Here is a 144,179-nt window from a genome sequence, read left to right on the forward strand (position 1 = left end):
GTGAGAGAGAGAGGAAGACAGAAGATCTGAAGCAGGCTGTGCGTTGACAGAGATCCTGATGTGGAGGTCGAACTCAGGAACCGTGAGATCATGACCTGAGCTGAAGTCGGACAGTTTACCGACTGTGCCACCCAGGCCCCCCATAGAATAGAACTTTCTTTAATCTTTGAGGAAATTTTTTTTTTTCCACTGGACCTTGACCTAAAGATCCTTTATTTTTTATTTTTTAATTTTTTATTTTTTAAGTTTATTTTTGACAGAGACAGAGCATGAGCGGGGGAGGGGCAGAGAGAGGGAGACACAGAATCAGAAGCAAGCTCCAGGCTCTGAGCTGTCAGCACAGATAATGATGCGGGGCTTGAACTCGCGGACCGCAAGATCATGACCTCAGCCGAAGTCGGATGCTCAACCGACTGAGCCACCCAGGCGCCCCCTAAAGATCCTTTAAACATGATCAGAGACTTACAGAAACAAAAACTATTTGGGAAGAGATCATCTGAATAAAGTAGAGGGTGAGGGTGCAGGATTAATAGGGACAAATAGATTTTGTTAAAGTACATTTCTGCTCGTTTAGAAATCACACAGGGATAGGTTTTATGACTGGACTCATGAGACCCAAGCGTGGATGGGGGCAGAAAGGTGCTCAGAGCACATTGGAGTTGCATAGTAAAAAATAAGGTAAAGGAGGAAAAGCAAAAGAGAGCTTTTATGATGTCATATTTAATTCTCACATCATCTCTGGTAGGTGCCTCAGACTTTATTGCCAGCATGCAATAAAGTCAGGCTTTGAGCCTCATTGTTTTAACTCAGTAGCCCACAATCTTATTTTTAAAAATTTATTGAGGTAAATTGACATATGTTAGTTTCAAGTATGCAACATAGTGATTTGTCATTCGTGTGTACTGTGAAATGGTTACCACCAAAGTCTAGTCACTGGCACTTTACAAAGTTAATACATTGTTAGTAACTATATTCCCCATGCTATACATTGTATCTCCATGACTACTTTTATAACTGGACCTTTGTACTTCTTTTGTTTTTAAGTTTATTTTTATTTATTTTGAGAGAGAGGGGCAGAGAGAGGAGAGAGAGAGACTCTCAAGCAGGCTCTGCACCAAATCTCAAGCCGGCTCCTCAAGGAACCAGTTTTAGGGCTTGAACCCATGAACCATGAGATCATGACCTGAGCCGAAGTCAAGAGTTGGACATTGTTTTTTGTACTTCTTAATTGCCTTCACCCCTGTCATCTCCCACCTTCACCCCCTTCACCTCTGGCAACCACCAATCTGTTTCCTGCATCTGTGAGTCTAGGTTTTGTTTGATTGTTTTTTTAGATTCCACATATAAGTGAAATCCTATGGTATTTGTCCTTTTCTGTTAGACTTGTTTCACTTAGCATAATACATTCAAGGTTTCTCCATGTTGTTGCAAATGACAAGATAAATATTCCTTTTATGGCTGAGTAGTAGTCCTTTTTGTGTGTGTATATCATATCTTCATCTGTTTATCTTTGATTGATACTTGGGTTGTTTCCATATCTTGACTATTGTGAATAATGCTTCAGCGAAAATGGGGGTGCATATATATATCTTTGAACTGGTATTTTCGTTTCATTTGGATAGATACCCAGTAATGGAATTGCTGGGTCACATGGTAGCTATATAATTTTTTGAGGAACCTCTACACTGTTTTCTGCAATGGCTATGACCAATTTACATTCCCACCAACAGTCACAAGGGTTCCTTTTTCTCCATATCCTAACCAACACTTACTATTGCTTGTCTTTTTTGATAATAGTCATTCTAACAGGCGTGACTAATATCTTGTGGTTCTGATCATTAGTGATGTTAGTACTTTTTCATGTACCTGTTGCCTACCTGTATGCCTTTCTTGGGAAAATGTCTGTTCAGATCTTTTGCCCATTTTTAAATTAGATTGTTTGTTTTTGTTGTTGTTGTTTTGTTTGGTTTTTTGGAGAGAGAAAGTGTGATCAGGGGAGAGGGGCAGCGGGAGAGAGAATCCCAAGCGGTCTGGTTCCATGCTCAGCATGGCGCCCAATGTAGGGCTCAACCCCGGGACACTGAGATGATAACCTAAGCCAACGTCAAGAGTCAGACCCTCAACCAACTGGCCATCCAGGAGCTCTGTATGAATTCTTTATTTGGATATTAGCCCTTTATCAGATACATGATTTCTTTCTACTTTCTGTACGTAGAGATACTTTCTACTATTCTGTATGTTGACTTTGCATCTTGTTGATGGTTTCCTTTCTGTGCAGAGGCTTTTTACTTTGGTATAGTCCCACTTGTTTATTTTTGCTTTTGTTGCCTTTCCTTTTAGAGTCCTACCAAAAAATCATCACCAAGACCAATGTCAAGGAGCTTGCCACCTGTGTTTTCTTTTAGGAGTTCTATCATTTCAGGTCTTAAGTTCAGGTCTTTAATCCATTTTGACTTAACTTGTGTATGATGTAAAATAGTGATTTTAGTTTCATTCTTTTATATGTGGCTGTCCAGTTTCCCCAGCATCATTTATTGAAGAGACTGTTCTTTCCTCATTGTGTATTCTTGGCTTCTCTGTTGTAAATTAATTGACCATATATGCATGGGTTTATTTCTGAATTCTGGATTGTGTTCCATTATTCTGTGTTTTTTTGTTTTTGTTTTTTTTTAATGCCAGTACCTTACAATTTTAATTATTATAGCTTTGTAATGTAGTTTGAAATCAGGGAGTTGATGCCTCCAGGTTTGTTCTTGTTTCTCAAGATTGCTTTGACTGTTCAGGGTCTTTTGTGTTTCCATATAAATTTTATGATTATTTTTCTATTTCTGTGATAAATGTCATTGTAATTTTGGTAAGAATTGCATTGAGTCTATGCATTGCTTTGGGTAGTGTGGACATTTTAACAGTTCCCATCTGTGAGTACAGAATATCTTTCCCATTTATTTGGACCTTCAGTTTCTTTCAGCAGTGTCTATAGTGTTCAGTAGACTGCTCTTTCATTTCCTTGGTTAAATTTATTGCTAGGTATTTTACTCTGTTTGATGCATTGTAAATGCGATTGTTTTCTTAATTTCTCTTTCTGGTAGTTCATTATTAGTGTATATAAATGCAACAGATTTTTTAATGTTGATTTTGTATACTCTTCACTGAATTTATTAGTTTTAACAGTTCCCTGAGAACATCTCCATAGGCCTCTAGAAGTGTGCCAGACCAGAAGCCTAGCTCTCAGGCCAAAGCTCCTATGTACATAGGCTTCTTTCTCAGAAAGGCCACAGATGTCTTTCTGTCTGCTATCTGTGCAGTACTATGGGGACTGGAATCTGCTAACAACCACCTTCCCAGTTATTTTAGTCCCATGGTACCCAGGAATGCAAGCCCCACAGGCCTCCCAGGGCCAAGTGAGCCAGGGGTTTCACCTGAGTTGCAGCTGTAAAATCAGATGCGAAAACAGATGTAAAAACCGGGGCACCAGACGAATGTAAAAACTTCCCTCTGGGAGATACTGGCACTCTGGGGAGTGGTAGAGGGAGAGTGTGAAGATAACAAGAAGAGAGGGAGGAAAATGTCAAAAGTGGATCCCAGCAGACTCCATCCCCTGAGAGATCCCCAAAAGCCCCTGCCCTTCTGGCCAGTGCTTTTAAGGTCAGCAAATGAATTTCTTTCACATAAGGTCTGGTACCTTTTCTCAGATGGCTGCTTCTGTGCTTTGTGGCTGTTTCTGCGCTAGGCCCTGTGGTGAGTGAGTCTGCACATAAGTCCTTTAAGAGCCATTTCTAGTTTGTTACAGTCCTTTGAGGCTTGTGGATGGGAGTCCCATTAGCTTTCAAGGCATATGTTTTGGGGGTCTTAAAAGTTGGTGTGTCTAATTTGGGGGACTAACCCTTTGCTTCTCAGGAAGAAGCTTCAGGGTTGTGCATTCCCTCCCAGTTGTGGTTCACTGCACTGGGGGTGGGGCTTATGGCGAGCTTGGGTCTTAGGGTCTGCACTCTGCCTTAATGTCGCTTCTTTCTCATTTGCCCAATGTGAAGGAGTTACTCAGGTAGTTTTCAGGTCTCTCTTGGAGGAAATCATTACATATGTAGCCGTAGACTTGGTTTGTCTGTGGGAGGAGGCCAATTGAGGATCTTTTCTGTATCACTGTCTTGAACTATCTCCTATAAAAACACTTCTGTCTAGTTTTCTTAGAGCTTCCCTTAAAAAATGGTGAACACATATGAACTAGTGCAGATTTTCAAAGTATGTTCAATATAGCATATCTGTAAATTTACATTAATTCAATTTAACAACATATTAAACATTTTCAGTGGGACACTTTGGGAGATAAAAGGACAATCTCTGCCCTCAAGGAGATTAAATCTTTTTTTTTTTTTTTTAATTTTTTTTTTTAATGTTTATTCATTTTTGAGAGAGAGAGAGAGAGACAGAATGAGCCGGGGAGGAGCAGAGAGAGAGGGAGACACAGAATCCAAAGCAGCCTCCAGGTTCTGGGCTGTCAGCACAGAGTCCGACCGGGGGCTCGAACCTACCAATGGTGATATCATGACCTGAGCCAAAGTCGGACGCTCAACTGACTGAGCCAGCCACCCAGGCGCCCCGAGATTAAATCTTATATGGAGATAAAGTACATAAGCAAGAAGAATATGAGTATAAATTCAGATGATGAAGCAGGATTGTTTGGGGAAAATGGGTGAGATTTAGAAATGCTACATGTAAGGTGGAGTGTTGGAACATGGGAGAGGACTATAGTTGAAAGTGTATTCAAAAGCTATGTTAGAGCTAGATTGCCAGGAATTATTTGCTGGGAATGGTTTTTTTATGTAAAGCAATAACTGTAGAAAAAGTACTGTAATTATCTCTTGAAATTATAAGAGTAGTGCATGCCCCTTGAACAAATACTAAATTAAAATACATAAAATGGGAGTCTCACTTTCCAGTCGAATCTCATTTCCATGGGTAGTGTGTTATCAGTTTGTTATTTATTATTCCAGGCTTTTTTCCCCCTATATTTCTGTAATCATCTGTATACTTATGTTTTAAGATTATTGTGTTAGAGAATAATAAATACTTCTGTAGATAGCTTCTTTGCACTCAACAGTATATCATGAACATACTTCTGAGTTAGTGCATATTGACTGCCTTTTTTCTTTAAAAAAAAATTTTTTTTTTAAATTTTATTTTAGAAAATGAGAGAGGAGCGAGTGGGGGAGAGGGGAAAAGAGAGAGACAGAATCCTAAGCAGGGGCCATGCTCAGCATGGAGTCCGACTCAGGACTTGATCCTACTACCCTGGGATCATGACCGAGCTGAAGTCAAAAGTCAGATGCTCAACTGACTGAGCCACCCAGCCATCCCTTTTTCTTTTTAGTAGCTTCATATTTTCTAGTGTATAGATGAACCAAAACGTCTTTATTTACTTATCTTTGGGCAGAGAACTTTTAAATGTTGCTGTTGCATCTGTGCTGTAATGGATATTCTTGCACATGTATTTTAACACTTATACTATTTTTCAAAAATACTGAATGATACAATTTGGTCAGTTTACATTTTCGTAGGTATTGTCAAGTCATTCTCCAAATAGTTGTTCAGTTTACACAGTCTCTGAGACTTGCCCATTTACTATATTTTCTTATCAGTACTGGAAAATATAGAGCCATTAAATTCCTGCCATTCTAGCAAGAGAAAAACACTATTTTCATTTTTGTATTAATTTGTATTTCTATAATTATTTATAAGTTTGAGCATCTTTTCATAATTCATTTAACCATTTATATTTTTTTTTGTGGCAATTGTCTTTTTGCAGTCTCTGCTCATATATTTATGAGTTTACTTTTTTATTATGCTTTATGCATATGAATAATACACATGAATATTAATGGTTTGTGGTATGTATTCTCTACCAATGATAGGCTTTCTGTTTGTTTATGGTATCTTCCTTCATATAAATGTTTAAAATCTTTCATATAGTTAAATATGTAAGTAGTTTATTTATGAGTTCTTGATTTTCTACTGCTTTCGTCTCAGGTTTTTTTTTACATATTTTTAAATTTTAAAGTTTCGGTTTTTTTTGTTTTTTTGCATTTAAAGATGTAATATTCAATTTGAAATTTGTTTTTGTGAGAATATGGTATTGAGATCTCACTGCATAATTGTTCCAACATGATTTATCATTGAGAAATCATCCTTTATTTTGTGTTTCTGTTTATTGTGGCAAATTCTACAATACCTTATGATTGATTTTTTTTTCTCAGGAAATAGTTAGATTTTTTTATTTTTTTATTTTTTTTATTTTTTAACGTTTTATTTATTTTTGAGACAGGGAGAGACAGAGCACGAACAGGGGAGGGTCAGAGAGAGGGAGACACAGAATCCGAAACAGGCTCCAGGCTCTGAGCTGTCAGCACAGAGCCCGACGCGGGGCTTGAACTCACGGACCGTGAGATCATGACCTGAGCCGAAGTCAGCTGCTTAACTAACTGAGCCACCCAGGCGCCCCAATATTTAGATTTTTAATACTGATCTTATATTTGGTTATCCTAGAGAATTTAAAATAATCTGTGATAATTTTTTATTTGTTGTGTTTGATTTTCTTCAATACCACATTGCTCACAAATGATGACAAATTCTCCTCCTGTGTTCCAAATTTTATTTATTTTTTTACATAATTTTCTTATTGGCTAGGACTTCCAGTACCATAGTGAATAGTTCAGATTAACAACTAAACATTCTTGTCCAGTACTTCAAGGATAATATTTCACTGGGGAAAGGAAAAAAATAAACACAACTTAGCAAAATCCTGGGAATTTATAATTGTGATTAGATAGATCAAATGGTATATATGGGCTTATTGAAAAAGAAGTGGGGCATCTGGGTGGCTCAGTTGGCTAAGCCTGACTTCAGCTCAGGTTATGATCTCATGGTTCGTGGGTTTGAGCCCCGCATGGGGCTCTGTGCTGACAGCTCAGAGCCTGGAACCTGCTTCGGATTTTGTGTCTCCTTCTCTCCTCGCCCCTCTCCCACTCACTCTCTGTCTCTCTTTCTCAAAAACATAAAAAAAACATTAAAAAAAAGAAAAAGTATCTTCTGACAATCTGCCTTATTTAACCACTTCAGTTTTGGTTTTTACTGATGGTTATCACATCTCTAGATAATGATATGTAGCTATTTGAAGATTTATAAAGTTTAGGGGTGCCTGGGTGGCTAAGTTGGTTAAATGTCTGGCTCTTGGTTTCAGCTCAAGTCATGACCTCTCGGTTCATGGGTTCAGGCCCTAAGTCCAGCTCTGGATGCGCTGACAGTGCGGAGCCTGCTTGGGATTCGCTCTCTCTGCCCCTCCCTTGCTTGCTCACTGGGGCACTCTTTCAAAATAAACAAACTTAAAAAGAAAAACAAAAAGACTTCTAAAGTTTAGATAATGTATGTGTGTTGAATAAATTTACCTAACCCTTGTAAAACTTTTTACTTCCTTTCAAATCCTTCCAGTTTTTTAGTCTCAGTTTCTCCACTGAGAAACTGCAACCACTGTTTTGTTTTGTTTTGTTTTGTTTTGTTTTTTTAAGAGACAGTGTCACTTGTGTCTTCATTTTTAAGATCAGGACATTGGTTCTTCTATCCTTCCACCTACCTCTCTACCTCCATTTACCTCCTGCCTTTACCTAACTACTCTAAAATACGCTGCTGCTTTTACATTTTCAAGGTTAGTGACATTTGTATTGCTTTGTAAGCATAAAGTTTCTGTCTTTATAGTTTGATTCTTAACAGTCAATAAATACAGTTTTCTTTGCTTTGTATATTGCAACTATTACTCCAAAGCCAAATAATACCGTTTACTTCTTTACATGTTCCATGTTGTGACACCCATGCTACTGAATGGTTAATATTCCTAGGGTAAATTTTAATTGGATTTCTTTTCTTTCCCTGCCCCCATCTTTCTCCCTTCTTCCTTTTTCCTCTTTCTTCACCTCTTTTCTTCCTCCTCCTCCTCAGCACCCCCACCCCATAATTTTCTTCATCATGTCCTCACTTTTTTCCAGTTTCTCAGTCGTCTTTTTCACTCATTTTTAACTAAGTCTTCTGCGAGCCATGTGTCATCCTTTTCCAACTTGATGGTGCCTACACTTGGCACAGCAGTTCCCCTGTGAGTCCACCGTTCGGTGGTTCCAGTTTCTTTTTTGTTCCTTGGATTAGAGTTTTGTTTTATTGAGGTAAATTCACATAACTGCCTGAGAAAGTATAATAGTCATTAGTGCTGTATAGCATGTATTTTTCTCCCCTGCACACACCACCCAACTTCTAGGCACACTGTAGGTTTGTATAGTTCTGCTGCCTAAAAGTTAACTTGCTTTCAAGTTTAACTTTTCAGTGAAAAGCCTCTTTTCCTGTCTGAGAGTCACTAGAAGTGTTCCAGATAGTGGCAGTTCTGTCAGTCTGGTTTCTAGAATGAGGGTTATTTGACACAGAACTCTCAATATAACTGCAGTGGACATATAACATGAGAGAGAAATACACCTTTATTGGTTTAAGCCTGGAAGAGTTTTGAGTGATTATTGCAGCATAACCTAGTATATCCTGACGGACGTCAGAAAGATATGAGTGTAACTCCTAAAATATTTCAAATTATATTATTTTCTGAATACTTGATAGTTAATTTGGAGAGATGTAAAATTCTATGTTAAAAATCCATTTCCTTCTGGAATATAAAGACATTGTTATGTTGTCCTCTTGCATTTCTTGTTGCTGATGATATGCTGATGGCAGTGCACTTCCTATTCCTTTGCTGGTCATCAAAATTTTCCTCCTCTCAAATCTTTTAGGATCTTCCATTTATCCTCGTTTAAAATTTCATAGTAATGAATATTTTATGCATCCAGCTTGGCTCTCCATTGGCTGTTTCTTTTTGAAGATTACATACATGTCTGTGTTCTGGAAAACTTCATTGTGTTGGTTTGCTAATAATTTGTTGCTTTTTATTTTCTCAGTTCTTTTTTTCTTCATTTGATCTTAGTTGGACCTCTACTTTATTAATAACTCACTTTATCTCATTTCTCACATTTTCTGTCATCTTTGTTTTTTGTTTATATATTCTAAGAGATTTCCTTATATTATGTTCCAACATACCTTTTGTTTTCACCTATTTCAATTTCAGCCACTGTGTTTTTTTCTCTTCTAAGAATGTGTCTCTTAGCTTAGTTACCCCAGAAAGCTGCAGTTAAGAAAAGGACTTGCATGTTAGTGTTTTGTTTCTAGAACTGATTCCATGAAATAGGAGTGTAGGACAAGGAAAGTGACATAAGGAAGGAGGGAAAGTCAGTACCAGGGTATGTTACCCGCCTGGTCAGTACTGTGGAGAGTTGGTTTCTATCCTCCTGGGACCATTTCAGGTGGTATGTAGAATGCTTCTTAGATTAATTAGGCCACCTAAAAAATAGTAGAGGAAGGAGAGAATGTATTATTGGCTCTTGTCCCCCATTTGTCAAGGTTGGTGTAAGGTGCCAGTAACTCTCTGCCGTATTTGGATGCATGTGGTCAACATAGCTGCTCATAGACGTCCCACAGTCACATCAGAGAAACTCCGGGGCAGAAAGCAAGATTGTTCAGGACCACTGGCTAGTGTCTGGTTATCTCTTTAAGGAAGTTGGTTTGAGTATGGCAGTGGCTGAAGGATGGTTGGGGAGTAGAAAGCAGTGGAGAGGTGAGGTAGGGCAAAATGAGTGATAACTATAGTCCACATTTTGCAATGCGCATATCCCTTGGTGCCCTCTATTGAGTACAGTTAGTTACAGTGTTTTCAATATGGTGGCCAAGTTCATTCCCCTTTACCAAAGGGAATTAGTGGGAACAGAGTTTGGTCCTAGCTACTGCAGCTGGCCCTGAAGGAATAATAAAGTATCTATCATCCTCCTCCCCTTTTACAAATTTCTTGTTTCCTTCTCTCTGGGCCTGCAGTTTGGCTGTTCTGAACTATTAGTCTGATGGGATGACATGAGCCTTCATCCCCAAGTTACCTTAGCATTCTTCGATCATGGTTGCTGCAGGTAAACTCGTAAGAGTTATCATTAGGCAATGATTTCTACCACTCTGAATTTTAGGCACTCCTCTACATCTCCTGGGTCTTGGAAAAATCTGTTTTTCCTACCATGTAACTGTGATCCTAATCAGGGTAATTGTCAAAGTTAGTTGTTCCCACTAATAATAACTATTTTCTTTGCCCATTGTCCCACTGATACGAGGAGTCCAAAATGAGCAAGTCATAGCTTTAGGTGAGTGGAAACCTTACTGTGTCCTCTGATAGAAATTTCTCTACCAACCTACCCCCAGAAACAGAACCCAGAAGAATCTGGGAGATTCAGTATTTTCAGGCTTTTTCCCCTCACCCCAAGTCTCCCAGGGTTTCATTCTTTTTCTGTCTAGGTCCTGACTCTCGCACAGGAGGGCTGTTGAAGTTGTGAGTTGAGTCTCCTTTGTAGTTCTGCTACCTTTGCAATTCTAAACTGCTTTTCTGCTGCTTCAGAAGAAAAGAGTCTAAACACTGCCAATGAGAACTTCTGACTTTGACAGCATGTTTTGATTTGATGTTTATTTAAACTGACGCTGTCATTTTTTTTACAAGGCATAGAAAACTGTTAACAAAAGCCATTTTCTCTATATATACACTATTTAATTACCATTGTGTCCATACTGTCCATAAATCAGTACTTTACCATCTCCCAATTCTTTACTCCCCTGTGTGAATCATAAGTTGTTGATTTCATTGAGTTCTAGAAGTTATCACTCATGTTATAGTTATTGCTCATGTCATCAGCAATGAGATTGTTATTGCCAGTTACAAGTTAATTGTCCAATTCCCAAGTCTTATTTTGTGGCTCTGCTCTTATTTCCAGTTCTGTTACAGACTGTCTCAGTCTGTGTTCTCCTTGAAAACAGAGCTTGAAATGAGGATCAGAATGTAGTAGTTTATTTTGAGAAATCCAAGGGTTATAGGAGTAGGGAACAGGGGAAGGTAAACCAGGAAAGTCCAGAGAAAGGAGGAAAGTACAATACCAAGCTGATCATCACTGTGAACAATTGGGACTTAATCCAGCCGGGACCCGACTACCTGAAGTAGAGGCGAGCACTCCTACTGAACATACTGCAATTATATACATGTGAGTGCTAGGTGAGGTTCTTCAGCAGTATGCAGTGGTGCCAAAGAAGTCATAGTGCAGAAGCTAAGAGATCTATGCTGTTAGGTTACAACTGTGCAGAAGCTCCTTGCCACAGCAAAAACTGGAGGAGAAAAATGGGCTGAAGAGATATGAGGTGGGGCATAAGAGGTGTGAAATATATGAGTCCTCCCTTTTTTCTGTTCTGTTTTACAGTATCTTATTTATATGGATGAAATATTTTGGATATCTATATTTGCTAAAACAGTTAACCTTTCGTTTTTTAAAGTTATCCTTTTTCACTGTGTCCTGAGGGTCTGTGTGTGTGTGTGTGTGTGTGTGTGTATGTGTGTGCGTGTGTGCGCATGCATTTTGACTCACAGGGATCTCTTTGCACCAGTGAAGGACTTGTTAACTGGCTAGTTTTTTTTTTTAATTTGAGATTTTTATTTTTGACTGATGTTGACTTTTATGCTAAATATGTGTATATTACTAGACATTACTAAGTACTATAAATGTCAAAATGAAAAAGGCTTTACTTGTATGTGGTACATTGATTCTGGTTACGTTATTTCATCTTGGACTGTTTATTTCATTTCCTTTAGAAGAGGACTCTTAATTTTTTCGTGGTCAGTGCGGGGGGGGGGGGGGATTAAGGAGGGTAGAAGTGTATGGACCACAAGTGTAAGTGTCTAGAAGCTGATATGTATATATATTTTTTCCTGTACCAGTATCTAGTCGTGGATCATATGTTGCATTTAGTTATCATACCTCCTTAGTCTCTTTTAATCTGAGATAATCCTTTGGGGTGTTTGTTGTTGTTGTTTTGTTTTGTTTTTGTCTTTCTTAATTTTAACACTGTTGATGAGTTATTGGCCAGTTATTTTATAGAATGACTTTCAGCTTAGGTTTGTTGGATGTTTCTTTATGATTAAATTCCAGTTGTGCATTTTTGGCAAGAATATGACAGAAGTGATATGCTCTTTTCATTATGATTTTCATGACTCATATGATGTTAATGTATCTCATTAATGGTAAAATTAGCTCTGATCACTTAAGATGATGTTTGCAGGTTTCTGCACTATAATGTTACAATTTTTCCTTTTGAAATTAAGTATTTTGTGAGGAGATACCTTGAAACTGTGTAAATATCCTGTTTGTCATCATACTTTTGCCCTCTATTTTTAGTATCCATTAATTATTAATTGGAATTAGAACATAAGGAAGAGCTTCCCCTTTCCTTTATTTATTTTTGTTTCTGTCAGTATAGATTTATGGGTATTTGATTTATCCTATGGAGTTTAATCCAAAACTATCATTATTAATTTTTTACACTCAAATTATTCCAGATTTGATTCATCGGAGCCCTCTCCAGTTGCTCACTACCTTTTTGATGTGTTCCCATTGTTTAATGTACTTCAAGATGATTCATGCTCATCTTGTAGTTTTTCTTGCCTTGAATTAAAATCAGTCATTTGTCCAGGAAGCCGTGGTTCCTATTTTTGAGGAGTAATATACAGAAATTAAGATCTGGGTTGTAGGTGTGCTTATTGTTGCTGGGATGTTACTGTTTCTAGGCCCTTCTTAGAGTTGAGAAAAATATGTGTACAGTATAACGTTTATTGGCAGTTCAAGAGAATAGAAACATTTTGATCATTCTAATAAAAAGGCAGGAAAAAGAGAATGCAGTGAGAAAAAACATGGTAATTAAATGTTAAATTGTTACAGGTAAGTGCAAACTAGTATTTTAATGTAGTTGCTTTCATTTTCATTTAATATATTACTTTTACATTAATTTAAGTATGCATCAAGTAAACTCATCTATTAAGAAAGATTGTTTAATCCACCTTTTATTTTTGTTTAAAATGAAAATAACTAACACAGAATGACCTTGAATTGTTTTATATATGTGTCTGTATTTAGCCAGTACTAACTGAAAATTAATGTAATGCTATTAATATCAAAGTAGAATAAAAGATGCACAGTATGAAATGTAATAAAGAAAAACATTTCTATGGATAGAAGTAATTCACTAAGAATTAACAAATAAGAAAAATTGTAAGATTTCAGTATACCTCGGAAACCAGTAAATCAAGCAAACAATAAATTAGTATGAAAATTGTTTTTGTAACAAAAGTTGAAAGTTGATTTTTTTAAAAAAAGTTCATATTTTTATTTTGAGAGAGAGAGGGGGTGGGGCAGGGGCAGGGAGTGAGGGAGAGAAAGAATCCCAAGCAGGCTCCATGTTGTTAGTGCAAAGCCCAACGTGGGGCATGATCTTTCGACTACTAGATCAAGACCTAAGCTGATACATAGAGTCAGATGTTCAACCTACTGAGCCACCCAGGCGCTCCAGAAGTTGAGTATTTTGGCAAAACAAGTAACAAGATTCATCAGTTGAATTCGGGAGCTCAAAGGAAGTATGTACATTCTTTTCAAGTGCAGATGAAAAATTTTGTAAAATTGAACTTAGACATGGTCACAGATAAAACCTCAACAAATTCTAACATATCTATGTAAAACAACTCTTGGCTATAGTGCAAGAAAATTTTAAAACATCATTAATTAAAAGGAATTTCCTTCTCCCAAACATGTACATTAAGAGTTATATTCAGTGTAGTGGACTGAGTTGATTTTAATGGACTCCATGCTTTTCCACTTCTGCTTCAATCGCATGCATATACATCCTGAAGAAAAGACAACATAGAACAACATACACAGCCAAGTATGAAACCACGAAAGGATATCCACCGATTGTTAGGTTTTTTATTAAAAAAGGAAATTCCATGAATAGATGCTTGTAGGAAGTATAAAAAAGTGGTTTTGGGGGAGAATAAAAAAAACTTTTGGGGCGCCTGGGTGGCTCAGTCGGATAAGCGTCCGACTTCGGCTCAGGTCAAGATCTCACAGTTCGTGAGTTCGAGCCCCGCGTCAGGCTCTGTGCTAACAGCTCAGAGCCTGGAGCCTGCTTCACATTCTGTGTCTCCCTCTCTCTCTGCCCCTTCCTTGCTCATGCTGTGTCTCTCTCTGTCTCAAAAATAAATAAACATTAAAAAAAAGATTAAAAAATTTTTTTTAAAAAGGTAAGTGCCTTAACAATAGGCATCAAAATTTACACTATCTGTAGAGTGCAGTGACTTCAGGCTAAAAAAGTTAAATTATAATGAAATTGGTGATCACGTTAAGCTGCAGCAAAGGAGGTCAGAAAAAAACATTCTGAATGGATGCTTTCACAATCCAGGACATGTGCAGTGAGTGTTTGCAGAGATCAGCACCTATTGAAGATTAATTCATGAAAACCACATGAGATAACAACTATACAAAATAGGATGATTTGCACCTAAAGATTGTAGACAGAGAAAAAAAGTGTTTAGACATGAAAGGGTAAGTTAATATAAGAATGGAATGAGTTGAGAAAGATATATAAAATAACCATTCCAAAATTCTAGAAATCAGAAATTCATTTATTATATGAAATTTAATATTATATGAAGTGAAACTGAACTGAATGGATGAATAGAAGAGCGAACAAGATCAGCTGTAGATGGAATTAGTGAATTTTCTGTTTTCCTGACTGAACCTTGACTGATAGAGCCCCCTAGACCTAAAGACTCTAGGAATTTACAGTAAACTGATTAAAATAGAGGTGTTACATGCTGACCGCCTACATTAGAGCTCTGATGGTTACCTGTTGTACTTCTAAGGCTTTTTTGTTTCTAATTGTTCTCCTGGCATTGATCACCTATCCTATATTTTATTGAAGCATCTGGGATTGATTTCAGTGTCTTTGCCTCAATTAGAAAATTTTTTTTAAATAATTTTTTTAATGTTTTATTTATTGCTGAGAGACAGCACAAGTGGGGGAAGGGCAGAGCAAGACAGAGACAGAGGATCTGAAGTGGGCTCTGCACTGACAGCAGTGAGCCTGATGTGGGGCTCGAACTCAGCCATGAGATCATGACCTGAGCCAAAGTCCGACACTCAGTAGACCGAGCCGCCCTCATTTTTTTTTTTATTTTTTATTTTTTATTTAAAAAAAAAATTTTTTTTTAACGTTTATTTATTTTTGAGACAGAGAGAGACAGAGCATGAACCGGGGAGGGTCAGAGAGAGGGAGACACAGAATCAGAAGCAGGTTCCAGGCTCTGAGCCATCAGCCCAGAGCCCGACGCGGGGCTCGAACTCACGGACCGTTAGATCATGACCCGAGCTGAAGTCGGCCACTTAACCAACTGAGCCACCCAGGCGCCCCTCATTTTTTTTTTTTTAAGAAAGAGAGAGAGAGATTGAGTGCACAAGTGGGGGAGAGAGAGAGAAAGAATGAGAATCTTAAGCAGGCTCCACACTCAGTGCGTGGAGCTCCCTGATGTGGTGCTTGATCACACAACCCTGGGATTGTGACCTGAGCCAAAACAGAGTCAGACAGTAAATTAACTGAGCGACCCAGGTGTCCCCTTGTCCCAGTTTTTATTTCATTCCATTCTGACTCTCAAAACCTGCATGTCCTCATTATGATTGATCAGTCATAGCTCCAAAGTTCATCTCTGACTTAGTATTTCTAATTGTTGCTAGTTTATGTGATCTTATTTTTGATCGTATAATCAATCTTTGTTTTTTTGCCACTCTGGGCCCTGTCATCCATGACCCCAGAATTCTATATTTTTTAGATTAAGTTTACCCTTTGCAACTTGTCTTCACCAAAGAAGAGTCAGTAGAAAAAACACCACAGTAGACAATATGTGCAGTACGTGCAAACAACAATAAACCTGAAGAGACAAAAAACATACAAAAAGATGGCCAATTAAACCCAATAAACTGCATTTCCATATGTTTTGCATTGGTAAAATAAATATCCACCATAGGAGAAGCACCAAATAACTGGTTACTCTAGAGCTGGTCTGATGGCTCTTTCAACAGATTGGTGATGGGTGCAGAGATGAAGGTTTACACATGGCCTAACAGAATGACTCCCTCTAACTATGACTGGGCTACTACTACTGATACAAAGAATCTAGCCTGCTCGTATGTCTACTTGGATTATACTTCTGGAGATCAATGGGGCTGAAGATTCGGTGGGCCTCCTTCATGCTTATCTTTGTCAGGGCTTCATATAACCCCCATTTCACAGACTTCACTTTAAAATTATTCATCTGAGTTGTATCATGGTGCAGTACCCAAAGGTACAGAATCTTTGGGATGCTAAAAAATGAGAAATTTGGAATATCTGCCGTGCCAGTTTTCAGTTTATTGTGTCTCAGCTTCAGATTCAGCTTTGTGATCTTGAATCTGGACCCTGTAAACATTTCTTCTTTGCTAACTGGATAAATGTCAAGCTTCACCAGTAGAGGTCCCTGGAGTGACTTTTATTATTATCTGGTAATTTTTGTGAATATTATTGGATTTTAAGAACATATATTTTTAAAAATGTACTTAAAAATTCTAAAGATACTTTTAAAAATATAAGAAATTTTAATATTTGTATTACTTATTTGTATTACTTATCCTTTAATAGATACTGCATTCTATATGGAAATTAAAACTCCTACACAGTTCCTGATGTAGATGGACCCATCTTCCCTGTGTTATTTTCAAGATTAACTTCATAATCACTTGATTTTTGTCTTTGACCTCTATGTTGCTTACAAAATTCTGACTGTAAGCTGTATATTTGAAATAAACAGTATTAACACAGAGATTATAAAGATGAAAAAGTTACATCAATCCTGTCATTCTGTGTAACCGCTTGGAGTTTTTGTGTTTAAATCTTTTTGGACAACATAGACATTTGAAAGGTGTTAGGATTGATCTTGAAGAAACAACCACATGGATAGTATTGTAGTTTTTGCAGTGTATAATGGGATTTTTGTGACTCTGTTCAATGTATCTTTATGTTCACGTTTTTTCCTAACTCTATGTATATATATTGCTTTATGTGAAACTGCAAAATTAAAGTGAATAGAGGATTCTTTGATCATGTATAATTGGACATAGGTTTATGTATCTGATTATATGGTCTAAGAATTGCAAAGATCAATTTTTTTTAGAATAAAACTATTTATTACATTTTAATATAGTCAAAACACATGTTTAAAAATTACACAATTAAAAACATTTTTAATTTCTGAATGCAATTATAACAATGACATAAAATTATTTTATTATTAAAGTGATTTTTGGTAATAACATTATACACTGTATGATGAATATATTGTTAAAACTTTACCTTGTATACCAAATATACTACCTAACCCATTTTCTGTTATTTTTGGTGTGGTTTACAGGTATTATTTTCAGCGTAGATTTTACTTAAATTCCATGTTTTTAAGCCACTGTAGTCAACTTATAAAAATTACTTATCAAGCTAAAATACAGTGGAATAAAATTACACTTAAAGTAATTTAATTCCCTTAACACAAATTATTAATATGTATGCAAATATAAAGAATAGGTGCTTAACTCAAGGACAATGTAAATAAAAGCAATTTTGCTTGTGCTTTAGGTTTGCTTTATATTCAAGTCCTTTGGGAATACTGCCAGAAATGCTGTTTCCCACAAGGGTTACAACACTTAGGAGAAAATAATTACAGTTAATTTAGATTTTGACTGTTCGCACTTTTATTTTCATTTGAACAAAACTGTTGGTAAAGCCTTCTATTTAACCATTATTCTAGATTTATAAAACTGGATCTTTTAGAAATTATGTTACGTTAAAGGCATCCAAATTGGTCTATAAAATACTAGCTTATCTTCTTACCAGAGAAGGCTCCAAGGAAGCCTGGTATTATTAAATACCTTTCTGGTATTTAATTTCTGAGTGATTAAAGCTTTGAAAATTGTTGTTGCAGAGCAGAAAACATTAAAATATTTTCAGTTTCACTGATGCTTTTATCCACATTTACATCCAGCACTTAGATACATTATGATATGCACAGTTATCACAGGGACAGTTTGCATTATTTATGTGGCTTTTAGTTTATAATGAGGTTAATTATGCACAAATGCATAATATATACAGGAATGTAGGTGCATTTGCAACAATGCTGACTATACCTCATTTCCACCTGAAAGACCATGACAAGTGTTATGAAGTAAAAAGAAAAATCTAAGAGAAAGTACTTCTACTTGAAACAGAAAACACTTAAGATACGGTGTTCTATACATAATCTGAATTTTTAATGAGATAGTTCGTATTCATGTAGTTTCTCAACAATCTGTAAGCAAACTCTAACATCCAGTATGTTTTAAAGTACCTGTCATTTCCATAAGAGCAAAAAGGCCTGAGAAAAAAATGTTGGGTATTATACCATGAATGAGGCATTATAGAGGGGGCCTTGAAATTATGTCTACTAGAGTGGGGGGAAATCTTTTCACACACTATTTCTCAATTATAGTAGTTACTTTGCAACAAAAAACCGTATTTTTATATTTTTTAATTTTATTTAAAAAAAATTTTTTTTTAACATTTATTTTTGAGACAGAGAGAGACAGAGCATGAATGGGGGAGGGTCAGAGAGATAGAGGGAGACACAGAATCCGAAACAGGCTCCATCTTCTGAGCTGTCAGCACAGAGCCTGACGCGGGGCTCCAACTCACGGACCGCGAGATCGTGACCTGAGCCGAAGTCGGACGCTTAACCCACTGAGCCACCCAGGCGCCCCTAATTTTATTTTTTAAAATTTACATCCAAATTAGCATATAGTACAACAGTGATTTCAGAGTAGATTCCTTAGTGCCCCTTAGCCATTTAGCCCATCCCCCCTCCCGCAACCCCTCCAGTAACCCTCTGTTTGTTCTCCATATTTATGAGTCTTTTCTGTTTTGTCCCCCTCCCTGTTTTTATATTATTTTTTCCCCTCCCTTATGTTCATCTGTTTCGTTTCTTAAAGTCCTCATATGAGTGAAGTCATATGATTTTTGTCTTTCTCTGACTAATTTCACTTAGCATAATACTCTCCAGTTCCATCCATGCAGTTGCAAATGGCAAGATTTCATTCATTTTGAGCCGAGTAATACTCCATTGTATGTGTATATATATATGTATATATGTGTATATATATATATGTATATATGTGTATATGTGTATATATGTGTATATGTATATATGTGTGTGTATATACATATGTATATGTGTGTGTGTGTATATATATATATATACCAACTCTTCTTTATCCATTCATCCATCGATGGACATTTGGGCTCTTTGCATACTTTGGCTATTGTTGATAGTGCTGCTGTGAACATTGGGGTGCATATGCCCCTTCGAAACAGCACCCCTGTATCCCTTGGATAAATAACTAGTAGTGCAATTGCTGGGTCATAGGATAGTTCTATAATTTTTTTTTTTTTAATTTTTTTTTTTAACGTTTTATTTATTTTTGAGACAGAGAGAGACACAGCATGAACGGGGGAGGGGCAGAGAGAGAGGGAGACACAGAATCGGAAGCAAGCTCCAGGCTCTGAGCCATCAGCCCAGAGCCCGACGCGGGGCTCGAACTCGCGGACTGCGAGATCATGACCTGAGCTGAAGTCGGACGCTTAACCGACTGAGCCACCCAGGCGCCCCAGTTCTATAATTTTTTGAGAAACCTCCATACTGTTTTCCAGAGTGGCTATGCCACTTTGCCTTCCCATCAGCAGTGCAAAAGAGATCCTCTTTCTCAGCATCCTCACCAACATCTGTTGTTGCCTGAGATGTTAATGTTAGCCATTCTGACAGGTATGAGGTGGTATCTCATCGTGATTTTGGTTTGTATTTCACTGATGAGTGATGTTGAGCATTTTTTCATGTGTCAGTTGGCCATCTGGATGTCTTCTTTGGAGAAGTGCTATTCATGTCTTTTGCCCATTTCTTCACTGGATTATTTGTTTTTTGGGTGTTGAGGTTGATAAGTTCTTTATAGATTTTGGATACTAACCCTTTATCTGATATGTCATTTGCAAATATCTTCTCCCATTCTGTCAGTTGCCTTTTAGTTTTGCTGATTGTTTGCTGTGCAGAAGCTTTTTATTTTGATGAGGTCCCAGTAGTTCATTTTTGCTTTTGTTTCCCTTGCCTCTGGAGACGTGTTGAAGAAGAAGTTGCTGCGGCCAAGGTCAAAGAGGTTTTTGCCTGCTTTCTCCTGGAGGATTTTGATGGCTTCCTGTCTTACATTGAGGTCTTTGACCCATTTTGAGTTTATTTTTGTGTATGGTGTAAGAAAGTGGTCCAGGTTTATTCTTCTGCATGTCGCTGTCCAGTTTTCCCAGCACCATTTGCTGAAGAGACTGTCTTTATTCCATTGGATATTCTTTCCTTCTTTGTCAAAGATTAGTTGCCCATACATTTGTGGGTCCATTTCTGGGTTCTCTATTCTGTTTTGTTGGTCTGAGTGTCTGTTTTTGTGCCAGTACCATACTGTCTTGATGAATACAGCTTTGTAGTATAGCTTGAAGTCTGGGATTGTGATGCCTCCTGCTTTGGTTTTCTTTTTCAAGATTGCTTGGGCTATTCGGGGTCTTTTCTGGTTCCATACAAATTTTAGGATTATTTGTTCTAGCTCTGTGAAGAATTCTGGTGTTACTTTCATAGGGATTGCGTTGAATATGTAGATTGCTTTGGGTAGTATCGACATTTTAACAATGTTTGTTCTTCCTATCTAGGAGCGTGGAATCTTTTTCCTTTTTTTGTGTGTGTCTTCAATTTCTTTCATAAGCTTTCTATAGTTTTCAGTGTATAGATTTTTCACCCCTTTGGTTAGATTTATTCCTAGGTATTTTATGGGTTTTGGTGCAACTGTAAATGGGATTGATTCCTGGATTTCTCTTTCTGTTGCTTCATGGTTCGTGAATAGGAATGCAACTGATTTCTGTGCATTGATTTTATATCCTGCAATGTTGCTGAATTCATGAATCAATTCTAGCAGTTTTTTGGTGGCATCTTTTGGGTTTTCCATATAGAGTATCATATCATCTGCGAAGAGTGAAAGGTTGACCTCCTCTTGGCCGATTTGGATGCCTTTTATTTCTTTGTGTTGTCTGATTGCAGAGGCTAAGACTTCCAATACCATGTTGAATAACAGTGGCAAGAGTGGACATCACTGTCTTGTTCCTAACCTTAGGGGGAAAGCTCTCAGTTTTTCCCCATTGAGGATGATATTAGTGTTGGGTCGTTCATATATGGCTTTTATGATCTCGAGGTACGCTCCTTCTGTCCCTACTTTCTTGAGGGTTTTTATCAAGAAAGGATGCTGTATTTTGTCAAATGCTTTCTCTGCATCTATTGAGAGGGTCATATGGTTCTCGTCCTTTCTTTTATTGATGTGATGAATCACGTTAATTGTTTTGTGGATATTGAACTAGCCCCGCATCCCAGGTATAAATCCCACTTGGTCGTGGTGAATAATTTTTTTAATGTATTGTTGGATCCGGTTGGCTAATAACTTGTTGAGGATTTTTGCATCCATGTTCATCAGGGAAATTGATCTCTAGTTCTTTTTAGTGGGGGTTTCTGTCTCCTTTTGGAATCAAGGTAATGCTGGCCTTATAGCAAGAGTTTGGAATTTTTCCTTCCATTTCTATTTTTTAGAACAGCTTCAAGAAAATAGGTGTTAACTCTTCCTTAAATGTTTGGTAGAATTCCCATGGAAAGCCATCTGGCCCTGGACTCTTGTTTTTTGGCAGATTTTTGATTACTAATTCAGTTTCCTTATTGGTTACGGGTCTGTTCAAATTTTCTATTTCTTCCTGTTTCAGTTTTGGTAGTGTATATGTTTCTAGGAATTTGTCCATTTCTTCCAGATTGCCCATTGTATTGACATATAATTGCTCATAATATTCTCTTATTGTTTGTATTTCTGCTGTGTTGGTTGTGATCTCTCCTTTTTCATTCTTGATTTTATTTATTTGGGTCCTTTCCTTTTTCTTTGTGATCAAACTGGCTAGTGGTTTACCAATTTTGTTAATTCAAAGAACCAGCTTCTCGTTTCATTGATCGTTTCTGCTATTTTTTTGGTTTTGATAGCATTAATTTCTGCTGTAATCTTTATTATTTCATGTGTTCTGCTGGTTTTGGGTTTTATTTGTTGTTCTTTTTGCAGCTCCTTAAGGCGTAAGGTTAGGTTGTGTATCTGAGATCTTTCTTCCTTCTTTAGGAAGGCCTGGATTGCTGTATACTTTTCTCTTATGACCGCCTGTACTGCGTCCCAGAGGTTTTGGGTTGTGGTGTTATCATTTTCATTGGCTTCCATATACTTTTTAATTTCCTCTTTAATTTCTTGGTTGGCCCATTCATACTTTAGAAGGATGTTCTTTAGTCTCCAAGTGTTTGTTACCTTTCCAAATTTTTTCTTGTTGTTGATTTCAAGTTTCAGGGTGTTGTGGTCTGAAAATATGCATGGTATGATCTCGATCTTTTTGTGCTTGCTGAGGGCTGATTTATGTCCTAGTACATGGTCTATTCTGGAGAACGTTCCATGTGCACTGGAGAAGAATGTATATTATGCTGCTTTAGGATGAAATATTCTGAATATATCTGTTAAGTCCATCTGGTCCAGTGTGTCATTCAAAGTCATTGTTTCCTTTTGACTTTTTGATTAGATGATCTGTCCATTGCTGTGAGTGGGGTGTTGCAGTCTCCTACTATTATGGTATTACTACTGATGAGTTTCTTTATGTTTGTGATTAATTGATGTATATCTTTGGGTGCTCTCACATTTGGTGCATAAATGTTTACAATTGTTAGGTCTTCTTAGTTATAGAGCCCTTGATTATGATATAATGCCCTTCTGCATCTCTTGATACCGTCTTTATTTTAAAGTCTAGATTGTCTGATAGAAGTATGGCTAACTTCGGCTTTCTTTTGTTGACCATTAGCGTGATAGATGGTTCTCCATCTCCTTATTTTCAATGTGAAGGTGTCTTTAGGTCTAAGGTGGGTCTCTTGTAAACAGCATATAGATGGATCTTGTTTTCTTACTGTTTTATTACCCTATGTCTTTTGGTTGAGCATTTAGTCCATTGATGTTTAGAGTGAGTACTGAAAGATATGAACTTATTGCCATTATGATGCATGTAGAGTTGGAGTTTCTGGTGGTGTTCTCTGGTCCTTTCTAATCTTTGTTGCTTTTGGTATTTATTTATGTATGTATGTATGTATTTTCTATATATTTTCATCTTTTCTCCCTTTAGAGAGTCTCCCTTAAAATTTCTTGCAGGGCTGGTTTAGTGGTCACAAACTCCTTTAATTTTTGTTTGGGAAACTTTTTATCTCTCCTATTTTGAATGACAGCCTTGCTGGATAAAGAATTCTTGAGTACATATTTTTCTGATTCAGCACATTGAATATATCCTGCCATTCCTTTCTGGCCTGCCAAGTTTTTGTGGATAGGTCTGCTGTAAATCTGATTTGTCTTCCCTTGTTTAGGGACTTTTTTTTTTCCCTTGCTGCTTTCATGATTCTCTCCTTGCCTGAATATTTTGTTTAATTGACTATAATATGCCTTGTTGATGGTTGGTTTTTGTTGAATCTGATGGGGGTCCTCTGTGTTTCCTGGATTTTGATGTCTGTGTCTTTCCCCAGGTTAGGAAAGTTTTCCACTATGATTTGCTCACATAACCCTTCTACCCCTATTTCTCCTCTTCCTCCTTTGGGACCCTGATGATTCTGATGTTGTTCCTTTTTAATGAGTCACTGATTTCTCTAATTCTTAAATCGTGCTCTTTTGTCTTAATCGTCCCCTTTTTTTCTGCTTCATTATTCTCTATAAGTTTGTCCTATATTGCTGATTCTCTGTTCTGCCTCATCCATCCTTTCTGCTGCTGCATCGTCCATGATTGCGGCTCAGTTACAGCATTTTTAATTTCATTCTGGCTATTTTTTACTTCTTTTATCTCTGTAGAAAGGGATTCTAATCTATTTTTGACTCTAGCTAGTATTCTTATTATCGCAATTCTAAATTCTGGTTCAGACATCTTGCTTGTATCTGTGTTGGTTAAATCCCTGGCTGTTGTTTCTTCCTGCACTTTCTTTTGGGGTGACTTCCTTCGTTTTGTCATTTTGAAGGGAGAATAGGAATTAATGAGGTAGAAAAATTAAAATGAAAAAATGAAAATTAAAAAATATGAAAGCTAAAAAATAAACACTCACACACACACAGAAAATCTAATAAATGGTGCTAGATCCTAGGTGTGTTTTGTTCTGGGTGTTGATAGTGATTAGACAGAGAAAAAAGGCGGGGGGGAAGGAAATCATTTGAGATTTTGAAAGAGTGAATACACTGAAGTAGACTAAAATGAGATGATGGGAGTAAAATAGAATTTGAAAAAATTTACACAAAAGTGAAGAATATAGTAGAAAAAAATTAAAAATATTTTTAATAAAAACTAAAAATAAAAATGAATTTTTTCTTTCTGTATTCAAGAAAAAGGAAAATGAAAAAGAAATGATTGAAAATTTGAAAAAGTGAATAAATGCACTGTAGTTGATTAAAATAAAATAATGGAAGTAAAATAGAATTTGAAAAAATTTACATAAAATCAAAAAATATAGTAAAAAAATTAAAGGAAAATATTTTTAATAGAAATTGAACGTAGAAATGAAGTTTTTCTCTTTCTGCATTCAAGAAAAAGAATAGAAACGAAAAAAAAAAAAGGAAATCGTTTGAAAATTTGAAAAGGTGAATACACTGAAGAAGACTAAAATAAAATGATGGAAGTAAGAGAGTTTGAAAAAATTTACACAAAAGTAAAAAATATAGTAACGAAATTAAAAATATTAAAAATTGAAAATAAAAATGAATTTTTCTCTTTCTGTATTCAAGAAAAAGAAAAATAGTGTAAAGAGAAAAAAAGAAAGAAAATTGAATAGATGGACCTACAGATTGAAATAGGAGTGAAATTACTTCGTTTTCCCATAGAAGTCAGACTATGTAGCGCTTTATAGTCCATAAACTAAGTAGGTGGTGAGACTTGTGTTCTTGAAGAACGAGGTTGGCCCCGTTGGGCGGGGCTCATTGTAACGGCTCCGTTCTCCACTAGATGGCCTTGCTAGTCCACGGGGGTGGATTGTTGTGGTGCTTGTAGGTGTGTATGCGCATGCGCAGGAGAGGTGAAAATGATGTCACACAGCTACCCAGTCTCTAGTATCAGATCTATGTTCTCCCCGATCAGCAATTGCGCACTTGTCCTCTCCCTTCAGCTTTCATCTGCTCCCTGCTTTTTCACTCTTCATGACCAGGCCCCACCCAGGCAGTACCTCTCTCCCAAGTTTTGTATCAAATGCGGCTTTTTACCCTGGTCTCTTACTTCTGAAGGACTGTGGCTTTGACCTGTTCTGCCCCTCTGGGAGGGTCTCACTGAGCAATGGCCAAAAGCTGGCTGCACCCAGGAACGCTTGTGGGACCCTGCTGCTGCCCGTGCCCCGAGACTGTGGCCAGGTGCCTGCCTGCCCCATAAAAAGTTTGCAAGATAGTGTAGCAGCAGCTTTTCAGGGATTATGGAAAATCACAACACATATCTGTCACCAGGCTTCACCCTTAACGACCTTGTTCCAGCACCAGCGAATGTGGCTGTTTTCTGGGGTCTGCTGCGACCGGTGGCTTCAGTAGTCTCCACCAAATGTCCTTCCAGCAGTGGAACTGATTTTCCCCGTGTGGCCTGAGAACCTCCCGGACCCCACTCTGTTCCTGGCGATTCACCCTTCTCACCAGAGCACCGCCAGGTATCGAGCTGTGGAGTTGCAGACTTTGCGCTCCCCTTGTTTACAGTCTTAATGGAATTTAAACCCTCTCCTTTCTCCTTTCTCCTTTTCCCTTTTTAGTTTAGTCCCTGCGGCTGTTTCTAATTTTCCACTTTCTCTCCAGCTGCTTTTGGGGAGGGGTACTTTTCCCGTATTCCTCCCCCTCCCAAGTCTCCATCCTCTCTCTGCCTGCAAAAGTGGCTCCCTGCCCTCCACTGGCTTCTCTCTCCCCCAAGTTCACCTCTTCGTGCCACATACCTGCTGAATTCTGTGGTTCAGGTTGTGCAGATTGTTGTGTTAATCGTCCAATTAGATTTTTAGGTGTATAGGATGGTTTAGTGTTGGTCTGGCTGTATTTCATGGACGCGAGACACACAAAAAACTTCCATGCTGTTCTGCCATCTTGGCTCCTCCAATATCTCAATAACTTGTATTTGAGTTCCCAGATTCTTCTGCTTCATAGAGTATGCTGTTGATGATCTGTATTCATTTTTTCATTTCATTCATTATATTCTTCAGACCCAATATTTCTGTTTGTTTGGTCCTCATATAAGCAAAATATCCTCTTTAATTTTTTTCTAACTTTATCTTTGGCTCATTTTTTTATGATTTCTATCTGTATTGAAACTCCCATTGTGTACATATATTGTTTTTCTGATTTCATTGATTTTTCTGTGTTCTCTTAAGCTTACTCTGCTTCCTTAGAACAATCTAATTTGTACTTTTTGCAGGCAATTCACAGATTTGCATTTCTTTGTGTTCTTTGGTGGTGTCATATTTCCTTGACTCTTCTTGTTCCTTGAAGTCTTGTGTCAGTTTTCACATTAAAGAAGTGATCATTCCCTCCAGGGTTTGCTGACTGGCTCTGGGGGAGATAAACACCTTCACCCGTCAGTCCCACTAGCTTTATCAGTCCTTTTCTATGGATGTCTGCTCCTTACTTCTTGTTCCCTCTTGAGGGGATGTCTTCAGATTGTATGACTTATCCTAACCCACAAAAACAGACCTAGTGTTGAGAGCTTCCCATTCATTTTCCCTAGGGCAGAGCCCTGAAATGTTTAAGTTTGTGTAAACTCTCCCAATCCCACAGATTCAGGCCAGCCTTTTTCACTTGCCCAAAAGCTGTCTACAAAGGCTTAGTCTCACCACAATGGGGTCATGCACCTTGAGCTATCAAAGGTAATAGGAGTGAGGTACATGCAGTGTTGGGGACAACTGTGGGCCTAGCTGGGGAAGGGAGGTGTGAAGATGAGATTTCCCCAAAAGCTGGTAGGCAGGCTTACTGATGGAGTCCATAATTCTTGCTGATATCACTTCAGAAAACAATTGCTAATAATCAAAAAGCTCAAAGAAAGCTGATGTGGATGGAGGAATAAAGTAGAATAACATAAGATTAGAATATCAGTCAGGATTCATGGGTCCATTTCAGAGAATACAGATTTTAACATACACGAAAAAGAGAGTTAACATATTTTACCCAAGACTGACATTCTCTGAAATAAACTTTTTGAAAGTCAGGAAAGTTTCTTTGTATAAAGCGGGTTATGAGAGTGTAAAAATGAAAGTAGGGATGTTAGAAAACTATTGCAGTAAATCCAAGTTGGATATGAAAATGGCTAGGTTTAAAGTGATAATAACAACTGACAGAGAAGAACAGATCAATATATAACTTGGGAGTAGAACTTATAGATACGGTGATCAATTGAATAATTGCTCAATCCTGTTTTTTATTAGTCAGATATTCTTATGATATTGGAAATGATAATGTTATTATGATATATTTCTTACTAATTCCTTGTATAAAATCAATTTTTTTTAAGAAAAAATTTTTTATTTTTTTGAGAGGGAGAGAAAGAGCACAAGTAAGGAAGGGGCAGAGAGAGAGGGAGACACAGAATCGAAAGCAGCCTCAGGCTCAGAGCTGTCAGCACAGGGTCCCATGTGGGGCTCGAATCCATGGGCTGTGAAATCATGACCTGAGCTGAGGTCAGACTCAACCGACTGAGCCACCCAGGTGCCCCTAAAATCAACTTTTTAAGCAAAAGGATTATTGATAAAGTTATTGTCCTAAATATCATTGGACCCATTTCTACATGGGGTGGTGGTTTCCAGGTGTAGGGATCCAAGCAAAAAAAAGAAAATAGAATTTTACATTATAAAAAGTTTGTTAGAACAAGAAAGTAAAGAAAATAGAATTGAGTGTGATGGAAGGAAGAATAAGATTATTAAGGTATCTTCTTCATGACTTGCCTTTATTCTGTTTCTTTTCAACATAATATGAATCTGATCTAGAATCAGAACTTAAATTCATATATGAAGTAATAGCAAAAGAAAAAAAATATTTTTTCTCTTAAAGATAGATGTGATTTGGCAGAAAGGGCACTGAATTCAGCATGAGAACATTTGGATTTAAATTTTCTCCCTGCCCTAATGCCTCTGGCACGTATACTCTGCTTCTGGAAGTAGGTGATAACCTCTTTCCTCTAGAATTCCTAGCAGAGTTGTCCGTAAGAAAAATACTACACAGACCATTCTGTTCAAAGGAACTTAAGATACCAGAGAAAAAGTTACCAAAATACCCAGCCTTAATTGAATATGCTTCACATGGTGATGGATTTTAACATCATTTAGAATTTATTCTCAATTTGTGTTTAAGCCTTTTTGTTTTCATATCCTCTAAAAGAAGTTTTAAAACTCTCATTCTATTTTCTACCTAACTCATTTCGTTGTTTGTATTGATTAAAAACATTTTTTTAATGTTTGTTTATTTTTGAGGGGGAGGGAGAGAGAGAACACGCACTCACACGAGTGGAGGAGGGGCAGAGAGAGGGAGACACAGAATCTGAAGTGGGCTCCAGGCTCTGAGGGGTCAGCACAGATCCTGATGCATGGCTCAAATTCACGAATCACTAGATCATGACCTGAGCCAAAGTTGGATGCCTAACCGACTGAGCCACCCAGGCGCCCCAACTGTATTGATTTTTTTTAAAACAAAACAGCTGCATTTGGTAAAACCAACTATGTACTCCAAAGTTCAGCTCAACCTACTATAAATTGATTGAGAAAGTCATGAAAGAGATCTGTGGGATTGTGAACTTCATGAACTTGGTTTAAGCCTCGGTTTAGTTAGAGCAAGAGTTGATCATGAGGACTGTAAAAGGTTTCTGGGTTCTTTTCATGCTGCATCTGTATTTCTTCGACTCTGGAAGGACTGGGAAAATACTTGTGTGGCCCTTGGATTTTAGTCACTGGATTAATTTAAAAGTTATCCTGGATCAACTCCAGCTTCGTGGGCATGAAGTAACTGTCCTGGTACCTTCACCAAGTTATCTGTTTGATCATACCAAGATTCCCTTTAATGTGGAGATCCTTCAACTTCCAGTAACTAAAGAAACTCTCATGGAAGAGTTCAATGGTATTCTCTATGATATTTCCTTTGAGGTGCCAAAACTTTCATGGTGGAGCATGCAAGGAAAACTGACAGAACTTGTCTACAGGTTTTCTAGGACAGCCAAAAGAATGTGTGAGAGTGCTATCACAAATAAGGAGTTACTCAGCAGGCTACAAGCAGCTAAGTTTGATATCTGTTTAGCTGATCCCTTAAGCTTTTGTGGGGAATTGTTGGCTGAGCTCCTCAATATTCCATTTATATACTCTTTTCGATTTTCTTATGGGAATGTCATTGAGAGACTGTGTGCTCAGCTTCCTATCCCTTCTTCATATGTTCCTGGCATCACATCGGGACTGACAGACCGCATGACTTTTGTACAGAGACTAGAGAATTGGTTACTGTACATAGTGACTGATATTATGTTTTTATATTTTGTATTTCCGGAATGGGATGACTATTACAGCAAGGCTTTAGGTAAGATATATTTGCATGCATTAAAGATTCTTACTTCATAAGAAAAAGGGTGCCTGGGTGGCTGAGTTGGTTAAACATCTGACTCTTGATTGTGACTCAGGTCATGATCTTGTGATCATGGGATCAAGCCCGAGGCCTGCTTGGGATTCTCTCTCTCTCTCCTTGCTCTTTGCTTCTCCCCCCACTCATGCACTCACACCTGTGTGCTTTCTCTCTCAAAATAAACACTTAAAAAATAAAATGTAAATGTTTACCTGACGATATAAAATCTTAAAAAACGTATTTTTAAAATTTTTTTGTATGTGTTTTATTTATTTTTGATAGAGTGCAAGTAGCAGAAGGACAGAGAGAGGGGGTTAGAATCTAAAGACAGGCTCCAGGCTCTGAGCTAGTTGTCAGCACAGAGCTTGATGCAGGGATTGAACCCACAAACTGTGAGATCATGATCTGAGACCAAGTCAGACATTTAACTGATTGAGCCACTCAGGTGTCCCTTAAAAAAATATTTTTAAGTGAGGACCCAAGCTTTTTAAGTAAAAAACAAAAAAAAAAAACAAAAAAAATTTTTTTTCGTTTTGGATGATTGATTTTTTACAAATTATCATAGGAAGAATATTCTCCATGTATACACATAAATCCTGGTTGCTGCTACTAATGTTTTTGGAATATCTAGAAAACTGTGTGTTGAATTTGACATAATTCTGGACTATTCCTCTCTTGTTTAGTTTTGCTTTTATACAGTCTGGTTTTTTGGGTTTTTTTTTTTGTTTTTTTTTTTCCTGATCGACTTGCTTTTTCTCAGGCTTTCTGTTTGCATCCAATTTAGGTTTTATTGCTGGTTGCAGGGTTTAGCATGTGATGAGCACAAAACTAGAAAATAAATAAATATATACTGGTTTCATATGCAGTTCTCTCCCAATGGCAAAATGTGATTTTTTTTCCCCTAAAAGACCATGTTTCCAGATTTTTAAATCTCACTGTTTTGTTTTTTTTTGTTCTATTCAAAATTGCATTAGAGGTCTGGGGCGCCTGGGTGGCGCAGTCGGTTAAGCGTCCGACTTCAGCCAGGTCACGATCTCGCGGTCCGTGAGTTCGAGCCCCGCGTCGGGCTCTGGGCTGATGGCTCGGAGCCTGGAGCCTGTTTCAGATTCTGTGTCTCCCTCTCTCTCTGCCCCTCCCCCGTTCATGCTCTGTCTCTCTCTGTCGCAAAAATAAATAAAAAACGTTGAAAAAAAAAAAAATTAAAAAAAAAAAAAATTGCATTAGAGGTCAAATTGTGAGCTTTGACCCTGAGCACACTGTTTTCTCTCTTACTTCAGCAATTCCTTTTACCTCTTTATATTCTACATTCCCATACTATAGATTAGTTCAATGGGAAGTTTCATTATAATTCTTTTTCCAGGGGCGCCTAGGTGGCTCAGTTGGTTAAGGTGTCCCAACTTCAGCTCAGGTCATGATACCACAGCCTGTGGGTTCAAGCCCCTCATTGGGCTTTGTGCTGACAGCTCAGAGGCTGGAGCCTGCTTTGGGTTCTGTCTCTGTCTCTCTCTGCCCCTCCCCCCTCCCTCTCTAATAAATAAACATTAAAAATAATAATAATAATTCTTTTTTCCAAAAGGTGAGGAAGTTTTTGCTGTTATGGCTTGTCTTGTTTTACATTACAAAGAGCTATATAAATAGGGGCGCCTGAGTGGCTCAGTCAGTTGAGGGAGCACCGACTTTGGCTCAGGTCACGATCTCGCAGTTTGTGGGTTTGAGCCCCATGTTGGGCTCTGTCCTGACAGCTAGGAGCCTGGAGCCTGCTTCGGATTCTGTGTGCAGCCTGCTTCGGATTCTGTGTCTCCCTCTGCCTCTGCCCCTTCCCAACTTGTGCGCTCATTCTCTCTCTCAAAAATAAACATAAAAAAAAAAAAAAGCTATAAGAATAGAAAGTATCTTCATTATTATTTTATGCTTACCTAGTCTTCCAGTTTACAAGTCTGCATATTTTGGACATCTTACATCCTTGTCTTTCTCTTTAAAATATATTTTAAAAGCAAAATCTCTCTTCTCAACAACTTGGTCCCTGGCATTACTACTGGCATCTTAACAATAACAAAATAATCACTTACCCTCCCTATGAAGTTTTTCTATGTAACCCTAAAGATTTAGAATATTAATACCTTAAGTGTAAATTTTAACATGGCCAAATAACTTATCAACTATTACCGTTGAATCACACTTCCTTGTGATGCGAGACATTTTCACATTATACATATTAGTTTCACTTTGCTTTTAGGTTTCTCTCTATTCATTCTTCTCAATGCCAGAACACAATAATGTCAGGAAAAAAACTCCCATATAAGATTCTTCAGTTATATCTCTGGACCTTAAGAGTATAAATTCCTACTATGTTTGTTTATTATAAAATGTTTGTAGATAGCCTTCTGCATCTTTCCTCTCAAATGAACTTTATGGAAAGTTTATGAAGCATTCTATGTGTTTACTGAGTTAAGTTTACACTGAATTCAGAGATCAATCAGGGGAAAACTGACCTCTTGAACATCTAAAGTTTTTCAAAACAAATTTTTATTCAGATATTTTTTATAACAATCAGTAATATTTTACCATTCTTTGCTAAAACTCTCACTTATTTCTAGCATTATTTTTATAGTCTAGTTACCATTAATATCTCTTTTTTATAGTTATAAAGATAAGGAGATCCGTTGGTGCTTTTGTATTTCACTCTTGAATTCAGCAACCTAAATATAATCCCTTAGCAACTCTACTAGTATTTAAGTTAGATTTAGATTGGACTGACAATTCATAAAAAGTCAGTAAGTGGGGCGCCTGGGTGGCTCAGTCGGTTAAGCGGTCGACTTTGGCTCGGGTCATGATCTCATGGTCCGTGAGTTCGAGCCCTGCGTCCGGCTCTGTGCTGACAGCTCAGAGCCTGGAGCCTGTTTCGGATTCTGTGTCTCCCTCTATCTCTCTGACCCTCCCCCATTCATGCTCTGTCTCTCTCTGTCTCAAAAATAAATAAACGTTAAAAAAAATTAAAAAAAAAAGTCAGTAAGTAATGACAGTCATTTTTTTTCTTTCAGAAGTTGATCTCACTTTTTGGTTTGTTTTGGAGGGTTGTTTTTTGTTTTTGTGTGATTTTGTGAGTGTGTGTGTGTGTGTGTATGTGTGTGTGCTGCGTATTCCATTGACTGACTGCTCCAATAAGATCATGAGTAATAGGTGATAACCAAAACTCTTTTCTTGTTATGAATTTTTGCACTTTTACTGAGATAACAGTTGAGGTATAACATTTTATAAGATACTCATCGCAATGATTTGAGAGATGTATTACTGTGAAATGATTACCATGATAAGTTTGCACCCATTACCTCACATACTTACAATTGTTTTCCTTATGGTGAGAACTTTTAAGATCTACTCTCTTAGAAACTTGCAAATAAACAAAATAGTATTCTTAGCTATAATGATTATGTTGTACACTATATTCCCCAGTATTTATTATCTTATAACTGGAAATGGACATCTTTTGACAACCTTCGTCCCATTCGTCCACTCTACACTCAGCCTCTGGCAACCACGAATCGGATCTCTCTTATCATGAGTTTGATTTTTCTAGACTCTGCATATAATCGATATCAAACAGCATTTGCCTTTGCTGATGAAGTATGCTGCCCAAGATATGCCAGTGATTAGTTCAGGACAGTATAAGATCTAATACACAGCACTGTGACTTTTTCTGGGCCTTCTGTGGATGGAAGCAGGTGCTTATTTCTTATAGATTTGGCCCTAAAAACATGTGGACAGAAACTGCTATGCCCATCACTTACCCATGGTCAGGGGCCAAACAGCAAAAGGCAAAACTGAGCAAAGGTAACAGCATCTCATCTTGGAGACATTTTCTGAGTCATGAATAAAGCGGTGAGTGATCTGTTGCTGGATCTAAGTTGTCTGTTTATTTCTGGTTCCAGAAACTTAACATGAAGTTTTGGAACCTCTTTTATGGTGAACCATTATTGATGGAACATGACTTTGTCTCTGATTCTTAGCTCTTGGCACCCTAGAATATTCTTTTTGGGAATATATCAGTAATCTGAGAAAGAAGAATGTGAAGGCTTGATAGGTAGACGAAAAACATTTCTTTGGCTCAGAAGTTTAAAAATTCTATTACTTTAGTAGAATAAAGTTTTTTATTTAGGGTTATTCAGAATTTAGGATCTTCATTATGTAACGTATTCCAAGTATTTTTTGAATTATTTTTGAAAAAAAATACAACCCATAATTCTTATACAATCATTAAATGAATCATAAATATATATATGTATGCATATATATACATACACACACACATATATATACATATGTATATATGTATATATATATTTTCAATCATTGAGGAGGAAACCAGTTAAGAATGCAAGTGTGGTTCAAATATATTTTGAGGAGCTACTTGTAAACAACTGGGGGGAAAAAGTAATGTTAGGGTAATACTACTAAAGTTAGACACAAAACTGCTTAATGTCATATAGAGCAATAAAATCATAATTTGGGGGATGATATTTTCTACCAGACAGAAATACGCAAGCTAACATTTAACCCAAGTATATGTGGACTCAAAAGTAAATAGGGAATCAGTAATAAAAAAGTAAAATATAGGCACATTCTTCTAAAGAATTAAATAATTCTTCCATCATTTATTGTTTAACAGTGTCTCAGTATGACATCAAAAAGCATGCTGTGGTTTCTTTTGACTTCCAAATTTGAGACAATGGTTTCTAAAAATCTCTTTATCCAAATCAATTATTTTTACTTCCCTTGTACTATATTGACTTCATTTCAATAAATAGCATTAAGTGTCCTAAATATCCTAATGTCCTAATATCTCAGGAATGGAGATTCAACAGCAAAAAGACATTATCTTGTTATGAAGAAATGAATCAACCATTATGACCCAGCAGTTCTACTCTTAGCTGTGTATCCACAATAAATAAAAACATATGCCCACACAAACCTATACATGAATGCTCATAGCAGCATTATTCATAGTAGCCCAAAATGAAAACAACCTAAATGATCATCAACTGATAAATGGATAAAGAAAATGAAGCATATCCATATAAAGAAATCTTATTAAGCGATAAAAAGTAATGAAGAACAGATACAGACTACAACATGGATGAACCTTGAAAACATTATGCTAAGTGAAAAATGGGAGCACAAAAGACCATTTGTAATTTATTTATATGAAATGAGTGAGATTATTCTGGAACAGACCAATACAGACAAAGTAGAGTAGTGGTTGTCAGAGGCTGCGAAGAAGGGGAAACAGAATGATTGCCAATGGATACAGGGTTTTTTAGAGGGGGTAATGAAAATATTCTAAAATTAAATAATGGTGATGGCTGCATAACTTTATGAATATACTAAAAACTACTGAACTGTGTATTTTAGAAGGAAGTATTGTATGGCATATAAATTACAAAACTGTTATAAAAAAGGTGGGGCGAGTGAAGCATTACACAAAGAGAAGAAGATTACATCCGTGGCTGACACCAGGAAGTCACTAAAATGGAGTATGTACTGAGTATGAAGTTGGATTTTCAATACCATTGCCATTACCAGAATCAAACCCATAAATTACTGAGATTTGTTTGTGATTGCTTATACAGATAGATTGTCCTGGTCAATTCAAAATCCCTCATATTTTCTGATCAAAATTTTAACATGTTTAGAATTATCAAGGAGAATATTTAAAAGGCCTTATGGTGGAAAACTATATAGTTACAATTTCCTCGTATCAGCAATACTGAATATATATTTCAAAAGGACACAAAACCTGTGGGTAAGTTTCCTTACACCATAGTAATTGACTAGAATTCAGAAATAAAGCTCTGGCTCCTAAATAAGGAAAATCATTTAATTCAGCCACTAATTTGAGTTTTTATTCTGTTAATGTTCAATTGGTTGCCACATCAGTTGAAAGGTACTCCTTTGTTGCTGTCAGTCAACTAAATATGTCAGAATAGCTAATATTTTGCCACCAAAGAGGACAAACTCTTGTGAAACAGGAACTTTAATTTTGCATAGCAAAGGAGATAAGACTTTTCAAAAATGTATTAAAAGATTCTATTCCTGGCTGGATGTGATTAGGTGTTTACAGCACACTCGAAAACACGAGAAGACAGATGAATTTCAAAGGTCAGTTTTTAAAGAAATCAAAAGGCTTTTGGAGCAACAAGAATGAGATAAATTGTAATTCCAGAAGAGTCAGAGACCCTACTACAATGAGCCAAGGATCACTGCTTGTTTCTTATCCTTTGCTGAGAGTATTTGCCAATTCTGAGCATGAAGTAGGGCTCAGGCTTAGCTGAAGAGACAGACTCCATTGGCAGGAGAAAGCAGTAGGCTTTTGGTCTTGTTCTAGACTTAAATCCTTGCTTGGTTATTCAAAATCTCACTATTATGTGCCTTCAGGAAAAGGTGAATTGATTTTGTATGGTTTGCATGGGCCCAATATTGGTTCTTTAAAGATTTTTCTTAGAAAATTAGATGGTCAAACATTCCCTATTTAATATACCAGTTTGTTTTCCATTATCCTTCATTTTTATTCAGGAAAACCTGCCACATTATGTGAGATTATGGGGAAAGCTGAAATGTGGTTGATTCGAACTTACTGGGATATTGAATTTCCTTACCCTTATTTACCTAACATTGAATTTGTTGGAGGACTGCACTGCAAGCCTGCAAAGCCCCTACCGAAGGTAAATAAGTGTGCTTATTTTTGATTGTTTAACTTTTTATCTCCTGGAATTATTTCTAGTTTATTATTTATAATGTTTAATCCCTAAGCTGAAAACATAGACACAGCAATTAATGGGCATTATTTTCTTAGACTGTTATACTACCATAGGTATCTTATAACATTATCATGACAACCACTAGTGATGTTGTTCATCAGCTATGTCACATATTTGCTAAGGATGAGATTCCTAGCCCCTGAGTATAGTGGAACCATGGAGTACTCTGCACAATGAGACTGAGGTAAAGTGGTATGTATCCCTTCTAGGCCCACTATTTAATTGTCAGATCTGGTTACTACAGAGTTCTCTTTTCCTTTGTTATGTCAAAGGGCTATAGATAGTAGCTACAGGTAGTGTTCTAGATAATATATCAACCTGAGTCCCGATTAAAGAATGGATAAACCAGCTGCAGCTCAATAGATAAGGATTCAACATAAGAAAAAAATAAATTGTTGTCTTAGGCCACTGAGATTTTGTAGCTGCATGTTATTTAGCATAACCTAGTCTTAGAAATGGATAATAGTGGGGAAATTATAATACTTTGAGAATATTTCAAATAGAGATATAATGGCCCATCCAAAAAACCTGGCAAATTCAACAATGATGAACTGTTTGGTTTTAACAAAGAAGAGAAATTAGACTGAGAAGGTTATCAGGAGATAGTTTATTAAAAACAAAAAAACAAAAAAACAACAAATGGGCAATACTAAGTATTCTTCAAACTTAAGATCAATGAAAGATCAGTGTATAATTTTTAAACAGCAAAACATTTCATAAACATTGACTTACCTTTTCATAAACATTGACTATTGAATTGTTTGGAATGAAGCAAGATTTAACACAGGGAAATGAGCTGAGATACAGTTGCAATAATTCCTGCAAGAGATTATAGAGATCCAAACTATAATATGATAGTAATTTTTGAGTAGAAGTAGAGAGATTTAAGAAGTACTTACAAAAAAAATCATTATGATTTGGTGATTGGCTGGAGGTGGGGATTAAGGGAGAGAGTTCGAGAATGAATCCTTGGCTTGTTGTTTCTTTGTATATGTCTTTGTTGGTTTCTTACAGCCAATTTAGCAGAGAATAGTGGCATTTACTAAAGTGAAGAATTAAAGGGGAGCAGCTGTGAGGGAAAATAATGTGTTCATATTTGGGCATGCTAAATTTGAGGTACCAATGCGATGTTAAGTAAGCAGCTGTTGAATACAGTGTCTTAATCTCAGGGGATAGGCAGTATTTGTGTTTTTCTTCTTTTAATTTTAATACACTGTTTTTAGAGCCATTTACATTCACAGCAAAATTTAGCAGCAAATATAGAGAATTCCTGCCTGTTTCCTACACACAGCTTCTTCCACCATAAATATCCCACACTAGTGGGGCACAGTTGTTACAATCAATACCAACCAATTTCCATAATTTAAAGTTAACTCTTTATGTTATATATATTATAGGTTTTGATACATGTATAATGTCATGTATCAGCCCTTATAGTATCATACGGAACAGTTTCACTGCCCTAAAAATCTCCTATTCTCCACTTATTCATCTATCCCTATCCCTAAATCCCTGGGATCACCACTTTTTTACTGCCTCCATGGTTTTGCCTTTTAAATAAGCAATGGTCTTAAATTAGGGATGTCAAGGGATAAAAAAAAACATGATTTCATATTGGGTGCTTATCGTGAACATTAAGTTACCCAGAGTAAAAACAGAAGTTGGGGTGGAGCATAAGACTATGAACTAGATGCCTCTGTGAATGGGGGCTGTTCCTAAAAGATTGACAATTGGCATTAGGAATCATGGGTTATTGATATTGATATGTTTTTATGATTAAAAACATAAAGATGAAGATACTTTTTTAAGGCATAGTAAAGGAAACCGTTGGAAATACAGTCAGAAGAGAGGAGAACACGGATCAAGTGTCTATCTGGACCCTGACTGATATAAGTATGGTAGAATGAATAGAGTATACTTAAAGGATTATAGGGCAAAATCCAATTTTCAGTAAGACCAGAAAGTATATGGAATACTCATCGAAGAGACTGAGAATATTTGGGAATTTTTAAACCATGTAACAGGAAGTTTTACTTTATTTTATTATATAAATTAATATTTTGACAACTTAAATAATATTGGAAATCCATTCTATATTATTCTAAACTATTGCTTTTGCTCAGAAAGTAATCACTTAGGGGCCTCTGGGTGGCTCAGCCTATTAAGCTCCAACTATTGATTTTATCTCAGGTCATGATCTCACAGTTTATGAGATCAAGGTCCATTTTGGGCTCTGTGCTGATCTTATGGAATCTGCTTGGGATTTTCTTTCTTCCTTTCTCTCCGTCCCTCCCCTACTTGCTCTCTCAAAATAAACAAACATTAAAAAATAAGTAATCACTTAAATATTCTGAGCCTTCTTTATGTTATTTCATAGTTTTTGGTAAAATATCCATGCACTGTATAGATTCAATTCTAAAGACAAAGAAAAAACTGTCAGGATAGTGTAAGATTTACTTATAGGCTTATTTGCTATATCTTAATAATTCAGTACTATTCAGAACCCTCCTATTGCCTTATTACTGATACCATAACATACCATATGTGTTTACATAATCTATGTTTGTGTGTATTTACATAATTATTTATTTCACCAATAATATATGTTTCTCCAATGCAATCTTATTTCCCATATCTCTTCCCACCAGAGCATAGTAGGACCCCAGGGACACTCCAAAAGTGTACAAACACTAACTCAAAAACAGCACACAAATGTGGTTATTATTTGTGGAAAGAATCAAGTTTTATCAGATTTTGTCATCATGTTTCTTTCTGTTAGAGCCTCAAACCTCATGATTACGTCACTTTTCATCCTCATTATGGGTTACTTTGTACATTCACATTGACTTTTGTATTTGTAGGTAACATACATTTAGTGTCCTTAATCTGCTTTTTATGATTAGGGATATTACTGAAAATCCTGCAATATTCTAATACCAAAACTAAACACCTGAATTATTCAGGGAATGAAATTTTGCGAAAATGCTTGCATATTAAAGAATTAACAAATAGGTGGGTTATGAGTAAAACAAATTGCTCTCCATCATGTGGGTGATCCAGTCAGTTAAAGGCTTGAACAGGCTTATTTAGATTTTAAATTATTATTATGATATCATATAAATATATGTAGGAGATAAATATTCACTTCCCTTTTTTGTCTCAATAATTTATATATTATTACACCACTCCTAATAATCTACTCAGTGTGATTTTTTTTCTCACTGATTGTCTCACTAACTTCTGACATCACTCTTATCCCATGGCAGGCTTTCATATACTCAGTTCTTTTTCTGGTCTTACCACTTTTGTTCTATTGTTCACATCATCTACTAGGAGATCAGAGCAATCATTTTACATATTTCATGTTATATATTACATATTATTATCTGAGGTACTTCCAAGTATTTCCTTTTATTTTCCAAATTCATTAATTATTTATGAAAGATATTCTTCTACATACATTATAAAATACTTGCCGATTTCTCAAGAAGATTTTGCTGTAATTGAAAATTAAAGAGACTGTTGGGTTTACATATTAAGTCAATCCATCTATCATCACAGTGTGATAGTTAATTTTATGTGTCAGCTTGCCTGGGCCAAATACTTAAATATTTTGTCAAATATTATTCTGGGTGTTTCTGCAAGGTAATTTTTGGATAAAATTAACATTTAAATAGGTGGATTTTGAGTAAAGCAAATTGCTCTCCATTATGTTGGTGAACCTCTGCAGGCTTGAATAAAACAAAAGTCTGACCATTCTGAAGCAAAAGAGAATTCTGACAGCAGACAGCCTTCAGAACTGAAAGACAGTATTGGCTTTTGTCTGAGTCTCCAGACTGATAGCCTATCCTGCAGATTTTGGACCTGTCGGCCTCCATAATCATGTGATCCAATTCTTTAAAATGAATCTCTTTCCTGCCTTCCCCTTTCAGTCATCATACATTTTTTTTTCTTGTCTTACTTGATTGGCTTAGTTTATTTAGTACTTAAAAATGGGATAAAAAAATATCCCTGATGAATATGGATGCAAAAATTCTTAATAAGATACTAGCAAATCGAATTCAACAGCATATAAAAAGAATTATTCACCATGATCAAGTGGGATTCATTCCTGGGATGCAGGGCTGGTTCAACATTCGCAAATCGATCAACGTGATACATCACATTAACAAAAAAAAAGAGAAGAACCATATGATCCTGTCAATCGATGCAGAAAAGGCCTTTGACAAAATCCAGCACCCTTTCTTAATAAAAACCCTTGAGAAAGTCGGGATAGAAGGAACATACTTAAAGATCATAAAGGCCATTTATGAAAAGCCCACAGCTAACATCATCCTCAACGGGGAAAAACTGAGAGCTTTTTCCCTGAGATCAGGAACACGACAGGGATGCCCACTGTCACCGCTGCTGTTTAATATAGTGCTGGAAGTTCTAGCATCAGCAATCAGACAACAAAAGGAAATCAAAGGCATCAAAATTGGCAAAGATGAAGTCAAGCTTTCGCTTTTTGCAGATGACATGATATTATACATGGAAAATCCGATAGACTCCACCAAAAGTCTGCTAGAACTGATACATGAATTCAGCAAAGTTGCAGGATACAAAATCAATGTGCAGAAATCAGTTGCATTCTTATACACTAACAATGAAGCAACAGAAAGACAAATGAAGAAACTGATCCCATTCACAATTGCACCAAGAAGCAGAAAATACCTAGGAATAAATCTAACCAAAGATGTAAAAGATCTGTATGCTGAAAACTATAGAAAGCTTATGCAGGTAATTGAAGAAGATATAAAGAAATGGAAAGACATTCCCTGCTCATGGATTGGAAGAATAAATATTGTCAAAATGTCAATACTACCCAAAGCTATCTACACATTCAATGCAATCCCAATCAAAATTGCACCAGCATTCTTCTCGAAACTAGAACAAGCAATCCTAAAATTCATATGGAACCACAAAAGGCCCCGAATAGCCAAAGTAATTTTGAAGAAGAAGACCAAAGCAGGAGGCATCACAATCCCAGACTTTAGCCTCTACTACAAAGCTGTCATCATCAAGTCAGCATGGTATTGGCATAAAAACAGACACATAGACCAATGGAATAGAATAGAAACCCCAGAACTAGACCCACAAACGTATGGCCAACTCATCTTTGACAAAGCAGGAAAGAACATCCAATGGAAAAAAGACAGTCTCTTTAACAAATGGTGCTGGGAGAACTGGACAGCAACATGCAGAAGGTTGAAACTAGACCACTTTCTCACACCATTCACAAAAATAAACTCAAAATGGATAAAGGACCTGAATGTGAGACAGGAAACCATCAAAACCTTAGAGGAGAAAGCAGGAAAAGACCTCTCTGACCTCAGCCGTAGCAATCTCTTACTCGGCACATCCCCAAAGGCAAGGGAATTAAAAGCAAAAGTGAATTACTGGGACCTTATGAAGATAAAAAGCTTCTGCACAGCAAAGGAAACAACCAACAAAACTAAAAGGCAACCAACAGAATGGGAAAAGATATTTGCAAATGACACATCGGACAAAGGGCTAGTATCCAAAATCTATAAAGAGCTCATCAAACTCCACACCCGAAAAACAAATAACCCAGTGAAGAAATGGGCAGAAAACATGAATAGACACTTCTCTAAAGAAGACATCCGGATGGCCAACAGGCACATGAAAAGATGTTCAACGTCGCTCCTTATCAGGGAAATACAAATCAAAACCACACTCAGATACCACCTCACGCCAGTCAGAGTGGCCAAAATGAAGAAATCAGGAGACTATAGATGCTGGAGAGGATGTGGAGAAACAGGAACCCTCTTGCACTGTTGGTGGGAATGCAAATTGGTGCAGCCGCTCTGGAAAGCAGTGTGGAGGTTCCTCAGAAAATTAAAAATAGACCTACCCTATGACCCAGCAATAGCACTGCTAGGAATTTATCCAAGGGATACAGGAGTACTGATGCATAGGGGCACCTGTACCCCAATGTTTATAGCGGCACTCTCAACAATAGCCAAATTATGGAAAGAGCCTAAATGTCCATCAACTGATGAATGGATAAAGAAATTGTGGTTTATATACACAATGGAATACTACGTGGCAATGAGAAAAAATGAAATATGGCCTTTTGTAGCAACATGGATGGAACTGGAGAGTGTGATGCTAAGTGAAATAAGCCATACAGAGAAAGACAGATACCATATGGTTTCACTCTTATGTGGATCCTGAGAAACATAACAGAAACCCATGGGGGAGGGGAAGGGAAAAAAAAAAAAAAAAAAAAAAAAAAAAAAGAGGTTAGAGTGGGAGAGAGCCAAAGCATTAGAGACTGTTAAAAACTGAGAACAAACTGAGGGTTGATGGGGGGTGGGAGGGAGGGCAGGGTGGGTGATGGGTATTGAGGAGGGCACCTTTTGGGATGAGCACTGGGTGTTGTATGGAAACCAATTTGACAGTAAATTTCATATATTAAAAAATAAAATAAAATAAAAAAACTGAGAAAAAAAAATGGGATAAAAAGATTGCTTTTGACTTCAACAGGATTAAATATGCCATTTTTATCTTTAATGCAAAGCCATATATTTCCATAATATTATTGTCACTTATAGGTATTATATTATAGGTATTTCTGTGTTACTTATCTGATAAGTTGTATGGCTACCTGATTTCTAAATGTGGTACTGGAAGCTTATATAAAGCACAAATGTAACCAAAAGAAAATTTAAATTTAGAAACAGAAAAAAAGTAAGTATCCATTAGCATATCATTATTCTGGCTGTGAATGAACATAAAAGTTCATGATAATCTTCTTAGCATCCAAGGCTAAATATAAAGTGAAGTACCAGAAGAATTTAACTTAAAGCAGTAATCAAATGCCACATTTGGGGCATTATGGAGAGGATGTTAGAGGCAGTAGAGAGCACGAAGTATGGTCACTGGCTGTACAGTCAACAAGCTTCACTGAGAAATTTGGTTCTGCCGGCTACTGCTGTGTAGCGTTGCACAAATTACTTAACCTCTCTGAAACAGCTCTCCCGTGTGGAAATGTATACGTATCTCTTAAGTTCACCATATATCTAAGTTAAATAATGCATCCAAAGACCTCAGCACATGGCAGGAGATAACACATAGTCAATAATTTGTAAACACAGGCACACACAAACATACCTCAAAAGTGTTTAGAACACATTGGAAGGGAACCTCCAAACTAAATTATTTTTATTTGCCTGATAACCAGTGATCATATTTCATACTCCAAAATGGTTAACATGGAAAGACAGAACTGTTCAATAATTCAAACACAGTGCTAAAGTTATATGGCTTTCTTGTTCTTGTAAGCTCTAAATTTTCATTATTACAAAGACTGTTTTCTTTACAGGAGTTAGAAGAGTTTGTCCAAAGCTCTGGAAAGGATGGAGTTGTGGTATTTACTCTGGGTTCAATGATCAAAAACCTCACAGAAGAAAAGTCTAATCTAATTGCATCAGCCCTTGCCCAGATTCCACAGAAGGTCGGATAATCTTATCTTTTTTTGAGGGGCAGCCATTTTAAAATCCATGAAGTTCTCCTTAAAAATCTACTTAACGAATGTTAAGAAAAGCTATTAGTATTGTTAATATCAATTTAACTGAACTCTGAGGAAAAAGTATTAAATGCTAGAGAGGGCCACTAAAAACATTTGATTATTATCTTGCTTTAAACTTGGCATTACTATCAGGAACACATATTGTAGTATTTTTATTTTTACTAATAGGATAAAATAAATCATTCACTAATCTGAAGCAATCTGTTGGCTCTATGTCTAGGATTTAAGGCTTCTATGTAATCTAATCTTATTTTGTTGTTCTTGTTTATTTTTAAGTCTGAGGCACACATGCCAGTTATAACGAATATGATCGTAAAGGAAAAGATATTTTAAAAATATGAACTTAATTCATAATTGGGACATAATTGGGACTATATATAATTGGGACTTTTAATTGATGGTTTTGAACCAGGTCCTGGTTTAGCCTGGAACTGACAGCTTCGCTTCCTAGAATACTCCTAAATAAGGATTCTCTTAAACAGTTAAAAATTTTAGTAATACAATAAAAAATTTGTGCAGTTCACTCTATGATGTTCCTAGCAAAATCTGATTTTTAAGTTAATAACATTCTAGGTTATAACTTAATAATGTTCTTAAACTACCAGGGATATTTTTTTGTTTTCTAGCTTTAGTCAAAATAGACAATTACATGTATTTTTAAGTTCCAAACAATCATGACAGTGCTTAAATTCATAACTAAATTCCTTTGGAAAATTGTTTGTGGAAGCAGTACCCATTTAAATATTTAATTTTTAAAAATCTTCATAAAAGTATTAAATTTTTAATTGTATTGAAGTATGTTTAGAGGTGACATCAAGGTAAAGTAGGAAGCACCAAGGAAGCACCTAAACAGCAATTATACTAGCAAAAACTCTGAAGTAACTGTATTAGAACTCTGCAGTCTATCTGAGCACTTGCAATTTGCGGTGAAATATTGGCTGATCAATTGTAATTAATTTTGGTCAATTGTAGTTAATTTTGGCATTGCAGGAGCTTCAGATCCTGTATCACCCAGCCTCATGGCAGCTAACCTGCCTGTATTACTGTGTGATTTGATGGAGCCAAGATGGACAAAAAGGATCTTATCCTCTAAATATTATGATTCTGCATTCTGATTGCTAACTATTGCCTTCCATCCACTGATATGTAGAAACAAAAGTTGGTCATAATTATTTCAACACCCATTAGTTGAAGCAGCACTGTTGTTTGTTTGTTTGTTTTTCTTTTTCCCTCTTTTCTCTGCCTGTGAGCCAGACATTAAGGAATGAGGCCATTCAAAACAACCTGACCTACAATGGAATTTAGAAAGCAATATCTATGTCAAGGGAAAGATACAGGTTCAAAAAAAATGCTTTAGATATAGAAGATCTAAAGCATTCACCTCAGTCTGATTCCTAGCAAAGAGACACTTTTCAATAATGAAAATAAACAAATAAGCCTCAAACCCTAAGGAAAGAGAGAATCCTATTTCCAGGGGCACTGGGTGGTTCAGTTGGTTGAGCGTCCCACTCTTGATTTCAGGTCAGGTCGTGTTCCAAGGTCATGGAATCAAGCCCTGCATTGTGCTCCATGCTGAACATGGAGGCTGTTTAAGATTCATTCTCTCTCTCTCTCTCTTCCTCTCCCTCTCTCCCCCTCTGCCCAATACCCTGCCTGTATGCTCTCTCTCTAAAATTAAAAAAAAATTGCCTAAAAAAATCTGATTTCCAGAGTTATTATATTGATTACAAAAATCGTTTGTCCAGTTCTCAACAACAAAAAAAGTGACAAGGCATACAAAGGTATGTAAAACTATGGCCTATCAAAAGGACCAAAATATATTGAGAGAAATCGTTCCTTTTTTTAAAGTTTATTTACTTATTTTGAGAGAGAGAGAGAGAGAGAGAGAGAGAGAGAGAGAGAGAGAATCCTAAGCAGTCTCCACACCAGCAGTGTGGAGCCCAACACAGAGCTCAAACCTATGAACCATGAGATCATGACCTGAGCCCAATCAGATGTTTAACCAACTGAGCCACTCAGGCACCCTGAGAGAAACCATTCCTGAAGAAGCCTAGCTGTTGGAAGTACTAGATAAAGAAAACAATTGCCCTAAAGATGCTCAAATAGTTAAAGGAAGACCCTGATAAAGAGAAGAAAATGATGTAGGAACAAAATAAGAATATCAGTAAAGAGAAGGATATCATAAGAATGACCAAAAAGAAATTCTGCAGCTAAAAATTACAATAACTGAAATAAAAAATTCACTTCAGGGATTCAAAATCGGATATGAGCCAGCAGAAGAATCAATAAACTTGAAGAAAGAATAATTGAAATTATCAAGACAGAAGGACAAAAAGAAAAACAAAGAAAAGTGAACAAAGCCTAAAGGACTTATGGGATAGTATAAAGTGGAAGAACAAACACACTCTGAGAGTCCCTGAGAGTAATGGGCAAAAATAATTTGAGGAAATAATGGCTTAAAAGGTCCCAAATTCAATGAAAGACACAAATCTAAAAATCCAGAAGCTTAATGAATTTAAAGTAGAATAAACTCAAAGGGATCCACACTAAGATACATAATCAAGTTGTTGAAAGACAAAGACAATGAGAGAATCTTGGGAAGCAACTCAACACACAAAAGGTGACTAGACGATTTCTCAACAGAAACCTTGAGGCCAAAAGGTAATGGGTTGATATATTCAAAGTGCTGAAAGAAAAAATTGCCAACTGAGAATTTCATTTCAGGCACGTTTCTTTCATATATGAGGTCAGAAATTAAAACATTAACAAATAAACAAAAGCAAGGGAGATCATTACCACTAGACCTCCCCTGCAAGAATGAAAGGTCTTTATGGTGGAAATGAAAGGCTACTAGACAGTAACACAAAATCATGAAAAAATAAAGATGTGCAGCAAAGGTAAAAACTAAGGCAATTACAAAAGCTAGTATTATTGTAGTTTTAATTGTATTCGACTTTTTACTTTTTTTCTTATTTATTTTCTTAAATTTAATTCATTTTTTAAATTTACATCCAAGTTAGTCAGCATATAGTGCAACAATGATTTCAGGAGTAGATTCCTCAAAGTCCCTTACCCATTTAGCCCAAAACCCCTCCCACAATCCCTCCAGTAACCCTTTGTTTGATCTCCATATTTAAGAATCTCTTATGTTTTGTCCCCCTCCCTGTTTTTATATTATTTTTGCTTCCCTTCCCTTATGTTCATCTGTTTTGTCTCTTAAAGTCCTCATATGAGTGAAGTCATATGATTTTTGTCTTTCTCTGACCAACTAAATTCGCTTAGCACAGTACCCTCTAGTTCCACCCACATAGTTGCAGATGGCAATATTTCATTCTTTTTGATTGCCAAATAATACTCCATTGTATATATATATATATATATATATATATATATATATATATATATATACCACCTCTTCTTTATCCATTCATCCATTGATGGACATTTGGGCTCTTTGCATACTTTGGCTATTGTTGATAGTGCTGCTGTGAACATTGGGGTGCATATGTCCCTTTGAAACAGCACACCTGTATCCCTTGGATAAATGCCTAGTAGTGCAATTGCTGAGTCATAAGATAGTTCTATTTTTAGTTTTTTGAGGAACCTCCACACTTTTTTCCAGAGTGGCTGCACCAGTTTGCATTCCTACCAACAATGCAAAAGAGATCCTGTTTCTCCGCATCCTTGCCAACATCTGTTGTTGCCTGAGTTATTAATGTTAGCCATTCTGACTGGTGTGAGGTGGTATCTCATTGTGGTTTTGATTTGTATTTCCCTGATGATGAGTGATGTGGAGCATTTGTTCATGTGTCTGTTGGCCATCTGGATGTCTTCTTTGGAGAAGTGTCTATTCATGTCTTTTGCCCATTTCTTCACTGGATTATTTGTTTTTTGGGTGTTGAGTTTGATCAGTTCTTTATAGATTTTGGATACTAACCCTTCATCTGATATGTCGTTTGCAAATATCTTCTCTGATTCTGGTCGGTTGCCTTTTAGTTTTGATGATTGTTTCCTTCCCTGTGCATAAGATTTTTATTTTGATGAGGTACCAATAGTTCATTTTTGCTTTTGTTTCCCTTGCCTCGGGAGATGATGTGTTGAGTAAGAAGTTGCGGCCAAGGTCAAAGAGGTTTTTGCCTGCTTTCTTCTTGAGGATTTTGATGGCTTCCTGTCACATTTAGGTCTTTCATCCATTTTGAGTTTATATTTCTGTATGGTGTAAGAAAGCAGTCCAAGTTCATTTTTTTGCATGTCACTGTCCAGTTTTCCCAGCACCATTTGCTGAAGAGACTCTCTTTATTCCATTGGATATTCTTTCCTGCTTTGTCAAAGATTAGTTGGCCATACGTTTGTGGGTCCAGTTCTGGGTTCTGTATTCTGTTCCATTGATCTGAGTGTCTGTTTTTGTGCCATTGTATTCCTCTTTTTAAAATCTTCTCAAAAATTTTATTGTATTCTACTTTTTAAAACCTTCTCAAAGATTTTTTAAAAATGCATAAATAGCCATTATTAATCTAATCTATTTTTATAAACATAATGTATAAATGTGTATCTTGTGTCATCAGGAACAGAGAGTGGGGGATGTAGCTATGAAGGAGCAGAGTTAACGTATGCTATTGTACTTTACAACTTATAAGCCAAAAAATAAATCACAAGAGTAATTACAAATACTTTGAAAATGAATGAAGACAATACACCAAAATATATGAGATGCAATGAAAGCAGTGCTCAGAGGAAAGTTTATAGCTATAAATGTCTACATTGAAAAAGAGGCAAGATCTAAAGTCAACACCTAATTTTACACCTTAAAGAACCACCTAAAAAGAACACCTAAAAAGAAAGCTAACTAAACCCAAAGTTACCAGAAGGAATGAAATAACATTAGAGCAGAAATAAGACAATAGAAAAATAATAAAGAAAATCAATGAAACCAAAAGTTGGTTCTTTGAAAATATCAACAAATTTCTGAAACTTCTAGCCAGGCTGGCAAAGAGGAATTAAAAAAAGAAAAAGAAGATGCAAATAATTAATATCAGAAATGAACCTGGGCAGATTACTGACTTTACAGAGATAAAAAGGATTATAAGAGCTTATTAGGAACAATTGTATATCAACTAATTAGACAACCTAAAAGAAATGGATAAATTCCTTGAAAAACACAATTTACTTTAAAAAAGAAACAAATATTTCAACAAACCTATACCAACTCAAAACATTCAGTTGGTAATCAAAAACCTCTCAATGACAAAAGGTCCTGGACATATAGCTTTACTGGTAAATACTACCAAACAGTTAAGAAATAATTAAATAAACTAATGCTTTTCAAATTCTTCAAAAAAATTGAAGAGGAGGGATCACTTCCTAAATGATTCTGAGGCCAAATCTGCCCTTATACAAAAGCCAGATAAAGACAGTAAAAGAAAATAAAATTACAGACCAAGATCCCTTGTAAATATAGATGTAAAAATACTCAATAAAATATTTGCAAATAAAATCCACTAGAAAAAAATTAATTATTTAAAAAAATGATATCCACTATAATATTGAAAGGTGTTTCACCATAAATGGGATTTATCCCAGGAATGCCAGAGTAGTTCAGCCGAAGTTAATTAATCAGTGCAATACATCCATTAATACTTATGAAGGAAAAAAAAAAACACCACATGATTATTTTAACTTACCCAAAAATGGAATTTGATAAAATCCAACATTCTTTCATGATAAAAAAAATCTCAGAAATCTAGGAATAGAGGGTAAATTCCTCAATATGTGATAACGAGTAAACTCGGAAAACCCATAGCTAACATCACACTTAATGGCAGAAACTAAAAGTTTTCTCCCTAAAATCAAGAACAATACAAGGATGCCTAATCTCATTGCTGCTATTTAGCATTGTACCAGAAGTTATGGTCTGGGCATATTACACTAGAAAAAGAAATGAAAAAGCATCCAAATTGGAACAAAAGAGTAAAATAATGTTTATTTGCAGATGACATCATCCTATACATAGAAAATCCCCAAGAATCCACAAAGAGCTAATAGAGCTAATAATCAAACTCAACAAAATTGTGGAATCAATACACAAAAATCAGCTGTGTTTATACACACATATTTGAACAATCTGAGCATAAAATTAAGAAAACAATTCCATTCCCAAGAGCAACCAAACAAATCAAATACTTAGGAATAAATCTAACCAAGGAGGTGAAATATTTGTATGTTGAAAACAACAAAACATCATTTCTTCAAGAAACCAGAGAATATCTAAACAAGTAAAGTCATACCATGTGCATGGATAGAAAAACTTAACATGGTTAAGTTGTCAACATGATCTAAAGCAATGTACAGATTTAATGCAATGCCTATCAAAATTCTAACAGACTTTTTTGTACAAATGAAAATCCAATCCTCAACTTCATATGGAACTGCAAGAGCCATAAATTGACAAAACAATCTATGAAAAAGGATAAAGTTAGAGGACTCCCATTTTTCAACTCTGAAATTTGAAATTTACTATAAAACCACAGTAAATTAAACAATGTGGAACTGGCAGAAGAGACATATAAACCAGTGGCATGAAAGACAGAATAAAAGTTAACCCTCACATATATGATCAGTTGATTTTCAACAAAGGTACAAGACCAGTAGAGAAAGGAGAGTCTCTGAAAAAGTGCTGGTAAAATCCTGATATCTACATGCCAAAGAATGAAGTTAAAACCCTATCTTACACCGTATACAAAAACTAACTCAAAATGGATCAGAAACCTAAACTTTAGAAGAAAAACTATGAAACTTATAGAAGACAATATTGGAGGAAAACTTCATCACATTGGATTTGGCTTTGATTTCACAGATATGACACCAGAGGCATAGGCAACAAAAGAAAAAAATGGACTTCATCAAATTAAGAACTTTTGTGCATCAAAAGATACTACCAAGAAAGTAACACAGCATACAGATTTGGAGAAAAGCTTTGTAAATCATGTATCTGATAAGGGATTAATGTCCACAATACATAAAGGACACGTAAAACTCAACAACAAAAACCCAATTCAAAAATGGGAAAGGACTTGAATAGATATTTCTCCAAAGAATATATACAATGGCCAATAAGTACATGAAAAGGTGCTCAACATCATTAATCATTAAGGAAATTGCAATCAAAAGCACAAAAGATGTAACACTTCAAATCCATTAGTATAGCTATTATTTAAAAATTGGGAAATAACAAGTGTTAGTGAGAATGTGGAGAAATTGGAACCCTTGCACATTGTTGGTAGGAGTGCAAAATGATGTAGTAGCTATGAAAAACAGTTTTGTTTTTCAAAGAATTAAACATAAAACTCTCATATGACCCAGTGTTTACAATCCTACCTACATATCCAAAAAAACCCCAAACAAATGAAATCAGGGACTCAACAAGATATTTGTACACCAATGGTCATAGTAGCATTATTCACAACCACCAAATAAATGGATAAACAAAATGTGGTATATACACACAATGGAATATTATTCAGCCTTAAAAAGGAAGGAAATTCTGATATGATATAACATGAATGAACCTTGAGGACATAATGCTAAGTGAAATAAGGCAGTCAGAAAAAGACAAATACTGTATGATTACACTTAGATGAGGTACCTAGAGCAGTCAAATTCATAGAGACAGAAAGTAGAATAAAGGTAACCAAAGTCTGCCAAGTCAGAGGAATAGGGAGTTAATTGTTTAATGATACAGAGTTCATGTTGGAGATGATGGACAGACACATTTGAGTTAAAAATAGTAGTAATGGTTCTACAATATTGTGAATGTATTTAATGCCACTGGATTGTATACTTATAATACATTAAAATGCTAAATATCATTACATATATTCGACCACAATAAAAAAGACATTGCTTCTTTTTTAAAAAATGTTTTATTTATTTATTTTTGAGAGAGAGAGAGCACAAGCGGAGGAGGGGCAGAGAGAGAGGGGGAAGCACAGGATCTGAAGAAGGTCCCAGGCTCCAAGCTGTCAGCACAGAGCCCAACGTGGGGCTCAGTCTCACGAACCATGAGATCATGACCTGAGCTGAAGTCAGACGGTTAACCAACTAAGCCACCCAGGCACCCCAACAATACTTGCTTCTATGTCACTGTCAAGTTTATAACAAAAGTTCAAAACACTTACAAATTCCTAAAGGGAATGTAACATCCTTCTCCTTTGCCTCTGGAAACGTTGTTTAAAAAAATTCCCTTTAAACGTTGTTTAAAAAAATTTTAAACGTTGTTTAAAAAAATTACCAAAAATTCCCACAAAGGCCTAATAACACCAATATGTAGTTATTCCATATACAGATTGTCTGGTTTTGTTTCTTCACCTACTGAGAATGGCCCTGATGATGGCAGTCTATTAGGATTATTGCAAGCATTTGAAAACATAGTTGCCGTTTCAGTGCTTTAAACATTCATTACTTAATCATTTAAGGCCTTATTTTGTTCATTTGTTACAGGGAGGCATTGAACTAGGCTAATTCTGAGTAAGTGTCTCATTTTGAAAGGATGTGCTTCTGAAAATCTTCTACTAGATTAAAGGTATTTATTTTGACAGGTTCTGTGGAGATACACAGGAAAGAAACCAGACACATTAGGACCCAATACCCGGCTATATGAATGGATTCCCCAGAATGATCTTCTTGGTAAGACCAAAGAGAAGCAAAACTAAACAGAGCTGAATGAGGGATCCTCTGAATGATAATTTAGTAATGGATCAATCCAACAAATTTGTGTTAAAAACAAGCAAAAAAATTTTTAATTTCTTCTTAGCATTTCTTCTGGAGCTTGTTAAAGAAAAAATTCTTCATGATACTTGTTAAAAAGTGTGAGGCACACTTTATTCAAGACCATTATGATGAATACAGATACTAGTTCATGGACTTTTGCAGTGAAGCAGAGAGACTGGACTCAACTCTGAATACAATAAGAAAAAGTGGGGATCTTATAGCCAAGGAGCAGAGTGGGGGTCACTGGGTAGAAGAATACTAAGAGGAAACATCAGGGCAAGGGAGGGATTCTGGCTACACCAACCTAAGCAGATTCTTGCCGAAAACAGACCAGGGTCATCAGACACCACCTGGGGAAGGTGAAGGATGAGGAAACCAATCAGATATAAATATGGGTGATCAGATACCAAACTGGGGGAGTCTAGCTAAACTGATTTAGTAGGATTCTTGCTAAAATTGGGCAATGCAGAGAGAAATTCAGAAGCTCCAAAATCAGAGCCTAGTTGAGAAGAGAGTTCAAAGAAATTTGGCTAGAGTTTGGTCAAGGAGCAAATCTTTCCCGAGCTCTAAATTACAATCAAAATAGAATTCTCCCATTTATGACTCCTCAGAGTCAGAGTCGACACTCATTTAGATCAGGCTCTCATTAACTCTTGCATAAAATACTGCAGCAGCCTCCTGGTTGTCTATATCCACTTACTCCCACCTCTCTTCTTTCCTCTTCTGTTTGAAAAAAAAAAAAGTGAGAATCCTATTCACCATCTCTAATATTATAAATGTCTCTATACTACTATAAAATCAAATGTAAAATCCCATTTTATTAAACAGAGTGCTTCATGAACTTTCCCTAATTTATCTTCCTAGACTGTTATGCCAACATTCTCCCACTGAAACCCTGTACCTCCCACCACTCCTTCCCTTATCCATACAAGAATTTCATTTTTTAAATCACTCCATCCTTTTTTTTTATTAATTCCTCACCCCAATTTGTCCAACTGGCAACTACTCTCCATCATTTAAAGTCCACATAGACCTTCTTAGAGGTTTGTGAAATGACTTGCTAGAGTAAGTAATTGCTGCTTAGCCTGGAATAACGAATTGCTGCTTTCTTTAGATCTTATAGGAATTTATATATAGTCTCATGGCACAGAATTGTGTAGAAGATGCTGCCTAAATCATAAGAGACTTTTAAAGACATAGAACGGGTGCCTGGGTGGCTCAGTCAGTTAAGCATCCGACTTTGGCTCAGGTCATGTTCTCACACTTCGTGAGTTCAAGCCCCATGTAGGGGTCTGTGCTGACAGCTTGGAGCCTGGAGCCTTCTTCGGATCCTGTGTTTCCCTCTCTCTCTGTCCCTCCCCAGCTCATGCTCTCTCTCTTTCTCTCTCTCTCTCTCTCTCTCTCAAAAATAAATAACCATAAAAAAATGGAACAAACTGAGGGTTGCTGGAGGGAGGGAGGGAGGGGGCTAAATGAGTGATGGGCATTAAGGAGGATGCTTGTGGGATGAGCACTGGGTTTTATATGAAAGTGATGAATCACTGGATTCTACTCCTGAAACCAATACTACATGGCATGTTAACTAACTTGAATTTAAGTATATGTTACCTAATTGAATCAATGGTTTATAGGCGTCACGATTTTCTGTTTCTGAAACTCTCACAACTTTGAATAATGATATGTTTTTTCCTCTTAGGTCATCCCAAGACCAGAGCTTTTATCACTCACTGTGGAACCAATGGGATCTATGAAGCTATTTACCATGGGGTCCCTATGGTGGGAATTCCCATGTTTGGTGATCAGTATGATAATATTGCTCGTATGAAAGCCAAAGGGGCAGCTCTTAAAGTAGACTTACATACAATGACAAGTTCGGATCTACTTAACGCTTTGAAGGCAGTTATTAACAACCCTTCGTAAGTATAGAATATATTCTTTTCTGAGAAGCATCTGGTGTTTTAAAAGGAGTAAATTGTTTCATTCAATTTTTAAACTGACACTTTTTTGAGATGGAGAGAGAGGGTGCAAGTGAGCAGGGGGCAGGGCAGGAAGGAAAGAGGGAGAGAAAGGAGGGGGTGAGAGAGAGACAGAGAGAGAGAGAGAGAGAAGCAGGGCTCACCTGAAACAGGGCTCATGTTCACTGAAAGTGGGGCTGGAGCTCACCGGATGTGGGACTCAAACTCACCGTGAGATCATGACCTAAGCCGAAGTCAGATGCTTAATGACTGAGTCACTCAGGTGCCCTAAGCTGACACTTTTAGGTAATATCAAATTCAATTGTTTTATACTTCTCAAATTTTATGTAGGCCTTTTGATTCACCTACCGTTAATAGGTAATAGATTACAACCTCAAAGAAATATTGTTTATTTAAAGAAAATAAGTTATTGTTGAAGAGACGCAGATCTTTATTTTTTACTAACAATTTTATTGTTTATTTCTTAAAAATTGCAAATATTACCAGTATAAAGAATTAGGCAATGTAACAAAAAATAGAGAAATAAAAATAAAAAATAACTTTCCTGATGCAGATATAACTAGTTAGCAGTAGAGAAATATTACTTCAGATATTTCCTTCTGCTAATCTATAAATAGGGAAGAAAAAGAAATAATTTTATAAAAATTGGATCATGCTACTTTTTGATTAAAAAAATTCTATATTGGGGTGCCTGGGTAGCTCAGTAAGTTAAGCGTCTTGACTTTAGCGCAGGTCATGATCTCACAGTTTGTGAGTTTGAGCCATGTGTCCAGCTCTGTGCTGACAGCTCAGAGCCTGGAGCCTGCTTCAGATTCTGTGGCTCCCTCTCTCTCTGCCCTTCCCACATTCGCATTCTGTCTGTCTCTCTCAAAAATAAATAAACATTAAAAAAATTTTTTTAAACCCTATATTGGTATATACTAACTTAAAACAAGAGAAAGAAGATACAATACAATTGAGAGATCCAAACAGCAAGATGAAGACCCTAGCCTCTCTGTTGCCTGGCAAAGGTCAACCTTATAGAGCCCTCCAGGAAAGAAAACAGCTCCAGAAAAGAACTAGAGTCCACTTAACAAATTTTAGCAACACATCAGAACAACAACAACGACAACAACAACAACAACAAACTGAAAATAACATCCCAAGAAGAAAAGGAACACAGATTCATTTTGCTTGCATCATCCCACTCACACTCTAGCTCAAACTCAGGCAGGGGGAGAGGGGGCCCTTTATCACTGGCCTGCCCCTCAATACTGCTTCCTATCACTAGCTCGTTCCTAATACCTTGCTTAGCAAATGAGATCAAAAGTCTGTATTCTCAGCCTACATATTCTATATATATATATATATATATTTTTTTTTAACTTTCATTTATTTTGAGAGAGTGAGAGAGAGCTCGTGAGTGCACATGAATAGGGGAGGGGCAGAGAGAGGGAGGGAGAGAGAATCCAAGCAGGCTCCACACTGTCAGCAAGGAGCCCCATTCAGGGTTGAACTCACAAACCGTGAGATCATGACCTGAGCCAAAACCAGGAGCCAGAGGCTTAACCCACTGAGCCAACCAGGTGTCCCTCTACATTCCTATTTCTAAACTTTTTAATGGTATTTCCAATTAGCAAGTCTTTTCTCCCTTACTTCCAATTATTACTTAAACTACAAACAATTCTGCTGATAGGGCCAACGTATCTAGAAATCTCTCAAGAGGAAATAAATTGTCATAGGCATTCTGTACTCGATATCATTTATGACAATTTCTTATATAATTATGTAATATCCTTTTACTGATAGAAACATAATTTTAGGTATCTCATGTTCTTAATGAATTTTTTCAAATTGCTATCTATGTATCCAATCTTTAGCTATAAAGAGAATGCTATGAGGTTATCAAGAATTCACCATGATCAGCCTACAAAGCCCTTGGATCGAGCAGTCTTCTGGATTGAATTTGTCATGCGCCACAAAGGAGCCAAACACCTTCGGCCAACCTCCCATGACCTCACCTGGGTCCAGTACCACTCGTTGGATGTGATTGGGTTCCTGCTGGCCTGTGTGGCTACTACTATATTCCTGGTCACAAAATGTTGCCTGTTTTGTTGCTGGAAATTTGGTAAGACAGGGAAGAAGAACAAGAGAGAATAGTTTAATAGTTTAGATAGAAAACAGGGCCCATCTGAATTAACCAGCCAGTGATTTGAACAGATTCCTTTCCTAGTTTTCCCAGTTCTTTTCCATTCCTCAGCTTATGAAGTCAAAGATCAAAGAATCACCCAAGGAGTTCACCACATGATTTAGAGTTAAGATGTATAATACCTTATTCTTTAAAAAGAGAAGATAAACACATGGAGGTTCCTACTACTAAAATCCTAGTACTTTATTCACTTGTTTTAGCTCAACAAATTAGGATGGTGTTTGAGAACTCAGGAATGCAATAATAAATTCTATTTTCAGTACCAATCATATTAAACCTTTTCTAAATACTTAACATCATTTTGCATCCAGTATGTTATAATTATTGCATATTCTCTAAACTAGACAAAGTAGAAAAAAAGCAGAGGTTCCCTTCTAATAGAAATATTAGGAGATTCAAAGTTTCTACTCTGCTGTGAATCATGTTTTAAAACCATTAATTTCATCTCATATGACACATCGATCTTTGTTCCCCTTGGAGTACAAAACACTATCTTTTGTCTTTGATTTGAAGATTGCCCTTGATTTAAAAATTAATAATAATAGTACCAGATTTGTACCATAATACTTTGTGACTTTAGAGAACTAGTTGATTTCGATTACTTAGAATTATAGATGGTATGGTGGAACAAAACCAAACAATTATAATTTAATACCTGCCCTTTACTCTTCCCACCAATTTTACTTATAATATCTATGTTTGGAAAGAAGAGACAAAACTATAACTCTTTAACTGCACTGCAGATAATTTGAGGGGGGGGGATATGCATTTCTCAGAATTCTGTCTGCTGTGGGGATGATTTCTCCATCTAACAGAAATGCAGTGGGTTTTCCCATTTCATCCTTTCCCTTACCCCAGCACTTCTCCTGGTCCTCTCAAAAACTGTACTGTGACCACTATACCAAGAACTAATACTTAGGCTTCTTGATAACTAGCATTCGCCAGAAATCTGCAGTAAGCATAAGGATATACATTGAATTTCAGTAGAAGTAAGGATTCTCTCTCCCTTTCTTTTCTAAAAAAACTATCTTCCAGTACATCTGCCAGTTATTTACCCTTGAGGTTGAAGAATTATTTAATCCAACTGGAATTATGTATTAAACAAGCTCAGTAAATGATTTACCACAGCTTGATATTTATAATCCAATTTTAATAGACCTAAAATTATAGCTGCATCTTAGAACAATATAAATCATTTGGAGGATTATCTGTGTTTTACAGGAATAGTGGCCTAAATAACAGCAAGGCAAACAATTCTTAGGCATTAAATTAACAATAAAGAAATATAAAGAAACAACATATTTCCTCAATTTGATGAGGTTTGAAAATAATTATGATGCTTTGAAGAATAAAGTTTGAAAATGTAAACCCTAATGCTGCTTGGTTTAAGATCTATCAAAGCAATGTATCATAGTGCTGAATTATTTTATCTGGCAATTAGATAATGTGCTTTCCTATAATAGTCTTTAAAATCATAGTTTAAAGATATTCCTTCTCTTTTTTGTTATAAAATGACATAAAGGAGTTACAGTAAAGATTTGCATACCTTGTTAGCAATTCCCGAGTTTATTCAAAACAACTAAACAATTAAAGGAATATATTCTACCTTGTGGAGATGAAAGCTTTTCTTAAAAAGAAATATTTGTCTATTTAAATAATCTATAAAGCATAATATTAAATATATAAACTCTGATAATAATTTTAGGTATACAAAGGCTAAATAAAACCATTGAAGCATTATATTTTTTCCAGTTTAAGTTTTAATAAGAACACATTTTTTCAGGAGTTTAATGACTTCTGGCTTTTCTAGTCAATTAAAACGTAGATCATAATTTAATTGAAAATGCTAATAGGTAGATGTAATTGTTTTGTACATGAGCACATATGTTAACACAAAGAATGTTCTACATGTTGTGAATAAAAATTCATTCATATTGTATGTTTTGATTTTTAAACTTGTTTGGCTTTTTTCAATGAGGGATTTGTTTCTGTTATATTCTACATATTTTACCAAAAGTAATGATTCACCTGCAGGCTCAGATCTACCATACTCCCTACATTAAAGGGAATAGTCTTTGTGAATTTCTTTTTTGTATTTGTGGTATTTTATTTTTTAAAAAAATTAATGCTTCTTTTTGAGAGAGAGTGAGAGAGAGAGAGAGAGAGCACAAGCAGGGGAAGGGCAGAAAGAGAGGCAGACACAAAATTCAAAGCAGACTCCAGGGCTGCCTGGGTGGCTCAGTCGGTTGGGCGGCCGACTTCGGCTCAGGTCCTGATCTCGCGGTCCGTGAGTTCGAGCCCCGCGTCGGGCTCTGTGCTGACAGCTCGGAGCCTGGAGCCTGTTTCAGATTCTGTGTCTCCCTCTCTCTGACCCTCCCCCGTTCATGCTTTGTCTCTCTCTGTCTCAAAAATAAATAAACGTTAAAAAAAAAAAAAAATTAAAAAAAAAAAAAAAAAAAGCAGACTCCAGGCTCTGAGCTGTCAGTACAGAGCCTGATGCTGGGCTTGAACTCAGGAAGCATAAGATCACGACCTGAGCTGAAGTCAGAGGCTTAACTGACTGAGCCACCCAGGCACCTCTATATTTATGATATTTTAAACTGTTATAGTTGAGACTAAAATGTGTCTGCTGCCTATGGAACGGAAAAATGTAAGTTCCACAATTTACACTGAATCACTACGTGCCTTCTAATCTCACTTTTATTTTCTCCCTGGGTTCTTTGCTTCTCAATCCCACTTCAGTTCTGCCATTGTTCTGATTCTGGCTCTAAACGCAGCTAAAGAGACTGAAATCTTAATCTCTCACTTTAATTCCTGTCAATTATTTTTCCCAGAGACGGTCCTTTCATCCGCTCAGTTGAACTCCCTTCACATATACCAGCAATCCATATGATACCATGAAATGCAGACACTTATTTTTTTACTTTTAACGTTTATTTATTTTTGAGACAGAGAGAGACAGAGCATGAACAGGGGAGGGGCAGAGAGAGAGGGAGACACAGAATCCGAAACAGGCTCCAGGCTCTGAGCCGTCAGCACAGAGCCCGACGCGGGGCTCGAACTCACGGACGGTGAGATCATGACCTGAGCCGAAGTCAGACGCTTAACCGACCAAGCCACCCAGGCGCCCCATTATTTTTTTACTTTTAAAGTGATTGTCAGATTATCAAATCATGATTCTTTGACTAAGGGAAGCTACCCACTCTGTCCTGGGGATCCTTTATGCTGATTAGCATGCCTCATTCTAGTTCCTGTCTCCTTTCCAAGGACTCCTAGATATAAGAGTTTGTATTAACACTTTAATTCCAAGTATATGTTCCCATTTCTTTTTTTAAAAAAACCCCATGTTGACTTTCTTTCGTAGATGAGGAAATTCTTTCTTTATAGGAAATGGAAGAATTTGCCCAGAGCTCTGGGGAAGATGGTATTGCAATGCTTTCATTGAGATCAGTAATCAAAAATCTCACAGAAGAAAACACAAACATAATCAGTGGCCCTTGCCCAGATCTTATGGAAAGTTAGATAAACTTTAAACTCTATCATACTATACATTGCTTTCTACAAAAGGAGGTAATATTTCAAAATGCACGTGTAACCAGATATCTTTTTATTCATTTGCTTAAATTCTGCAAATCTTGCTTTGGATTGCTTTCAGGAAGTTATATGTTATAAATTAAGGATAAAATTCGGGCAGTATGGCTAGGAGCAAAAGAATTTCTAAATTCATCCATCAGGCAGGCTTTATTCCCATTGAAGGGGGTGGGGCAGTTTCTAGATAAAGTGTGAAACCTGCAAGAAGTTTCAGAGGGAGTCATGTTACTCCCACTACCTGTTAACCAGTGTAGAATTGGCAAAGTGTTGAGTTTACAAGCTCTGACTCTAGATTAAAATGACCTCTAACTCCTGCCTTTGCTCATATTCCCTCTTTTGCCAAACCAAATGCAGTGTAAAATTTGGGAATAGCATACTTATTTTTTCTCCTGAGAGAGATTCATAGGCCATGATGAGTCCACTAAAACTCTGTGGAGTAGAGGAGAAAAACCAAAAGCCAGTCCAAAATCGCTAGTCCTTTTTCTAGTTTCAGGTGGGAAATGGCAACAAAAATGTTGGGACATAGGTTCCTGAATTTAATGTTTCCTCACTTGCCCATCCAGAATGTGATCAAGCCAATCAATCCAATTTCTTCTAAAAAATAAGGTTAACAACTCGAACATTCTCAGCTGGGGTAAGAGTGTACAGATATACACTTGGTTAAAAAATAAGTGGGCAGAATTATATCTAACCTAGGAAAAAGAAACAAACACTCTTCTCCCTCTGCAATCTTAGTGTTTTTCTAAAATTATAAGATCAGCTTTCTCATTGTTTTTGAACTACATGCCAGGCTCATGCCTGATCTAAACTCCTTCCAAGAAACCTACACTACTTATATCACAGTGTTATTTTAGAAATGACCTAGCATATAGTACATAACAACTTGTAATTTTAAAAAATGCCCTAGGGGCACCAGAGTAGCTCAGTCGATTAAGCATCAACTTCAGCTCAGGTCATGATCTTGCCCTTAGTGGGTTCGACCCCCGCATGGGGCTCTGCTGACAGCTCAGAGCCTGGAGCCTGCTTCAGATTCTGTGTCTCCCTCTGTCTCTGGCCTCCTCTGCTAGCGTTCCATCTCTCTCTCTCTCTCTCTCTCTCTCTCTCTCTCTCTCGTGCATATGTGTATAGAACGGTTATATCTTCTTGATGAGCTCACCCGTTTATCATTATATAATGACCTTCTTTGCCTCTTGTTATCAGTTTTGGCTTAAAGTGTATTTTGTCTAATATAAGTGTAGTTGTCCCCCCCTCTCTTTTTAAATTTTTATTTATTATTATTGTTATTATTATTATTTTGGTTTCTACTTGCATGGAATATCTTTTTCCATCCCTTCACTTTGAACCCATGTGTATCCTTAAAGTGGAAGTAAGAAGCTTTTAGGCACCGTGTAGTTAGCTGGGTCTTTTTTTTTTTTAAATCCATCAGGCCACCCTGTGTGTTTTGATTGGAGAACAATCCATTTATATTTATTATAATCATTGATTTGTAATGATTTGGTAATGCCATCTTATTAATTGCTTTCTGGCTGTTCTGTAGTTTTATTGTCGTCCTCCTTTTATTTTCTTTCTGCCTACCTTTGTGGATAGGTGATTTTCCATGGTTGTGTGCTCTGATTCACTTCTCTTTATCTTTTGTGAATCTACTATAGGTTTCTGCCTTGTTGTTACTATTAGGCTTACATAAAACATAGATAAAAACAATTTATTTAAACTGATAACAACTTAAAGTCAATTGCATAAAAAGTTCTTCCCTTTACTCACCCCTTTTATTTTGATGTCACAATTTACCTCTTTTTATATTGTGTATTCATTAACAAATTATAGTTGTCATATTTATTTTTAATTATCTTTTCCTTTAACCTTTATATGTATATTTACTATTTGACTACTGTGTTGTATATTTTCATATGTTTTCATTGAAAACATGTCGGGTAAAGGACTTTTTCATTTAATTTCAGCTAAAGTACTCCTTTTCACTGTTTCTTGTAATGTGGATGTGTAGTAATTTTTATTTTAAAGAACTTCTTTCATTTCAGCTAAAGAACTCCTCTCAGCATTTCTTACAATGCAAATATGGAATAATGAACTCCCTCAGCTTTTATTTGTCTGGTAAAGTCTTTATTTCTTCTTCATTTCTGAAGGATAACTTTGCCCGATAGGGGATTCTTGACTGGCAGTTTTTTCTTCTACCACTTTCAATATATCCTTTCACTTCCTCCTGGCCTGTAAGGGTTTTGCTGAAAAAAATTTGCTGATAGCCTAATGGAGGTTCCTTTATAGATTACAATCTTCTTTTCCCTTGCTTTCAGGATTCTCTCTTTGTCTTTGATTTTTGACAGCTTCATTATAATATGTCTTTGAGAAGATTATTTTGAATTGTAGTTATGGGTGATCTATTAGTTTTGTTAAGTTGAATATCCAAGTCTCTCTCTGGTTTGAGCAGGTCTCAGCTAGTATTTCTTTAAATGAACTTTCTGCCTCCTTCTCCCACTCTTCTCTTTCTGGAATTCCAATGATTCATTTATATGTAGATAAGTTTTCTTTTTACTGATGTTCTATAGACTTTTTCCACTGTATTTTATTTTATTTTTTTTTTTAATTCTCCTCTGATTGGCTTATGTCCAAATTCCTATCTTCTAACTCACTAATTCTATCTTCTGTTTGGTCGATTCTGCTGTTGATGGTCTCTATTAAATAAATATATATTTTTTATTTCATCCACTGTATTCTCCAGATCTACAGTTTCTATTTGATTCTTTGTTATTTCCATCTTTTTGTTAAATGTTTTATTTTCTTCATGTATCATTTTTCTGATTTTATTGAATTATTTATGTTTTTTTTGGAGCCAATAAAGTTTCCTTAAAATGGCTATTTTGAATTCTTGATTGGGTAAGTTGCAGAATTTTGAGTCTTTGTGATAGTTACTGGACAGTTTTGTGACCTTTTGGTGATGTCATGTTTCCTTGATTTTTGATGTTCCTTGGAGTTTTGCATTTGAGGTTATTGGTCACCTCCTCCAATTTTTACAACTGCTAACAACTGAGAGATACATTACATTGGTTTTGCTTATATCTGGGGCTTTCTCAGTGTTGTATGGATACACTTGTTTCATGCTTCTTGCCCCCTTTTGTGGCAGAAACCTTAAGCTTCGTATGTGTTTTCCAGATCTTAAAGCTCATCAGGCCAGTTGCTTGAAACTTTGCTTTTGTTTTTCTAAAGAGACACTACAGTTCAAGTTTGTGGTTTCTCCCTTGCCCATAGACCTTGGCTAATTTTCTGTGCATGATCCCTTTCTAACAGAGCTTACTTTTACTGCCAATCTCAGATGTATGTCCAAGTAGCCATTCACAGAGTTGGGGGAAGTGTGAGTTTGGCCTTTGAGCACTGAAAAAAAATTAAAAATAAATAAAAATCATTTCAAGTGCTAAACGTACTTTGATTATTGAAGTGTAAGTGCTCAAACTAGTTTAAAGAATATTTGTTGGCAAATGCTCACCATATTTTAATTAAATGTGATTTACTTCCTACAGCTTCATCACTCACTGAAAACAGAAATTCTAGATTTGAATCTTAGAGTCCAGCTTTGATCAGGTTTGGAGAGATCAATAGTGCTACATCCATCGTTAGAATCCCTCCTTATGCAGGGAAATTCCTTCAAAGGGAATGGCCAGAATTTTGTGTTTCAAAAATAAATCACCTCAAAAAGAAATTTACATTAGATTTAAAATTTTATTATGGTATATGGAGCTATTTAGGAAAGTTGTTTCTTTCACAACTTACAGTAATTTTTCCTCATGGCTTTAAAGATATTTTACTTAGATCTTCTCCCTCTATACATATCCTTCAATAGTGAAAGTTCTCAAATGCAATTCATCTAATGAAGTTAAAGTCTTTGAATAATTATTCTTTCAAAATTGTAGGCTATATTGTGTTATTGAAAGTGTTTTTATGAATAAGTTGTATATAAAGCTATTTTCCCCGTAAACAAAATTTAGGTTCTCTTTTCTCATTCTTTCTATGTTTTCTCAAAGCTCTTTCTTTCATCTCATCTCTGTAACATATAAACACTGAGTCTTTCAGCAGAGGTGATATTAAAAATAACTCCTTCTCTGTGTTTTAAGTAATATAAGTCTCTAATAAATGACAAAATAAAAAATTATAAAGATATTGGGAAAAATTAGAAACTAATTCACAAAGATTTAACAATTCCTCACAAAAATTATTTCATGATGAGTTTTCTATGAGGGGAGATGTGTAAATATCTCAGTTGATCAAGAAGTTCATGATCTAAGATCTATAATAACAAAATAGTCTTAATCTCACAGCCTAAATCCATTTCAAAATAAAACTCTAATGATATGTTCCTGCCAGGAAAGTTTACAACAGGATTTTTTTAAGTTCATATAAAAAGTATGAGGTGATTTCAGGGAAAAAATAACATTTTTAAACTGGTACATATAAGTTTGGTATATTTCCTAATTAAACTTATCAGTAAAAATTATCTCACTCCAACTTAAACTATAACAAAACCCTTAGGGTTACAGTTACTTAGTATTTTCTTTGCAATTCAGATCATTAAAGATCTTTCCAATGATTGTCCTTAAGAATATCTTCTAATTACAAATTTGTCATTATTTCTTAACCAAACGTCCTTTCCCATTTCTTATCTTTCTTAAAGTAATTAGGCATTCAGTGGAATTCTAATTCCATGCTTTAAAAAATAGTTTTGAATGAGAAATATATGGAAAAGTATTTATCCCGTTTAAGAATATAAACTCCCAACTCAAAGGAACCAGCATATTTAATGAAAAATATACTTACACTTGAAGACATCTGACATGAGTTTCCTTAAACAAGGAGACAACCAAATAAGCATAAAATAGAAAAATAAAACACTGTAATTAGCTTTTTCAACCACACACACGCGTGTGCGCGCACACACACACACACACACACACACAGTGTTCTTTCTTTTCCTCAAATAATCTGGAGAGCTCTAGAGGAAATGACCATGTATCTAATTCACCAGCCCCCAGCTAACATACCATAGCACTTTTTTCTGAAACTGGGGCTAAAAATGTGAAGAAATCATTACTCAAATAATAAAGTGAGGCATTTCAAATCACATATTTTATTTTCTAACTTTATGCTTTGGTTCATTTTTTTTAAATTCCCTAAATCAGACATTATTTTGATTATATCTGTTATTCACCACAGAATTGCTAAAAAACCACTGATCTACAGCCAGTGAACTTATCTGTTATCAGTATTATTTGTGCAATGTTAATAGGTGCATCCTGGCATGAGTGTAAACTATTTTGTTCTTTATTAGGGGAAAAGGGTGCTTATTTTGTTTTCTTAATCTTAGGCAGTCTGGAAAAATAAGAAGGTGTGCACTCTCTCAGTTCAGTAAGTCACCAAACATCTATATTAAGAATATTCCTGGGGTGCCTGGGTGGCTCAGTAGGTTGAACATCCGACTTCGGCTCAGGTCAGGATTTCATGGTTCGTGAGTTGATGGTTCATGTAGTCAGTTCATGGTTCATGACAGCTCAGAGCCTGGAGTGGGCTTCAGATTCTGTGTCTCCCGCTCTCTCTGCCCCTTCCCCACTTGCTCTGTCTCTCTCTCTGCAAAATAAATATACATTAAAAATATTTTTAAAAAAAGAATATTCCCTTGCCACAAAGCTTCTTCAGTTTCTGCTTTAATTTGTCTACTCAAGACTATTCCTAGTTGTTTGCACTGCTTAAAAATAGGTTTGGACTTCCATTTCTGGTCCTTATGGTGTTACTGTGGGCAGACTAGACCTCTACTGTAAATAAATAGAAAATGCGAAAATTATATATAACAATTATTTTCAGACATTGAATATTAGGCATCACAGGAAGATGATAACTAAAAGAAGGTAAACTAATGAAGTGAATCTTAAGGTCTCTCCAGTTTTCTGACTATAGCCACTATGTAATTTGCAAATTCAAAATAGCCCACACTATTTTCTACTGAAAATTAAGATACTGAGAAAAGGCTTTGTTTTGACACGCAAAAGTCAGTTTTCACACATGACCTTAAACTATCTTGATTTTAATACCAATTTATATCTCTCAGCCTTATCAACTGTTTTAAATGCTAAAATTCCAAGTTAATGGCATGTGACCTTTCCACAGAGCCCATGCAGATAAGAAAGATAAAGTAATTCTCAGTATACGTGGCTACTGCTGTCAGGGAAAATAGCCAGAGTGGAAAAGATCCAATTTGGGAAACTGGCACCCTCAACTATTCCATATCAGGGATACAGTGTTCGACTCTATAGCTAGCAGATTTGATATTCTTGACACTCAGTTTAAATAGTAGTTAGATCAGCTTTGGTAAATAGAAGTCCATACATGCAGGCCTAAACATGGCCTTACTGTCTGCTACGATGGTCACTTCGTTAATTTGTTATTGGGGCCAGCACTGGGATGGCTGTTTATAGAGACTGGCTGAGTGATTTTGCCTACTTTAGTGTTTAGCACCTTTCCATGATGGATTTTCTCTGGTGGGCATTAACATGGCATCTCATGGTCAAGGGTTCTAACAGGGTCCTGAAACATGCCAGGATTTCTTTTTTTCAAATGCACGTAATCCTTCAGTCCAGATGGCATCATCTGGCTGTGCTGTTATTCTCCTAGGCTTGCCAGAGATTCTGCACGTATAGAATGTGCAAAGCCTTTTTGGCTGCCTATATATTTTACCCTTAGCTCTGCCTGCTGTATATAACCATATCCATAGCTTTACATGGGTTAGGACTGCCTGGTTGCCACTCTGACCTTATTGCTCATTGTGATCATTGTGACCACTTGGCTTCTAACAATTGAGTGCTATCAACTTGTTTTTGAGCTGTTTTGTAACTACAAACAGACCTGGCCATCAGAGGACACCACACTGAGCATTCCTTATAACTTCAGTCAGTACACAATCACTGGCAGATTTTCCAGATTTATGTAGCATCTCTATCTTAATATATGAACTTCTCCAAGCCCTTTGATTCCTTCTTCCACTGTTTCCCATGGCACTTCCAGCATGTCAGTTTCACTTTGTGTGGGCCATTCCTTACCACCGCTTCCTGAAGTGTGAACAAAGGTATTGAATTCTATGTCCTGAGAGAGAGTGCTCCAAAATAAAACTATGCTTCCTTCTGCAAGCTTATATTCCACTTTCCTAAATCCAGTCCCTCAGCATATAGTTCTCTATATAATTTCCCAGTTCCCACTAGGAGATATTGGCTATGTCCTCCAGTTTTTTGAGTTTGAGTAATATCTTCCTCGTTACAACTGGCGGTGAATGAGCCAGCTCCAAAATCCAATCTCAGTGTCTACTCTGATTCCATTCTTGATTCCATTATCAAGCTGAAGATAAGCTTGCAGGGAGATTATTAAGGAGTGATCTTGGAAGCAAAGTCTGTGAAAATGAAGGATTTGAAGCAAGATTGAACAGTGGAAAAAACAGAGACAGGGCACCTGGGTGGCTCAGTTGGTTAAGCATCTGACTTTGGCTCAGGTCATGATCTCACAGTTTGTGAGTTTGAGACCTGCAATGGTCTCGGTACTGACAACTCAGAGCCTGGATCCTGCTTTGGATTCTGTGTCTTCCTCTCTCTCTCTGCCCCTCTACTTTTCGTGCTCTCTCTCTCAAAAATAAACACTTTAAAAAAATTTAAAAAGATGGAAAGATAAAAGAAAAAAAAGAGACTTACAGTATCCCTCCCCTTATCCACAGTTTTGTTTTCTGTGGTTTCAGTTACCCCTGGTCAACTGCAGTTCAGAGGCAGATGATTCTTCTGACATATCATCAGAAAATCAAAGGTAGTCTAGTGCTATATCGCCATGCTTACATCATTCACTTCACTTCATCTCATCACATAGGCATTTTATCATCTCATGTTATCGCAAGAAGAAGGGTGAGCACAGTACAGTAAAATATTTTGAGAAAAAGACCACACTCACAGAACTTTTATTACAGTATATTGTTTTAATTTTTCTATCTGTTATTTAGTTACTGTTGCCTAATTTATAAATTAAAACTTTAGCTTAGGTATGTATGGATATGGAAACATAGCATATACAGGGTTTGGTACTATCTGTGGTTTCAGGCATCCACTTAGGGTCTTGGAACATATCCTTGCAGATAAGGGGTGGGGAGATTACTGCAATGAAGCTTCAGCCTAGGTCTCAACCAACCCAATCTGAAAGTAAGATCACCTTTAAGAGTTTCCCCAAATTGAAATGAAGAGGCAGGCATTGGATATGGGCTGCCCCAGGAAAAAGACATCACTTTAGACTACATAGTTCTGTTCAGCAGAAGCAGCTCTTAAAGGAAGCTGATAGACGAGAGCTGTCATTCTTCTCATCAGCGGAGGAATAACTTCTATATTCCCAAAAGGAGAATCTGGGTAACACATCAAACATCCACCAAAGGGCATTGCCATATTAAAGGATGTTGCAACTCTGTGGACAATGCTTTGCTTAGAATCTTCTGTCCAAATCCTTTTTAAGAGAGAATCTCCTCTCATTTCAAGTCAACAGATTATTGATAGCAAGAAAACAAACCTATTCCATGACATGAGTCTTCCTCTTTCTACTTGTAATTTGAAGAGACTTCCTGATAAGATTTTTAAAATACTATTTACATGGATTACAAAGGTAGACTGCAAAACAAAGTTCAGAAGATACCTAGAGGATAAATACTTTGTCAAAGTGTTGAGGAAGTAAAACTAACATAAGAATTTTGCAAATGTTCAGAAAAGGAAAATATCATAATTGGGAGGTAGCATTTTCAAATGAATGAAAGTAATTTAAGTGGGACTCAAAGGGCACCCAAGTATGGATAAAAAGAAAAAAAAGTAGTAGTAGTATCTACAGTCAGAAAAACAAAGGCAAAGAAATGAAATAGAGCTAAATATAACGTGTAAAATATGGAAGAGGAAATTCAGAAAGCTGGTTTGGAAATGCTCAAATCAGAATAGATTTGCTCTAACACAATGCTGCTTTCTTATCTGAAGATTCCCTATATGCAAGGTAGTTTCTTTCTAGCCCAGCGATAACAGTATTTCCAGTGATACTGGGATTAATTAGAGGCACATACAAATACAAGATCATCTACCCTTTTCCTTATTTATTTGCTTACCGAAACCTCTACTGTTAGTTCGTACCAGTTATATTTTAACTACTTCATTCATTCATTCCTGTGTGTGAATGACAGCCGCATCAGAAGTTAAGAGAGGTTTATAAAAAAGGATTCATTTTACCAGAATGTCTAAGAAACGGTGCTGTATTTTTATCTCAGCTGTGGGACCTGTGGCAAGGTGCTAATGTGGCGATTGGAATAATCGTTAAATCAATTTAAAGACAATACTGTCTGAACTTGCTCAGAGGGGTCATGAGATGACTGTTTCATCCTTGCGGATTGCACCACACCATCTGTTCTGAAATTTGAAGTGTATCCTACATCATTTACTAAGAATGAATTTGATTTGCTTGTCATGAAAAGTTCAAGATGTGGGTATATGAATTACCAAAGAGTAAAATGTGGACGTATGATTCAAAAATGAGAAAAAATAAATATTCTGATACTTCTCCAAAGCTCTGTGAGGGATGCAGTTTTGAACAAGGAACTTATGAAGAGACTGCAAGAATATAACTTTGATATTAGTTTTGGAGATGCCATTTCTCCTTGTGGTGAGTTACTGTCTGAATCATTTAACCTACTTTTGGCCTACCGTCTTTACTTTACCACTAGCAATATGTATGCAAAACTGTGGAAGGCTTATGTGATCTTCCTTTGTACCTGCTGTCATCTCAGAACTTAATGACAAAGTGATAATTACGAAGAGGGTGACAAATATGTTGTATTACTCCTATATCTTGACTTTGTATTTGAGACCTTTAATGAGAATTGGGATAAGCTTTACAGTGAAAGATAAGTCAGTAGTTTATTTATTACATTTTATCTAAAGTAGGTGGAAAGAAACCTTATTTTATATATACTGTACATAGATATACTACACATAGATACATAGATATAGATGATATAGATGTAGAGTTTATATATATATATATATATATATATATATATAATTTTTTTTAACGTTTATTTATTTTTGGGACAGAGAGAGACAGAGCATGAACGGGGGAGGGGCAGAGAGAGAGGGAGACACAGAATAAGAAGCAGGCTCCAGTCTCTGAGCCATCAGCCCAGAGCCCAACGCGGGGCTCGAACTCACAGGCTGTGAGATTGTGACCTGAGCTGAAGTCGGACGCTCAACTGACTGAGCCACCCAGGTGCCCCTATATATATATAATTTTAAACTAAAGAGAATTTATATTTTCTTAGGTTTAGTGTTGAAATGGATATATAATAGTTTCTCAATCAAAATTTATCAACCATTCAAGAGAACTTGTGTAAAGTAATCTAGAACTCTGTGACACTAGAGATGTCCCTCCACTTGACATTGATCTACTATATTAATATTCTTAAGGCTTTAATTATTTAAAGAGCACTGTGTTTTTCATAAATCCTGATGTCTCTGTTATTTATTGCTGTGTAACCCACCATCTTAAAACTCAAGGTTTAAACCAAACATTATTTGCTGATCCTACAGACCAGCAATTTAGGCTGGGCTCAAGGAAATGTTTCTCTTTTGGGGCTTTCCTGGGCTCACTCATTAGGCCCCAGCTAAGGAGGAATGATCCAAAAAAGTGTCACTCACATGGCTAGGGTTTGCTAAATTAGCAGGACACTTTGATTCTTACTTCATATGGCCTATCCAAAGACAAGCATGTGCTTTTTCCAGTGATAGAAGTCCACAAGAGGTCACATGAAAGTTCTAGGCCTAGGCTTAGAAGTCATACTATGTCACTTTTACCACTGCTATTGGTAAAACAGGTCATGAGGCAAATCCAATCCAAAGATTGGAGAAATACCCTCCACCTCTTGATAGAAGAACTTGCAAAGAATATGTAGCTATTTTCAATGCACTACAGGAGGAAACTTCATTAAATATACTTATAAAATCAATGAAGGTCAGTTATGAGGAAACATATTTTCCAAACCTCTTTCTGTTTTAAAATATTCTTCATATATAAGAAATAATGACTATTTTGTGTGAACTTTACATTTGCCTGCCTTTACAATTAAAATTTACTATGCACTTATAGCTAAGGTACCTTTCAGCTTTCAAAATCAAAGTCCTGGGGCGCCTGGGTTTCTCGGTTGAACGTCCGACTTCAGCTCAGGTCATGATCTCACGGTTCATGGGTTTGAGCCCCCAGTCGGGCTGACAGCTTGGAGCCTGGAGCCTGCTTCTGATTCTGTGTCTCCATCTCTCTCTGCCCCTCCCCTGCTCATTCTCTGTCTCTCTCGGTCTCTCAAAAATAAATAAATGTAAAAAAAAAAAATCAAAGTTCTTATATCTCTCTTCTAGATTCAATTTTTTTTACTATTATATCTGTTCTAATTCTTTCATCTAATCATCTAATATCTCCTTTAGAAAGGAAAATTGCTTCATTGTGGATAAGTTGTCTCTGGGCATTATTTATATTACTCCTTCCTTCTCAATGGATTAAAAATCATCTGCTAGGTAAATCTAAAACATTGGGGATTACATTAGAATTATCAATATCTGTTTTCTAATGCTAGATTAACTACTTACTCTCAGTTTTTTTCCGCTTGAAAAATAAAGCAAAATGTGAGGGTCCAGTATATTTGTCATATCTGAATGATTTCTAATCATGATCCTGTGAACACATTCATTCAATAAAGAAGTTTATTGAGCTTCACCTATGTTTCTTGTTTAAAGGGGAAATTGATAAATATTTGTTGAGAACTTACTCTCTCCCGGGAAATCTTCTATGTCCTTCATATTTATTCACTCATGGAGGACACACATAGAAATTCTTTTTATAGGCACTATTATTCTTCTCATTTTACAGATGTGAAAACTGAAGTACAGAAAGTTCAGGTAACTTACTCAAGTTCTCATAGGTAAGAAATGTTGGGATGGAATTGAAACACAGCAGTCTGGCCCCTGGACCTAACAAATTTGCATATTGCAATAACTGAAAGAAAAGAGAGAGACCCTAACTTCAAAACCTATTACTGGGAGAGACACTGTACTAAGTACCAAGTATACTATTATATAGAAGACCAAGAAAGTTAATTTTTCTTAATCTGAGTGGTCTTTTTTTTTTTTTTTTGAGATAGAAAGAAAGAGAGAGAGAGGGAGCAGGAGTGGGGGAGGGGCTGAGGGAGAGGGAACAAGAGAATCTTAAACAACCTCCACACCCAGCATGTGGCCTGATATGGGGCTTGATCTCATGACCATGAGATCATAACCTGAGCCAAAATCAAGAGTCAGATGCTTAACCAACTGAGCCACCCAGGCGTCCCCTGAGTGGTCTTTTTAACAGATGCTTTCCATTGCCAGCCTATGTCACCAACTACCCAAACTTAACTTTACCAAAAAAAGTGTTCTCTTATGACAATTTACTCAATAGAAAGAGCATCTTTTTGTTGAACAGTATTATAAACATTTTGGAAACCTAAGAAAAATATCCCTTTCAAATGGAAGTTAACTACCCTCACATAAATGTCATAATTATTCTTAGGAGCTAAAAGGTATGTCAGATTAAGGTTACTGAGAAAATAAAGCTCTTAGTTATTAAAACATTAACCTGTGACTATATATTTTGTATGAGGTTACTGGAGACAGTGGGTTAGAGAATACAAGTAAGACTAAAGCCTCTAAAATAAATCTGCTAAAAATTAAAGAATCACAGGTCATAGAAAAGAAACTCTTCTTTTAGGTAAACCTAGAACATTGGGGACTTTTTTGACTCTCTGAGATTCCATTGCAAGTTCATGAAAGGTAATGTGAAGGAAAACAGGGCATTGAATGACAACTAAAGTAGAAAGCTGGATGGTAAATGAAGTGAGAAGGTGGGCAGATCCATGATCAAAAACCAAACTGAAACACTCAAAACACTAAAGAGATAATACTAAGACCAAAGTTTCTAAGATAAATCTGCTAAAAATTAACCAAGAATCATAGGTCATAGAGAATAATCTTTTAGATGATGCAATATACGGACTTACACAATAATACGAAAGAAACAGGGCATCAAGAGGCAAACAACCAAAGTAGAAAACCAGATGGTGAGTGGAATGGGTGGTTGAGTTGATGGGTCTGTGGGAATAAAAAACTAAATAAATAATCCAAAGTCATAAAGAAGCAAGGGAACCCTTATTTTGGGTAAATAAGGGGACAAAGATGCAAAAGACTGATGCAAATAAACATGTACAACAAGAAGATTTCCAGCTTAGTTCTCCAGAAGTTGTTTGCCTTTTCTTGAACAGGCACCAGTCACAGCACTGCTGATTTATTCTAGGCCTAGAAAGTGACAAAGGAGATCGCTTGGTTAAATTACAAATATATAAAAAGGAAAATTTACAACACTTTGAAAGTGAATCTCTCTTACCACCCACTCCACATGCTTAGTAATATTTATCTTCAGTTTTTTCATTTTATTATTTTTCTGGAGACCAGAGACACAAATTTAGAAAACATTTAATGGACTGAATCATGGAACAGTTCTTCGGCTCCCATTCTTTCCAGACAGTTATCAAGCAGCCTTCCCTTTACATTAAATCATAATTAATACATGTCAGAATGTTTAACGTTTCCTCGAACAGATAAAAATACATGACATGGATGTGGAGGTGAGACATCATTTTATGTAGTGCATCTCATTCATGATGCACTTTACTGATTATAGAAAGTCCAGGAATTTGGTCCTGCAATAACTTTTCTTTTGTAAAATATACAGGAAAGGATGAGTCTGCAAAGCTATGGAAAGGGAGGCATGTTGATTCCTGGTGAGGTCTGCATCATCAGGGAGGACCTTTGAGCCACTGGGGTTTCTCTGCTTGCCTTTCCCTATACTTCTAAAGGAAATCAGCTTCCTGTTTTTGCTGTGGTGGCTGGCTGAGTGCAACTGAAGACCAGATTGAGATAAGTGTGATCAATGCAAATTTTTCATGCTACAGACCCATATTTAATATGGAAGATCAGGGTGAGATTTAGACAACACAAAAAAACCATAAAATACCTAGGAATAAATCTAACCAAAGAGGTAAAAAATCTATACACTGAAAACTATAGAAAGCTTATGAAAGAAATTGAAGAAGACACAAAGAAATGGAAAAAGATTCCATGCTCCTGGACAGGAAGAACAAATATTGTTAAAATGTCGATAGAACCCAAAGCAATCTACATATTCAGTGCAATCCCTATCAAAATAACACCAGCATTCTTCACAGAGCTAGAACAAATAATCCTAAAATTTGTATGGAACTAGAAAAGACCCCGAATAGCCAAAGCGATCTTAAAAAAGAAAACCAAAGCAGGAGGCATCACAATCCCAGACTTCAAGCTATACTACAAAGCTGTAATCATCAAGACAGTATGGTACTGGCACAAGAACAGACACTCAAATCAATGGAACAGAATAGAGAACCCAGAACTGGACCCACAAATGTATGGCCAACTAATCTTTGACAAAGCAGGAAAGGATATCCAATGGAATAAAGACAGTCTCTTCAGCAAGTGGTGCTGGGGAAACTGGATAGCGACATGCAGAAGAATGAACCTGGACCACTTTCTTACACCATACACAAAAACAAACTCAAAGTGGATGAAAGACCTCAATGTAAGACAGGAAGCCATCAAAATCCTTGAGGAGAAAGCGGGCAAAAACCTCTTCGATCTTGCCCGCAGCAATTTCTCACTCAACACGTCTCTGGAGGCAAGGGAAACAAAAGCAAAAATGAACTACTGGGACTTCATCAAAATAAAAACCTTCTGCACAGGGAAGGAAACAATCAGCAAAACTAAAAGGCAACTGACAGAATGGGAGAAGATATTTGCAAATGACATATCAGATAAAGGGTTAGTATCCAAAATCTATAAAGACCTGATCAAACTCAACACCCAGAAAACAATCCAGTGAAGAAATGGGCCAAAGACATGAATAGACACTTCTCCAAAGAAGACTTCCAGATGGCCAAGTGACACATGAAAAAATGCTCCACATCACTCATCATCAGGGAAATACAAATCAAAACTATAATGAGATACCACCTCACACGTGTCAGAATGACTAACATTAACAACTCAGGCAACAACAGATGTTGGCAAGTTTGCAGAGAAAGAGGATCTCTTTTGCATTGTTGGTGGGAATGCAAGCTGGTGCAGCCACTCTGGAAAATAGTATGGAGGTTCCTCAAAAAAACTAAAAATAGAACTACCCTATGACCCAGCAATTGTACTACTAGGCATTTATCCACAGGATACAGGTGTGCTGTTTTGAAGGGGCACATGCGCCCCCATGTTTATAGTAGCACTATCAACAATAGCCAAAATATGGAAGGAGCCCAAATGTCCATCGATGGATGAATTGATAAAGAAGAGGTAGTATATATACAATGGAGTATTACTTGGCAATCAAAAAGAATGAAATCTTGTCATGTGCAACTATGTGGGTGGAACTGGAGGGTAGTATGCTAAGTGAAATTAGTCAGAGAAAGACAAAAATCATATGACTTCATTCATATGAGGACTTTAAGAGACAAACAGATGAACATAAAGGAAGGGAAACAAAAATAATATAAAAACAGGGAGGGAGACAAAACAGAAGAGACTCATAAATATGGAGAACAAACTGAGGGTTGCTGGAGGGGTTGTGGGAAGGGGGATGGGCTAAATGGGTAAGGGGCACTATAGAATCTACTCCTGAAATCATTGTTGCACTATATGCTAACTAATTTGGATGTAAATTAAAAAAAAATAAAAAATAAAACGAGTTAATAAATGAGACATAAATAAATAAATAAATAAACATTAAAAAAATCAGTAAAAAAAAAGAAAAAGAAAACAACTTCTTATTCAGTCACTCACATCAACCTTGGGGCATTTCTCCATTTTCAGTGAGGAGCAAAGTGAGTTCTGAGCTGGGCCCAGGTGCCATGTGAAACTCAGTCACATGTGTCTTCGTCAAATGATGAGGATCATTAGCATGGAAAATAAAGCACACTTAAAATGCCATAGGGTTAAGTAAAAATACCACAAATATCATAAAAGAGACACAAGCCTAATGATACGGAGATGGAAAACAAGATAGCCATTTAGAATGTAATATAAATCATATAAATGCTCACAGAGAAATACTCACAAACATATCAGTCATCTTGAATTTGTAATACATGAAAGAAAATGACTTTTTATTGAATATTTGAACCTAGAAAGGCTGCAGAAGTGGGAGTATTTTATTAAATACGTAACCTTTTCATGCACAGGGTCTTCTTTTCATTTTTGTTGTTTAAATGTTTGTTTAAACTTTAAAACATGGGCATACTTTGAACATCCTGCCCCACAGAGATCTGAAACTGTATTACTATATCTTCTAAGAAATAAAAACAAAAATTCACAAACTAATATATCTTTGTTTCTCTATTTTCTTTTTCAGGAAGATCCACTACATTATGTGAAATGATGGGAAAAGCTGGCATGTGGCTGATACAAAATATTGGGATTTTGAATTTCCTCACCCCCTCCTCCCCATCCCACCCCCATTAACTAATTTTGCATTCATTGGAGGACTCTACTGAAAACTTGCCAAAATATTGCCTAATGTAAAACTTTAATCCCTTAGAAAGAGTCTTCCATCCGACATTCAGACATCTTACCGAAAAGACATGGGGCAATGTGTAAAATTTCTTCACACCAGTCCCTCACATGACAGTGTTTCATAGTTCACCTATCACCGAAGATTCCGGGCTACGTAACCGTTGAGAAAAGTGTGAAAGAAGTGTAAGATCATGTGGATATAGCCACTATAAAACAGTCTTTCACTGTCCAACATCTAAGAAAGGATAATTTTTCCCACAAATGTGTGTGCTGCTTCCGCTAGATGCTAGATTCCACCCTCTGCACTGAAGGAGAGTGAATGACATAAATGCAGTCACTGCTCTTGGGAAACTTATAGAATAAGCAGCTATGAAAACTATAGATGTTGGGGCACCTGGGTGGCTCAATCAGTTAAACACCTGACTCTTGATTTCAGCTCAGGTCATGAACTTACTGCTCATGAAATCAAGATAAGATAGAGTCTAGTGTTTTGATACATTGTATTATGATAGCCAGAAAATATACAAAGACCCCAATCCTGACAGTAATACCTTTTCCGTAAAATATGGTTGTACAAGAAAAAAAAAAAAAGAGAGAAAAATGGGAAGAAAAAAAAAGGTTTTGCATACCTACCTTATTGGATCGGTGTGAGAATAAAAAGCTCTATGATAGTCATTTTTCATTATTTGCAGATGACATATTTTCAAACTTGTCTACTCACTAAAGTTTATTGGTAACCCCCAAACCAATACGTGTAGCGCTTTCATGGTCACTCACAGATATGCACAGAGCAGCAACAAACATAGATTCACCCAATAGGCATGTTCCCCGTTGAGGCTGAATAAGGCCATACTCTGCCTTGTTGTTTCATTTCAGATTATAAACAAGTGTCCCTTTCCTAGTATATTTTATTACATATCTTTTGCATTTCTGTGCTCTTTCTTGGTGATTTCATTGTTTAGAATGGCCCCTGAGGACAGTGCTGAAGTGTTTTCTAATGTTCCTAAGAGGAGGCAAGAAGATTGTGATGTGCCTCAGAGAGAAAATATGTTTGTTGGCTAAGCTTCATTCAGTTCCATTAGTTATAGCACTTTTGACTATGAATTTGATGGTAATGAATCAATAATATATATTAAATAAAGTGTTTTTAAACAGAAATACACCTGAAACAAAGTTATATGTGTATCAACTGAGGAAAATGTGAGGAGAGACTAGTAGGAACCTAACTGTATATTTCCCCTGGGAGCAATGATTCGATATTTGCTAACACATTCTGTTATAGAACATAACTACTGTGAATAGTTTCTGAGAAGCCTTTCTCAGAAATTATTTGTTCTGGTGCACTAAAATTCATTCTTTAGTGCATAAACTGAATAATTTTATTTCAATCATTTAAATTGCTTAGTATCACTGGCTAGGCTTGAGACAAATATAGTAAGTAAGATACCAGGAAGGAAATATCCAGTTTAATGTTAACCTACACAAGAAGCCACAAAGTTAGAAATACAAATAAAATAACTTTATGTAATGCACTCCAATTAGTTTATATATAGACTGATTAAATGTCTTATCCATTACATCACACTGTCAAGGAGTAAAATCCACCTGAAATAGTTTATAAGCAAAATTTGTCACACTCATTATTATAACTATGGCTCTGGCTCCCTTTTTTTTTTTTTTTTTTAATTTTTTTTTTTTTCAACATTTTTTATTTATTTTTGGGACAGAGAGAGACAGAGCATGAACGGGGGAGGGGCAGAGAGAGAGGGAGACACAGAATCGGAAACAGGCTCCAGGCTCCGAGCCATCAGCCCAGAGCCTGACGCGGGGCTGGAACTCACGGACCGCGAGATCGTGACCTGGCTGAAGTCGGATGCTTAACCGACTGCGCCACCCAGGCGCCCCATCTGGCTCCCTTTAAATATCTGGGCCGGGATCAGAAATAGCATCACATTTATATACAAGATTTAATCATTTTATATAAAAATAATGTTAATGCACATCATTGCAATTTTGTTAGAACTCTGAGTAAAAAGTTCTGAGTAAAAACGAAGAAAAAAAGTATACGAGGTTTTGAACAGTTATTTCCTTAATGTGAGATGAGATTAATATACCATGCCAGATATTAGCAGAGCATAAGGCAGAAAGAAAAAAGATATAAAACCTTAAGAAAAGGAAAATATTTCCATAAATCTTTGTCTCCATCAATTAATATAATACCACCAGAAAAAAGGATTAATGGATAAATCTTAGCTGAAGCTTAAACTTGGGGAGCCTACTGATAGTGGGAATTTGAAACACAAGGAAAGGTTGTGGTTAATAAATTGAGGGTTCTTTCTTATGTGCATTTCAATGTTTTAACAAGAGTGCTGTCCTCTTACCAAAGTAGTTATATGTAATCTCATAATTAGGTTATATTATCATATGTAGCCTTCACAATCAGGAAAATCTATATATCAAAAGAGACTTCATGAAATGTTGTGAAGAAGAAATATGGATCGATTCAATAACACCTATATTGGACACAATGACACACAAATGTAAGAAGCCTAGTTATGGATTTGTCTTTCACTGTATTCAAGGATTTCTGTTAACATTTCAGATCCTTTTGAATATATAAGTCAACTGCCAAATCCTCAAAAGAATACAAAAATAAATAAATTAATTAATTAAAAGTTGATCAATCAAAGCTAGGTTTATTTGACATAACAAGAAGGGAGAACAGCACCTTGACAGGGTTTTACTATGATTTGAGAAGAAGGAAGTCAAGGGAAGATCATTCTAAGGTGCTGGGGCCTGGGTTGGTAATCACAAGGAAGATTTTGTAAAGCATGGCAATGGTTGGAACTGGGAAAAGTTTATGACATAACTTTGGATTGTTGGACACAGTGAGGTGAGATCTTGAAACTTGTTTTCGTGAATAACCTATGTGTTTTAATAAGTAAACTACATTAGTGGTTACAATTTTTGTTTAATCGACCCTTAAATACACCCTTGGGACATAATGTCCTTGATCTGCTTTCGAGATATGACTATAATTCTCAAACATCTCCTCCCCAGTGGCCTACCAGCACATACTCCCCAGCCACTGGAGTTATAAAAGCAGGTCTTACAGGAGGTGGGGTTGTGGAGATCTACTTGCAGCTACCTAAGATGTGTTTCTGCCCTTAAGTCCCCTTAATAAACCATTTATTGTCAAGCAGGACTTGTCAGTCTTTATATTTTGTCTTATGGTTCCTCTGGCCTTTAGAGATCATTTTGCATAAATCTCCCTTTCATGGAACACATGATATATTCACAGGGCTGAAAGGAAAAAACTTCAATCAAGAATACTCTACCTGGGAAGGATGTCATTCAGAATGGAAGGAGAGATAAAGAGTTTCCCAGAATAGAAAACCTAGGAATAAAGGAAGCTGAAAAGAGCTGAAAGACCTACTCAAAACTATAAAACAGTGATGAAATAAATTAAAAATGACACTAACAAATGGAAAAATATTCTATGCTCATGGACTGGAAGAAGTAACATTGTTAAAATGTCCATACTACCTAAAGCAATCTACAGATTCAATGCAATCTCTATCAAAATACCAATAAATTTTTTCATAGAACAAAAATCAATAATACTAAAATTTGTATGGAACCACCAAAGACTCCAAATAGCCAAAGCAATCTTGAGAAAGAAGAACAAAGCTGGAGGCATCACAGTCCCACATTTCAAGACAACTACAAGACTATAGTAATTAAAACAGTGTGGTACTGACACGAAAGCAGGCACACAGATAAATGGAACAGAATAGAGAGCCCAGACATCAACCCACACTTATATGGTCAATGAATCTATAATGAAGGAGGTAAGAAGATACAATGAGGAAAAGACAGTCCCTTCAGTTAATGCTGCTGGAAAAACTGAAAGTTATTTGCAAAAGAATAAAACTGAACCACTTCCTTACAACATATTCAAAATTAAATTCAAAATGGATTACAGACCTAAATATGAAACATGAAATCATAAAGCTCCTAGAAGAAAACATAGGCAGCGATCTCTTTGACACTGTTTGCAGCAACATTTCTCTAGGTATGTCTCCTCAAGCAAGGGAAACAAAAGCAAAAATAAACTTCTATTTTTATTATTGGTAATACACCAAAATAAGGTTTTGCACAGGGTAGGCAACCATCAACAAAACATAAAGGCAAGTTACAGGGAGAAGATATTCACAAATGACATATCCACGAAGGGGTCAATATTCAAAATATATAAAGAAATTATACAATCCAACACCAAAGAAACAAAATAATCCAATTAAAAATAGAGGACCTGAATAGACATTTTCTAAAGAAGACAAATAGATGAAGGGGTGCCTGTCTGGCGTAGTCAGTAGAGCTCATGACTCTTGGTCTCAGAGTTGTGAGTTCAAGCCCCATGTTGGGCATGGAGCCTACTTAAAAAAAAAAAAAAAAAGAAGAAGAAGAAGATGACAAACAGATGGCCCACAGACACATGAAAAGATGCCCAACATCACTAATCATCAGGGAAATGCCAATCAGAACCACAATGAGACATCACCTTACATCAGTCAGAATGGCTAGAATCAAAAAGACAAAAAATAACAGCTATTGGCAAAGATGTGGAGAAAAAGGAACCACCACCCTGTTGGTGGTGCAGCCACAATAGAAAACAGTATAGAGGTTCCTCAAAAAATTAAAAATAGAAATATCATACGATCCAGTAATTCCACTACTGGGTATTTACCCAGAGAAAACAAAAACACTAATTCAAAAATATATATGCACCCTATGTTTCCTGCAGCATTATTTGCGATAGCCAGCATATGGAAGCAACCCAAATGTCCATCAATAGATGAATGAATAAAGAAGATATAGTATATATAGACAATGCAATGTTACTCCACCGTAAAAAAAAGAAAAAAGAATGAGATCTTGCCATCTGTGATAATATGGACAGACCTAGAGGGTATTATGCTAAGTGAAGTAAGTCAGAGAGAGAAAGACAAATACCATATGATTTCACTTATATGTGGAATCTAAAAAACAAAGCAAATGAATAAACCAAAAGCAGAAAGACTCAAAAATACAGAGAACCAATGGTTGCTAGAAAAAAGAGGGGGAAGGGGAAAGCAAAATGGGTGAAAGGGAGTAGGAGACACAGGCTTCCAGTTATGGAATGAATGTCAGGAGGATAAAAGGTACAACATAGGGAATATAGTCAAAGTTACTTCAATGGCGCTGTATGGTGACAAATAGAATCTACATTTGTGGTGAGCGTAGCATAACAGATAACTTGTTGAATCACTATGTTGTAACCTAAAACTAATATAACATTGTGTGTCAACTATGCTTCAATAAAAAAAAGAAAAGAAGATTATCTTTAAAAAGTCCATGCCACAAAAAAAAATTTGTGAGGTGAAGGATGTGTTAACTAATTTTATGGAGTAATCATTTCACAATATATTTGTACACCTTAAACCTGCACAATGTTATATCAATGATATCTCAATAAAGTGAGAAAACAAAATTTTAAAATAAAGCATTATGCTAATTATAGTACCAGCACAAAAGACAACATAATGTATAATTTCATTTATATGAAATGCTCAGAATAGGCAATATATAAGACAGAAAGTAGATAAAATGTTGGCTAGAGCTGAGAGATGAAGAAAACGGAGAGTTTCATTAGAGGGTAAAGGTTTCCATCTGGGATGAAGAAAGTGCTCTAAAATTGATCAGTTTTGTTCACGATGGTTGCACAATTCTGTGAATATACTATGAAATACTAAATTGTACATTTTAAATTTGGCAGTTGTATAATATGTGAATTACATGTCAACAAAATTTCTATGAATAGAACAAAAAAATCCCTTGAACAATCATATCCAAGAAATATAATTCAACTGTATAATAACTTTAATTCTTGTGTCAAGAAGATTGCAGACACAGTTACCTCTTGCCTCTTCAAAATATATTACATAAGATAGGTGATTTGCACATGCAAGGTCATTGGCTCTTAGCTAGATAATAGAACTTATAATCATCAAACAGACACTAAGCACATGTGTACATAGATGAAGTCATCTGCCTTTGACTTTTTCCGCTTGCCATCCAAATGCTTTGACTGTTCATATAATGTGTTTACTTTGAATGTAAGCGTTACATTTTAACTTCTTGATTGACTTCTCCTTGGGTATTAGCACAAGCGATGGTAGAAGGAAACAGGAATTTGAAAAGAAGCATTACATTCCACCAGGATGTCTATGAAATGGATTTCAGTTCTTCTGCTGCTACAGCTGAGCTGTTACTTTAGCTCTGGGAGTTGTGGACAGGTGCTGGTGTGGCCCACAGAATACAGCTACTGGATCAACATGAAGACAATCCTGGATGAACTTGTCCAGAGAGGTCATGAAGTGACTGTTCTGACATCTTGAGCTTCCATTCTTGTGGATCCAAGCAAATCATCTACTATTAAATGTGAGATTTATCCTACACATTTACTGAAAGATGATTTTAGGATTCTCTTCAGAAAATTGATCACCAAATGGACATGCGATTTATCGAAAGATACATTCTGGGCATATTTTTCACAACTGCAAGAAAACTCGTGGGAATATTCTGACTGTATTGAAAAGCTCTGTAAAGACGCAGTTTTGAACAGGAAACTCATGACAAAATTACAAGAATCAAAGTTTGATGTCATACTTGCAGATACCGTTGGACCCTGTGGTGACCTGCTGCCTGAGCTACTCAAAATACCTTTAGTGTAGAGTCTCCGCTTCTCTCCGGGCTTTACATTTGAAAAGTATAGTGGAGGACTTTCTCTCCCTCCATCCTACGTACCTGTTATTATGTCAGAATTAAGTGATCAAATGGCATTCATAGAGAGAGTAAAAAATATGATATACGTGCTTTATTTTGACTTTTGGTTCCAAACATTTAATCAGAAGAGGTGGGCTCAGTTTTACAGTGAAGTACTAAGTCATGTTTTTCACTGGTGGCATGAAGTCTTAATTATCCTATTGCCTTGGAAGGTACATTTGTATAAAGTCAGAGGAATTTGTCTTTTATAAGTGAAACGATGAAATGAAAATATGAAATGATCTCTCAATCCTCAATCTCACAAATATTATGGAAAGACTTATACAACAGGGTCAGTTTGAACCTGTGGTCCAGTATTAATACATTATACTCCAGGAAGTCAATACCCATAAATAAAGCACTGAGGATTTCTTGAAGCAATTACATATCCATTATTTGTGTGTTTGTTTTTAATATTTAAACTTTTTTTTTTTTACTTTTTTCTGGGTAAAGTGTTTAATCCTTCCTTTGTTTATTAAATACAGGGTGAAAATATTACTTATAATATACTTTATTTTTTAGAATAATTTTAAGTCACAGCATATTGAATCGAGATTTCCCATATAACCCCTGTCCCCACACATTCGTAAGTTCCCCCATTATCAACATCTCCCACCAGAATGGTACATTCGTTACAACTGATGAACCTATATTGACACATTATCATCCAAAGTCCATAGTTTACAATAGAATTCACTTTTGGTGTTGTACATTCTGTAGGTTTTAACAAATTTGTAATGACATGTACCCGCCACTATTATATCAGAGTAGTGCCTTAAAAGTCCTCTCTGCTGCACCTATTTCCTACATATCCATTTTACTATACTTTTCCCATCTTTAAGAAAAGGCATTAGAAATTTCACCATCTTGATGTAAGCAGACGTGTAGACTAAGGAGTTCCATATTTCTAGCACAACAGTCTGTATAGAGTATTGAGGACATTATTTTCATTTGTTTCTCCTCAGTTTCCTCATTTAAAACTTAAAGTGTTTTGTCACATTACCTGAAAGATTCCTTCACAATTGGAAGATATGGTGGCTCTATCCCAGACTCAGGAACCTATAATATGAAGTTTCTAATGATTACACATTCTTTCACAAGGCCTTACAAATCATGTTTTAAAGGCTTAAAAATCTTGTTGAAGGGTGCACACAACTATGTCACTCCATTAAAGACAAAATGAGCCAAAGTTAACAGTGCACGTGTTTCCATACTTGATGAAAATATTCCAGCTGTTATTTGCAAATATTATTTAATACACAAAAATTATTAAGCTACTCATATGAACCAACCGCAATGGTAAGCACAAGGAATCAAGCCATACCCTCAAAGCCTCACAGTTTTCTTGGAAAATCTAGGATCAAGGAAATAACTTGCTAATTTATAGAAATTAGACAGGATTCTAAGGAAAGGTGTTTCCATTGGTTAACTGATTGGGGAGCTCAAATAGTTGCTTACATTTGCATCTGTTACTTTTGCAGCATTTCAGAGTAAACAGATGCGTGTTTAATTTGATAGTGGCTTAGGTTTAATAATCGTTTATGATTGTGAATGTACTACTGTGATGTTAGAAATGAGCCTCTTACACTTTGTCTTTTATATATACATGTGAACAACATATATATGTAAATATATATTTGCATCATTATATATGTTTGCATCATCATACATGCTTTGTATCATATATGTATTGTGTGTGTGCATAATTTAACCACAAACACTTTTAAATATTTTTGGCTAAATTATTCCAAACTCCTTTCAGAAAATTCCCTCATATATTCACATTATATTACTTTCATCTCCTCTACCTTTTGCTTGGTGTGGGTTTATTTATTTATTTATTTATGAACTTACTTATTTACTCTTTTTTTCTATTAAGTTTTTATTTTGATTCCGGCATAGTTAACAGACAGTGTTATGTTCATTTCAGGTGACAATACAGTGAATCAACAATTCCATCCATCACTCCGTGCTCACCACAACAGATGCGCTCATTAATCCCCATCACCTATTTTACCCATTCCCCTCATTCACCTCCCCTCTGATAACCATCAGTTTGTTCTCTACAGTTAAGAGTCTGTTTCTTGATTTGTCTCTCTCTCTCTTTTTGTCCTTTGCTTGTTTGTTTCATTTCTTAGATCCATACATAAGTGAAATCATTTGGTATTGGTCTTTCTCTGACTTAATTTCACTTAGCATAATACTCTCTAGCTCCATCCATGTCATTGCAAATGGTAAGATTTCATTTTTCTGTATCCATTCAATCTACAGACGCTTGGGCTGTTTCCATATTTGGCTATTATAGATAATGCTGCTATAAACATATGGGTACATGTATCTGTTTGAATTAGTATTTTTGTATTTTGGGGTATATGGTAGTGCAATTGCTGGATCGTAGGGTAGTTCTATTTTTAACTTTTTGAGAAATCTCCACACTTGTTTGTGTTTTTTATTTTAGCCATTCTGAAAGGTGTGAAGTGGTATCTCATTGCAGTTCTGACTTGTATTTCCCTGATGATAACTGATGTGGAGCATCTTTTCATGTGTCTATTGGCTATCTGTATCTCTTCTTTGGAGAAATGTATGTTTATGTCTTCTGTCCATTTTTAATTGGATTATTTGGTTTTGCGATGTTGAGTTGCACAAATTATTTATATATTTTGGATAACTTACGCTTTCTTGTATATATCATTTGCAAATATCTTCTCCCATTCAGTTAAATTGCCCTTTAGTTTTGAAAATTATTTCCTTCATTGCACAGAAGGTTTATTTTATTTTGGTGTAATCCCAATAGTTTATTTTTGCTTTGGTTTCCCTTGCCTCAGGAGAAAAATCTAGAAAACCATATCTAGAAAAATATTGCTACTGCTCATGTCAGAGACAGTACTCTCTTTGCTCTCCTCTAGGATTTTTACGTTCTCAGGTCTCACATTTAGGTCTTTAACATATTCTGAATGTATTTTTGTGTATGGTGTAAGAAAGTGGTCTAGTTTTATACTTTGTATGTGGCTATCCAGTTTTACCAACATCATTTGTTGCAGAGATTTTTTTCCCATTGGATATTTTTTCCTGTTTTGTCAAAGATTAATTGGCCATATAATTGTGGGTTCATTCTGGGTTTTCTATGCTGTTCCATTGATCTATGTGTCTGTCTTTGTGTCAATACAATACTGTTTTGATTACTACAGCCTTGTAGTATAACTTGAATTCAGGAATTGTGATACCTCCAGTTTTTTTCTTTTTCAAGATTGCTTTGGCTATTTGGGTCTTTTGTAGTTCCATACAAATTATAGGATTGTTTGTTCCAGCTCTGTGAAAAATGCTGTTGGTGTTTTGATAGGGATTATATGAAATCTGTAAATTACTTTGGGTAGTGCAGACAGTTTAGTATTTGTTCTTCCAATCCATGAGCTACTCTGAGTATCTCAGTTAGTTAAGCATCCAGCTCCTGATTTCGGCTCAGGTCGTGATCTCATGGTTTATAAGTTCAAGCCCCACATCTGGCTTTGTGCTGACATTGTGGAACCTGTTTGGGATTCTCTCTCTCTGCCCATCCCCCACTTGTGCTTGCTCTCTCTCTCAAAATAAATAAACTTAAAATAAATGAATATAACCACTAACACCTGCATCCTATTATAAAATTGAACTATGTGAAAGTCTTTGATTTCATGACCAAATTCTCTTTTCTTCCTGACCTTTAAACATATTCACGTGACTGGGGCTTCTGAATGGCTCAGCCAGTTAAGTGTCTAACTTGGCTCAGAGCATGATCTCATGGTTCACAAATTTGAGCCCCGCATCGGACTCTGTGCTGACAGCTCAGTGCCTGGATCTTGCTTCAGATTCTGTGTCTCCCTCTCTCTCTGCCCCTCCCCCACTTGCACTCTGTCTCTCTCTCTCTCAAAAATGAATAAACATACATATTTTTAAAAAAATATTCACCTGGCTGCTTTCACTCTCATATTCAGCCTTTGATAGGTAACAGATGTAAGGTCTTACTACCTAGTTAACCTCTTAAGGCTCAACACAGAGGCAGCAGACAGAAATGCCCATCTTCCAGTCTTTCCCTGAAAGAGGTCTATTTCGTACTTTAAAAGCTGCTTCCCAAGGAATAGGCTTCCAATTCAGCACAAATCTATCAACAGATTGCAATTCTCCCCGGAGTCCAGGGAGGCCTGTGGGTACCATTTTCATGTTCACATTTTTGCCCATTGCAGATTACCACTGCTTCACTGGAATGAGGTTGTACACACGTCTGACATGCCAGTTTTTGTGGCAGCTGCACAGGAAACACCAAACTTGATCCTTGGTTCTGGGATATTCTTCAAATACATCACACATTAGGTCACAAAAATGTCTAAATAAACTTAAGAAAATTGAAATCATATCAAGCAACTTTCCTGACTTCGTCAGAAGTGTCACAAGTGTTGTAGTGTGGAATAATAAGAAATATATAGATTGGTCTTGATTCCCAGGTCCTGACAGAGAGCTCCTAAACTCCTTATAAATTTCTTAGTGGTAAGTACACTAGAACATCTTCTATTCTAACAATTGGTCTTTGATCCCTGTCCCTGACACAAGGCTTCTAAAACTCTTATATATTCCTAAGTGATAAGAACACTAAGAGCATCTTTTATTCTAATGAGGTAACTCTAGGCCGACTCCTGGGTGGGATCTGGTCACCAGAAAGACCACAGCATAATTTGATCTTGCAACTTTCAACCTCACTCCCCACTGCTTTAGACAGAGCAAAGGAGCTAGGACTGGAGTTAATATTGATCATGCCTACATGAGGAAGCCTCTATAAAAACTCCAAAAAGTACAAGGTTCAGAGAGCTTTTAAATGGGAGAACACATCCATGGATTGGGGGAACAATGGAACAAATGGAACATAGAACAAATGGAACATGGAACAAATCCACTGATATAGAACCTACTACAATCCAAAACCTCTAAGACTTTGTCTTACGTGTCTTCTCATTTGGCTGTTCACATCCTTTAATACTCTGATAGACATAATTAAGTGTTTCCCTGACTTCTGTGAACTGTTCTAGCAACTTATCAAATCCAAAGAGGGAGGAGGCCATGGAAACTTACAATTTGTAGCCAAGTTGAACAGAAGTTGAGGGTAACCAGAGTATGGACTACTTGTAATTGGCATCTGAAGTGACATCTCATGGGACAAGAGCCCTTAACCTGTGAAATCTGTTGCCTCCAGGTAGCTGGTGTCAGAATCAAATTCGAGGACACCCAGGTGGTATCACAGAGAATTTCTTGATATGGTAAAAAACAAAACAAAACACATATTTGGTGGCCAGTTGTGTCAAGAATGTTTTTAGCATGGTAGTAGTATAAGAGTAAGGAGAAACACAGGAAGAAGACTGGAATGTTTTCTTACATTAAGAAACTAGAAATCAATTCAGAAAAGAAAACTGGTAAATTCACAAATATGTAGAGATTAAACAACATACTACTAAACAACCAGTGGGTCAAAGAAGAAATTAAAGGGAAATCAAAAAATATCTTAACGATAAATGAAAATACAGGTATAAAGTAAGAAAATTTATAACATGCAGCAGAAGCAGTTCTAGAGAGAAGTTCATATGGATAAACACCTATACTAACTTTATTTTTTTTAATGTTTATTTTTGAGACAGAGAGAGACAGAGCATGGAAGGTGGTGGTGGGCGGGGTGGTCAGAGAGAGGGAGACACAGAATCGGAAGCAGGCTCCAGGCTCGAGCTGTCAGTGCAGAACCCGACGTGGGGCTCTAACTCACAAACTGTGAGATCATGACCTGAGCTGAAGTCGGACACTTAACCGACTGAGCCACCCAGGTGCCCCAACATCTACACTAACTTTAAAAGAAAGATCCCAAATTAAAAAAAGTTTTTTTACACCTCAATGAACTAGAAAAGGAACAAACCACACTCATTATTAGACGGAGGGAAATAACAAAGATCTGAACAGAAATAAATGAAATAGAGACTAAAAGACAATAGAAAAGATAAATGAAACTAAGTGCCATTTTTTAAAAAGATGAACAAAATAGAAAACCTATAGCTAGACTTACAAAGAAAAAAGAGAAAAGACTCAAAAGAATAAAATTAGAAATTAAAGAAGAGACGTAACAGCTATAACACACAAATATGACAAATCATAAGAGGCTACTGTGAAAAAATACATGCCAACAATTTGAACTACCTACAAGCAATGGGCAAATTCCTAGAAACACACAACCCACGGAGACTGAATCATGAAGGAATAGAAAATCTGAACTGACCACTTATCAGTAAGCAAATTGAAACAGTAATCATATCACTCAAAAAATAAAAGAGCAGGAGCAGGTAGCTTCACTACCAAATTCTACCAAACATTTATTTATTTATTTATTTATTTATTTTTTTTTTTTTAAATTTATTTTTGGGACAGAGAGAGACAGAGCATGAACGGGGGAGGGGCAGAGAGAGAGGGAGACACAGAATCGGAAACAGGCTCCAGGCTCCGAGCTATCAGCCCAGAGCCTGACGCGGGGCTCGAACTCACGGACCGCGAGAGCGTGACCTGGCTGAAGTCGGACGCTTAACCGACTGCGCCACCCAGGCGCCCCTCTACCAAACATTTAAAGAAAAATTATAGCCAATCCTTCTCAAACTCTTCCAAAAAAATAGGAGAGAACAGTCCAAATTTATTTTATGAGGCCCACATTAACCTGAAACCAAAATCAGACAAGAACACTATAAGAAAAGAAAATTAGAGGTCGATATCCCAGATAACACGGATGTTAAAATCCTCAACAAAATAATAGCAAGCTGAATTTAACCACAGATTAAAGGAATGTATTAAAAAATTGCATACCATCATCAAGCGGAATTTATTCCAAGGATGGTTCAACATCTGCTAGTCAATCCATGTAACATACCACATCAAAAAAAGTACAGATGAAAGTCATATGATCATCTCAATAAATGCAGGAAAAAAACCTACCTACGAAAGTCAACATCCATTTATGACATAAACTCTCAACAAAGTGGGTATAGAAGGAAAACACCTCAACATAATAAAGGCCATTTATGGCCATCTCACAGCTGGTACTCAAAGGTGAAAAGCTGAAAGGTTTCCCTCTAAGATAAGGAGCAAGACAAGATACCCACTCTTGCCACCTTTATTTAACATAGTACTGGCAGTCCTTCCCATAGCATTAGGCAAGAAAAAAAATAAAATCACCCACATTGGAAAGGAAGGATTAAGACTGTCTCTATTTTCAGGTGACATAATATTATATGTAGAAAACTATAAAGACTACACACACACATAGACACACACACTACTAGAAGTAATGAAGGATTTCAGTAAACTTGTAGTGTACAAAATCCAAACACAAATCTCAGTTGCATTTCTATACCCTAACATCAACTATCAGAAAGGAAAATTAAGCTGTCTTCCTCAGTGCTACCTGAAAAAGTGGCAGCCATCTCCTACTGGGCATCATGGCCACCCTCAGACCTCTGGTGAAACCAAAGATCATTAAAAAGAGGACCAAGAAATTCATCCAGCACCAGTCAGAAATTCAATATGTCAAAACTAAGTGCAACTGGAAGAAACCCAGAGACATTGGCAATAAGGTGCACAGAAGATTCAATGACCAGATCTTGATGTCCAACATTGGCTATGGGAACAAGAAAGTAAAGTACATGCTGCCCAGTGGCTTCTGGAAGTTCCTAGTCCACAACATCAAGGAGCTTAAAGCACTACTGTTCTTCAGCAAATCTTACAGTGCAGAGATTGCTCACAATGTCTCCTCTAAGAACTGTAAAGTCATTATGGACAGAGCAGCCCAGTTGGCCATCAGAGTCACCAATTCCAGTGCATGCTGCACAATGAAGAAAATGAATAGACAGCTTATGTGCATGTCATATTTGTGTTAAAAAAAGAGAAATTAAGAAAGCAACCCCGTATATAATTGTACCAAAGAGAACAAATACTTAAATACATTTAACTAGGGAGGCGAGATATCTGTACACTGAAAATTAAAGAGACTGATGAAAGAAACTGAAGAAGACTCAAATAAATAGAAAGATATTTCATGCTCATGTATGGGAAGAAGTAACATTGTTAAAATGTCCACACTACCCAAAGCAATCTATAGATTCAATGCAATCCCTATCAAAATTCCAATAGTATTTAGTATTTTTCTTTTATTTAAAATGTTTATTGATTTTTGAGAGACAGAGTATGAGCGGGGAAGGGGCAGAGAGAGGGAGACACAGAATCTGAAGCAGGCTTCAGGCCCTGAGCTGTCAACACAGAGACTGACGCAGGGCTTGAACTCACGAACTGCGAGATCATGACCTGAGCTGAAGTCGGATGCTCAACCGACTGAGCCACCCAGACACCCGTCAGTATTTTTCATGGAAATAGAGCAACCCTAAAATTTGTAGGAAACCACAAAAGGCCCCAAATAGTGAAAGCAATCTTGAAAAACAAGTACAGAGCTAGAGGTGTCACACTTTCTGATTTTAAATCATGTTACAAACCTATAGTAATCTTAACAGTAAAATATTGGCAAAAGAGATCAAAGGAACAGAATAGAGAGCCTGGAAATAAACTCACACATATATGGTCAATTAACTTAAGACAAAGGAGGCAAGAATATGCAATGGGGAAAGGACACTATTTTCAATAAATATTGGGGAAACAGGACAGTCACATGCAAAATAAGAACACTGGACCCCTATATTGCACCCTACACAAAAATTAACTCAAAATGGATTGAAAACTTAGATATGAGACCTGAAACTATAAAACTTCTAGGAGTAAAACATAGGGGATCTGCTCCTTGATACTGGTCATTGCAATAACTTTTTAGATATAACACAAAAAGCAAAGGCAACAAAAGCAAAATAAACCAGTGGGACAACACCAAAATAAAAGGCTTCTGCATAGCAAAGGAAACTGTCAACAAGATGGAAAGGTAATTTGTAGAATGAGAGAATATATTTACAAATTATCTTCCTGATAAGCAGTTCACATCCAAAATATATGTAAATAACTCATGTAACTCAATAGCAAAATAACAAACAATCCAATTAAAATAATGGGTAAATGAACTGAATAGACGTTTTTCCAAAGGAGACACACAAATAGCCAACAGGTACATGAAAAGATGCTCAACATCACTAATCATCATGGAAATGCAGAAACAAAATAATGAGATGTCACCTAACACTTATTAAAATGGCCCTTATCAAGAAGACAAGAGGTAACAAGTGTTGGCAAGGATGTGGAGAAAAAGAAACCCTTGTGCACTTCAGTGGGAATGTAAATTGGTGCAGCCACCACAGAAAACACTAGGGAGGTTCTTTAAAATATTAAAAGTAAAACTATTGTATGACCCAGCCACCCAAGGAAATGAAATCACTATCTCAAAAAGGTATCTGCACTCCCATGTTTACTTTGGCATTATTTACAATAGCCATAACATAGGAACATTCTAAGTGTCATCAGTGATGAATGGATAAAGAAAATGTGGTGTATTGATATATAGCTAGGGATATTATTAAGTCATAAAAAAGAAAGAAATCATGCCATTTGTGACAACATGAATGGACTTCAAGGGCATGATGCTAAATGAAATAAATCAGACAGAGAAGACAAATACTGTATAATCTCACTTGTATGTGAAATCAAAAAAATTGAACTCACAGCAATGGTGAACCGGCTGGTGGTTGCCAGAGATAAAAGCTGGAGTTTGGGGGAAATGGGTTAAGGTGGTCAAAAGTACAAACTTTTAGTTATGATATAAATAAGATCTGGGGATGTAATATACAGCATGTTGACTATAATCAATGATATTGTATTGTATATTTGAAAGTTGTTAAAAGAATAGATCTTACAAGTTCCCATTATAAGAAAAAAGATTTGTACCTATGTGAGGTGATGGATATTAACTAAACTTATATATATACACACAATATATACATGCACCAAATTATTAAGTGGTATACCTTACAGTGTTATATGCCAATATCTCTTAGTAAAACCAGAAAATAGATTTTTAAAACACAGACACTAGAAAAAGAAGAGCAAACAAAACTCAAATATAGTAGAAGAAAGGAAATAACAAAGATTAGAGCTGAGATACCCAAAAACGGAGAATAACAAACAGTAAAGCAAAAGAACAGAACCAAAAATTTGGTTCTTTCAATATATCAACAAAACTAATAAATCTCTAGCTAGATGGACACCCCAAAAAAGAAAAGACACAAATTTCTAAAATAAGAAATGAGATTGGAGATACAACTAGCAACCTTAGGCAAATAAAAAGGATCATAAGAGAACATTAACAGAAACTGTATGCCAGCAAATGAGATATAGGTGAAATGGACAAATCACTAGATAGACATGAATATGAAAAGAACTCAAGTAGAAACAGAAAATCTGAATAGACCTATGACAACAACAACAAAAAGATTGATTGAATTAGGGATCAAAAAACTACCACAAAGGAAAGCCCAGGCCCAGATGGATCCATTGAGTGATTCTGCCAAGAATTTAAAGAAAAATTAGTATCAATTATTTTTTTAAATTCTCCAAAAAATACAAGAGCAGAAAATACATTCAATAAAACATGATACTAAAACCAAACAATGACATCACAAGAAAACTACAGACCAATATCCCTTTTGAATATACCCAAAAACCCTCAAAAAAATGCTAGTGAACCAAATCTTTAACCATGTAAGAAGAATTATATATACACACACACACAAATGGAACTAATCCCAGGAATGCAAAGTGGCTTTAATATCTGAAAAATCAATTAATATAATACCACATACAAATAGAATAAAAGACAAAACTGCATGATTATCTCAATAAATGCAAACAAATTCACTGTTGTTATTCTATGAACTCCAACAACCTTCATGACAAGAATACTCAATATATCAAGGAATAGAAGTGAGCTTCCTCACACTGAGAAAAGGCATCTACAAAAAATCCATGCCAACATCATACTTAATGGTGAAAGACCTAATGCTTTCATTCTTAGATAAGGAAAAAGACAAGGAAAGCCAGTCTCTTCACTTTCATTTAATGTAGTATGTAGGTACTAGCTAAGACTTTAAACAAGAATATGAAATAAAATAAATCCTAATTTGCAAGGAAGAAGTAAAACTATTGACTGATGACATGATCTTATGTAGAGAAAATCTAAGGGTGACACTAAAATAATATTATATCAAAACACAAACTAAGGAAGTTTTCAGGATACAAGATCAATACACAGAAAGCAATTGAGTGTCTATATATTTTGCAATGACCACTCCAAAATGAAATTAAGAATACAATTCCATTTACAATACCATCAAAAAGAATAAAATACTTAGGAATAAATTTAACAAAGGAAATTCAAAACTCACACCATTGAAAACTCTAAAATACTGTGGAAGGACATTAAAGACTATCTAAATCACTTCCTGATTTCAGAGCCAACTATAAATCTACAGTACTCAAGGGAGTGTGTTACAGGCATAGCGATAGATGTATAGATCAATAGATTTTAAATCCAGAATAATTCCTTCTGGGAAAATTAATTATCCACATGTGAAAGAATGAAGTTGGATCACTCTACCTCAAACCATATACAAAAATTAACTCAAAATAAATAAAAAATCTAATGTAAGACTTAGAAAAATAATTTTAAAAGCTCTTAGTAAAAAATATGGGGTAATATTTGTAACCTTAGATTCAACAATGTTTTCTTAGGTAAAACACCAAAAGCACAAACAACCAAATTAAATTTGTATTAGTTGAACATCAAAATTAAAATTATTGTGTTTCAAAGGATATCATCAAAAAAGTGAAAAATAAACAACCCACAGAATTAGAGAATATATTTGCAAATCATGTCTGATAATGAGCTTGTACTGAAAACATATAAAGAAATACTACAACTCAATAATAGGAAAATAACCAATAAAAAATGAGTATCTAAAGTATCTAAAACAAATTTCTACATGGAAGATATACAAATGACCAATAAGCACATGAAAAAAAATGCTCAACATCGTTAGGCATCAGGGAAATATAAGTGAAAACCACAATGAGATACAACTTCATGCCCAGTACCATAACTATAAACAAAAAGACAATAACAAGTGTTGACAAGAATGTGGGGAAATTAAAATCATTATATATTGCTTCTAGGAATTAAAAATGGTACAGCCACTTTGGAAAACAATTTGCAAATTCCTCAAAGGTTAAACAGAGAGTGACTATATGAACCAGCAATTCCACTTCTCGGTATATACCCATGAAAAACGACAACGTGCACATGTGCAGATTTTTCACCTCCCGGTTAAATGTTCACCTAACAATTTTATTCCCTTTGATGCAACTGTAAATGGGATTCCTTTCTTAATTCCTCTTTCAGATAGTTCATTGTTAGTGTATAGAAACTCAACTGGGTTTTGTATGTTGCTTTTGATCCTGCAATTTTACTGAATTCATTTATTAGTTGTAACAGTTTTTTGGTGGAGTCTTTAGCATTTTCTATATATATCATGCCACCTTCAGAGAGAATTTTACTTCTTTTCTGCTTGGGAGCAGGTTCCATATTGTCAGTGCAGAGCCCAGGGCAGGGCTCAAACTCATGAACCTTGAGATCATGACCTGAGCTGAAACCAAGACTTAGGCGCTTAACCAAATGAGCCACCCAGGCATCTCTCAAATTTTTATCAAGCAGTATGATGTTAGAGGTGAGCTTGCCAGATATGGCCTTTATTATACTGAAGTATGTTCCTGGTATACCTAATTTGGTGGGAGCTTTTATCATGAAAGGATGTTAAATTTTGTCAACTGCTTTCCTGCACCTATTAAAATAATTATATGACTTTTATCCTTCATTCTGTTAGTGTGATGTATCATGTTAATTTGTTGAATCATCCCTGCATACCAGAGATGATTTCCACTTGGCATGGTGAAAGATCTTAATGTGCCTTTGAATTTGGTTGTTAGTATTTTGTTGGTGAATATACTGATGTGAATGACATTAGAGATAAAATGTTCCTCTCACATTTCTCTCACATCACCTTTCATATATATATATATATATATATATATATATATATATATATATATAAATATATATGTAGATCTATATAGATATACACAACACCCACACACAATTGCTTTATCAAAGAACACTGTCAAACATCTTTGGCTCATCATTCCAAATTGCTTTCAGAAAATTACTACAGTCACATGACAAAATTCTCATTTCGTCTAACAGTTGTTTTATGTTTTTGTATGTGTTTTTCCACCCACAAAGAACCAATATATTATCTGAGTTAATGGCGAAGGCTCAAATATGGCTCATTTGAACCTACTGGGATTTTGAATTTTCTCGTCTACTCTTACCACATTTTCATTTTGTTGGGGGACTCACCTGCAAACCTGCTGAACCCCTGCCTAAGGTAATATATTTCTTTATTTTGCTTTGGTCACTTTGCATTTTCAATATGAATGATTCTATTCTTTACTTAGTTTATTTATAGTGAGAGAGATATGGGAAGCTAAAGTGACCTGCCAATTAGAAACTCACGTATTTCTATACAACACAAGTACCTGAATTTCGTTAACATTACAAAATAAAGTGGAATTCCTGGGAGACTTTGAGAATAGTGTCAGTTAAATCAAGGCCTAAATTATTCAATACATAAGTAAGTAGCAGATATTCACTAAAAGAATACTTCCAAAGTAGTTAGCATATTCTAAAGGTAAGTGCCAACATGCAGGGAAACTGTAGTTTCATGATCACCGACCTGACACTCTATCTGGAAAGACAGAATACAAGCACATAATAAAAACAGAATGAAACATGTTATAATAATGAAGGATCACAGCGGTAAGGAACATTCAGTGGGAATCACAGAGAGCATATCTCAGTCATTGATAATCAAGGTGCAATCCACGGGATATGCAGAAGGATATACAGAAGGATATGTAGAAGTGATGGGAGCAGAGAGTAAGGAAGACACAAAAGCAAAGCATGTAAAAGAAGGATGACAGTTCTCAAGAGCTCCAAATTTAGCCTAGCAGGAAGATGCCAAGTGAAGGACAGATGATGCTGGAGGGAGAAGCTGGAGACAGACAATCATAAGGAGGTTCAAACATCTAGTAAGGGCATTAAGGAGAAAACGAAAAGGTTTAAGAAAGGGAGTAATATGATCACATTTCCTTCTTTAAAAAATCCCTCGGGATGTAGTCACTGAGTTAGCCTGCAAAAGAGCAAGAGTGAAAAGGGGGACCACTCAGCAGGCTGTTGCAAAATATAGGCAGCAATTATGGAAAACTACACTACACTGTTCATAGAGAGATGATAGTAATAATCATCATTGCTCGTATTGCTGCTGTGGAGGAAAAAATAGTACACATAAAACATCCCAAATATCTTTGGCACATACTCAGTAATCCAGAAGAAATGTTAACTCGGTATTATTGTTATTTTGGTACTATCACATACTATTAATAATCAACCCAATGGTGCCAACCACCCAGATCTAATTCCTCATTTAATAGGAACTGGTTTTCTAACACATCAAGATTATACTCTCTAGAAAAGTCCTAGAGAGCAGGTATCCTATGGAGTTGTTTAAAAGTATATGTGTAAGGATTGGCAATGAGACAAGCATGTTAAAATGCTCACCTTTTTTGGTAAGGGTTAAGGCTTTTTGCCAGTTCTCTAACTAAAAGGAAAACCATTCCTCGATGATATAAATGTGTTCCCTAACAGTGTTGGAGCTAAATCCAACATTTATTTGCATCTGCTCCAGTATTTAAATCACTCCTCAACTACGTGAGTGGAACTAGAGGGTATTATGCTAAACGAAATTAGTCGGAGAAGGACAAATATCATATGATTTCACTCATATGAGGACTTTAAGACAAAAAACAGATGAACATAAGGGAAGTGAAAATAATATAAAAACAGGGAAGGGGACAAAACATAAGAGAGTCTTAAATATAGAGAATAAACAGAGGGTTGCTGGAGGGTTTGTGGGAGGGGGGGTTGGGCTAAATTGGTAAAGGGGCATTAAGGAATCTACTCCTGAAATCACTGTTGCACCATATGCTAACTTGGATGTAAATTGAAAAATAAATAAATTATTAATAATAAAAAACATTCCTCATATGAAATCCCATGATTTTACATCTTAGAGCATTTAAAAAAGTTTTTTTTTTTATGTTGTTATTTACTTTTTGAGATAGAGAGAGACAGAGCATGAGCAGTGGAGGGGCAAAGAGAGAGAAGGAGACACAGAATCTGAGGCAGGCTTCAGGCTCTGAGCTGTCAGCACAGAGCCCGACGCGGGGCTCGAACTCACAAAGTGTGAGATCATGACCTGAGCTGAAGTTGGACACTTAACCGACTGAGCCACCCAGGCACCCCCCATCTTAGAGCATTTTAAAAGAGTGACTTAGTCTGTTAGAACAGATGTTTTCTTCCTACACCAAATTTACAGAAAACCTCAGTAAAGCTCCCCTAGGGAATATAGGTCTCAACATCATAGCTGCCTGACAGAATGAGCACAGAGAAAATGTAGACTTCATATATAATAAGAACCATAAATTCTGCCATATAATAAAGATCAAATAATCTCTACCACTTGAATCTTAAAACTACCCACAGTTTAAAATTACAAACAATTCTATTCAGTTTATAGGATGATATTCCTTATGAAGGAAAACAATAATCTAATACATTTTAAATTGATAAATCTTTAAAACATAAATAGGAAGCAAATGATCTTTAGTGGACTACTTTACAATTCTTAAGAGATCCTTTTGTCTACCTCTTTACTGGTAGCAACATAAAACTGGTATCTTATTTGAGAGTAAAACACAATGTATCTTTTGATTGCAAATTATTTATGCTACCTCTGATAAGTTTCACAAAGTTCAATGACAGTGGTAAAATTAGTGAAAGTTCTACCTTAGCTAACCTTATTCTTAAAAGATTTCCTCTTTCAGTTTTGAGAAAATAATTGTCAGTAGGAAGGAGAAAAAAAAGGAGGAAGAGAAGGACAAGAAGGATGTGTGGCAGATAATAATGATTGCTAATAGTAGCTGTTGTTATTAAGTTGCAAAACCAAGATTTGAATCCATGTCAGTGACTGTGAAGACATTGTTACACAAAGAAATGGTTTCTACACACTACTTACTTTTCCATTAATTATTACCTTCTCAGAAAATTTTTGTACACTTTTTAAGAATTAAGACATTTGGCAAGATGCATCAAGAGTCTTAAAAATGTTTATAGCCTTTGGCTTCATAATATACTCATAAAACTATACAAAGAAAAATAATCCAGAGGTGCAAAATCTATTTTGGGCAATTATTCATAAGAGTAAACACTGTAAATAATGGAAGTATCGTAAATATCCAAAATTAAGCAATGAGTAAATAACTTATATTTGTGCATATTACACCATTATAATCGGTTTAATCAAATAATGCTTAATTACACTAAATTAGTTGTAATATGAGGTTTAGTTGAAAAGAAAGGGACAAAATGGTAAATATAAGAGCACAATTTCCTTATAGAATGAAAAAAAGTATAAATTAGGATTAAAATTTTCAAAACATGTCATAATATAGATTTAATTATATGAATAAAGATTAGAATAAAAACATACAAATTTTAGCATAATGTCCTCAAGCTCCATCCATTTGGTCCCAAATAGCAGGATTTCCTTTGTTTTCATAGGTAAATAATATTCCATTGTGTGTGTGTGTGTGTGTGTGTGTGTGTGTGTGTGTATATATATATATATATATATATATATATATATATATCACATCTTCTTTACCATTCATTTGTTGATGGCCACTTAGGCTGTCCCTCGATTGTTGTGAATAATGTTTCTATACATATGGGAGTGCATATATCTTGTCAATATCCTGTTATTTCTTTTGGGTATACACCCAGAAATGGAATTGTTGGATTATATGGTAGATATATTTTTTGTTTAGTGTTTTATTTTTGAGAGAGAGGGAGTGTGAGTGGAGAAGGGGCAGGGAGAAGGGGACGGAAAATCCAAAATGGGCTCTGCACTAACAGCAGGGGCTCAAACTCACAAACTGTGGTATCATGACCTGAGCCAAAGTTGAGCCATCCAGGAGCCCTGGCAGATCTATTTTGTTTTTGAGGAATCTCCATATTGTTTTTCATAGTGGCTGAACCAATTTACATTCCCATGTACAGTGTACAAAGGTTCCCCTTTCTCCTCATCCTCACAAACACTTATCACTTCCTGATAATAGCCATTCTAACAGATATGAGGTTATATCTCATTGTGGTTTTGATTTGCATTTCTTTGATGATAAGTGATACTGAGCATCATTTTGTGTACCTCTTGGTTACTTGGATATCTTCTTTGGAAATATGTCTATTTAGTTCCTCTGCCCATTTTTTAATCATATTGTTTGTTTTTTTGTAATTGAGTTGTAGGAGTTCCTTATATATTTTGGATAATAACCACTAATCCAATATATGGCTTGCAAATATTCTCCCATTCTATAGGTTGCCTTTTCATTTTGCTGTTTGAAAGCTACTAAGTTTGATGTAGTCCCACTTGTTGGTTTTGTTTTTGTTGTTTGTGGTTTTGGTCTCATGTCCAAAAAAATCACGGCCAAGACCAATGTCAAGGAGCTTCTTCACTATCTTATCTTTTAGTAGTGTTATAGTATCAGATCTTATGTTTAAGTCTCTGATTTATTCAAGTCAATCTTCGTGACTGGTATAAGATACAGGTCCAATTTCATTTTTCTGACACAGTTTTCCTAACACCATTCATTGACAAGATTATCCTTTCCCCATTGGTTATTCTTGGTTCCCTTTTTGAATATTAGTTGACCATTTATATAGGGTTTAATTCTGGACTCGGTATTCTGTTCTACACGCCTATATGTCTATTTTTATGCTGGTCCCATAGTGTTTTAATTACTATAGTTTTGCAACATAGTTTGTAATCAGGGAGTGTTATGACTTCGGCTTTGTCCTTCTTCCTGAGGGATGCTTTGCCTAATTGTAGTCTTTTGTGGTTCCATAACAGTTTTATGCTTGTTTATTCTATTTCTGTGAAGAAAGTCATTGACACTTTGATAGGGATTGTATTGGATCTATAGATGTTTTTGGGTATTATGGACATTTTAGCAATATTAATTCTTTACATCCATGAACATGGGAGGTCTTATCATTTGAGTCTTCTATTTTTTTTTTTTTTCCACAATGTCTTATAGTTTTTGTTGTATAGACCTTTCATTTCTTTGGTTAAATTTATACCCAGATACTTTATTGTTTTTGATGCTTTTATTAATAGGACAGTTTTGTTTATTTTTTAGATGTTTCACTACTGGTGTATAAAAATGCAATTGATTTCTGTATGTCAATTTTATATTCTGCAACTTTACTAAATTGGTTGATTAGTTACAACAGTTTCTTTGGGTGAGTCTTTGGAATTTTCTATATACAAAATTATATAATCTGCAAAAAAACACAACTTACTTATTCTTTTCCAATCAGATGTCTTTTACTTCTTATTTTGCCTAGTTGTTCTATCTAGGACTTCTAGTACTATATTGAATAGGGCTGGCAAGAGTAGTATACTTATCTTCTTCCTGATCTTACAGGATAAGCTTTCAATTTTTCACCATTTAGTATAGTGTTAGTTATGGATTTGCCAGATACAACCTTTATTATGTTGAGTTGTATTCCTTCTATGACCAATATGTTGAGGGTTTTTTTTTTTTTTATCATGAAAGGATGTTGTATTATTATTTTTTTTTTGAGGAGTTCACAATTAAATTTATTTATTTATTTTTTAATATATGAAATTTATTGTCAAATTGGTTTCCATACAACACCCAGTGCTCATCCCAAAAGGTGCCCTCCTCAATACCCATCCCCCACCCTCCCCTCCCTCCCACCCCCCATCAACCTTCAGTTTGTTCTCAGTTTTTAACAGTCTCTTATGCTTTGGCTCTCTCCCACTCTAACCTCTTTTTTTTTTTCCTTCCCCTCCCCATGGGTTTCTGTTAAGTTTCTCAGGATCCACATAATGGAGAGTGTGATGCTAAGTGAAATAAGCCATACAGAGAAAGACAGATACCATAAGGATGTTGTATTATATCAAACCTGTATTTGTATCTATTAGGATTGGATTATTTTATTTTTTATTTTATTAATGTGATGTATTAGAGTTACTAGTTTCCATATATTGAACTATCCTTGCATCTCAGGAATAAATCCCACTTGGTCATGGTGTATAATCCTTTTAATATGGTCTTGAATTCAGTTTGCTAATATTTTGTTGAGAATTTTTACATCTATATTCATCAAGGATATTGATTTGTAGTTTTCTTTCTTGAGGTGTCCTTATTTGGCTTTAGTATCAGGGTAATGCTGGCCTTGGAGAATGATTTTGAAAGTGCTTCCTCCTCTTCAAGTTTTTGGGAGAATTTGAAAAGGATTGGCATTAATATTTCTTTACATGTTTGTTAGACTTCACCAGTGAAGCTGTCTGTTCCTGGGAATTTCTGTGTTGGAAGGTTTTTGATTACTGATTCGATCTCTTTACGCATTATTGGTCTGTTCAGATTTCTATTTCTTCATAATTCAGTCTTGATAGGTTCTGTGTTTCTAGGAATTTATCCCTTTCTTCTAGGTAATCTAATTTGTTGGCATATAATTGTTCATAGTAGTTTTTTGTGATCCTATGCATTTCTGAATTATCAACTATAACGTCTTCTAATTTTGAGTCTTTTTCCTTAGTCTATCTAAAGCTTTGCCAATTTTGTTTATCTTTTCAAAAGGACAAAGAAAAAATATGCAATATCTCTCATATGTGGAATCTAAATAAGCCAAACTCATAAAAAACAGAGAGCGGTTAGTGTGGTTATCAGGGGCTAACCACCAAAAAAAGTGGAGAAATAGCAGAGATATTGTTTAAGGGTACGGACTTGCAACTAGCAGTAAGTACGTCTTAGAAAGCTAACGCAGAGTATAGTGAATACAAAAATAATGTATTATAGTCCCCAAATTTGCTAAGAGACTAGATCTTAATTATTCCAACCACAGAAAGGAAATCATTATGTGACACAATAGAGGTGCTATAATTACAATGGCAATCATATCACAATATACAAATGTATCAAGTCAACCTGTTGTGTACCTTAAATTACACAATGTTATATATCATATTTCAATTTAAAAAAAGAAAGCATACAAAATATTAAGCCAGGCATATCCTGATATAAAGCATGAGTAACTCTTATTTCCTTCTTTGTAATTTTTTATACTTTTGCAAATTTTCTTGCAATAAGCTTAAATTATTTTCATAAGCATGTCAGGGAATGAGAACAACCAGTGCACATCAGTCATTAATCCACAGAGGATATATTACTGTAATACCATAAGGAACCATCTTCCACAGTACAAATGAAGAAGCTTTAGGCCAATGAAACAAAACACTGAACACAGGTAACCTTAACTGTTGGTACACATCACTGAAATCACACATGTTACAAGGATGCACTAGGTGAATTACAGGAAAGTTCAGTGATCCTCATATTAAAAATAATGTCATCTGGGTGGAATTATACTTTGAAGAATGCTCTACAAAAATAGTCCGCAGGATCACCAAAGCTTGAAAACAGTTTCCTTTTTCTGTAAAAAAATTTTGAAAAGAAGTTTTTTGACAATGATTAGGGTGAGAAAGTAGAGTTTTTATATTGGAAAGTTAGATCATTATGTTCCAGAGAGAAAAGAACTAATAACCAATTTAAAGAAAAGAAGCAAAAAAAAAAAAAAAAAAAAGAGACAAAGATGAGTATATGGTTTCGACCAGGTATCCAGGAAACTTTTGTTCCTCTACAATTTTTTTTTCTTTTTTCTTTTTTTGGTAGGAGGGTACACTGAGCAACGTGGAGTTAGTCTAGCGTAGAAAGTAATATTTGTTTTTAATTGCCATGGATCAGGGACAAGACATGGTGATTCTGAAACATTTGCAGGCAAATATGTCCTCACCAGGAGCCTTATATAGTTTGAACTGAACTACTAAGGAGGATGACCACATGTCTGCTGGACAAAGCCCTGCGTACTTCTCCCACCGTAGTGCAAGTGCTCTCTGAGACACTCACTGTGGTGATGACCAGGACCCCTCCATTCACTTCCAGCTACACAGAGCACATTCTGATGAGACATCAATTTTACAATATAATTTCAGGGCATATGGTATCATATGTAGACAAACCCAGCAATATTGTTACTCAAATATGTAACTACAGAAGTATATTTCCGGGTTATAAAGAGGATTCGTAGGATGCTTTCACAAAAGTTCAAACTATAATACCATACTCCTCAATGTCAGCAATCAGTAATTTAAGGAGAGAGTTTGGGAAATTTCAAAAAATTTGAAGGTAAGGTATAAAGAATTATAAGGCTGAGATAATGTTAGATATAAACTCATCTTAATCGTAAGTAACATTTTCCTAGTGCTCATAGTCAGGTAAATGAAATTCTAATGAGTAAAATAATTCTCCAGAAAACCTGCCTGGAATAAACACAAATGATTTAGTAGAAGTATAACAATAAACGATAAATGCTGTGTGGCTCTCTGAGAAAGACAGATACCATATGGTTTCACTCTTATGTGGATCCTGAGAAACTTAACAGAAACCCTTGGGGGAGGGGAAGGAAAAAAAAAAAAAGAGGTTAGAGTGGGAGAGAGCCAAAGCATAAGAGACTCTTAAAAACTGAGAACAAACTGAGGGTTGATGGGGGGTGGGAGGGAGGGGAGGGTGGGTGATGGGTATTGAGGAGGGCACCTTTTGGGATGAGCACTGGGTGTTGTATGGAAACCAATTTGACAATAAACTTCATATATTAAAAAAAAAAAAAAAAGAAAGAAAGAAAAAAAAATGCTGTGTGGCTCTCTTCCAAAAATCCACAGTAGAAATTTAAAAAAAAAAAAAAGGTTTTTTAAAAAAATATTTATTTATTTTTGAGAGAGAGAGAGAGAGAGCATAAATGCGGGAGAGGAATAGAAAGAAGGAGACACAGAATATGAGGCAGGCTCCAGGCTCTGAGCTGTCAGCACAGAGCCCTACACGCGGCTTGAACTCACGAACTATGAGATCATGATCTGAGTCAAAGTCGGACGCTTAACTGACTGAGTCACTCAGGGGCCCCCACAGTAGTAACTGATAGCATTATTTATAAAGAGTCTGAATATAATACTCTCTAAGAGTATCTCCTCCACACTATTGTGTACTGGCTCTATTTAATTTCTTGCTTACACACACATACACTCATTTGCACAAATATATATAATAGAGGAAATTGACCTCATGGACACATCTCTTTCCCAGGATATGAGGGATTAGATCTGTTAAAAAACAGCTATTACTGAAAACAACAAGGAGTTTCCTCAAAAGATTAAAATAGAATTATCAAATGGTCCAGCCATTTCATTTCTGGGTATATATCCAAAAGAACTGAAATCGGGATCCAGATGACAGATTTGTACAGCCATGTTCACAGCAACACTATTAACAAGTGCCAAGAAGCAAAAGCAACCCAAGTGGCATCAAGAGATAAAGTAATAAACTAAACATGGTATAAACAAAAAATGGAATATTACTTGGCCTTTAAAAGGAAGGAAATTCTGACACATGTCACAACACGGACTAAGTTGACAGTAAGCGAAAGGAGCCAGTCACAAAAAGACAAATACTGTGCAATTCAACTTACATGAAGTATCTAGACTTGTCAAATTCATAGAAACAGAAAGTAGAATGATGATTGCCAAGGGCTAGGGAAGAGGGAGATAGAGAGTTTTAATAGGTATAGACTTCCAGCTTTACAAGACAAAAAAGTTCTGAAGATTGGTTGCACAACGAATACACTACTGAACTGTACACTTAGGTATAATTAAGATGGTAAAATTTATATGCATTTTACAATTTAAAAAAAACAGCTGCTCCCTTAATTCCTGATTATATTTTACGTGTTTGTTTCTACAGGTATCCTTTAAATAGTGTTGGTTTTGCTGTTCCTTTTTTTGTGATGGAGCAAATTCTTTTTTCACAGGAAATGGGAAAGTTTTCCCAGAGCTCTGGAAAAAAATGGTATTGTGGTTTTTACTCTGGGGTCAATGGTCAGTAACATGACAGAAAAAAGAGCCGACGTGATTGCATCAGCCCTTGCCAGATTCCACAGAAGGTAAAGTATCTTATAACAAACAGCTACTTAATAAGTCAAGCTCTGTAAAAGTTTTGATTATAAACATTTCCTGCAAGACAGGTAACTATTATGCCTACAAATTTACCTCAGATATCCATTTAAAAACCAAAATAAAACACAGCAGGGGCTAAAGTAGTACCGAGGGTGTCTGACAGTAACTTTGACATTGACACTGTAATATATATCTATATACCATATATAAATTATATATATGTGTGTGTTTATGTGTGTGTGTGTGTGTGTGTGTGTGTATTTATATATGAGGTACACGATTAAATTTTGGTATTATAATGGTATTGTGGGCAGGTACAAAATCACTAAATTCGACCTTATCATTTGCTCCTTTTCACTGAAGGATTCCTGAGGACACTGTGCACGCTGTAGATGTTATCAGAAAAAAAGTTAAACTTTCACAGTAGCTGTACTAGCACAATAATGTTAAGCAATATTGATAAAAATCTGAATGCATCATGCAGTTTTTACACATGCCATATAATCCTTCTTTTCTTTCCTCTAAATTTTGAATAGGCCTATTCAGTGTGCTTTTCAGGATGGCCAGAGCTCACCAAGCCGTGTCCAGGTATCTAAGCCAGCCACGATGATTTAGAGAAAGAAAAATCAGTCTTCCCTGGTTGACTGGGCCCTACTAAAATCTGAAACAAGAAAATAAAAGATAGTTGAGATGGGTCCTGTCCTTAAGTGAACCCTGTGCATTATAAAATCTGGCCTCAAATGGACTCTGCTTCTAACTACTGCTCCTGATGGAGAAAGAAGGAATAAAAGGAGTCAAGCAGAGGGAAGACTGCATGTAAAGGGCTCAGATGCATCCTTCACCTTAAGATATAATAGTTTCTACTAACATATGAAAAAATACCTGGGGTCTTTGGGTATTTGTGAACTACTTTTTAGTTTCCCATCTGATAGAATCTTCACTTAATCACCTATGCTCATTTTTTGCTGAAAATCTAAAGTTACTTTACATTCTGCTTAACAAACAGAAGTTAAACCCTAGTAAATTATAATCCAAGTCATGGGGATTGCTTGGAAATTCCAAAACTGGCACCGTATTTTGGTACTGGTATATACATAAACCATGTTAAACAATGCCGTCAATGCTTTGTGCTTCATTTTTTAAGTACTGGAAGTCAGCTGAATAAATTTTAGCATTACAATTTTGGAACTTTTTCAACAGCCACACTGCTATTTATACATTATCAACATCGAAAGAATTTCCAAACCAGCAGTAGTGTTAATACTCTGGATTCATGTCAAAACTTATCAATTGACATTTTTCTTGGGGGTAGTGTTTTAACAATCTATAATCTAAAAGAAGTTATATTTATTTCCTAAGCCGAATTAATTATGAATTATAAGGAAATACAAATACTTCTCATAAGTAGTTGATTGCATATATTAGCCTTTTTGTATATCAAAAGATACAAAACTCCATGTAATAACTTGAGAAACAAGTGGATATAAGTAAATTCCCTTCTACAAGAGCCAAAAACAAATACAGGCTAATATTAAGTTTAGAAAATGAGAGCTAGTATATATAGTAACATAAATGTGTAGATTAATTTGCCACTGTTTTCTGCTCTAGAATCATGACAGTCTTACAATTTCTTAAATATCTGAATTTGTCATTGATTATGCCACTATGATTTGCCTACACCATAATATGTGACTTTACTCCATAGTTGACTTAACATAAAAAATATGTACATGTTATATGAGCATTTCTATTATAACAGTGTCTTACTGGTTCTCGTTACCTAACACCTCCTGTCCTCATTTCTTCATCCATCATATGGAAGGGATTTAACTGGATGTCTTTGAATCACCCTGGAATCCTAATACGCTGTAACTTTGAAGTTCAACTACAAAAAGTATTTTCTTTATCTTAACAGGTTTTATGGTGATTTGATGGCAAGAAGCCAGAAACCTTAGGACCCAATCAATTCTCGGCTGTATATGTGGATCCCCCAGAATGACCTTCTTGGTATGACTCAGGAGAACAAAAACTGAAAACATAACAGCTGAGCAATGCGATAATAGCTCAACAAAAAACAAATTTAGTGAGCATTTATTATTGAAATATTAAAAAATAAAACAAGTTATTTTTATTATTTCCAGTCCTAGGAAAATTAAGGAAAAAATGTAAGAGTTGGCATTTCATTACATTCCTTATGGCCCAAATCAAAATACCTTTATTTCAGGTGTAATTACTTTTCACAGGTGAATTTTTCAATAACTTCCAAAATTGTTGCTGTCTTTTAATTCTCTCCATACACCTATCTATCTTTCTCCTAGTTGCAGGGGTATTTCAAATGCTATTGAAAAATAACAGCGCTTTTATTGTACTCCATTTTCTATAGGAAAAAGTATACAATGTTTTTCATTAATTAATAATACGTTTCATGAATAAATGTGGATTTTCCTAATTCTGTTTCCAGTGCCACCACCATCACCCTTTCTGCTGCCCTGAAGTCCTTTATATCAGACTCAATGACTTCACTACTTTAAGAGAATGTTTCCAACATGCCCCCTGCTTTTTTGCACATGTTTCTTTTTATCCAAAATGTTCTTCCAATTTGTTCACCTGCCAATCTTGTGTTCATTTTTGAAGTTCAAATGACACACCACTTCTTTCATGTAGTCTTCATTTACCTCTCCAGCAGACTTACATGCTTCTTGCTCTGAGCTCTGAAAGCAATTTAAATGCAATTTCACATATATAATATTCTGTTATCTAAAAAATACTGCCTCTAGATTCAGTGCATTATAATGCTCATTTCTCATTTTAAAGACTTATAAAATAATTTTAGTAAAATTCACTCAATTCTAGGTCATCCAAAAACTGAAGCTTGTATAACTCATGGTGGAACTGATGATCTATCACGGGGATCCAATGGTGGGCATTCCTTTGCTTGTGGATCAACCCGGTAACATCACTCACATAAAGGCCAGAAAAGCAGCTGTTAGACTGAACTTGAACACAATGTCAAGTACAGATTTGCTCAATGCATTGAAGTGAGTCATTAATGATTCTTCACGAGTACAATTTTTTTTTTACTAGATACTATTTCTAGAGAGATGCTAATATGAAGGTCAGGTGAGCAAAAATGAGTCCTGACATGAACACAATTATGAGTAAGATCTGCTCAATGTTTTGAAGATAGCCATGAATAACCCATTTTGAGTGGCACAGTAAATTTTCTTCAATGGTTTTAGGGGAAAAGTTTGTAACAGTTTTAAAAACAGTGGAGAAATTTTAGGGTGCCTGGGTGGCTCAGTCAGTTAAGCATTTGACTTCAGCTCAGGCCATGATCTCATGGTTCGTGGGTTTGAGCCCTGAGTCAGGCTCTGTACTGACAGCTCAGAGCCTGGATCCTGCTCTGGTTTCTGTGTCTCCCTCTCTCTCTGCACCCCCCACCCCACTCACACTCTGTCTCTCTCTCTCAAAAATAAATGTTTAAAAATTTTAAAACAAAGAATAGTGGATAAATTTTGAAATATCAATAAAAAGAATCACTGAAATGGTTAACAGAAAGATTAAGAGGAAGCACTGAGAACAAAGTTGAAGTCGGGAACCATGAATGTTGTTATAGTGATGCCAGCTGGGTTCCTTCGCACGGGTACCACTTGTACTGGCCTTGCCACTCTGCCCCTTACCTGCAGCCCTGAACTTTAAACCCAAGGATTAGGGCAAAAATAAAAAACAAAGCAGGGTGCCTGGGTGGCTGTTGGTTGGGCGTCCTACTTCAGTTCAGGTCATGATCTCGCAGTCCATGAGTTCGAGTACCGTGTTGGGCTCTGTGCTGACAGCTCAGAGCCCGGAGCCTGTTTCAGATTCTGTGTCCCTCTCTCTCTGCCCCTCCCCCACTCATGCTCTGTCTCTGTCTCTCTCTCTCTCTCTGTCAAAAACAAATAAAATATTAAAAAAAAAAAGAAAAACAAAGCAAAACAAGAGAACAAACCATAATACAAAAAAACAAGGAGAAATAAAACAGCCAAATATCAAAACAACCAACACACCTGGCCCTATGCCCTACACTGGGGAGACTATACCCAGAAGCTTTCTAAGGAGCAGAGACTAGTGTCTGTATCTTCAAACATACTTTGTCTAGGCTCTGACATGTATAATCGCAAAAGCAGTTTCTCCAAACACCTCTGTCCAAAGAATCCGTTTGGACGTCTGGAGAAGGAAAAGGAGGAAAATATCAAAACTGGCATCATCTGCGAGGTTCAGAAAAACAGGAGGTACAGAGTACGCCTGCTTTCCAACACTCCCCACAGGGCTCTGAACCAACACACAAGTCTCAGAAAACCAGGAAGGAAAACTGAGTTTTACAGAAACTGGAATAAAACTGACCAGTCTAGTTTCATTACCCAAGCTAGATGGGAAATGCAAAAAAAAATCAAAAAAAGTAAACAGAAAAAAAAAAGATTAGTACTGTTATAGTACTAATCTGCACAATTATGATTTTCTTTCAGCATGAGAACTAAATTGTTTTAAAACTCGTCTAAAATAGTTTACTTTCTGTAAACCAGTATGACCTGATCAGTCGCAAATTCCCATTAAATACTTCCAAAATTTTCTATGGTAATATTTTGCTCCCACCACAGATAAATGATAAATAACTAGGGCTTTCAAATTTACTCGATTAAAAATTATGTGAACACTACTTATAAATTTAGTTAAATTCTATTAATTTTGTTTATACTTGTTTTTGTCTTATTTGGTAGAAGAACCATAAAATCAAAAAGCAATTGACTTAGAAGAGATATATTGGAATATTCCTTTTAAAAGTCAAATTTTCTGTATCAGAAATATTTGGTTTCCAAATTAGTTCAGGATGTTACTATTCCTATTATTATTAATATCATAATTATGTATACATTTTCTCTTTTTGGTTTCATAATGACTTTAGAAATAAAATTTTGCTTGAATATATATTGGTTATAGTATCATTTGCATTTTAAATGGACATTTGCATTTTAAAAACAATGTTGTCTAGTTTTAATTTAGTCCAACTATTATTCATCTTAAATAAGCACCACGAGAAGCACATTTTTTTTAAGGATTGTATCTTCCATTTGGTGGTTTTATGTCAAATCACATCTTTCTAATATAGATGTCTTTCTACATTTTAAAATTTTTAATAAGGTAAAGCTGTGCCCAAAAAAGAAAACTAGCTGATGTATACTGAATGTTTGTGATATGGTACACATTGTACTAGTAAATTCTTTGTAGGGAGTAAGTAACTTCTTCACTATAGTCTTTGCCTATTGTATTACAAATGTGTTTCAGGATTACTTCTCTCCTCTCAAAAACCCAGCATTCTCACTGGTTTTTACAGGACAGAGACAGATATTACCTCCACTGTACTGCTACAGTCCCATGTTATAGCACTTTGTGATTTAAAGTTTGTAAGCCCTCTTTATTTAGCCTTCTTCCTTGTCTGTTAGTTCATAATCATTTCAACAGTAGAAACCAATGAAACTGGCAATGCCTGAAAGTGGAATGCTGAGCACTCTCCAGATTCTAAAATGACAATACCAACAAGAAAAACCACAACAGCAAACACAAACTGGGTCACCAAATGATAGGGTCAAATCCAAGAATCAATACATCATTCCTCAAAATAATCAGATAAGAAAAGTACTATTCCTATCCATTCAAAAATGAAAACCCGAGGAACAGAAACACTAAAAAAAGCACACAAGTGTCAGAGTCAGGATTCAAGCCAATACAATCCACTTCCACACTTCTAATCACTAATTTCACTGCTATCATGTCAATACCAGCTCCTGATCAGCTCTGCCCGGACATGTCCATTAACCTCATCATGGACTTATATCCTATCTCTGGATTATAATAATATTTTGAAACTTTCTCAACAGATCTATTAACAATTCCTTACTGGATAATTCAAAATTTGCACACAGAAATCATGTATTTCATTTTTTTTTCTTGCCTTTCTAAACTAGAAATACTTGTCCTTGCCCAACTTCTCTTTTTCTTCACAGCTTGAAATCCTAGACATTAGCAAATTCTAGCCCATTAAGATCTCTATAATCATCTCTAAGAAAAATGATAGATTTTTCTTCCAGGGTTATGTGGCACTCATTTTTAGCCTCCACGTGAAAATCAACATACTTCTCCAGTTTGTTCTATAAATTATTTGATTTTCCTCCAGCTACAAAGAGAATGCTATGTGGTTATCAACCATTCATCATGATCAGCTTCTAAAGCCTTTGGATGGAGCAGTCTTCTGGACTGTGTTTGTCACACGGCACAAAGTTGCCAAGCACCTACGGCCAGCTTCTTACAACCTCACCTGTTTCCAGGACCACTCTTTGGATGTGATCGGATTCCTACTGGCTTGTGTGGTAATTGCTACTTTCTGTGTCATAAAATGTTGCTTGTTTTGTTGTCAAAAGTTTAAAAAAGAAAATAAGAAAAAAACAGGGAGTAGGCTTTTGAGACACAGTAGGCGTAGTAAACATTTGAAATAGCTAGTAAGCACAAGCAAAGTCATTCTATTTAATTCAACCACTGTGGATCAAGTTGTGACAGATTCTCCTCCACATGTTGTAAGATGTGTGCCATATCCAAATATTTTCCTCTTGGCTAAACATATTGTGTTAGTTAACCCATTCCACCCTAAGGGAGAAATAACTCTATGTATTTTTTGACAAACACTTCTTCAATATTTATCTTGAGATTCTTCAATTCTGTTCATCAAATCAAAGAAGATGTGGTACCTATAGATGGATTATGCTCAATTTATAATTCTAATTGTATAAATCCTCAAATAATTCTACTTTAATACTGACATATATAATTTCCTAACTGAAAAAAAACAGGGATTTCACTAGAGCCTTATTCTGTGATTTAAGAGTGAGAAGCCTGATTGTTTTTACCAAGCATTTTCAGAAACATCTACTGTATAAATAAAATCAATCAAATAGAACATATGTGTCCCTGACAAAGAAAAACACAACTGAACAGTTGTTAAAGGTGGCAAGATAGATTTTATTCATCCATTTATAGAAGGGGAGAGAGATTCCAGTATGAAATGAGTTCAACTCCAACTAAGATAAAGGTGACTGATGTTTTTAAAGGGAGAGCAGACAGGGAACAAAAAGGAACTATGGAAAAGTAAAAAGGGAAACAAAAAAGAGACGAGGTGACTACATGGAAATGGAAGATTACAGAAAGGAGTAAGTAGAAAATTACTGAAAATGGCTTGGCAAGTTGGGTTTGACAATGTATGTTTTGTTGTTTGGTAGGATCATAATTTCTTGAGCAAAGACTTTTTTTTAATGTTTATTTATTTTTGAGAGAGAGAGAGACAGAGTGTGAGTGGGGGAGGGACAGAGAGAGAGAGAGAAAGACACAGAATCTGAAAGGCTCCAGGCTCTGAGCTGTCAGCACAGAGCCCGATGTGGGGCTCAAACTCACAAGCCGTGAGATCATGACCTGAGCCGAAGTTGGACGCTTAACCGACTGAGCCATCCAGGCGCCCCAGAGCAAAGATTTAAATAAGGAAGCTGGAGCCAGTTTGAAGGACACAAACCATGACCTACATACAGATGGAAGAGAAGTTAAAATTTGGACAAGTCCCTTAAGCACAGTGTTTAGGCAAGTCCTTTGTGTTTACAGTTCACAACCCTCATGAAGTACAAAATATTCCTTCCTGTAAATATCCTTTGTTACAGGAATCTGAATGGTTCTTACTGGATTCCTACCTAAATCTGGGCAACCAGTAAAAAAGATCTTTGGTTAAAAAGACTAAAGATAATTTCCACACAAAGCCTTGGATATGTTTCAATTACTCTTCTCAATCTATCGAACAATGCTTTATAAATGGATGGTAAAACACAAAATAAAAGGAGGGTAGGAATGCTAGGTGAGGCCCAGCAAGATTTGGCCCAACCCTCTGGATTATGTTAGATTTCCCTCCTCCTGCAATATGATCGCCCATATTATGGTCTTACCTTGTCAAGTCAGTCAGATATTTCCAACTCTAATACCTGGGATATTGAGAATATCAAAACAGAAACTTATATAATCTTTTTGTTGATTTTTTTTCCACACATCTCATAGAAAAATAAATTGCAGATGGCATAAAGAACCAAATATTGTATGCAACAATTTTTAAGTCCATGCATAAGAAAACATTTGAAATAGCAAAAAGATCTCCAAAGCTTGCCTTTAAATATTGGTAATCGAGCCTTTCGAACACAACTTAAAAAGTGAACCACAAAGAGAAGAAAGAAACCAAGTTAAGAGCAGTTCTTCTGCCTGACAAGAGACATGTTTAAACAGTTGGACAGAAATGAGGCATACTTTGCACTTTTGATATACGGGGATATTTTTATAGCATTCTTCTATACAACAAAATTATTTTCAGCAATAATCACTGATGAAACTAATTATAATAATATCCAGAAAGGAAACAATGAATATTTATTAAACTTGGAACATATAATAGTAAAGTACAAAAAAGAAAAAAAGTAAGGCATTAGTGTTCTTTAATACATTAATATCTTTTTTAAAAAAAATAGGAGAGCGGGGGAGGCATCAGAGGAGAGAAACCTTACACATACGTATACATTAGCATGAGGTATAAGGAAGCCCCACTGTGCAATACTGAAACTGAATTCCAACCTATTGGTTTTCTTAATGAAGTTAACTTCTGCAGATTAGGTAATGACTTTGTCAAAACTGATCTTTTCAGGAGGAGGAGCCAAGATGGCAGAAGAGCATGGAAGTTTTTTGTATGTCTTGCGTCCATGAAATACAGCCAGACCAACACTAAACCATCCTGCACACCTAGAAAACTGACTGGAGGATTAACACAACAGTCTGCACAACCTGAACCACAGAATTCAGCAGGTACGAAGCATGGAGAGGTGAACTTGGGGAGAGAGAAGCCACGGCGGCCAGGGAGGTGCTCTTGCGTGCAGAGAGAGGATGGAGATGGTGGGGAGATTACGGGAAAAGCACCCCTCCCCAAAAGCAGCTTGGAGAGAAAGTGGAAAATTGGAAACAGCCGCAGGGACTAAACTAAAAAGGGAGAAAGGAGAAAGGATAAAGGAGAAAGGAGAGGTTTAAATTCCATTAAGACTGTAAACAGGGGGGAGCGCAGAGTCTGAAACTCCGCAGCTCAATACCTGGCGGTGCTCTGGTGGGAAGGGCGAATACCCAAGAGCAGAGTGGGGTCTAGGAGGTTCTTGGGCCACATGGGGAGAAGTGGTTCCACTGCTGGAAGGACATTTGGTAGAGGCTGTGAGACCACCTGGGCCCAAAAGACCCCAGAGAATGGCCACATTTGCTGCTACTGGAACAAGTTCATTGTGGGTGAAGCCTGGTGCCAGATGTGTGTTGTGATTTTCCATAATCCCTGAGGCACTGCTGCTACACTGTCTTGCAAACTTTTTCTGGGGTGGGCTGGCACCTGGCCACAGTCTATGGGCATCGGCAGCAGCACAGTCCCACAAGCATTCCTGGGTGCGGCCGGCACCCGGCCATTGCTCGGTGAGACCCTCCACAGAGGGGGAGAGTGGGTCAAAGCTGCAGTTCCTCAAAGTCGGGGGCTGGAGAAGGCAGCTGCATCTGAGACAAAACTCAGGGGGGATGTGCTTCCTGGAGCTTGGTCATGGACAGTGTGGAAAAGAGGGGTGGACTGAACCCAAGACGGACTGGTGCTTGATTGCTGACCAGGGAGAATAGAGTTCCAATACTAGAGACTGAGTAGGTGGGTGATGCCATTTTCACCACTCCTGCGCATGCACATACGCACCTCCAAGCGCCACAACAATTCACCCCAGTAGGCTAGCAGCGCCATCTAGTGGATAACAGAGCCGTTACACTAAGCCCTGCCCAACTGGGCCAACCTCGCTCTTCAGGAACACAAGTCTCATGCCTACTTAGTTTATGAACTATAAAGCGCCTCATAGTTGGACTTCTAGGGGAAAACGAAGGAATTTCAGTCATGTTTGAGTCTGTTAGCTGGTCCATCTATTCAATTTTCTTTCTTTCTTTTTTTTTCTTTTTCATTTTTCTTTTTCTTGAATACAGAAAAAGAAAAAATTCATTTTTATTATCAATTTTTATTAAAAATATTTTTAAAAATTTGTTTCTACTATATTTTTTACTTTTGTGAAAATTTATTCAAATTCTGTTTTACTTCCATCATCTCATCTTAGTCTACTTCAGTGTATTCATTTTTTCAAATTTTCAAACAATTCTTTTCCTCTTTTTTTCTCTAATCTATCAAGCCACTTTCCACACACAGAGCAAAACACACCTAGGATCTAGCATCAGCTATTCAATTTTGTGTGTGTGTGTGTTTCGAATTTTTGAATTAATATTTTTTTAATTTTAATTTTTTCTACCTCACTAATTCCTTTTCTCCCTTCAAAATGACAAAACGAAGGAATTCACCCCAAAAGAAAGAGCATGAAGAAACGACAGCCAGTCACTTCACCAATACCGATACAAGCAAGATGTCTGAACCAGAATTTAGAAACATGATAATAAGAATACTAGCTGGAGTCGAAAATGGATTAGAATCCCTTTCTGCAGAGATAAAAGAAGTAAAAGCTACTCAGGATGAAATTAAAAATGCTATAACTGAGCTGCAATCACGGATTGGTGCAGTGGTGCCAAGGATGGATGAGGCAGAACAGAGAATTAGCGACATAGAGGACAAACTTATGGAGAATAATGAAGCAGAAAAAAAGAGGGAGATTAAGGCAAAAGAGCACGATTTAAGAATTAGAGAAATCAGTGACTCATTAAAAAGGAGCAACATCAGAATCATAGGGGTCCCAGAAGAGGAAGAGAGAGAAATAGGGTTAGAAGGGTTATGTGAGCAAATCATAGTGGAAAACTTTCCTAACCTGGGGAAAGACACAGACATCAAAATCCAGGAAGCACAGAGGACCCCCATTAGATTCAACAAAAACTGACCATCAACAAGGCACATCATAGTCAAATTCACAAAATACTCAAGCAAGGAGAGAATCATGAAAGAAGCAAGGGAAAAAGAGTCCCTAACCTATAAGGGAAGACAGATCAGGTTTGCAGCAGACCTATCCACAGACACTTGGCAGGCCAGAAAGAAGTGGCAGGATATATTCAATGTACTGAATCAGAATGATATGCAGCCAAGAATTCTTTATCCAGCAAGGATGTCATTCAAATTGAAGGAGAGATAAATAGTTTCCCAGACAAACAAAAATTAAAGGCGTTTGTGACCACTAAACCAGCCCTGTAAGAAATTTTAAGGGAGCTCTCTGAAGGGAGAAAAGATGAAAATGTAAATAAATAAATAAATAAATAAATAAATAAATAAATAAATTCCAAAAGCAACAAAGATTAGAAAGGACCAGAGAACACCACCAGAAACTCCAACTCTACAAGTATCATAATGGCAGTAAATTCATATCTTTCAGTACTTACTCTAAATGTCAGTGGACTCAATGCTCCAATCAGAAGACATAGGGTAACAGAATGGATAAGAAAACAAGACCCATCTATATTCTGTTTACAAGAGACCCACTTTAGACCTAAAGACACCTTCACATTGAAAATAAGGGGATGGAGAACCATCTATCATGCTAACGGTCAACAAAAGAAAGCTGGAGTATCCATACTTATATCAATCTAGACTTTAAAATAAAGACTGTACCAAGAGATGCAGAAGGGCATTATATCATAATCAAGGGCTCTATAGACCAAGAAGACCTAACAATTGTAAACATTTATGTGCCAAATGTGGAAGCACCCAAATATATAAATCAATTAATCACAAACATAAAGAAACTCATCAGTAGTAATACCATAATAGTAGGAGACTTCAACACCCCACTCACACGATGGACAGATTGTCTAATCAAAAAATCGACAAGGACACAATGACTTTGAATGACATACTGGACCAGATGGACTTAACAGATATATTCAGAACATTTCATCCTAAAGCAGCATAATATACATTCTCCAGTGCACATAGACCAGAATAGTCTATTCTCCAGAATAGACCATATACTGGGACACAAATCAGCCCTCAGCAAGTAAAAAAAGATCGAGATCATACCGTGCATATTTTCAGACCACAATGCTATGAAATTCGAAATCAACAACAAGAAAATTTGGAAAGGTAACAAATACTTGGAGACTAAAGAACATCCTTCTAAAGAATGAATGGACCAAAAAGAAGTTAAAGAGGAAATTAAAAAGTATATGGAAGTCAATGAAAATTATAGCACCACAACCCCAAACCTCTGGGACACAGCAAAGGCAGTCATAAGAGGAAAGCATATAGCAATCCAGGCCTTCCTAAAAAAGGAAGAAAGATGTCAGATACACAACCTAACCTTACGCCTTAAGGAGCTGGAAAAAGAACAACAAATAAAACCCAAAACCAGCAGAACACATGAAATAATAAAGATTACAGCAGAAATTAATGCTATCAAAACCAAAAAAATAGCAGAACCGATCAATGAAACCAGAAGCTGGTTCTTTGAAAGAATTAACAAAATTGATAAACCACTAGCCAGTTTGATCAAAAAGAAAAAGGAAAGGACCCAGATAAATAAAATCAAGAATGAAAGAGGAGAGATCACAACCAACACAGCAGAAATATAAACAATAATAAGAGAATATTATGAGCAATTATATGTCAATACAATGGACAATCTGGAAGAAATGGACAAATTCCTAGAAACAGATACACTACCAAAACTGAAATAGGAAGAAATAGAAAATTTGAACAGACCCATAACCAGTAAGGAAATCAAATTAGTAACCAAAATCTGCCAAAAAGCAAGAGTCCAGGGCCAGATGACTTTCCAGGGGAATTCTACCAAACGTTTAAGGAAGAGTTAACACCTATTCTCTTGAAGCTGTTCCAAAAAATAGAACTGGAAGGAAAACTGCAACAATTCCACTGCAAACAATTAACGTGATTCATCACATCAATAAAAGAAAGGACAAGAACCATATGATCCTCTCAATAGATGCAGAGAAAGCATTTGACAAAATACAGCATCCTTTCTTGATAAAAACCCTCAAGAAAGTAGGGATAGAAGGAGCATACCTCGAGATCATAAAAGCCATATATGAACGACCCAACACTAATATCATCCTCAATGGGGAAAAACTGAGAGCTTTCCCCCTAAGGTCAGGAACAAGACAGGGATGTCCACTCTTGCCACTGTTATTCAACATAGTATTGGAAGTCTTAGCCTCTGCAATCAGACAACACAAAGAAATAAAAGGCATCCAAATCGGCCAAGAGGAGGTCAAACTTTCACTCTTTGCAGATGACATGATACTCTATACGTAAAGCCCAAAAGATTCTACCAAAAAACTGCTAGAACTGATTCATGAATTCAGCAACATTGCAGGATATAAAATCAATGCACAGAAATTGGTTGCATTCCTATACGCCAACAATGAAGCAACAGAAAGAGAAATCAAGGAATCGATCCCATTTATAGTTGCACCAAAACCCATAAAATACCTAGGAATAAATCTAACCAAAGAGGTGAAAAATCTATACCCTGAAAACTATAGAAAGCTGATGAAAGAAATAGAAGAAGACACAAAGAAATGGAAAAAGATTCCATGCTCCTGGATAGGAAGAACAAATATTGGTAAAATGTCGACACTACCCAATCTACATAGTCAATGCTATCGCTATCAAAACAACACCAGCATTCTTCACAGAGCTAGAACAAACAATCCTAAAATTTTTATGGAACCAGAAAAGACCCCAAATAGACAAAGCAATTTTGAAAAAGAAAACTAAAGTCAGGAGGCATCACAATCCCAGCCTTCAAGCTATACTACAAAGCTGTATTCATCAAGACAGTATTGTACTGGCACAAGAACAGACACTCAGATCAAGGAACATAATAGAGAACACAGAAATGGACCCAAAAACGTATGGACAACTAGTCTTTGACAAAGCAGGAAAGAATATCCAATGGAATAAAGACAGTCTTTTCAGCAAGTGGTGCTGGGGAAACTGGATAGCAACATGCAGAAGAATGAACCTGGACCACTTTCTTACACCATCCACAAAAACAAACTCAAAATGGATGAAAGACCTCAATGTAAGACAGGAAGCCATCAAAATCCTTGAGGAGAAAGCGGGCAAAAACCTCTTTGATCTTGCCCACAGCAACTTCTTCCTCAACAAGTCTTCAGAGGCAAGGGAAACAAAAGCAAAACTGAACTACTGGGACCTCATCAAAATAAAAAGCTTCTGTACAGCGAAGGAAACAATCAGCAAAACTAAAAGGCAACTGACAGAATGGGAGAAGATATTTACAAGCGACACATCAGATAAAGGGTTAGTATCCAAAATCTATAAAGAACTGATCAATCTCAACACCCAAAAACCAAATAATACAGTGAAGAAATGGGCCAAAGACATGAATAGACTCTTCTCCAAAGAAGACATCCAGATAGCCAAGCAACACATGAACAAATGCTCAACATCACTCATCATCAGGGAATTACAAATCAAAATCATAATGAGATACCACCTCACACGTGTCAGAATGGCTAACATTAACAACTCAGGCAACAACAGATGTTGGCAAGTTTGCAGAGAAAAAGGATCTCTTTTGCATTGTTGGTGGGAATGCAAGCTGGTGTAGCCACTCTGGAAAACAGTATGGAGGTTCCTCAAAAAACTAAAAATAGAACTACCCCACGACCCAGCAATTGTACTACTAGGCATTTATCCATGGGATACAGGTGTGCTGTTTTGCAGGGAGACATGCACCCCCATGTTTATAGCAGCACTATCAACAATAGGTAAAGTATGGAAGGAGCCCAAATGTCCATCGATGATGAATGGATAAAGAAGATGTGGTATGGGGCACCTGGGTGGCTCAGTCGGTTAAGCATCCGACTTCGGCTCAGGTCACGATCTCGCGGTCCGTGGGTTCGAGCCCCGCGTCGGGCTCTGGGCTGACGGCTCAGAGCCTGGAGCCTGCTTCTGATTCTGTGTCTCCCTCTCTCTCTGCCCCTCCCCCGTTCATGCTCTGTCTCTCTCTGTCTGAAAAATAAATAAAACGTTAAAAAAAAAATTAAAAAAAAAAAAAAGAAGATGTGGTATATATACAATGGAGTATTACTCGGCAATCAAAAAGAATGAAATCTTGCCATTTGCAACTATGTGGATAGAACTGGAGGGTATTATGCTAAGTGAAATTAGTCAGAGAAAGACAAAAATCATATGACTTCACTCATATGAGGACTTTAAGAGACAAAACAGATGAACATAAGGGAAGGGAAACAAAACTAATTTAAAAACAGGGAGGGGACAAAACAGAAGAGACTCATAAATATGGAGAATAAACTAAGGGTTACAGGAGGGGTTGTGGGAGGGGGGATGGAATATTCTTCCTTTAATTCCTGAAGAGGCCTACATGTCACTGTGTTCCTTTTAAGGAGGGCAACCAATGAATGACAAAACTAAAAACTGCAAAATAAAATGCGTGTGTTTATTTGGGATCTTAGGAATTGCAATCTGGGAGAGAGAGTTGACTAAAATCAAACATGTGCTTCTGAGAGACAAAGAAGTTTAGGGTTTTTAAAGAGGAAAGATACAAGTTGCTTTGAACGAAATCTGATTGGTGCTGGTATAGCTACAGTTACATGAATCTATATGTGATTGGTTACTAGGGCAAATGCTAGGCAGAAAGTCCATTTATGTCTATTCTAATATGCATCAGATTCCTTGGCTTTTTTTTTTATTGTTATTTTTTTTTCAATATATGACATTTATTGTCAAATTGGTTTCCATACAACACCCAGTGCTTATCCCAAAAGGTGCCCTCCTCAATACCCATCACCCACCCTCCCCTCCCTCCCACCCCCCATCAATCCTCAGTTTGTTCTCAGTTTTTAAGAATCTCTTATGCTTTGGCTCTCTCCCACTCTAACCTCTTTTGTTTTTCCTTCCCCTCCCCCATGGGTTTCTGTTAAGTTTCTCAGGATCCACATAAGAGTAAAACATATGGTATCTGTCTTTCTCTGTATGGCTTATTTCACTTAGCATCACACTCTCCAGTTCCATCCACTTTGCTACAAAGGGCCATATTTCCTTCTTTCTCATTGCCATGTAGTACTCCATTGTGTATATAAACCACAATTTCTTTATCCATTCATCAGTTGATGGACATTTAGGCTCTTTCCATAATTTGGCTATTGTTGAGAGTGCTGCTATAAACATTGGGGTACATGTGCCCCTATGCATCAGTACTTTCGTATCCCTTGGGTAAATTCCTAGCAGTGCTATTGCTGGGTCATAGGGTAGGTCTATTTTTAATTTTCTGAGGAACCTCCACACTGTTTTCCAGAGTGGCTGCACCAGGTTGCATTCCCACCAACAGTGCAAGAGGGTTCCCGTTTCTCCACATCCTCTCCAGCATCTATAGTCTCCTGATTTCTTCATTTTGGCCACTCTGACTGGCGTGAGGTGATATCTGAGTGTGGTTTTGATTTGTATTTCCCTGATGAGGAGCGACATTGAGCATCTTTTCATGTGCCTGTTGGCCATCCGGATGTCTTCTTTAGAGAAGTGTCTATTCATGTTTTCTGCCCATTTCTTCACTGGGTTATTTGTTTTTCGGGTGTGGAGTTTGGTGAGCTCTTTATAGATTTTGGATACTAACCCTTTGTCCGATATGTCATTTGCAAATATCTTTGTACAGCAAAGGAAACAACCAACAAAATTAAAAGGCAACCAACGGAATGGGAAAAGATTCCTTGGCTTTTAACTGAGTTCAGCAACAATTCTGAGAATTAGAGACAGGAGATGTGCATAAACCCTAGTTCCTCAATGTCCTCCTAGCTCCATTTTAAACAACACTTTTAGCAATGTTTATTTCATTTTATTCTCTCCTTTATCAATGGAGAAAATGGCAAAATGTGAAAATACATTCTCTTTGGGACGTGTCAAGGTTTATCTCCCACTTTCTGGATCTCATGTATCTCACACAAGTGTCCAAATCCTAGCCACTTCTTGCTCATTCTGTGTGATTTACATAATGACATCAACATAGTGGATTAGAGAAATTTTCTGAAGGATTTCCATATAATCCATATCTCCTGGAGCTAAGTTATTTTATATAATCCTGAGGCAGAACTGTAAATGTATGGCAATGACTGACTGCTCCAACAGAATGAAAATTATAAGAATGAGAAATGTTTCTGATCCTCTTTCCAGATAAGGTTGGAAGAGGACACCAAAGCAATGGCCTCAGGATGAGTTAATCTGATCGGTCAGGGAGCGCACCTCTGGCACGAGATGATACTGGAGCAGCTACTTGGTAAAGTTTCCAGGAGTCTACTATCAGTCTTCAGGATCTGTTGGTTTGCAGTGGCAAACTGCAACAGAGCTAATGGAAATGTAATGGAATCCATCATTCTACATCCTTTAAATTATTTTAGAATTTAAGACATTTAATGTCCACCCATCCCCCAGAGATGTGATATTATATTCTATTCGTCTTTTGGTTGTGGCCAGGGAGATGGTGGAAGGAAGTTATTTCAAGGATATAGAGGGTTCAATAGTGGTCCTTCCAAAAATATGTCCAAGTCATAACATCCAGAATATATGAAAGTGACTTTATTTAGAGAAAGAGTCTTTGCAATATAATTAAGTCAAGGATATCAAATACATTCCTTTGGGTTTAGGATGGGCTTTAAATCCAATGACAGGACTATTTATAAGAAGAAAGATGGAGGTAGATTTTGATACCTATAAAAGAAAAGGTAATGTGAAAATAGTGACAGAGATTGGAGGGAAGCCACAGCCAAGGAACACCAAAGGTTGTCAACAACCATCAGATGGTAAAAGAGTGGCATGGAATGGATTTTTCCCCAAGCCTCCAGAAAGAATAGACCCTGACAACACTTTGACTTCAGACTTCTGGCCTCCAAAACTACTGGAACAATAAATTTCTATTGTTTTAAGCCACCAACTTTGTGTTAATTTGATACAGCAGCTTTAGGAAACTCATGAAAAGTGCTTCTATTTGGCCTTTTCTATTATGACCTTATCCCATAGGCTGAGGATGCAATCTGGGGCTTGTGCCAATGACAAAGTATACCTCTTCAATTATATATTTTGGGGACTGAGAAAATCATCAGTTGTTCCAGGGATTCTGTTGTCCCTTTAGGAAAAAATTGAGGGAGTTATTAGCAAGTACACGCACTGTGATGTTACAGGATTTTTTCTCTGGGGGACCCACTCTTATATCAGTCAATGAATTTGAGGTATGAAAATACTCAGGTCCAAAAACTTGGCAAGTGATTGTGATTCTAGGGAAGCAATTGTCCTCACCCTTTAGATATCTATCTTTGAAGTAATCTGGTAGTATAGACTGAGCAATGCCGTTTTTGGTGGCTTATCTATTTTGTCCCTAGCTCTGCCTGCTGTATAACCATATCCATAGCTTTAGGCCTGCCTGGCTGCCACTCTGACCTTACTGCTCATTGTGATCATCCTTTTTGGTTGACTTCTGATGACCGAAGCACCATCAAGTGTCTCTATTATTTTCAGATTTGATTATAATTAACCTAAAACTCAGTTTTGTAATTACCAAAAGAACTAATTGTCAGAGAACAGCCACATTGAGCATTTCTTGTAACTTAAGTAAATAATCACTGGTAGATTTTCCAGACTTATATAGTACCTCTATCTTAGTATATCCACTGCTCTAAGCCTTTTGATTCCTTCTTCCACTATTTACCATGGCACTTTCAGCCTGTCAGTTTTACTTTGTGTAGGCCATTGCTTTTCCCAAGGTTCTGTGGGCATCCTAGTAGTCTGTTACCACCATGTCCTGGAGTTTGAACACAGGTATTCTGTGTTTTGAGAGAGTGCTACGAAATAAAACTATTCTTCCTTCTGCAGTTTTACATTCTACTTTCCTTAATCTTGTCCCTCAGCATACAGTTTCCAATATAATCTCCTAGTTACTACTAGGAGATATTTTCTAGGTCCTCCAGTTCTTTTGAATTAGAGTAATATCTTTTCTCCCTTAATAGGTCCAGCTTATACCTGGCTGTTGACAATGTGATTTAACCTTACTTATTGAACTATGGCCAAGAACTATGGTTCTGAGAGGGACACATGAAGCCCTGTGGAAAAGATCATAATATATCATCTTCAAACAATGGAAAAGTGTTATTTCTTAACAGCGAGGAGCAGGCCACTGTAGACTCAAAGCGTTCAGGGGAATCTTGGGATTCAAGATTGCCAAATACAATTAACCATTTCTCATATGACTTGGGATTCTATTCTCTTTCAACTAGGGCCCTGACATTGGTAAGAGATCAGACTAGGTTGGGAATTTAAGTAGAACTGGAAATGTCCTATTTTAAAAATATACACTTTTTTTTTTGCCTTTTGCTAGAGATGAGAATCTCTTTATATGCCACAAAGGAGGCCTCTCTGGCTTTCACACTTTGCCTTAATTTGATGGTTAATAACCATCACCTTTTCATTTTATTTTCCAAAGCATGAATTTTGCAGAAACCACTATCTCCACTGTCTTCGTAATTTGTCCTGTGTTCAAACTCCAGGAGATGGAGTTGTTTATCAAATACCTGAAATATCAAACTACTAGTGCCTTTTCTCCCAAAAGTATATGAACCCATTCACCATAGCTGAAAGTAATAAATATTTCAGTTCACACTGTCCAGGGGCTCTCTGGGTCAACACTGGAGTATTAGGTAAGTGAATTGTTTATTTATTACATTTTCCCTGCAGTTAAATAGAAACTTTGACTTGTGTCATATGTACATATGTATGTTTGTATGTATATATATATATATATATACACACACACACATATATACACACATAATCATTATAACAATTTAATATGATATATTATATATTATACACGTACATAATACATATATTCATATATGTTTATATAATACATATATTCATATATGTTTATATAATACCTATATTCATATATGTACATAATACATATATTCATATATGTTTATATAATACATATATTCATATATGTTTATATAATACATATATTCATATATGTTTATATAATACATATATTCATATATGTATATAATACATATATTCATATATGTTTATATAATACATATATTCATATATGTATATAATACATATATTCATATATGTATATAATACATATATTCATATATATGAATTAAAATATTTTACATCTGTTAGGAGTAGTGAGGAAGTGGAAATATGATGGTTTCTTAGTCAAAATATATTTAGGCCATTATAGACAGCTTGTGCAAAGTATCCTGTAATAGTCCAGACCTCTCTCCAGTTAAACATTTATCCATTATATTTACATTCTTAGGGCTTATTTGAAGAGCAAAATATGCATGGTATTTTTCACAAATCCTAATGTCTCTGTTTATTGCTGTGTAACCCACTATCTTAAAACTTAGGGTTTAAATCAGAAACATTATTTGCTCATGATCCTGTGGACCAGCAATTTGGGCTGGACTCAAGGAAATGTTTCTTCTTTGGGGCTTTCCTGGGCTCACTCAGTAGGCTGAAGCTAGCTCTCAACTTAACTAAGGAGGAAAGGTCCAGGAAAGTGTCACTCATGTGGCTAGGTTTTCTAGATTAGCAGGACACTTTGATTCTCACTTCATGTGGTCTCTCCAGTGGACCATCTTGTGCTTTTTCTAGTGACAGCAGAAGTCTACAAGAGCTTGCATGAAAGTTCTAGGCCTAAGTGTAGCAGTCACTCTATGTCATTTCTGCCACCTCTATTGGTAAAACAGGTCATGAGGCAAGTCCAATCAAAGATTGGAGAAATAGTCTCACCCCCTGATAGGAGAAATTGCAAAAAAATGTAACCATTTTTAATATACTATAGCAAAAAACTTCATTAAATATATTTATGAAATCAAGTGAAAGTTAGTCTTGGGGAAATATATTTTCCAAATTTGTTTATAATAAAAATATATACTTTATCTGTATGGAAGTATGACCACTTTGCATGAACTTTAAGTTTATTGTCCTTTACAATTAAACATTTCTATGAACTTATAGCTAAGGTTCCACTCAGCTTTGAAAATCAAAGTCTCTGATATCTGTTTTCTAGATTCAATTTTCAGTTATATCTGTATTATTTCTTTGATCTGATCATGGAATATCTCCCTTAGGAAAGAAAATTGCCTAGTTGTGGATGAGTTATTTCTGGGAATTATTTACTATTACTCCTTTCTTTTCATTGGATCAAAATTATCTGCTAAGTAAACCTAAAATATTGGGAATTACATTAGAATTATCAATTTCTGTTTTTTGATGCTAGATTCAGCACTTCTCCTCAGTTTGAAAAATGAAGAAATATTTGAGGGTCCAATGTATTTTTCATATCCGACTGATTCCTGTCATGATTCTGTGATCGCATTCATTCAATAACAAAAATTTACTGAGCTTCACTTATGTCTTTTGGTTAAAGGGGAAATTAATAAACATTTGTTGAGAATTTACTGTTTCCCAGAAAATCTTCTATATTTATTAACTCATGAAAAACACACGGAGAAATCCTTACTTTTTTTAAGTTTGTTTTCATTTATTTTGAGAGAGAGAGAGAGAGAGAGAGAGAGCGAGCTGGGGAGGGGCAGAGAGAGAGGAAGAAAGGGAATTCCAAATTCCAAGCAGGCTCCATGCTCAGCAAAGAGCCCAACATGGGGCTCATTCCCACAAGTGTGACATGATGACCTGAGCTGAAATCAAGAGTCAGATCTTAACCCACTGAACCACCCAGTTGCCCCCAGAAATCCTTTTTTTTTTTTTTTTTTTTTTTTTGGGGGGGGACAGAGAGAGACAGAGCATGAACGGGGGAGCGGCAGAGAGAGAGGGAGACACAGAATCGGAAACAGGCTCCAGGCTCTGAGCCATCAGCCCAGAGCCTGATGCGGGGCTCGAACTCACCGACCGCGAGATCGTGACCTGGCTGAAGTCGGAAGCTTAACCGACTGCGCCACCCAGGCGCCCCCAGAAATCCTTTTTATAGGCACTATTATTCTTTTCATTTTACAGATGTGGAAACTGTAGTACAGAAAGTTCAGGTAACTTACCCTAGCTATCATGGAGAGAAAGTGGTGGAGATGTGATTGAAATTAGCAGCAGTCTGGCTCCTGGACCTAATCACTTCCATATTGCATTTAATAAAAGGAAATAGAGGGAACCTGACTTCAAAACCCAACATATTACTCATAAAGACATTGTACCAAGCACCAAGGAAGACCATTAGGTTAGTTTTTTTTGATCTGGGTGGTGTTTTTAACAGACACCTTCCATAGCTAGAATATCACTCACCTATCCAAATTTATATTTCCTAAGAGAGATGTTCCCTCACTGCCATTTACTAAGATATGTGAAGCATTTTTGGTTGGGGCATTATTGTAAACATTTTAGTAACCTAAAAAAATCCCTTTTGAATGGAACTTAACTGTCCTTAGCATAAATGTAATAATTACTCTCAAAGACTAAGAAGGTATGCAAGATTAATTTACAGTTACAGAGGAAATAAATACTTGAGTTCTAATAAAATATTAACCTTTGTCTGTATATATATAATACATGAGGATACCAGTGCCAGTGAGTTGAAGCATAGGCCAAGACCAAAGTCTCCAGTATAAATCTGTAAAAATTAATCATGTATCACAGGTCACAGAAAATAAGCTCTTGGAATGAGATTCCGAAGAAAGGCATGCAAGGTGACGTGAAGGAAAACAGTTCATCAATGGTAAAGAATCAAAGTAGAAAGCTGGATGGTGATTGAAATGAATCAGTGGGTTTGTGGATCTGTGGGAATAAAAGACTAAAATGAATAATCTGAAGTCACAAAGAAGCTTAGGGAGCATTTTAGGTACCCTAAGCGATCCATATTTTATAGGTAATAAAAAGTATCTTGCCAAAAATCATAGAACTTGTCACATGGTGGGCCATCTGATTGTGAAATGGAGATGTGTGACCAAGATAATTATTAGAGGCAATGGTTGTATAAAAATTAGACTTATTCAACACATAATAATAGTCTTACTTCAGTCCTGTGATATTTATTTTGCACACTGGCTTCTGTTCACTTAAGTTTTACATTCAAATATATATAGATGATTGACTTCGTGCATGTATAATTTCTTCAAAATAATATTTAAAAATCACTATATTCAGTCATAGTCCCAATAAATATTCTATTATCCAAAGATTATATTGTGAGCTAACCTCTAATGACTTGTGTAAGACATAAAATGAGAAAGAAAGAGAGGAAAATGGTTAGTATATACAAATAAAACATGTAAGTGAGAAGCAAAGAGAAAATGTCAAAGCTACTGTAGTCCTCACTTCTGTAAATTGGTCATGATGTCATAGTTGATATCGATGGCTTCCTTCCTTAGCACCCATCTCATACTTCCCTTATCTTCAGCCAAAAACTTCTCGGGATTCTTTATCTGGTGGAGTGACTTAAATCTTTATTTCTGAAAGGTCTGAGTCTTTAGTCATTCTTCCTTTTTTGGTTGCTGTTAGTGCTCTCTTAACATTTACAATTTGACATGGAAGTAAAAAGGCATTCTAGAGAATCCCCTGGGTTCCATACATGGTCCTATTTACCTCCATTGTGTAGCAGTAACAACTTCTCCATGTTAATCAGAATAAACCACTCCATACAGTAGACTACCTTTTTCCACCCTGTGGTTCAGAGGCATAAAAAGTCCAAAATGGCTAGGTGGTCATCTCGTCTTTCAATAGAACCATTACTGTGTTCCCTGGCAGAAACATTTCCCATTGAGGATTAAGATCAATTGCTGGAATGGGAAGCAAAAATTCTGCAGGGGTAATAGTGTAATCCCACTTCTACCCCTTGATTCTTGCACCCATATATTCTGGCTCTGAGGAGAAGCACTATATAACAGTCTCTGAATCAAAGCATACACTATCTCCTATAACAAAGAACCCCACCTTTTAGGTGTTGCCTCTCAAGTGTTACCATAACTTACTCATCAGTAAGCCACCCCTCCTTTCAGTTAGGCCAGATACTTCTGGTCATATGATAAAGTCCATTACAAACTTGTCCACTCACTCTATGCCTTGTCTATTCACTGTTTTCATGGTGTCTTTAATGGGTTAAAGTTCTTTCCTTTGATGTGCTTAAGTTTGTAATTTTTTTTTTTATGATTAGTGCTATCACTGTCTTCTTTTCTAGAGATTTTTCTCTGTGTTGAGATCATGGAAATGTTGTTCTATAACATACTTTTTAAAATAGTTGATAGTTTTGCCTTTCACATCAGGTTTTCCATACCTTGGGGTTGATTTTGTTTTGTATGCTGTGAGAAAAGGGGATTTTTTTTTCCTATGAAGATACACAATTGTCCCAATGCAGTAAAATGGAACATGTACCCTTCTCCTCTTATGCCTCTAATCATTCCTGTCATATAGCAAATATCCATACATGCATTTGGTTCCATTTCTCAATCTGCCTTTCTGCTCTAATGTCATATTGTCCCAATGGTTATAGTTTTCTCATGTGTTTAAAGTTGGGTCCGCATTACAGAAGGCCTGTTACCAGGTTGCTTGCATGGATGTGGTTCTCTCCATGTTCCTGGGAGGATTCCTACTGAGTTATTGGGTTGGTCCTTGGGCAGGTAAGACTAGCCCTGTACCACAGCTAAGTGGGGTCTGGAACTAAGTCACAGAGATGCTTTAAGGTCCACAACTGAATCCAAGGTTTGCAGGCCTGCCTGTGGGAGCATTAATAGGCATCTCTCCTACTAGATTCCTACTCATGCAAGACATCTCCTGGATTGTGACTAGGAGGGGTAGGAACTCAATGAAAGGATTGCATCAGGACTTGCAGTGGACTGAGGTTTGCAGACCTGCCTCTAGGGGACAACGATGGGCATGTCTCCCATCGGGCCTCTGGGCTGCACCACGGCTAGGGTGGGGCTGGAGCCTCATGAGTTACAGAACTACTTCAAGGATTCATAGCAGGGACCAAGGTCAGCAGGCCTGTTACCCAAGGCACACGTAGGCGTAGCTCCTCCTGGGTCCCTCCTTAAATGATACTAATGGCAGGACCAGGATCAGTCATGACTCTAGCAAAATCCACAAGGGTATGGGGATATTTCTGGTCTGTAGCTAGCATTATGGTTGGCCAGCCTGCCACCTGAGTGCCTGCCTTTTTAAAGGCCTTTTTAAAAATAGCCCTTCTTAGTCCTAGGCTTCATCGGGGTTTCCAAACTTCCTACCTGGATCCCAAAGCTCCCACAAAAGCATTTTTGTTGGCAGATGGCTGCAAAATTATTGTTGCTGTTGGTGGATATGAGTAGGGATCTCCTATTCTGCTATCTTGTTGGCATCACCTAGCCATGGGCATTTTCCTAACTGTATAATTCGAACAAGTCTCTAAGGTTATTCCTTAATATAGCAAACAATAGTCCATTCTGTTCTGTATTGAGCAAACTATACCCTCAGCATCATGTTCATATTCTAAATGCTACAATCAAGAATTATGTTTAAAAACAGAATTCTTTGCATATCAGAATTTCTTGGAGCAAAGAAAGCTAGAACGCTATTTTATCTCAGATGAAAAATACAGGTGAAGCTATGTGACACTATCATGAAGAAAATAAGCGTTAGTGATTAAAGCTTGAAACTTATCTATAATGAGGTTATATTTTAAAATGCATTTATAGAAAAGCTGCCAAACACTTAGATGTATTTTATTCAAGCAATTTTTGTGATATTGGTGGTTTGAATAAAGATTGATTTTTAAGTACATGGTGGCAGTTGTAGTTGCTGTGTAGGGAAATATGGGTTGAAAAAACAGCTCTGTTGAGATTTGTCAGGACAGACAATTTTGTTTTTTCTTTTGAAGGACTAAATTATTACTACAATATAAATGCAGTTATTTCTCTGGACTTTAATAAATGAGAAATATATAGGACTCAGAAATGAGCAGCAATATGAAACTAATTATGAAAATTGAGATTTTTAGATCTTTCTCCTGTGATTTGGTATTGATATCATGTAATATACTTATATTACTATAAAACATTTAAGTATAGACATATTGGCAGTAAGAGTATAAAAGTGTATGTGTGTGTGTGTGTGTGTGTGTGTGTGTGTGTGTGTGTTTTCTTTAATTGATACCTTAGCAGTAGTTACCTAACATATGGTCTGCCCTAATTAGATTACATGCCAGAGGAAGCTCCTAAAGTCATTTTAATTTTTCATTTAAAAAAGTCTTTCTCTAGGGGCACCTAGGTGGCTCAGTCAGTTAAGCAAATGACTTCGGCTCAGGTCATGATCTCACGGTTCGTAAGTTCAAGCCCCACTTTGGCTCTGTGGTGACAGCTCAGAGCCTGGAGCCTACTTTGGATTCTCTGTCTCCCTCTCCTCTCCCCCAGCCCTCGCTCATGCTCTGTCTCTTTCTCTCTCTCTCTCTCAAAAAATGAATAAACATAAAAAAAAAAAAAAACAAAAACAAAAACAGAGGTCTTGCTCTAACTAAACCCAGACTCAAATCAAGCACAGGAAGCTCATAATCCAGAGTTATGATAAATGTATTCCATACTTCATTCTTTCATCCAGTTAATGGTGAATGGACTGAACTTTGGACAGCCTGCCTATGCCAGCATTTGAAATTGAGTATAGTAGTTCTGATGTAAAATGTCAATAAAATTGAGAAACATTGCTCAAACTACCAACATTTTTCTAAAAGCCACATTTAGAGGATAGGAATACAAGTGCTTAAAATTTAATCAGAGTAGTTTCTAATTGAATGTGAAAGAAGTCATCATTGTACACAAGTGATCATTGTATTATCAGTACTTTTGCCATTCAAAGGAGAGTCTGCAAAAGAGAACACTGACATCACCTGGGATTTTGTTAGAACTGCAGAAACAGGTTCTACTCTGAATTGCCTGAATCAGACCCTGCATTTTAACAAGAATACAGGTGATTTGTTGCACATTAAAATTTGAGAATCACTACTTTAAAATTTATGCGAATTCTATGAGTCTTCTTTTATATTTAATAAATATTTAATAAGAACTATTTTAGAGTATTGAAAAAGAGCTCATCATCAATGCCTGTTCAAATATAATACTTGGTTTCTTTAGATTAATTTGAATATTCATTTGAGCAGAATATATATTTTCTGTCACTGTTGTATTCTCTTAATATTGGAGTGATGGTAGATGTATACTTTGAGGACTCATACTCTAATTTACAACTTTTTTGGTTTTGTTTTTGTTTTCATTTTGTGACTGGTTTATTTCACTAAGTATAATGTTCTGAAGGTTCATCCGTGTTATGGCAAGTGATAAGATTTCTTTTGTTTTTTGCTGAATAACATTCTTTTGTATGTGCATCCCCATTTTATCTATTCATCTGTTAATGAATATTTGGATGACTTTCACATCCTGGCTATCGTAAATAATGCTTCATGAGTGTGCAAATATCACTTTGAATATATACGCATAAGTGATATTTCCACATCATATGGTAACTTTTGGGAACTTATAATTTTCCATAGTAGTTACACCATTTTACATTCCCACCACCAGTGCACAAGTGTTCCTTTTAATCCACATATTTGCCAACGCTTGTCATTTTGTTTTTAGCTAATGGACAGGTCCAAAAGTTTCCTTGTAACTTAGTAGTCTAGAGTTCAGAATCTCTTTCTCTCATAGAAACAACTTATACCTTATGACCCAGCAATTGCACTACTAGGTATTTATCCAAATGATACAAAAATACATTTGAAAGGACACATGCACCCCAATGTTTATAGCAGCACTATCAACAATAGCCAAATTATGGAAAGAACCCAAATATCCATCAACTGATGAATGCATAAAGAAGAGGTGGTATGTGTGTATGTGTGTGTATATATATATGAATAATACATATGATTAATATATATAATCATAATATATAATGTATAATATGTAATAGTAATATAATATATAAGAATATAAGAATATTTTTCAGCAATCAAAAAGAATGAACTGTTGCCATTTGCAATAACATGGATGGAACTAGAGTGTATATACTAAGCAAAATTAGTTAGAGAAAGACAAATATCATATAATTTCACTCAATGTGGAACTTGTGAAACAAAACAGATAACCATAGGGGAAGGGAAGGAAAAATAAAATAAGATAAAAACAGACAGGGAGGCAAGCCATAAGAGACTCTTAACTATAGAGAACAGACTAGGGGTTGCTGAAGGGGAGGTGGGTGGGGAATGGGTTAAATGGGTGATGGGCATTAAGAAGGGCACTTGTTGGGATGATCACTGGGTGTTACATGTAAGTGATGAATCACTAAATTCTACTCCTAAAACTAACACTACACTATATGTTAAGCAATTTGAATTTAAATAAAATCTTAGAAGAAAAAAAAAGAGAAAAAAAAAACTAGGTTTGAATTTTGTCTTTGCTATTAACAAATTGTGTTAACTGGGCCATTTAACCTTTTTAGACCTCTGTTTCTTATACATACACGATTGTTTTAAGAATCAAAGGATAAATGAGGTGCCTGGGTGGCTCATTCGGTTAAGCGTCCGACTTTATCTCAGGCCATGATCTCGTGGTTTGTGAGTTCGATTCCCCCCCACCCCGTCAGGCTCTGTGCTGACAGTTCAGAGTCTGGGGCCTGTTTTGGATTCTGTGTGTGTGTGTGTGTCTCTCTCTGCCCCTCCCTGGCTCACACTGTCTTTCTCTCAAAAATAAATAAGCATTAAAAAAAAGAATCAAAGGATAACCATAGCAAAATAAAATCCCTAGGTTTATACTATAAGTTAAAACAATGCAAATTATATTTACTGAGTGAAATGAAAAACAAAACAGAAAAATAAGTCTGCCTATTTAAAATAAAGGACAAAAAAATCAACAACAACAAAAAACCAGTATTTGCCTAAGTGATAAGATATCAAAATTTTGATATTTAAACATTGAATGATTGTGAGGAATAATGTAGCTGTGGGTTTAAATAAAACATCTAAACAAAATCATTATATAATCATTATATAATCAATATATGTTACATATAATCATTATGTATATAATCATTATATATAATTATTTTTAGAGAAGACTGTATTTGACATTGTGCAGAAATAAATAGTAAGCAGTGTAGAAAACCTACTTTTGATGTTCAGGTTTATCACCTAAGTCATTCCTGTTGATTCATTTCATAACTCATATTTGGATATGTTGATTGAAAGGCCAGACTAGCATGTTCTGAGGAGATTTGAGTCTATTAATGTTATCTGTAAAGTGCAATGACAACATCAACAACATCAACATATGGAATTATTGAGAATTATAAGTTACTATATGAAAATCATGTAACATGATTTCTGGTAATGTTCAGTGTGTTGGAAATGGCGAATACTATGACATCACAGTGTAAGTAGCATATTTGTTGATAATAAAATAGAAAATAAATAATAATAATGTTGAAACTTTCAAAAGGTATTTTCTTTTGCAGAAAGCAGAAATGGGAGAAAACTAAAATAGATTTTAAAGAGAAAATGGCCACTCGTCAATAAGACTGATATGGATAAAACACATACAGTGGAACATAAGCATGTAGGGAGCAAGCCTCCACTGTATCACACAAAGCTGTTTCTGAGAAAAAGACATTAAATAAACTTATTTCTGGGCTGGCCAATAGATGACATGGTTGGACTCGATAAGACTAACAAAATCAGGACCTAGGGAATGTGGAAACAGTGTGACTAAATTCATGTGCACCAATGAATGGCATAGAAACAAGGAATGCCACTCTTTTGAATAGTATTTAATACTTTGGAAGGAATCTTCTAAAATCATTTACTTAGTTTGCACAAATGTGGTAAAACTTATGCATAGGCTTTTAATGACATACATACTTGATACTTAATTTAGACAACAGAATGGCTGACACTTAATTGACTAAACCATCCCCAAAATTTATCTGTAAATTATGGATCCCAAATAGAGTAATAACTATGTTCTCTGCTGAAATTGGATAAAAATGTATCAGTAGTTTTATTTATATGACCTAAATTTAATAGCATTTTCCTATATCTGCTAAAATTCTTCCTATACTTCGTGACTTATCATATTCTCCAGGCTTTTCATCTACCTTCTATTTGCTCCACTTAGTGTTTTCCACCTCCCCCCCACCCCCGTTATAGTAGCTTCTGTCTGTCTAGTAAATATGAGGGTTCCTTATTTATTCACTATTCCAGTTAATAATTACTAAGTATCTTCTATATCTTCCATTGTTGTGGTCTCTGGATGGGATGCCCCTTCATTTTTTCTGTCTTTTTTTCCAATTTTTTATTTAAATTCTAGTTAGTTAACACATAGTATAATATTAGTTTCAGAAGTAGAATTTAGTGGTTCATCACTTACATATAACACCAAGTGCTCAATGCCACGAGTGCCCTTCTTAATACCCAGCACCATTTATCCCATCCCCCTATCCACCTCTCCTCCAGTAATATGTTGAATAAAAGTTGTGAGAGTGGAATCCTTTCTTGTTCTTGACCTTACATGAAAACCTCTGTTTTTCCCCACTGAGGATAGTATTAGCTGTGTTTCTTTGTTATATGGCCTTTATGATTTTGAGGTGTGTTCCCTCTATCTCTTCTTTGTTGAGGATTTTTATCAAGAATGGATACTGTATTTTGTCAAATATTTTTACTGTATCCATTGAGAGGATCATATTATTATTAATTCTCTTATTAATGTGGTGAATGACATTGATTGATTTGTGAATATTGAACTACTCTTGCAGTCTGGGAATAAATTTCACATGCTTGTGGTGAATAATTCTTTTAATGTACTATTGGATTGGATTTGCTAGTATCTTGTTGAGAATTTTTGCATGTTCATCAGGGATATTGGCTTGTAATTCTCTGTTTTAGTGGGTCTTGGTCTGGTGTTGGAATCAAGGTATGGTTGGCATCGTAGAGTGAGTTTGGAAGTTTTTCTTCAGTTTCTGTGTTTTGGAATAGTTTGAGAAGGATAGCTCTTAACTCTTCCTTAAATGTCTGGTAGAATTTCCCTGTGAAGCCATCTGCCCTGGACATTTGTTTTTGGGGAGACTTTTGATTACTGATTTCAGTTTCTTTGTTGGTTATCAGTCTGTTCAAAGTTTATGTTTCTTCTATTTCAGTTTTGGGAGTTTGTATGTTTCTAGGAATTTATCAATTTCTTCCAGATTGCCCAATTTGTTGCAATATAATTTGTCATAATATTCTCTTATAATTGTTTGAATTTCTGTGGTGTTGGTTGTGATCTCTCCCCTCTCTCATTTGTGATTTTATTTATTTGGGTCTATTTTTCTTTTTGATAAGTCTAGCTAGAGGTTTATCAATTATATATAAATCAAAAAAACAGCTCCTGGTTTCATCAATCTGTTCTACTCTTACTTTGTTTCTTTATCATTTATTTCTGCTCTAGTCTTTATTATTTCCCTTCTTATGTTGGCTTTAGGTTTCACTTTCTGTTCCTTTTCTAACTCCTTTACGTATAAGTTCAGGTTGTTTATTTGAGACTTTTCTTGCTTTTTGAGGTAGGCCTGTGTTGCTATATACTTTTCTCTTAGGACTGTCTTTGCTGCTTCCCAACGGTTCTGGATTGTTGTGTTTTCATCTTCCTTTGCTTCTGTCTTTTTTTTTCTTTAATTTCCTGGTTAACCTATTCATTTTTTAGTAGGATGTTCTTTAACCTCCAAGTATTTGTGGTCTTCCAAATTTTTTCTTGCAGTTGACTTCATTTCATAGTGTTATGGCTGGAAATATGCATGGTATAACATCAATCTTTTTGTACTTCTTGAGGCCTGACTTGTGACCTAGTATCTGATCTATTCTAGACAGCATTTCATGTGAATTGGAAAAGAATGTGTATTCTGCTGCTTTAGGATGAAATGTTCTGAATATATCTGTTAAGTCGATCCAGCCCAGTGTGCCATTCAGAGCCATTGTTTTCTTGTTGATTTTCTGCTTAGATGATATGTCCATTGTTGTAAGTGGGATGTTAAAGTCCCCTACTATTATTGTTATTATCAATGAGTTTGTTTATGTTTGTTATTAATGGTTTTATATATTTTGGTGTTTCAGGTTTGGGGCATAAATATTTACAGTTCTTGGGGATTGCCTGAAGCATGGCCAGTACACACTTTAGCTGTTTCCCCCCGCCTAAACACATTAGGCTGTTTCCCCCCGCTTAATTATCCTTTGATAATGCTTCTGTCCTCTTGTTATCAACATGAGTCCTTCCAGAGGTCTTTACTAAAATAATCCAATTTATAGTTCCATCTCTTTAACTTACCTCTGAGGTGGACTTGAGGCCAAGATCCTTATGTTTTTTACCCAATCTATATATAGTCTAACATGTAGTCTGCATCTAGGCAATGTGTACTGATTATTAAATTAATTAAATATAGTAAATCAATGCATTTAAATTAAAATCATGTCTAAATCTAAGGACTTTTGAAGTGGGTTCCTTTGAACATCAATTTGGTGAGATAATTAGACATTCAATGAATTAAATTAGGTAATATTTTCTTTCTAATATGAACCTTTGTTCATTACTTCATATCTATGTCTAATACTCAGAGACAATTGAAGTGGAAGTCTGAGTTGATCGATTCTGACCATACTTGAGTTTATGAAAATTCCAAAGAAAAAGCATTTTTATCAGAAAAGGCAAGGAATTAAAAACAAGTAGAATAAATTTATATCAGTGAAGTAAAAAAACGTCTCTTTTTTACTGCTAAGAAACAACGTTTCTTAGAGTTTTCTAATTGCTTTTTCAGGATTTTGTATGGTACTCTCTCCAAAAATATAAAGCATTCTAGGAAACTTTTCAGTGACAAGCCATGATGAAACTTTCCAAATATGACTTTCTGAAGTTTCATCTAAAATTTATAAGAGGGCAAAAATGATGAGCAGTCTGTTCCAATAGGAATGGTATAAGATTGGGTGTAATAATCCCTAATTATCAATAATTTTTGGAGCAGATTCAGATAAATTAAATCTTTTTGTTAATCTCCTTGTTAATGTTGACATATTTCAATTTACTACTGGTGTCAGTAAGTAGGTTTTATCTTACTCTTAGAATAAATATTATACTATTTTTACCAAGAATATCTACAATTTCTTCCTATATGAAAACTCTTGGTACTGAACTTGTATGTCATAACCAAACCTGATAAACAATCTTTCTTACAGAGGATTAATAATTTTTTGAGTGTTTTGCATTGTTTTGGACATGAATTTAACAAATATGAAGGTATCTTATGGGAAATGATTTGATGACTATAAAGAGTAACCATGGCAAGAAATTTCTTGTCTCCATTCTCACTTAGTTTTTGATAACCAGTTCATTGTTGTCACTTGCAGAGTTAAAATGGAAGACAAATGTTTTAAAATGTATTCCTTTCATTGATATAGATTTCACTTAAATCTTTCTAAATTTCTTCTGATAACAAGTTTAAAATGAAAAGCAGTGTCTCTTAGCTAATGCCTCACTATAAAACTGTTTCAAAATGAATGTCATAATCCTGGATCCAGAAGTCAAAGAAAACAGAAAGCATTGCATTTCTCATTCTTTCCGGAAAGGACATTCTGTTAATCCTGTCATGTGAACAACTACATAGGAAGGTAGGGCTGGAAGTTTCCCACAATGTTTCTCCTTCATGCTTCCTACAGAGGCTCTTAACGTGGTCACAAAAGGGACTGCAAACAATTCTGCCACCAGCTCCCCAGAGGGCATCACAGGATCTGTAATCATTACATTGTAGTTGATTTTCTGGAATGTGATTGTAGATTATACTCTCCCACAGGACTTTTTTAGTTTCAGTCATTTCGACAAAGAAATCTCTGTTTCATTGTTGACTACCAGTATGTTAATTCTGGCAAGACATTAAGAGGTAGGTCTATAAGTTTATTATTTGAATTTTCAAATAATGTTTTGATATCCACTGAATGGATTACCTTGAAGTTCAGAGCAGGAAAGCTTCTTCTAGTCAATGAGGAGAGCATATGAAGGAGTCAACACTGTTACCTCATGGTCTTTCACTGTGAGTTTGTCCAGAATGATCTTCCCATGAAGCCAGTGGCTCATGTCACAGGGCCAACCCCAGAATCTTCCCACAGAGTCTACAACCAGAGCAGAGCTGCAACAGGAGAACTGCCCTAGCCCCCTTCTCGGACACCAAGACAACAGCACCCTCACACATTGTTCTGCAGAGGTTGCAGTGTGTTGCTGCTGGATGCAGAGAAAAAATGACGGTTTAGACACAGAAAAAGTTAAAAATTAATTTTAAAGGAAAAATTTTATTTATTGCTTGCAAGTTTTATGTTGATTAAGAGAATAAAACATACAGGCAAAAATACCTAGGAAAAATTATTCCAAACTTATAGAACTAACATAAAATAGAGATACACGTATTCTCTGGATTGACAATGAGATAAACAACAAATAAGAACGCTCTATAATTAGTATTTCACACATTGAAACACACACACACACACACACACACACACACACACACACACACACACTATGTTTAAAGGGGCCAGGTGGTTTAGGCAAACATATTCCACATCTTTTTCCCAACGTGGAATAGCAACTAGTTTGCTTAAATACACTTGGATACCTAGAGGAATACATTGGTAAAAGTCAAATAAATAGTGCGGGGTGTTCAGAATTCCAGAGGAAAATAAACGTCATTATTGCTATGGAACAATTAGAAACAACTTTAGTAAGTCAGATAACACATGAGATGAGATGAAAGCTTTGGTAGAATCTAGGCAGAGTATGGCAAAAAGGCAGGTTTCACGATATATAGAAGAAGGGGGAAAGTTAAAGGATATTAGGGAAGTATTCAAATGGATATGGATCTCAGATAAAGCTGTGGGCAGTAGGTTATAGAAGAAAGTTGGATTGACATAAGAGACATTAAGTTAAACTTGAATAATATAAAATAAGTTTGGATTTTAATTCATAGGCAAAAAATATTTACTTAGGTTTAAAAAATCACAAGATCAAATTTTTCCTTTAGCAGACAGTTCTGGCAGCTAAATATAAATTGGCATACAAAGGCAAGAGTTTAAAGAACAGAAAATGAAAAAAAAGAACAGAAAATCTTTAAAAATATGGGTTAATAACTTAAACATGGAATCAAAATAGCCTGAAACATGGACTGCTACTAGTAAATGTTAGAAACATAGTTGAAATTTGTAATTACTGATTAGGTCTGTGACTAGAAAAAATATATTAGAGTAAAGATGTATGGTTTTGTACAAAGAGGTGAAGAAATGTGATTTCTGCCTCAATAACCAAATGGCTGATAATATCATTAGGTAAGATGTGATACACAAAACACAGCAGGTCTAGGAATAAATATCATCTATTTGAGATTTTTTTTCCCTACAGTGATTGATTTAATAAGACAACTTTATGGGAATGTTTATATGCCCCTTGAATATTAAGATTTAAGTACATGATAATGTTTCAAGATATGAAGTGGATAATCATTCATCTATTTATCTATCTATCCCTCCATGTTAATAATGAATGTACATCAATGTAATTCTTTTTTTATTAACACACTCAATATACAATGTCTACCCTGTTGAATGAAAATGTTTCCAGCAGTACTCAAACTGCACAAGATTTTATATCAATAGGTGAATTTGGAAAGGGAGGAAGAGTATAATTTTTCCCATCTTGCATCACTGAGATGACTGTGAAGAATTGTGACTCATTGTGTGGTATGTGTATGTGCATGTGAATATGTGTGTGTGTTTATGTGTGAAAAATGAGAGTAGAAGAAAAAATATAATATTAAAGAATGGGATATTATCTAGAGAGCCATGAAAAATGTCATGCCTTATTTTTTATGTCTAATAAATATTGACTCATTACTCCTACAATAGTAACTCTCAGTCGAGGTTGGATTGCAACTATAACTTGACTAGGGAAAAAAAAGGATATTCAAAATCTTGAAATAAAATTTCAAACATCAGTACACATTGTACCATAAATAGGAATCAAGATCCCTCCTTTACCTTGCAATCTTCCCAAAGAGATTTTACTCATATTCCTACAACCCAAGCAAAAGATGGCCTCTCTTCACAGACCCTATTATTAGCTAAATAGTATTGGTCCCTATTTATTGTTACTATCTTTTCCTTCTCAGTACTGTTTCTTTCCAAAATCCCTAACACACTACATTTCTTTTTTGGAGACTTGGAATGTGTTATGCAATTTTTTTTTTTTTTACTTAAAAACAATCTACCATCACACTGATAGAGAACCAACCCATGTTTAGGTCTCTGATTTCCATAAAGTCTCCTTTCTGCTGTTGAGTTTCAATCTATTTCTTTTGCTGTTTGCTGAGATTGAGACCTTGTGTTATCCAAATGACTTCTAAAAATCTCCATCCAAATATCACTTTGGCTCTTCAAAGTAAATAAGTTCGAGACAGAACACAGCATATTAATCTCAGTGAAGCT

General features: G+C 36.0%; 1 protein-coding gene and 1 pseudogene across 2 annotated transcripts; both read left to right on the forward strand.

Annotated features, from left to right (window-relative positions):
• Nucleotides 1-7,576: 7,576 nt before the first annotated feature.
• Nucleotides 7,577-59,183, forward strand: LOC132692471 (UDP-glucuronosyltransferase 2A2-like). 2 transcript variants are annotated; one of them, XM_060654947.3, is made up of 6 exons: nt 7,577-7,696; nt 36,333-36,481; nt 43,965-44,096; nt 52,766-52,853; nt 54,634-54,853; nt 56,773-59,183. In XM_060654947.3, exons 2-6 carry the CDS (start codon nt 36,359-36,361, stop codon nt 57,050-57,052), a joined length of 843 nt encoding a protein of 280 aa, XP_060510930.1. In that variant the 5' UTR covers nt 7,577-7,696; nt 36,333-36,358; the 3' UTR covers nt 57,053-59,183. The 2 variants fall into 2 exon arrangements, with proteins under 2 accessions (XP_060510930.1, XP_060510929.1); XM_060654946.3 differs by lacking the exon at nt 7,577-7,696 and adding an exon at nt 28,917-29,720.
• A 24,490-nt stretch (nt 59,184-83,673) lies between these two features.
• On the forward strand, nt 83,674-114,104 carry LOC132693085 (UDP-glucuronosyltransferase 2B31-like; annotated as a pseudogene).
• The last annotated feature ends 30,075 nt before the right edge of the window (nt 114,105-144,179 follow it).

The sequence above is a fragment of the Panthera onca genome, chromosome B1 (assembly GCF_046562875.1).
Source record: "Panthera onca isolate mPanOnc1 chromosome B1, mPanOnc1 haplotype 2, whole genome shotgun sequence".
Taxonomy (NCBI): Eukaryota; Metazoa; Chordata; class Mammalia; order Carnivora; family Felidae; genus Panthera; species Panthera onca.

What these genes read in the sequence shown, in the direction of transcription:
- LOC132692471 (XM_060654946.3), top strand. Translation starts at nt 29,000, where the DNA reads ATGAGGACTGTAAAAGGTTTCTGGGTTCTTTTCATGCTGCATCTGTAT. An exon ending in CTGCAAAGCCCCTACCGAAG is followed by an intron (nt 36,482 to 43,964) that starts GTAAATAAGTGT and finishes TTTTCTTTACAG; the next exon opens with GAGTTAGAAGAGTTTGTCCA. An exon ending in TTGCCCAGATTCCACAGAAG is followed by an intron (nt 44,097 to 52,765) that starts GTCGGATAATCT and finishes TTATTTTGACAG; the next exon opens with GTTCTGTGGAGATACACAGG.